Source organism: Mustela erminea, chromosome 14 (assembly GCF_009829155.1).
Source record: "Mustela erminea isolate mMusErm1 chromosome 14, mMusErm1.Pri, whole genome shotgun sequence".
NCBI lineage: Eukaryota > Metazoa > Chordata > Mammalia > Carnivora > Mustelidae > Mustela > Mustela erminea.
The window spans coordinates 34,800,781-34,944,576 of record NC_045627.1 but is presented as its reverse complement, the minus strand read 5'-3'; the positions used below and the strand labels follow the sequence as shown (position 1 = coordinate 34,944,576).

General features: G+C 39.5%; 2 protein-coding genes and 1 long non-coding RNA gene across 4 annotated transcripts; 2 read left to right on the top strand and 1 right to left on the bottom strand.

Annotated features, from left to right (window-relative positions):
• Positions 1–7,215: 7,215 nt before the first annotated feature.
• On the top strand, positions 7,216–32,426 carry LOC116573767. The gene is made up of 3 exons (XR_004278986.1): positions 7,216–7,508; positions 22,019–22,168; positions 31,872–32,426. It is a non-coding gene; the product is annotated as an uncharacterized LOC116573767 (long non-coding RNA).
• Positions 32,427–34,014: 1,588 nt separating this feature from the next.
• ATOH7 (atonal bHLH transcription factor 7) lies at positions 34,015–36,099 on the top strand. Its single transcript, XM_032314123.1, has one exon. It carries the CDS (start codon positions 35,131–35,133, stop codon positions 35,587–35,589), a length of 459 nt encoding a protein of 152 aa, XP_032170014.1. The 5' UTR covers positions 34,015–35,130; the 3' UTR covers positions 35,590–36,099.
• A 6,594-nt stretch (positions 36,100–42,693) lies between these two features.
• On the bottom strand, positions 42,694–143,585 carry MYPN (myopalladin). Of its 2 annotated transcripts, XM_032313418.1 has the most exons (20): positions 143,250–143,585; positions 130,798–131,700; positions 106,079–106,254; positions 103,941–103,992; positions 99,923–100,037; positions 98,750–98,821; positions 90,467–90,608; positions 88,047–88,070; positions 85,215–85,331; positions 84,471–84,843; positions 75,889–76,479; positions 75,403–75,541; positions 61,221–61,442; positions 59,691–59,840; positions 58,337–58,419; positions 57,003–57,129; positions 55,615–55,822; positions 53,525–53,690; positions 50,967–51,100; positions 42,694–47,752 (listed from the first exon to the last, which is right to left on the bottom strand). In XM_032313418.1, exons 2-20 carry the CDS (start codon positions 131,697–131,699, stop codon positions 47,583–47,585), a joined length of 3,963 nt encoding a protein of 1,320 aa, XP_032169309.1. In that variant the 5' UTR covers position 131,700; positions 143,250–143,585; the 3' UTR covers positions 42,694–47,582. The 2 variants fall into 2 exon arrangements, with proteins under 2 accessions (XP_032169309.1, XP_032169310.1); XM_032313419.1 differs by lacking the exon at positions 143,250–143,585 and having other exon boundaries at positions 130,798–131,705.
• Positions 143,586–143,796: the final 211 nt, after the last annotated feature.

Here is a 143,796-nt window from a genome sequence, read left to right as displayed (position 1 = left end):
CAAACCATTTAAGCTTAGGTGTGAATATCTGATAGACTATTTTGTAGCCATTAAAAAGACCCAATAACTATGTGGAAATATTGAAAAAATATCTCATGACATAATACTAAGAAAGGGAATTGGACTACAAATGTTAGCAAAGTTATGTCTATGGAAAATATGAATGTATATGGGCAAAAATGGGGCATGGGGATAGAAAGGTGACAGCTGTATATATGTGTGTCTGTGGGGGGGGTAAAGTTGGGAGTCATTTTAATGCACCTAAAAAATTATTTTCCTTATCAGAAAATACTCATGTTCATTAACTAAAAATCAGGACATACCACAGAATAACCAAAAACCCAGAAATTTCAAAAAAGTGTATGTGTATTAGTGTAATACACATTTTATCAGTGATAAAATTAAATACTAAAAGCAGTATAATATCTTTATCTCGATACATAGTTTTGGAGTGATGTCTTAAAAAACATTCTTTTCTTAATCTTAATAAATATTAAAGTTAATAAAATTGGTTCTAACATATTTTCAATTCAGTGAAATGTATAATGTTGAATATCTATAACTGACTTTGGGATGGGGACTTTTTCAAGACATTAAGAGGGTTTCAGGTGATCTCATCGATGGCAATTCTCAGCCATCTCAAAAAACTGCAAGCTAATCAGTTAGAAATTCCAGTAGTGTCCCAATTTTTTGTGACCTTACTGCTACCACATTTTCTATTTTTATTTATTTTTGTTAAGGCATGTGACAATGAATTTATTCTAGCAGTAATCTTGTGTTTCTGCTGATTTGCAATGAAGTAAACGATTCACTGGCTTCAGACTTTAGCTTAATGAGTACCCAATGACCTGGTGCATAGCTCACAGCTTCTCCCAACTCATCAGTGGGTCATGACACCATGGGTGACAATCACTGGAGGGTTTTCACAAAGTACAAGGTTTTCTCCATCTTGAACTGAATTGTTTGAGTGATTTTATATAAATGTATAGTTGTAAGTTTCTGAATTTTATCTCCACAATGTATGGTAAGTTCTTTTTAAAGTTACTTCTTTTAAAAATTCAAGTATAATTAATATACAGTGTTATATTAGTTTCAGGTATGCAATATAGTGATTCAACAATTCTATATGCCTACGGCTCATCATGATGGAGCATACTCTTAATTTCCTTTTAAGTTCTTAATAGATATTTTTGGGATACAAGTCCCTGAGGTTATTTGGAAATTTTTTTTTTTTTTTTTGCATGAAAGTTGCTAGTTGAAACATCTGAGTTGACTTTGCATCCTATATTTTTAAAGATTTTTATTTATTTATTTGGTATAGAGAGAAGGAGAGCATAAGGAGGGTGGGAGGTGGGGAGGGGCAGAGGGAGTGGGAAAAGCACACTCCCCACTGAGTCGGGAGCCTGACTCAGGCTCAATCCTAGGACCCTAAGACGTGAGCTGAAGGCAGATGCTTAACCAACTAAGACACCCAGGTGCCCCTTATATAAGTTAAAAAACTTATATTTTTTAACTTATATTTTTTATATTTTTTAATTCTGTATTCACTTTTGTAAGTGATTTTTAAAGAACTGCCCATTTAGAAATGAGCAGTTGAGTCAGAATAGTCAGGGCAACTGATCATACTTACTAGATTTACTGCATCAACCTGGTCAAAGGTTGAGTGGCTGGAGGGGCCGTAGTGCTCCAGAAGTAGCCACGAAGGGAGCAGGGGTAGGGGTGGGAGAGGCATACCTAAATAGATAAAAAGAAGAAATGAGATGACCTCTGTGGGTAGCAGGAGCAAAGAGCTTCTGGAATTAGCATACTGTGCAGAGTGAGTTATTTGCTGATATGAGTACGGCGGGTTTCTTTTGCTTCTGCCCATTTCTTACCCTACCTGATCTTACTAAGAGTGGGCATAGGGGAATGTGTAGAGAGATTGTTAGAGATGTGTCCCAGCACTCAAGTATAATGTTACCATTGCTTGAAAAAAGTGCCCTCCTCAAGGTCAGCATCCCCTGGCATATTGAGTTAGACTGGGTTGTCTTAATGTAGGAAATATCTACAAAATCACAGAGGCTTAATATAACAAACTTTTATTTTCACTCCTATCACTGTCTAGTACAAGTCAGGAGGGGTTCTGTTCCATGGTCCTGCAGGGGTCCCGGCTGATTTTGCCTTCTGCTATTTCAACACATGGCCTCCTTGGTTGCTGCAGCAGGAGGAAAGAGTGGATGGAAGTCTCAATCTGTTTGCCTCAGAAGTGAAAGGTGTCAAATCTGCTCATAGCTTCTGGGCCAGAACTGGTCATATACCCCCATCTAAGAGCAAGGGAACTGAGAAATGCGGGGGAGCTCATGGATATATACTGCATATGGTAAATAGAGCTGCCTCACCTGGGGGAAATTTTTAGGCTACTCAGACAATTCCCCTAGGGTGGTATTACTTGAGTAAATTCATCAGAGTCCAAGGGTTCAGCGGTGCAGGCTCAGAAGCCTATTATGTAAACGTACCAAGAGCAAATCGATCTTTCAGATGTAGAGTCACATTTAACTAGAGTGTAGAGACTGATGTATAGAACCAGAATACCAATTTTTTATTTTACAGTGAAAGGATAATCACATAATGGATTAGATCAGAGCATTTCTCTCCATTTGCATATCTGTTTGGGAAGCCAAATTATAATCAGAAAGCGGCTTCATGACTGTGAAGCTGATAAGAGGAGAGTCAGTCAAATGGACTTAAATGGCAGATGTCATCAAGACATAAGTTTCCCCACTTTAACAATGCATTAGAATCCCATCCTAATGCATTTGATTTACTTGAATTTAACTATATATGCTCATGGCATGGCCAAATGTGATTTCAGTTTTAAATACATTTATTTTTGGAACGACCATGGTCCCTAATGCAAGCCAACAACTTTATCTGGCACTTGACAAAACAGTGAAGTGTTCTAGCACTCGAGAAAAACCTGGCAGTATTGGGCTTGTGCACTGGGATATCAGTCTACTATGATTTATAGGTTATCTACAGGATTTTCAAGGATAATTTGGACAGCACTCAGTTTTTGCTTCATGCACCATGTATGGCAGCTTGCCTCCAAAATGGCTCTCAACAATCCCACCTTCTGCTGCTCAGACCCTTGTGCTGTCCACTCCCACGTTTCACGAGGGTTGGTCTATGTGACCAATAGAATATTCAGCAGTGACAGCATGTTACTTTTGAGATTAAGTTATAAAAAACTTCAGTTTTTGTTTTGGTAGATGTGTGTGTGTGTGTGTGTCTTTCTCATCACTTGCTCTGTGGGAAGTCAGCTGCCCCTTGTGAACTGCCTTAAGGAGAGTCTGGTCAATAGCACCATGAATGGGCTTGGAAGCAGACCTGCCAGCCCCATCAAGACTCCGACGCCTGAAGTCTGGCTGACACCTTGACTCAGCCTCCAGAGACCCTGAACCAGAGGCCCTAGCCTAAGTTGTGCCAAATTCCTGACCTACAGAAACCCAGATAATAAATGCTTGTTTTAAATGACTAGGTTGTGAGGTAATTCGCTTTGAAGCAATAGATAACTAATACACACTCTGTCTGTTTATTCATATTTAATTTTATTCTAAAAATTTCATTTATTTGATAGAGAGAGATCACAAGTAGGCAGAGAGACAGGCAGAGAGAGAGGAGGAAGCAGGCTCCCCTCCGAGCAGAGAGCCCGATTTATTCTGAAAATTTCAAACATATACAGAAGTATAGAGAATATGTGATGAGCTCCCACGAACATATCATCCAGGCTCAACAATTTCTCACTCATGGCCAATTATTTATGCCTCCATCTGCTTCTCTTCCGCCTCAGGATTACGATGAAGAAAACCCATTGTTTTGAAGCAAACCCATTGACAGACATCATACACTTTTGTTGGCAAATATTTCAGGATTTGGCACTAAAATATAAGGGTTCTTAAAGAAAGTATGTCAACTATACTTCAATTAAAACAAACAAAATTACTTTAATACCAATATCATACCTATGGTACACAGACTCTAAAGCTGATCCCATCATTCCTGCCTCCTTGCATTCATGCCTTTGAATAACCACTTTCCCTTTGAGTGTGACCTGCCTCTAACCAAAGAAGTATGACAAAGATACTTCGGGATACATGTGATTACATGATTGTGCTACTTCTATAAGGCTGTCACGCTGGTCTTGCTGGAATCTCTCACTCACTCGGAGGAAGCAAAGTACCATGTTGGGGAAGCCCCTGGAAGCTGAAGGCAGCCTCTAGCCAACAGCCAGGACCAGAGAGAGGCTCTCAGTCCTACAGCAGCAAGAAACTGAATTCTGCCCACAAGCTGAGTGGCCTGGAAGCAGACCTTTCCGCTCAGTTGTAGAGAACTCAGCCCTACCTAACACCTTGATTTAGCCTTGCAGAAGACCCAGCTAAACCATGCCTGGATTCATGACCCACAGAACCAGTGAAAGGACAAATGTGTGTATGTGTTTAAGATTTTATTTATTTATTTGATAGAGAGGCTGTGTGGGGGAGCACACATGCTGGGGGAGATGAAGAGGGAGAGAAAGAAGCAGGCTCCCTGATGAGCAGGGAAGCCCTATGCGAGGCTTGATCCCAGGACCCTGACTTTCAACTAGAGTCGAAGGCAGATGCTTTAGCCACCCGGGCTCCTCAAATGTCTGTTGTTTTATACCATTAAATTTGTGATAATGGTTACACAGCAATAGAAAACCATTGAAGCATTAAAAAATTAGAAACAGTAACTCAATATTTTTGAAAGTCCAGTTAATGTATCTATTTCCCTGTCTTACAAAATTTTTTTTATAGGAGATCTCCCCAAGATCCAACTTGACTGGGACTTGCTGTTGCTTATCTCCCTGAGCAACCTTTCCCAGGCCTTCATTGCTGACCAGCTCTGTCTTTCCATTTTGATGGAATCAAATTACAGTCAAGCTTTTCCATTCCTTTAATATTGTCAGAAACTGCCCAATACCCTTGAGATAATAGCAGAGGGCAATTTCAATCACCCTGGTTGAGAACCACAGCTTTAAGTTGACCTTGTTTTTTCCTTCTCTGATTTGCTTTTAAATTTTTTTATTTTATGTATACATATATATAATTTTTTTTTTTTTTACCGATTTTATTTATTTCGTTGAGAAAGAGAGAGAGAGCATGAGCTGGAGAGAGGCAGAAGCAAAGGGAGAAGCAGACTCCCCGCTGAGCAGTGAGCTGATGCAGGGCTCCAGGCAGGGTTCGATCTGGGGCTCCATCTCAGGATCCAGAGATCATGACCTGAGCCACCCAGACACCCCTTATTTTTTAAATATATATATATATATATATATATATATATATATATAAATAATGGCTTAACTCTCAGAGGGTATATTATTTGTCTCTTTCCAAGTTCAGGGTAGAAATCCCCCTTGCTGTAGCTCCTATGTATTCTGCAAGTTAGGGGCCCAACTGGGATCTGAATTTGGAGCCTGTGGGTCAGATCTGCTGTTCAGCAATCTGACATGGTTGGTAAAAAGCAATTTACTGTCTCCTGTGTATAAGACACTGTGCTAGAAGCTGGCGGGGTGGAGAGCTGGGGGGCAAGCTGCAAAGGAGATTAGAGAGGGAGTTTACGGACCTCTCTGGGGACTGTAACTGGGGAGATCAGGCTCATACTTTCAAGACAAGATAATGAGGCCTTGTGCTGGTCTGTGATTCAGACCTACATATGGCGCAGACACTAAGTGCTATGGCAGAGGCGGGAGTATTGAAGAACAGGCCGTACAAAGATGAGGGCATGAGCAAAGATTCAGAGATGAATATGCAAAGCATGTCCAGATTTTGTCGAGAAGTTTCCCCTCTAAAAAGTAGTTGTTAGGATTTATGGGGGGGGGCAGAGAGAGAAATAAAGAAATAGAACAAAATAGAGAGAAATAGAAGAAAGTAATTCTTACATTGTCAATCCACTTGAAGAGATAGGGCGTAAGAACAAGGACAGATAAATAATATGGAGAGCTGTTCTTACTGTTGTTGTTGTTGTTGTTTTGAACTATTAAAATCTATAGAAAGGACTTGGGAATTGTGGTCATTGTGATCATTGTGAGTCAGACCCTGTGTATGAGAAAGGGTAGAACTGTGGTTCTCCATGTGCGGTCCCTGGACAAGCAGGAGCTGGGAGCTTGTTAGAAAAGCAAATTCTCAGCCTCCTTCCCAGACCTACTGAATCAGGTCTGGAGGTGGGAACCAAAAATCTGGTTTTTAACAGGCCCTCCAGGTGCATCCTGAAGGTTGAGAATCACTGGCCTTCCAGACGTAGACACTGCTTTCTTCCTTCCAAAGCAGTAACTGTGTATGCAGCCCTGTCACATCCCTTGCAAATTGCTTTAACATCTCCCTGAACAGACTAATATACTTGCTACTCAGTGCAGTTTTGGAGGAGCTGTTATGGTGATGGTGGTGGTTGTTTTATTAGCTTCCAGTTCTGTACAACATAGAAAAATTAGCTGTGCTCAGGTGGGAGCTGTTCAGTAATGTGTTGGTAATAAACAGATTAGTTAATCAGCCATGATTTATTAATGATGAATTAATTATACCTGATTGTGCAGTTCTGCTAGCTAAGTGGAGCTTTAAAGGAGTTATTTTATTAATCATCACAGTGCTAATTGCAGACACTTACAGAAGGACCACTAATTAAACATGCAACCATATGCAAAACAAGTTGGGCTGCTGAGACCTGCAAGAATAAGAAACACCGAGTTTTAGGGGATTCAAAACAAACCTTGTTTTATGCAATACTGGTTTGGCAAAGTTAATCATTCCCTGCAAATAAATATTGTAATCTTTTCCAGCAGGAATTGATCCTCATATCAGAAAGCATAGTGAGATTCCGTTAAAGGGGGAGACTTTTCAATCCTCTTTCCTATTTTACACACATGCAAACTGCTATACTGAGTCTTTGCTAAACAGAGTGCACTGATTGACGGGAAGCGACTTAAAGCAGAGAGAATCAAACTAACACACCAGTCCTCTGTGCCAGAAAACATCAGGTGAGTGAGGGGAGGTTCTGAAATCTTAGACACCAGGAACACCTTGTGTATTAAATCACAGTAAGCAGATTCACAGCCTTGTGTTATTGGAGCAGAGAAAGAAATGAGACTGTCCACTTAAAGGGTCATCAGGGAAACTTAAGGATAGCTAAATAAGGGGAAATGGTTTTAAAATTTTAGCTCAAGATTGATTAAAACCATTTCATGACTTTCTGTTGTTATGCAACATCTGAATGCCATTCTCCTTGGATGGGGAACTGTCATCATGAATGGTCGAGGAGGTAGTGTCCACATTTCACCGAGGAAGCCAAAGTGGCCAGGCTGTGGGCATGCTACTCAGGCAAAGCCAAATCAGGAAAGATCTCCCAGGAATTTGGATCCTGAACAAAGGCAGCGGTGCTGTGGAGGTGTCTGGAAGCCCTGGTCCCTGCAGTGGCTGCTCTGTGAGCTGACATAGAACTCCGATAGTTGGGAGAAGGTGCTTGGAGTAATGGCTGCAGGAATACTTGTATAATTTTGGTCCAGTAGGTAATACAGCCAGGTCTGTATGGTAGGATGATAATGAGGATGATGAGGACACCATCAGCTTGTCCTGATTTATTGGGCGCCCCCCTCCTCTCCTCCCTCAGCTTCCTGCACATTCCCTAGTCTGTTCATTAGATTAGGATTGAGCATGTGATACAACTCTGGCTAAAGAGACATAAAGATAAGTTTTCAGTTCATAGGAACATAGGAAAAGAACCTGGATTGGGGTGAACCAGCATTTGGCATGCATAGGTTTACTTAATTCCCCAGTTTTTGGTATGGCATCCTCCCTCATCTGTACAGAGATCTTCTGTTTTATATTCTCCAAAGGAAAAAAATCACCAGGTCTTCAAGAATGGGGAGAAGGAACTGCCCAGTGTGTGAAATTGGGCACATACATATTACATGTATTTTATTTATTTCTTATTTTATTATTTTAAAAAATATTTTATTTACTTATTTGATATATAGAGAGGGAGAGCACAAGCAGAGGGAACAGGAGAGGGAGAAGCAGTCTCCCTGGTGAGCTGGGAGCCCAATGTAGGAATCCATTCTTGGGCCCTGGGATCATGACCTGAGCCGAAGACAGGGGCTTAGCCAACTGAGCTCCCCAGGTGCCCCTCTTATTTTATTATTATTATTGCATGCACTTTGATATATCTATACAACGTATATCTACCATCTAGATCATGATATAAAATATTTCCATCACACCAGAAGATTTCTTCATTCCCCTTCTCAGTAAAAAAAAAAAAAAAAGAGAGAGAGAGAGAGAGATTGGGAGTGTGTGCACCTGTGAGTGGGAAGGGGCAGAGAGAGAAAGAGAGAATCTTAAGGAGGCCGCATACCCCGCAAGGAACCCACCGCGGGTCGGGTCTCAGGATCTTGAGATCATGACCTGAGCCAAAATTGAGTCTGACGCTTAACCCACGGAGCCACCAAAGCGCCCCTCTATAATCACTTCTTAAATATCTTTCAACCAGTCCTGGTCTTTCAGCACCCTCCTCTTATCTTACTTATAGCACTCCCACCTTCAAACTTCTGGTGTACTTAGTGCTGCTGATTCCTGAGCCTTTCGAAGATCCAGTCATGGTTCTTTTCTTTCCCTACCGTCAGTGTAGAATCTGATCCTCAATTCATGTATGCTTAACCCACGGAGCCACCAAAGCGCCCCTCTATAATCACTTCTTAAATATCTTTCAACCAGTCCTGGTCTTTCAGCACCCTCCTCTTATCTTACTTATAGCACTCCCACCTTCAAACTTCTGGTGTACTTAGTGCTGCTGATTCCTGAGCCTTTCGAAGATCCAGTCATGGTTCTTTTCTTTCCCTACCGTCAGTGTAGAATCTGATCCTCAATTCATGTATGCTGATAAACCACTCGTTCATTTTTAGCTATGAAAATTGTACTGTTGTTACTCCTCACTATTCTCTTGATCCTTGTGGACTACGCCTTTAAAACAAGTATCTTTCCCATATGATCCAGTAATCTGATTCCTAGGCAAGTACCCCAAAGAACTGAAAACAGTGACTGAGCACATACCTGTACAGCAATGCTCATAGCAGTATTGTTGACCCTAACCAAAAAGTAGAAACAACCCAATTGTGCATCAGCAGGTGAACAGACAAACCAAACTGGCATATAGAGAAAATGCAATGTCATTCAGCCATAGGAAAGGACTGAAGTTCTGATACAGGCTACAACAGGGGTGGGCCTTGAAAATATTATGTTAAGTGAAATCAGCCAGACACAAAAGGACATATATTGTGTCACTCTACTTATATGAATTATCTAGAATAGGTTCATTCATAAGTGACAGAAAGTAAGTTAGGTTACCAGGAGCCAGGGGAAGGGGAGAATGGAGTTAACATTTAACGGTAACAGTTTCTGTTTCAGGGTAATGCAAGAGTTAGGGGGATACATAGTAGTAAAGGATTGCTGTCTTAGTCATCTGGGGCTGCTATAACAAAATATCATAGAATGGACACCTTCAAGAACAGAGGTTTATTTCTTCCAATTCTGGAGGCTGGGAATTCCAAGATCAAGATGTTGCAGATTTGGTTCCTGATGAGAATTCTCTTCCTGGCTTGTGGACAGCTGCCTTCTTGCTGGTGCTTGACATGCCATTCTTCCATCCTTGCACAGGGAGACAGAGATCTTTCCTCTTCTTGTAAGGGTATAAATCTCATCATGAGGGCCCCCGACTCAAGACCTAATCTGATGCTAATTACCTCCCACCCCAAATACCATCATGTCGCTGATTAGAACTTCAACTTATGAATTTGGAGGGACACAAACATTCAGTCCTTAACAGTTACACAACATTGTGAATGAATTCAATGCCACTGAGTTGCACAATTAAAAAGGGTTAAATGGGAAAGTGCCAAGGAAGTGTGCAAAATAAACATTCTTTAAAAAAAGAAAAAAAATGGGAGCGCCTGGGTGGCTCAGTGGGTGGCTCAGCTCAGGTCATGATCCCAGGATCCTGGGATCAAGCCCCGCATGGGGCTTGCGTCTGCCTACTTGTGATCTCTGTCTGTAAAATAAACAAATATAATCTTAAAAATAAAATAAAAAAAGAAAAATTGGGGTAAATGGCAAGTTTTATATCACATTTATGTTACTGCAACAGAATATTTTTTTGAAGAATTTTTATTTATTTATTTGACAGAGAGAAACATAGCGAGAGAGGGAACACAAGCAGGGGGAGTGGGAGAAGGAGAAGCAGGCTTCCCGCTGAGCATGGATCCTGATGTGGGGCTCTATCCCAGGACCCTGAGATCATGACCTGAGCTGAAGATAGACGCTTACAACAAAATATTTTTTAAAAAATACATTTATTCTAGGGGCACCTGGGTGACTCAGGGGGTTGAGCCTCTGCCTTCGGCTCAGGTCATGATCTCAGGGACCTGGGGTCAACTGGAGTCGGGCTCTCTGCTCAGCAGGGAGCCTGCTTTCCCCTCTCTCTCTGCCTGCCTCTGTCTACTTGTGATCTCTGTCAAGTACATAAATAAAATCTTTTAAAAAATACATTTATTCTAATTTGGAGTTTGGAATTGAACTAAATTAGAAGCCTGTGTTTATTTATTTTTCTCTCTTTGGCATTACCCTTTTTTTCCTGTCAAAATAAACTTACAGAAATATTTGTAGTACAGCAGAAATGTTCCCCTGAGCTATTCAAGAATTAATTTGCTAATCTGATACTCCATTATCCCAAATACTTTAGTATGTATTTCCTGAGAACAAGCACATTTTTTTCTCTTTTTTAAAAAAGATTTTATTTATTTGAGAGAGACAGAGAGACAGAGAAAGCATGAGGAGGGGGGAGGGGCAAAGGGTGAGGGATAAGCAGACTCCAAGCCCCATGTGGGGCTTGATCCTAGAACTCTGAGATCTTGACCTGAGTGGAAGTCAGACATTTAACCGACTGAGTCACCAAGGTGCCCCCAAAAGGACATTTTCTTAAATACATAGAATAAAATCGTCAAGATCTGGAAGCTAACTTGCATACCTTACTACTCATTTATCCTCAGACCTGATTCACATTTCAACAACAACCCTTTATAACAAAAAGGACTGCCCTTTTTAGGACATATGCCCTTTATAGCAAAAAGGATCCAGTCCTAAATCACACGTTCCATCAATTTTTCAAGTCTTTTCAGTTTTCAGTCTGAATATTGCTTAGTCTTTCCATGACGTTCATGACATTTACACTTTTAGGAGTATAGACTAGTTTTTGTGTGGAATGTCCCTCAGTTTGGGTTTGCATGAGGTCTTTTTGTGGTTAGATTCAGGATGGGCATCTACAGCAGCAATATTGCAGAGGGGACACTGTGTCCTTGCAGCAATCCTTTTGGGTGGCACATGATTTCGATCAGCCCTGGGAGTGATGACCTTAACTCTGATTATTTGATTAAGGTGATGTCTGCCAGATTACTTCACTGTATAGTTACTCTTTTCCCCTTTGTGATTAATAAAGAATTTTATGAGGTAATACTTTAAAACCATTTAAATACCCTGTTTCTCAACAAAACTTTCAACTTATTCATTCATTTTTAAAATATTTCTATGGATTCATGTTTTTCTACATTATATAATGGACTATAATTTATTACTGTTGGTATTTGTGTTGTTGCTCAAACATCCCAAGTCTGGAATTTGGGAGAGAGTCCACTCAAGCTGGCTTTTGTCCATATCACTCTTTGAGTATTTCCTTGCTTTTTGGCACAATAAGATATTTCAGTTCATTTTGTACTTTCTATGCCCCAGATTTGGAATCAACCTTTTCTCCAAGGAGCCCTGGTTCCTTCTAGTGCAAAATTACATTTAGAAGCCAGGATCTAGTTATTAGGCCTAATGGGTATTGCTGTTCTAGCCTCTCTCAGTAGACAGAGTTAGGGAATAAATGTTTTTCCCCCCAGTTTTATTGAGAAATAATTTACATAAATCACTGTATAAATTTTAAGTGTATAGCTTGATGATTTGATTTACACATATTGTGAAATGATTAAGGAATATATGCTTATACACACATATTTATTTCTGTATCTATATATTTTGAAAATCATGCAGTCAAATGAATACCTCCAATTCTAGTCCAACATCACCAGTCCTTTCTGTATTTGTAACTCCCTTCACCAGCTGAAAAGTTGCCTTCATTATCCTCATTATGTTTACTTATTCAATCAGTGCCCCTGCTTGTAACCATTCCTATCTCTCCACCCCGGACCCTGCAGGGAAGTTCTGTTCTCCCTGCTTGGACTCTGATTCCCATTTCAGGTTACCACTGTTATTACATGGATACTCTCCTTCCCTTGCTTGGATTCTGAACCCTGGTTCCCATCAGTATCTGTGTGCCCTACATTAGGTATATGTCACCCCCTTGTATAAATTTACCTCTTTCTTACCTCAGGGCTTTTACTGAGTGCTGAGTGCTTAGTTTTGTTCTCATGTACTGATAAATACTGAGTTGTTAGAAGGTGGAGGAAGGTCAATAATAGATCCTCCAGACTGAGAAGTCATTTTAATACTGAAAAATGAAGGAAGCCACTCCTTACCATTGACACAGAGTTTTGTTCAGGATAACTTAGTGACAAGGCATAGAGGGGGCAGATGGACGACTGAGGGCACTCTGAAGCTATTCTCTGTTGCTATCTGGACCTCAATCCCCAGCTTTTATGGAGTGAGAGGCTTGGTGGTAAGGTCACAGGGTAGTTATCTAAAGTGGCGCCATCTGTGACCCAGAGGGGATCTCTACTAGTTAGCTAAAGTGGTGCCATTTGTGCACCAGAGCGAGCCCAAAATGGAGGGCCAAAGATGGAGTCAGTGCGGCCAGCCTCTCAGCTGAGTCTTCTTCCTTTTCTCTCCAACTGTCACTCCTTCCTTTCCCAACTAGTACTTCTTCCCCATTCCCCACCACAGGAAATTGTTATTGATAACCTGGTATATTCTTCCATGCTTTTCTCCATGATGATATAATCCATCAGCTTATACACATGGAGACATATAATTTTGGTTTTGTATGTTTGTCTCAAAATAATAGTGTCTATATCTCTCTACATCTTTTTTCATGCAACAGTCAACCGCTTTAGATCTTTTAGCTCATTCTCCAGCCTATTCTTTCTAATGGTTGAACATTTTTCCACATACTAACTGTTCCACAATTTATTTGATCAGTCCTCTCAATCTCCTATTGAAGACTTTTACTTTATTTCCAGATTTTTACCATTACAAGCTGTACTACAGAGAGAAAATTTATTTTATTTTTTAATATTCTGGTACTTTTATTTCTTGAGGGTAGGATGAGAGAGGCAATTCCGGTTTGAAGATTGTATGTATTTTTCATTTTAGTAGATATTGTCAGGTAGATTTCCAAAAAAACGCAGCTGTTCACATTGCCACTAACACTGCATCCTTTTTACCACAAGCCCATTGGCAGAATTTTGCTAATCTGATAAGTGATAGCTCATTGTTACTTAATTTGCATTTACCTGATTAGGGAAGTTAAGCTTCTTTTGATATATACTTGCCATTTGTACCTTCTCTTCTCTGAACTCTCTATTAATATATTTTGCCTATTTTCAATTGCATTTTGTTATCAGTTTGTAAAAACACTTCATATATTACGATTTTACCTGTCACAGGTATGGAAATATTTTCCCCAGTATTTTATCTGAGTGATTTTCATCAGACAATTTTTTAAAAGATTTTGTTTATTTATTTGGGGGTGGGGGGAGAAGGAGCTGGAGTAGCAGCAGGCAGAGGGAGAAGGGGAGCCCGATGTGAGACTCAGTCCCAGAATCATGACCTGAGCTGAAGGCAGATGCTCAACTGACGAAGCCACCCAGGCGTCCCACCTGTATTTCTGTATTATTCCAAAATGGTTTATTTTCAGGCTTTAAACAAACAAAATCATTCTGTATGTGTTCTTTTGTATCTTCTTTGCTCCATAATATGTTTGTGAGAATCATCTACATTTTTGTGTGCAGCCAAAATTTGTTCATTTGTCTTGCTGTATAGCATGCCATTGAAAGAACATATCACAACCTACGTATTTAGTTGTTCCTTGCTTTAGTTTTTGTCAAAAATGCTGCTATGAATTCTTCTTTATGTGTTACAATGTACACATGCAAAATTTTCTCTATGGTATGTACCCAGTGGCAGGCTTGCTGGGTCACGGGCTCTGCATATCTTCAGCTTTTGTAGATACCTACTAACTGGCTTCCCAAGCAGTTGTACCAATTTACAGACAATCCTCTCTCCCATACAACAGTTCCCATTGTGCCACATCCTCACCAACCCCTATTATGGTCAGATTTTTAACATTTTTTGCTAGTCTGGTTGGTAGGTGGGCTACATATGTCTCATTGAAGTTTTAATTTCCATGTCTAGTTTATTAGTGAAGTTGAACATATTTTATTTTTTTTTCAAAGATTTTATTTATTTATTTGACAGAGAGAGATCACAAGTAGGCAGAGAGGCAGGCAGAGAGGCAGGCAGAGAGAGAGAGGAGGAAGCAGGCTCCCCGCTGAGCAGAGAGCCCGATGCGGGACTCGATCCCAGGACCCTGAGATCATGACCTGAGCCGAAGGCAGCGGCTTAACCCACTGAGCCACCCAGGCGCCCCGAACATATTTTAGTTTATTGGCAATTTCTAATTCCTTTATTGTGAAACATCTTTTCAAATTCATTGTTCATTTTTCTATTGGGCATTTTGTTTATTGATCTGTAGGAGTTCTGAATAATAAATTTTCCTTCCACCTCTGATCCTTACTAGTTTACCCTTCCCCTCCTCAGGGATAGCTGGACTTCCTCCATGCCAGCTTGGTCCCCAAGGCCTCAAGAGAGTCAAGTGGAACTTGAATTCCCTTTTATGACCTATTAGTCACATAGTTTTACTTTTGCTCCTGGGGCAGGAACACAAATCCCACACCTTGATGGAGGATTATTAATGTCACATTATAATAAAAGCCTATGAGACTACAGCCATCCTTGGAAAAATACAATCTACCACATGGGTGTTTTGGAAAATTTCCCATATTCTTGGAGAAATTGGGACATAAATGGTTAGCAGGAACAAGGAATACCTTCATTTAAAAGAATGAAATTTGGGGGGCGCCTGGGTGCTCAGTGGGTTAAGCCTCTGCCTTCGGCTCAGGTCATAGTCGCAGGGTCCTGGGTCCCGCATCAGGCTCTCTGCTCCATGGGGAGCCTGCTTCCTCCTCTCTCTCTGCCTTCCTCTGCCTACTTGTGACCTCTGTCAAGTAAATAAAAAAATCTTAAAAAAAAAAAAAGAATAAAGTTTGGTGTAAATCCTGAGTCTTAAAAAATTTTTTTATATATAGAGGAAGGGCAACTCCAGTCACTGGACTGTCATCAACTAACATAATGGATGTGCTTATAGATCGTTATCAAAAACTTTCGAAAATGTTCTTAGCCTACTGAACCAGAAGAGACTTTCCATGAACCAGAAAGAAACATTAAAGTGTCAGCTTTTAAAGACATTGGGGCTCAGAAGCATACTTTGCAAAGTGGATGGGCCACTGAATTTGTACCATACTTACAGAGCAAAGCAGTGTTCCTTGGCTTAGCTCTTTGTCTTCATTTGTTTGGACTGCTGCAACAAAATGCCATAGACTAGGAGGCTTACAAACAGCAAACAATTATTTCTCATAGTTCTGGAGTCCAAGATGAAGGTAGATTTGATGTCTGCTAAGAGCCTGCTTCCTGGTTCATGGATGGCGTTCTTCTCACTGTGTCCTCACATGGTGGGAGGAGCAAGGGAGATCTTTAACGTCTCTTTTATAAAGGCACTAATCTCATTCATGAGGGCTCTGTCCTCATGATTTAATTATCTCCCAAAGTCCTCATCTCCAAATACTATCATATTTGAGATTAAGTTTCAACATATAAATTTTGGGGAGACAAAAATATTCAGTCTATAGCAGCCCTTTAAAAAAATTAACATATAAAAATTAACATATAATTAACATACAATTAACATATAATTCCCAGCACTCACCATAGCCCTTTAAAAAATTAACATATAAAAATTAACATATAATTAACATATAATTTCCAGCACTCACCATAGCACTCCCCAAAGTCCATCACCCAGCCATCTCATCCCTCCCACCCCCTTCCACTCCAGCAACCCTCAGCTTGTTTCCTGAGATTAAGAGTCTCTTATGGTTCGTCTCCCTCTCTGGTTTCATCTTGTTTGAATTTTCCTTCCCTTCCTTTATGATCCTCTGTCTTGTTTCTCAAATTCCTTGTATCAGTGAGATCATATGATAATTGTCTTTCTCTGATTGACTTATTTCGCTTAGTATAATACCCTCTAGTTCTATCCATGTCATTGCAAATGGCAAGATTTTGGTTTTTTGATGGCTGCATAATATTTCATTGTATATATATATATGCCACATCTTCTTAATCCATTCATCTGCTGATAGACATCTGGGCTCTTTCCATCATTTGGCTATTGTGGACATTACTGCTATAAATATTGGGGTGCACGTGCCCCTTTGGATCACTATAGTTGTACCTGGAGTAAATATCCAGTAGTGCAATTGCTGGGTCATAGGGTAGCTCTATTTTCAACTTTCTGAGGAACCTCTATACTGTTTTCCAGAGTGGCTATAGCAGCCCTTTTAAGGTAATACCTTGAATCACTGTTTCTTGATACTCTCAAATGCTTTTAGAGAGGCCAGAGCAGCTACTGTCAGAGTTGAGTGGTTTATGACTTTGTGCAAGAGGCAGTTGAGGTTATCACAATACCTCTGGGCCAGGTTATTTTAAGTTACAATAGACAGTTTGTGAATTTCACTAACCAACTGGAGGCTCTTTCTAGCTAAAATCATGATTTCAGCATAAAAGAAAAGAAGAGGTAAGTTAAATGTGAACACCTGTTCTTCTAAAATTGCTCGACTGCAGGTACCAGCCCTAGAGAGTTGGCAGATGGTTTTGTGTTTCTAAGCCTGACCTTAGCAGCCCTTCATCAATCTTTCCCTGATTGATTTTCAGGCAAGAGGAGACTCTGGCTTCCCGGGGTACCCAAGACACCTTTGATTTAGTTACTACCTGAAGACCAATTAATTAGCCCACACTGGTTCTCTCCAGTTTTCCTAACAAAGCTAGGAAACACTGGCTGGGACAACTTTTTACTAGCTCATTAATTACTGTCACCCCAGACGTGGATATTTTTAAAAGATAAAGAAAAGAGCATCATTTTGTATGGGGGTAAATGGAGGATCTCCAAAGCCTGCAGCTATCCTGCACTACAATTCCTGTAGCCAAGGGGCTCTTGTCTTTCAGAAACCTCCACTGTTAGGACTGAAGCTACCAACTGCTTTTCCCGTTGCATCTTAAGTCATGGAAGCCAAGGCACGCTTGTTAATCATGAGAGAATTTGCCCTTGATTATGAGGCACTTTTTATTTTTAAAATTTCCTTATTTTCCTTTTCTTTCTTTTCTTTTTTTTTAAAGATATATTCATGTATTTGGGGGGAGGAGAGACAGAGGAAAAGGGACAGAGAGAATCCCAAGAAGACTCTTGGTAAGTGCAGAACCCTTTGTGGGGCTCAATCTCACAACACTGAGATCATGACCTGAGCCAAAACCAAGAGTCAGATGCTCAACTGACTGAGCCAGCCAGGCACTCCAAGTTTTTGTTTTTTGTTTTTTGTTTTTTTTTTTAAGTCAAATGGGATTGTGTGTGTTGTGTGTTTTTTTTTTTTTTTTTTTTAATGACACAGAATTAATTCATAATCAACTCTCAATTCTCCTTTGGGTAGATTATCTGGGGATCTCACTTCCCCCCACCCCTTTTTAAAAAGATTTGAGAGAGAGAGAGAGACAGCAAGAGAGGGAACACAAGCAGGAGGAGCGGGAGAAGAAGCAGTGGGCTTCCCGCCAAGCAGGGAGCCCGATATGGGGCTGGATCCCAGGACGCTGGGATCATGACCTTAGCTGAAGGCAGACGCTTAATGACTGAGCCACCCAGGCGCCCCTCCCTTTTTTTCTTTCTTTTTTTTGGGGAGGGGATTTATTATTTTTTTTAAAGATTTTATTCATTTATTTGACAGACAGAGATCACAAGTAGGCAGAGAGGCAGGCAGAGAGAGAGGGAGGAAGCAGGCTCCCTGCTGAGCAGAAAGCCTGATGGCGGGGCTCCATCCCAGGACGGTGGGACTATGACCTGAGCCGAAGGCAGAGGCTTAACCCACTGAGCCACCCAGGTGCCCCTTTTCTTTCTTTTTTAAAGGGAGAGGATCTTAAGCAGGGCATGGAGACTGAAGTGGAGCTCAATCTCATGACCCTGAGACTATGACCTGAGCCAAAATCAAGAGTCAGACACCTAACCTACTGTGCCACCCAGGCTCCCCTGGGGATCTCACTCTTGACACCCACTCAGCCAGCTTCCCCTTGTCCATCTCTCATCTGGCCCCATTTCTCTCCTAGTCTTTCCTCAGTCTTTGCTCTTCATTCCCAGCTAGGGCAAAGCTAGGAAGAGTCAGGGCTGGATGTGGGGATGTGTTGGATTTGATAAAAAATACCAGAACAGGGGCACCTGGGTGGCAGCTCATGTCATGACCTCAGGGTCATGAGATTGAGCCCTGAGTCTGCCTGAGATTCTCTTTCCCTCCTTCTCTGCTCCTCCCCACACTCTCCCTCTCTGTCTCTTAATAAATAAGTAAAATCTTGAAAAAAAAAAAAAAGTACTAGAACAGCATACCCATTTTTAGGATTCGTTACTTTGACTCTTCTCCTTTAAGAGTAAAACCATGGGGTGCCTGGGTGGCTCAGTGGATTAAAGCCTCTGCCTTCGGCTCAGGTCATGATCCTGGGGTCCTGGGATTGCGGGGAGCCTGCTTCCTCCTTTCTCTCTGCCTGCTTGTCTGCCTACTTGTGATCTCTGTCAAATAAATAAATAAAATCTTTAAAAAAAAAAAAAAAAAAGAAAAAACCAGAAGTTGATTTTGGCTACCAAGAACTTCCTCCTCATGATGGCATTTACACATGATATTTAAAAGATAAACTGAGGCATATTAAAAATTTCATGAGTTTGAGCAAAAATCAATTCCAGTCTGGCAGTGCTAAACCAGAAAGTGGTTAGAAATGCTCCACCATCAGGAGCTATGGGCCAAACGTTTATAGAAAAGACTTGGAAGCAGAGCAAGTAAATTATTTGATTGGCTATAGCTTAAGGAGCTGCATTATTTGTGAAAGCCTAGTTGGCTGTTTATGACTGGTTGTCCTTAGGTTTTGGTTTCTTAACCTCGAGGCATTTACAGGCTTAAGTCTTGATTTGCTTATACAGGGGCTAAGGCATTAGAACCATCTCAGTCTTGTAGCCTCCTTGTTTAAGTAATTTAAAAGTAGTGTATGCATTAAATTTTTTGTATTATGGAAAATTTAAAAAGTGCACAAAAGCAAAGAAATACCATAATTACTCCTCCCAGTCCCTTCCACTCTATATTCATTATGCAGCTTTGATGTTTATCAACTCATGACCAATTTTGTTTCATATACACCCCCAACCCCAAGTGTTTTGTGTTCTGTGCTTGGATTCACCTGAAACCCTGTTTCCCCAGTTGAACCTATCCAGGAGGTGACCCTGGGTGCTGCAGATTCCTGTTGGTCTGTCTTCCACTCCATCTTGTGGACCAAGGCTTGAGAACACCTCGAGTGTCACATTCTATTATACTTGATGGGGAAACTCGAGGCGTCCTGGTGGCGGGCAGGACAAAAGGACAGCTGTGCCGGGCTGATCACAAATTAGGGCATCTTTGGAGGTTGTCCTCCAATTCCCAATTAATTTTTAGGAGAGCTTTAATTATGCCATCAACAGTCCTCACTTAAACAATCACAGGCACTCTGGCTAGGGGGGACATGAGTGACAGACTAGATTTGCATAACCATTTACCCTAATTAGAATGTCAAAAGTTGGTGGCTAAGAGGCCAAGTTGTGCTGTGACTTAGTATCATTTTAATTTAGACCAATTTCCTATTATCACAACTGTCTTCCTCTTTGCCTCTCAGGTCCTCTTTCCTTTTAACTGATTTGTAGCAAAAATAGAATGGAAAACAGAGCAACTAACAACTCACTTGTAGGCTGAACTCCCGAGAAGCTCTAAAAGGTTTCTTTCCTTAATCCAAGCCATGATTTTAGCTTCTAAATAAGCATAATTGCATGGACATTTAGATGTAGCACTAGTAATTTAGGTAGACAGTTAGCTTTGAACCCAGAAGCCTGCTCTTTGCGTATGTGTGTGTGCACGCACGCGTGTGTGTGGGTATGAAGTGGAAGAATCATCTTCAGGTTGTCCCAGGAGAAAAAAATAATGTCTTTGTATAGTCACTTTTATTCCAGTGCTTTAACACAAGGATTAGTGTGTAATATCAATTGTAAGATACACTCATTAATAGATAATTTTGTTTTTAATAACGTGGAAAGCTTCTGTAATAAACGTTTTAGACTATGAGATTTGAAAACTACAAAGCAGGCTGAGAATAAACAGAACTCTGGGTCTCAGGCATAGGAACCACCCTAACCCATTAGAGACTGTTTAGGCACGCATGGGTGATTTCTGGGTCCAGAGGCTGAGCTACTTACTCAGGTCGTAGTTAAATCAGGCATCCTCTGTCTTTCCGCCCTCATTCCCTTTTAGCAGCAGGAGGCCACCTATTTAATTAGTTGGGGGTGGGAGCGTCTGTAATCTCCTGGGGGCAGCTTTAGTCCCAGGATTGGATAAGAGGGTGAATCCAAACCCGGGTGTGGCTGGCCTCTCCCCTGCAACATATGGGGAACCCACCATGCCTTCAGCCCAAGTTCCAGTGGCAAGCATTAGTGGAGAGGCCTTCCCTGCTGGGAACACACCCTGTAAAGCCAAGGGCAGGTGGCGTCACTAGTAGAGGTCAAGCAGTTCTTAGACCAAACAGCATCTGGCAAACTATGCCAATTGGAAATCAATGTCCCTCCCTGGGTGGGTTTAATTTTATGGTTGTTTGCACAAACTTACAGCCCCTAATGGGAAGGGCAGAGCTCAGAGCAGCCTCCCAGGATTGTTCCAATGGAGTCTGATGTCTTCACAGCCCATCGATAAATTGAATTAAAGAGTTTTGTTTAGTAGAGGCTAGGGTTGGAGCCTGGTTTCAGGCTAAGCCAGACTATAGTAATGGTGGGGTTAGCCACTATTTATCCAAGGCCTGGAGGTCTGACCACAAATGCAATACATGTAAGCTCCCAAAGCCTACCACATCATCTCCAGCCAGAGGGAAACATGTGGGCTCCTCTGCATGTGGCAATATTGGATCATTATGTCCAATGTTCTGATGCCATGTTAAGCAGGCCAGTATTCTCTGGCTGACATAGATTTTGTTTAATTTTTTTTTTTTAAGATTTTATTTTTATTTATTTATTTGACAGACAGAGATCACAAGTTGGCAGAGAGGCAGGCAGAGAGAGAGAGAGAGAGAGGAGGAAGCAGGCTCCCTGCAGAGAAGAGAGCCCGATGCAGGGCTCAATCCCAGGACCCTGGGATCATGACCCAAGCCAAAGGCAGAGGCTTTAACCCACTAAGCCACCCAGGCGCCCTGGGCTGACATAGATTTTAGAGTGGTTGAGACACTATGTTCTGCAGTCAGACAAATACAGTTTCTATCACTCACCAGCAGAAGGAAATTGGGACAAGTTTCTAACCCCTCTAAGCTTCATTTTCCTCATAAATCTCAGGTACTAAAAATGGCAAAAAAGACAATAATGGAAATTCTAGCCAAATATGAGTAAGATAGACATGTTAAATAAATACGCAGGAACCAAGTGAGTAGTGCTGGTTTTAAAATCTTGAATGTTAATATTTTTACAATGGAAGTCCATAGTCTTAAAGCTGTATGGGAAGTCTTCAAGTTGCTCATTTCTCCCCTGTTTGGACTCACTAGTGTTTCTTGTTTTTCAACAGAGATGAAGATCCAGGCACATATTTTGATTTACCCTGTAATGAATGGGTTCTTGTGTTAGGAGGACTTCATGCCATTCTCTGGTCCAATCAGAACCAGAACTCCAGGGAACCCAGCAGTAGTCATGTAACAGCTTCTGTCATATTCCTTAAGTAGGTCACTCCCCCGAGAGAGCTGGGTAATCAGGATCTAGTGATGACTTAAGGGAGAAAAACTTTTGTGTAGCTGGGGATGGGGTTGCTTTCTTCAGGGCCAAAACTCTGCTGGAGGTGGGCATGCCTGGCCATATGTACCACAAGGCTTCCTTTCCCCCATCAAAGACAGTTTCATTGCAACGGACACCAAGGGAACAGGGGCAAGGAGCCCTGCTTCTGGGTGCGGCTGGGGGAAGAGGACAGGGGAAGAAGGGCCAGTTCTCTCAGATGAACAGAGAGCAGCAGCGGTCATAGAAACTGTGCTACAGCCCAAACTGCAGCTTCCCTGAGATGTCTGGTTACTTTATCCCTTACCTGCAGCTTCAGCTGAATCCCCATCACTGGGGCAGGATGAAAGGGTACCCCTTTCTCTAACAGACACAAACTGCTGTGGCTTCTGGTCACAACCAAGCCCCTGATGACTCCACTGTTGTTCCCTAGCCACAGCTAGAGACACTTGACAGGCTGGTCAGTCCATTTCTCTCTCCCGGGTATTTGAAAACTTGACTGGAATAACAAGTGGGCTGGGCAGTTATCTCATGATAGTGCTCTAGGACCAAGAGCAAGGGCTCCTCAGGGCCCAGATCACCTTCATTCATTCACCTGCCAGAGAATACGTTAAGTTTCCTTTGATTTGGTCAGCTACCCTCATATCATTTCTTGTCTCCATTTTGCTTAAAGACTGGTTCTGCTTTCCTTTTTCCTTCTGCAATAACCTTAAGTGATACTGTTTCCTACTGAAAACTTTTTAAAAAGAGGTAGAGAGAGGTGAATTTTGTACAGTAGGTTTATGATGTTTGCAAGTGGTTTAATGTAAAACTTTTGGGTTTTCCAACCTTGAGAATATCATTCTTAACTTAAAATTTCCCTCATAGAAGGCATCTTCAACCATGAGACCTATAAGACCACCTGGAGATGCATGTACCAGGTAGCTAGCCAGCTGGACTTGTTCCTTGGCTAAGTGATTTACATCTGTGTCTGGAAGGCTAGGCCTCCACAAAATGACCAAGTTGGCTTCCTCAAGAATAGGTGGCATTAGAGTGCTATTCCTTCAAATGTCAAAGGTCTCTGAAAAAGGGTCTTGGGCTCATCTAAGTCACACAAATGCATGAAGCCAAGTACACTAAAATTTTTTTTTTAATTTTATTTACTTAACAGAAAGAGAGAGAGAGCAAGAGAGGGAACACAAGCCAGGGGAATGGGAGAAGGAGAAGCAGACTGCCGGCCGAGCAAGGGCCCAATGTGGGGCTCGATCCCAGGACCCTGGTATCATCACCTAAGCTGAAGGCAGACGCTTAACAACTAAGCCACCCAGGCATCCCTAAATTTTTTTTTTTTAAGTTTTATTTAAGTAATCTCTATACCCCCCATGGGACCCAAATTCACGACCCTGAGCTCAAGGTTGCATGCTCTTCTGACTGAGCCAGCTAGGTGCCCCCATTTTATTCTTTATGAACTACAATATTACCTTCAGTGATTAATTGGAACAGCCTCAGCTATGCCAATCATACAGTGAGCAGGCCAAGGGTTTCCTTCCATTACTACTAGAAATGGCTTCTTCCAAAGGATCCATCCTTCTAGTCCATGTTCGGATGCTGATTCAGACTGGGAAGGCTCTAGCCCCATCTTCTCCAAAGAGCTTCCTCTGAGGATCCAAATGTGAGGTTGGGTCCTTTTATCAATGACAACTCTGAAGATAGGTAATATTCCAGAGCAAGAGATCAAAGTCTCCCAGCTCCCTCAAATAGGGAGACTTTCTATATGATATCACCAAGGGTTGGTTAACTCCACAGCACAGCTAAAGACACAAGTCCCCTTCAATTTCTTCTCTTTTCTGGCAATGGAGTTCATCCTCTCCCCGTGGCCATGATCAGATTACTTCCAGATGGCTACCTTTGGCACAATCCAACTTCACTTCTGTAGGAGCCACTCAGAATATGAGTGGTACTGTTTTAGCTTCCCATAGACCACATGATTCACCAAAACTTTCTCCACGCTTCTGGAGTTTTCATGTTTCCATGTCATGAGTTAGCAGTTAGAGCCGTCTTAATGGAACTCCCCACCTGATGACTCTTGAGCCTTCCATTTGTTTCTCTGTTTCCCACCCTCCCTTTCCTACCCACGTGGTAGATAAAAGGACTAGGAACAGACCAGGGGGAAGCAACTAGGTGCATCACCAGGCAGATCTTGGGTAAAATCAGAAAAGAGTTGGATTAACTTCTGGGAATTCAGAAGCAGACTCTGTGGTTTGACTGAAGTACAAAGAGGGTCACCTCCTTGACCCCAAAGCACTGATGCTGACCACTAGCACCTAAAGGCACACACTGCTCCTGTCCTGTCTCCATTTCTGAAGCATTACCCAATATGACCCTGAAATGGAAATTTTCTACTGACTAATTTCTTTCTAATTTCAGAAGCTCATATTGTGTGATAAACTTGTGGCAGCCCCCCCTTTTTTACTTTGTATTTTACAGAATTTCAGACAGGAAGCATAGTATAATGAACCACAATATGCCCATCACCCAGCTTCAACAATTATTAAGTCATAGGCAATCTTGTTTTACCTATACTTCTACTTATTTCTCTCTGTCCCAGATTATTTTGAAACAAATTCCACATATTTTATAATTTCATTTGTGAATATTTCAGTATGTATCTCTAAAATATAAGTGCTTAATGTAACCATGATATCTATTTATCTAAAATAACTTGCCAACAATTAATAAATTATTATTATTAATTCCTTACTATTAAGTATGCAATCAGTATCCAAATTTCCCTGACTGCCTCATACATATTTGTAATATTGGTTTATTAGATTCAGGATACAGACAAGATCCATACATTGCATATGGCTGATATGGTTCTAGTCTCTTATTATAATTTCATAGGTTCCCAGTTCAATTTTTTCTTTTTTCTCAGGCAGTATATTTGTTGACAAATGACTTTTTGTCCTATTGAGATTTTCAGTTCTGGATTCTGCTGATTGCCTCCCTACAGTATCTCTTAACATGTTTGTCTTCTTTTTCTTTTTTCTTTTTTTTTTTTTTAAAGATTTTATTTATTTATTTGACAGAGAGAGAGATCACAAGTAGGCAGAGAGGCAGGCAGAGAGAGAGAGAGAGAGAGAGAGAAGCAGGCTCCCCGCTGAGCAAAGAGCCCAATGTGGGGCTTGATCCCAGGACACTGAGATCATGACCTGAGCCGAAGGCAGCGGCTTAATCCACTGAGCCACCCAGGCGCCCCCACATGTTTGTCTTCTAAATGTTAGGCAAATTGTTAGATATAGAGGACTAATAACATTCAGGTACAAATTTTTAGTAGGTATACTAGTAATGTTGTGTTTTTCCATCAGGAGGTACAGTATCTGCTTCTGTCTCTTAACTCTTTCTAGTGGGTTAACTGAACAGTAATTAGAAGCACTCAAATAACAGAGGTGGGTTATTTGCAGGCACTGGTCCACCAGGAGGACTTGGGCAATAAACTGTGGGTTGGGACAGTTTGAATCTGACCCTGCCACCAATGCCCTTCTCTCTACTGGCACTTCCTTCCTTTCTGGGTCCCTTTATATTCATTCAAAATCTGTCCTGACTGAGTAGCGAACCTCTGATCATCCTCCTTGACAGCTAGTTTTTTGCCCTGAAAATTTTCCCAGCCTCAGCATCTCCCAGCACAGCCATCTAACCATTGGAATTACCAGATAATTTGCATGCTTCAAGTAACTTTGTAAGAGATATCTTCAGGACTCAAAAGAATGACTAGAATGCAGTGGAGAAGGAATTAGTTCATTAATTTCAGAACTGCAAGTTAGACTTTTGAGTGTAAAGATACACATATTTTTTTTTTTAAATTTTTTTTAAGATTTTATTTATTTATTTGACAGAGAGAAACCACAAGTAGATACATATTTTTAAAAGACTTTTGTTTATTTGAGAGAGATGGAGAAAGCATATGACTGTACAAGCTGGGGGAGGACCAGAGGGAGAGGGAGAAGCAGACTTCCCACTGAGCAGGGACTCTGAGATCATGACCTGAGCTGAAGGCAGATCCTTAACGGACTGAGCCACCCAGGTACCCCAAAATATACAGATATTTTTTTAAAAAATCAAATGCTAAAATGTTTTAAGATAGTCTCTTCCTGAAATGTAAGATTATGGATTGTGCTTGGATACTGCTCTCTGGATATCCTCCAAGATGAAGAGTTTCTATGGCCACATAATTTGGGAAACTCCATATATCTCATCCTGAGAAGGACCATGATCATAGTAAAAGGTCTGAAAAGTTCTACAGTAAAAAGTCTGTATAGCTTTGTTAAAACCAGAATTTTCTTTTCTTTGTTGAAGGGTAACAGTTTCAGAATACTCTTTGGAAAACCAATAAAGATCACATTACCTGATCTTCTGGGTAAAGTGAGGCATGAGAGAAAGAGGGAACTGGGGGCTAGAATCAGCACTTTGGAATTTCTTTGACCCACTCGAGTCTGGGGCTACTGAGGAGATTGAATTGATAAGAGGTTCTCATAATGGGCTTCTGCTGAAAAGTTGTGTTCTAGGGGTATTTCTTGGCCTAAAGTCATCAAGTATTAAAGTAAACTTTTGGCTTCCATCTGAAATGACTTACCTGTATCCTGCATATCATCATGGGGCATGGAGGCACAAACCTATGTTTCATGGGCTCCAAGTCAACATTCATCAGTTAGTAGCAGAGCAAATCTGCTTAGTGATTCATGTGACTTAGAGTGACAGATTATATGGAAAGCTGGCTTTAGCTCCTGGGGAATAGGATGGATGTGCTGGAGGAAGGGGGCTATGGGCATCACTTGGCATCAGAGCAATGCAGCCGGCAGTGGTTGCATAACTGGTAAAGCACAAGGTGCTCAGCTGTCTGGGTCCCTGAAGCCTCAAGAAGAGGCAGTGGTGAGAGGTAAACAGCAAGCGATGGAAGACCAGGGTTGGAAGAGCTGACTCTGGTGAACTTGGCTTATGAGGGGGATGGTCAGAAGCCCAGGGTCAGAGAGGTATTGAAAACTTAGGCTCTCTCTCTTTTGGTATTGACATCCAAGAATCTGATATGTGAGGACATGCAGAAGCAAGAAGCTATAGGTATGGTGAGATGTGGAGATGACAAGTCCTGGGGCTAGGGAGGTGTATGTGGGTTGAAACAGGCCATGAGTCCTTTGCTGTGAGAACAGCAAGTATCCATGTCCTGGGAAGAGAGAGCTCGTGGTAAATGAGGGATCTCATTAACCACACTGAGGGTCAGGACAGGCCTTTAGGAATCTAAGGAGGAGGGCATACTGCGTGTGTGTTTGTGTGTGTGTGTGTGTGTGTGTGTGTGTGTGTGTGTGTGTGAAAAGATGTAATTGCAGGAGGGTCTGAAGAGGAAGGATAAACTCAGTAAGTCCTCAGGAACCTTTGATTCTCTCCCAGGTACATCAGATACCAAGCTCAGGGCTAGGTACTAATTCTAAATTTTAGTAGGAGATGGAGCTCCAAGGAAACCTAAGATTTGGTTCACGGAAATAGGCTAATCTGTGCCTGCAAGATATCAGTCTCACTGCCTACTCTTAAGGAGGGCTAAGACAGGTTGGAACTGACACAGTGGTGCACATAAGTCTCAGCACCTTTAATGAACTTCCGCTATGGGCCAGCCATAATACTAGGCACTGGGGGTACACTAAGGCCCTGTCCCTAACATCACAAGACCTAGTGCAGCACAGAGTGTGCGCTCTAGGGAGAAAGAGAACTGGTTTCAAATCTACTCACTGGCTATGCAGTTTGATTTAATCAGGACTTTGAATTGTCTTGGTCACAAAATGAAGATTCTAACAACCCCTACGCAAATGGTATTGTGAAGATAGGAATTAATGCCTGGTAACCATTTAGTGTTTCCTGAAGGCATTACTTTATTTATGGTGATGACATTGGTTTCTTTAGCTTAAGGTCAGCCTGAATAAAAACTTCAGTCAACCAAGCAGCTAACCCATATTTATCAAACACTCTAGCAAGACCCAGGTATTCTGAAATTTGCCCCTTCCCTCAAAGAACTTATAACTTATTTGGAGAAATAGGAATGAATTCATAAGAAGATACCAACAATACCAGTTTGAGGGTAGAGATTTTTGCACTGTGGTCAACTCTATTTCTAGCACCTGGCACATAGTAATTTCACTAAATATTTGAATAAATGAAGGTTTGAAACAATGAAACAAATTGGTATACGGTTGCCAAAGGAATAGGAAAGCACATATACTCCTACGGCTACCAATGCTGGATACCACTTGGAGACAGCCAGGAATCTGACTGGTATAGATATCTAGTGAGCTAGGCATGACCTCTTTTTGCTCCCTGCTCAGTGAAGGTCAGTAGGAGGCTGGGGCACAGACAGGAAAGTAAGACTCAAACATGATGGTGAGGTGGAACAGGAAAACAGGAATTAAAAGACCCAAGTCTTCGGACATTTAGAAAAATTTGTTCAGCCAAGCTGCTGAAATTGCACAAAGAAACTAAAAAGCAACATCAACTAAAATAGAGAGAAAACCACTTCCCCCTGGGGCAGGGAGTGGGTATCAGCGGCTGGCCTGGGCCAGCAAGGCCTCTGGGCTTTAACTGTGAGCTGACTCAGGTACTGCCTGAAACCTGGATTGTAATGAGAGCCACCCTTTGGGGAAGTCAGCCACCTGCTCACTGTGAAACAGCGAATACCACAATTTCAGAGCAGAAACAAAAGCAGCAGGTCTGTTGCCACTGCTTTGGAGGGCACAATTTCCCCCAAAAGAGTCCATTTGAGCAGGAAGAAAAAGAGCTGTGTTCCTAGTGGAACAGTGTCTACTCTCCCTTTGTGTGTGGGGTCCCTTCATCTACCTTTTCCTCCTCCTTTCTTTTTTTTTTTTCCAACCAAATTTCTTTTTTTTTAAGATTTTATTTATTTATTTGTCAGAGAGAGAGAGAGGGAGGGAGAACACAAGCGGGCAGTGTGGCAGGCAGAGGCAGAGAGAGAAGCAGGCTCCCCACTGAGCAAGGAGCCCGATGTGGGACTCGATCCCAGGATCCTGGGATCATGACCTGAGCCGAAGGCAGCCGCTTAACCAACTGAACCACCCAGGCGTCCCTCAACCAAATTTTTTGAGCATCTGTTATAAGCTAGACACAATTCTACGTACTAAAGATACAGCTAGGAATAGTACAGACGAAACCCCTGAATTCCTGGATTTGCCAAAGAGCGAAGGACATAAAGCATCAGATAGAACAGGAGTTGAATGACACAAGAAGCCACCTGGGAGTGGGAAGAGATCTGGGGGAGATCTGGGGAAACTGTATTTGAGGCCAAGGGAGCAACCAGAGAAGAAGCTCCAAGGTGGGGGAAAGCATGGGATGTGGAGGAGGAGCAGCCTTTTGAGAGGGCAGCAGTAAGAGATGATGTCAGTTCTTCCTCCAGAGCACAGTAAAATCTCTCTGCTCTGAGCCCCTAATGGTACTAATCACATACTGTTCATGCCTAGGACAGTGGTCCCAGCTTTTCTGATCATACGCTCCTATCAGAGAAAAAAACCAACAACACTGGTATATACTCATATATAAATACACGTTTTTATATTTTGTGTGCCATAAATATGCCCCAAGATAGAAATTTTAAAAATGAGATCAAATAATTATCAGCAGAATTTCTAATCTTCTCACATACTCTAATGGATTGTCTTGTGTGCTGTTTGGGGACTATAACACTGGTTTATGACTCAGGGTTAGTTTTTTGATGGGTGTCGGGTCTTATCTCCACAACTGGATTGTGAATTCCATTAGGCTAAAGGCTGTCATCCCTGATGTTGTCTGGCACAGGGCTGAACAGATGGAAACAATAATTACTGGTGGATACACAGACGAGAAGACACCTTTGTATAGGGTCTTCGCTGGGAGGCAGGGATGGGTCCTGTGATTTTGCTGTTGCCTGGAGAAAAGATTCCTTGTGCCAGTCCAGGGTTCAACCAGTGAAATGGGGCCACTGTGTGGACTATGGAAGAAGGAATTTATTATAAGGATGATGACTTACACAATAGGGCAAGGGGCTGAGAGTGCAAGGGTCTAGAAGGGGTTGTTGAAGCATCAAGGAATAGTCACTAAGCAACCCTGGCTTGAGTGAATGAGGAAGAGCTTGCAGTTGGGTCTGGGAGGCATGTATTTCCAGGGGCTGAAATAAGACTAGGTGGGGAGGTGTTGTGCGGTAGAGCTGGCAGTCGGGAGGGAGGAGTAGAAACACAGTGAAAAAGTTCAAGAACAAACGGGAATTTAAGTGCACCCTTATGTCTGTTTTTCATGGCCTCTAACCTGCAATAATGTTCAGAACATGTTGACTTCACTTCTCCTTCCCAAAGCTCATGTAACTTCCTTTGGCCCACCTCAAATCCAGAATGACACAGGGAAGGGCATTCTGAAAAACATAGCTTCTGGTCCAAATTTACCATAGAACAGTGCAGCCTATCCCTTGGATTGATTCCCTTTGTTCTGCTTCTAGACTCATGAAAAGAAATCATAACTGATTTGTCTCAGTACCAGGAAGGGAAGGCCCTGGATGGTGAATGCAAATATTCCAGTCACTGGAAAAATAGAGCATCCCCTGAAAATTAACACTTTAAAATATGTGTCTGTAACTACAAAATTGAACCTCAAACTATAATACAATCCCCAAATTTACTAGCCAGTAAGTCCCTGAGCAGCAAAAGGGAAAATGAACTCCTTTCAATCTACTCCTCTCTCCCTGTTCCTGCTCCTATGGAAGAGAAGGAAAATAAAGCAAAAATGAGCAGAAAGGAAGGGAGGCTAATCTACATCTTGAACAATCGCCACAGGTCATTTTCTGTACCCAAATAAGCACCTGTACCACATTTAACTGTATGCCAAACACAGACCTAAGTGTTTACAAAGATTAACTACCTAATCCTCATACCAAATCTGTAAATTGGTTCTATTATTATCCCTCTCTTTAACAGATTAAGTTAAGAGGCATAGAGAAGTTAAGTAAGTTGCCTAAGATTGCACAGCTGGGATTCACATCATGACTAACTGTAGCTTTATGTATAAAAGATTCAAACAATGATTCATTAAGTTCATTTTCATTATCATTTGTAAAATCTACTCACAACATGAAGTATTAGTTGTCATTTAAAGAGGGACTTCCTTAGGGACCAGGCAGGTTCTTTACAGCTACAGTCTCATCTAATGCTCTCTACTGCCCTTTGAGGTAGGTATTACGATTCCACTTTGCAGATGGAAAAATAGAAGTGATCTGTGTAAGGGCACACAGCTAGCTGACAGGAGATACAGGACTCAAAACTGACTCCAAAGATGGTGCTTAACCCAGAGGAGGAGGCTAAGATCCTCCTCCTCCTCTCAGAGGAGGCTAAGATCCACTATGGAGAAGAGTGAATGCAGAGTCTAAACCATGCAAGTCAGTCTCGCTCATGGTGAGGAGAAACTAAATCAGACTGTCAAGTCAGAATTTTCAAGCAGTGTGTGAAGCGATGGGGGTTGGAGAATCACCTGGGGCACTGTGGTATGCCCATACTTTCTGGAGATGAGTGATCACTTCTGGGGCCTGGGATGGGAACCCCTGCATCCTTGTCAACTATCTTTAAAATAATATTGCTCCTATTTTTCTACTCCTACAGGTGTAAACTCCTTCTATGTCTCCCTCTCCTCCCATCTCCATCTGCTAGTTTTGATTTCTGGCCAACCCTGAGATATAAAGTAACTGCCAGTTCCCTTGGTAAGATCATACCTTCAGTACAGAAACAAAGTGGGAATTTCTGAGATGCATGTTCTGGCTCAAATGGTGCTATTTTCTGGTAAGAATTAATTTTGCATTCAAAATATGGAGCTAATGTGTATGTTCTTTATGAGGTGAAGGAATGCAAATCATTCATATGGGTTATTCACTAGGAATGCACTCATTCTGTAGCATCTATCTCTCATTTACCTAATTTATTTTTCTAGCCATTCAGTTTGTGTATTAACCTTCAATGTCTAAGTGCTCTGCTAGACATTAGAGTTATAAAATAAATAACACTGTCCTTTAAGTACACAATTTTTAACTTTATTTCTGAAACCTTCACTAGTGACTTGTCTGACTTTGGGAAGTCACTGGTGGATCTCAGTTGCCTACCATAAACTGAGTGGCTCATATTAAGTGATCGTATAATTTGAAACCCTCTAAAATCAAAGGACACAGGATATTTTAATACAGTCATAAAGTTGCTCAATACCTCTGAGCATACTGTTTAGCTTCTATGACACACCTTCTCCTCTATAAAATAAATGGGAGGTACTAGAGCAGGTTTGAAAAGTGTATTCCAAGGATCTTTGTGAACAGGCTTTTCTAGGAAAAAAAGGTCTGTGTTCAAAAAGGTCTAAGAAATGCTGGAGTCAGGAGATTTCTTTATCTTAGGACTTCTCAGAAACTTTACTATACTAATTTTGCTTCATGTCTCTCCAAGCAGGAGATAGCAAATATGTTTTCCAAACTTGCTTGACAATGAAATCCTTTTCCCCTAAGGCCTCTCTGTAGTACTAATAAATTGTCCTTCAGAATACATTTAGGAAATGTCTTACTTTACATACTGTATACTCCTAAGGCCCTTTATTATAGCAATGTTTTCTATGTATCTCTATCTTAGATCAATTCATGTCATAGATATCTGGTAGTTTATGTTCTTATGTGCTGTATGCATACTGCTATTTTTCCTTTTTGGAAAAGTTGTGCTTTTGCTTCTCTTAGTACACAGGCTATAATCTCTCTAAACATGAATACATGGCCTGCAAAATCACACCTTATTAGCACTTTGATCAGTAGAGTCCAGAAGAAGCACACAGTATGTTTTGTGGGGCAACATTCCCAAGAGTGTCACAGAGGAGACTTCTTGGGGAAAGGGATGAGATATGTGAACATGACAAATAATAGGATTAGTAAAGCAGATTTCCATAAGAATTCAAAAAATATATTTGACATTTTGATGATGAAATACTGTGGTCTTTTCTGTCATAGAATTACCATTCCTGACCAAGACTATTAGGACTCAGAGTAACAGAGCTGAGTGGCTCTGTGCAAAAGTCTGTGTTCAACATCTGTCATGCTGGAGATCATTAAAGTTCAATTGCATCCTATTGTCTTCCTGCTACTCAACTTCATTTCACTTCAGCTGGGGATTAATCAACTATTTATGGGAAGACTGGACTTGGGGAGTCAGGACATTCACAATGGGGTTTCAGTCTGAGGCTACAGTGGGGGAAGAAAGTTATAGTAAAAAGACTCCTGCTTTGTTAAAGTTTGTTGAAAACTGAATTAAACAAAAATATCTGAGAATAATGCTGACATCATTCATATTTCAAAAGAAGAAAGAATGTACTTGGTATTCCTGAAGAATCCAGAAATGATCCTGGCTTGAATCTATTTGGAGCTGGTTTCTTTGCCACTTTACTTTTCCTTAAGAGCTAGGAAAAAGCTGTGATGAGAGAATCAAATTAACGGGTTCTCTGTATAAATCATATCATTATCAATAGTGGAAATGGTGCTTCGTTATTGTTCCTGAGGACAGCTGATACAACTGAAACATCCACGTAGTATGAAATATTTATGGCTTTATGAGATGGGGGAAAAAAACTTCCATTAGGAATTATTTTAAAAAATCTCACAAATTACTTAGCTGTTTCCATTTTGCACATATATGCACATTATGATTAGTTTTATTAGATTTAAAAGTCAAATTAAATAATTATCATCTCGATATATGTTCCCCAAACATTTATGAACCTTTTTCAGGGGAAACAGAGTATAAATTTTGAGTATCCAAAGTATCCAAACTCATGCAATCCAACTATGTAGCTAGAATATTTTTGATATACCATTAATATCTTTTAATATGTTACAATAAATTATTCTGCAGAAAACAGCCAAATTATTTGGACAGTAGAATTTCAGGTCTATAATATTAGGACCTACTAATTTGTCCCAACTTCCTTAATAGCTAAGATAAAAATGTCAGTATATCAGATCGGCATTAACCAAAAATGTCATACATCTTGACAAAGCTAACTCTCCTTAAACTTCTAACATATCTCTTAATTCCAAGACCAACATGTTCACACAAACAATTTCTAATAAATGTAAAACCTCGGTTACGTTTTTGATACATAAGCGGCTACTTGATATGGGAAAAGATGGACCAAGCTCTTTCCCCACCCCCACCCTGTTAATTCTTTTGGGGACAGCCAGGCCACTCCAGATGGTGTGTTACTGTTCGACATAGCTTTGGAGAAACTTCAACAGACGAAGGCTGTAATGTCAGGATTTTGCTGTGCGTCGTCCCCCTTCCCCCCCTGCAGTTCCCAGGGTAGGAAGGTGCTGAGATGGAAGCTGAGGGACGCCCGCCCACCTGCCACCACCTGTTCCCTCCCTCAGCCCTCTGCTATAAATTCTCCTCCTTCAAAGGTTCATCCAGCACTCTCCGACAGCTACTGCGGAAAAAGCGCTCCTTCTCTCCCTGAGCATCTGCAAAAGATTTCGTCTTCCTGAAAAAGAACTCTCGGGCTTTCCCAGAGGACTTGAAAGATCTTCCCCAAACCAGCCACACCACATTCTGCAGCAAGAAGGTTCCCTTCTCTTTTCCAATCTCACGTTGGGAAAATGACTTTCTCTTCAGCACCTCAGTTTCCCCTAAATTTGAGCAAGTGAAGAGACAGCAGTCTGGTTATCCAGTAGGACGGAAGGCGGGGTCCCGTACTCCCCACTGTAAACTCTGATTCCACGCGAGTCGCTTCGTGTATGACTTACTCGCTCAGAAGAGCCACGTTGCGGAGCGGCTCCACAGACCGGCTCGCGCGCAGGTCCTGAGCGGGCGAGGGAGCTCAGAGCCGCCCTCCTTCCGGCCTGGGATGAAGTCCTGCAAGCCCAGCAACCCCGCGGCGGGACCGCGCGCCGCGCCCGCGTGCGCAGGCGGCGCCGAGTGCGCGGGTGCGTGCGCCGGGGCTGGGCGGCTGGAGAGCGCGGCGCGCAGGCGCCTGGCGGCCAACGCGCGCGAGCGCCGGCGAATGCAGGGGCTCAACACCGCGTTCGACCGCCTGCGTAGGGTGGTGCCCCAGTGGGGCCAGGATAAAAAGCTGTCTAAGTATGAGACCCTGCAGATGGCACTGAGCTACATCATGGCGCTGACCCGTATCCTGGCCGAGGCCGAGCGATTCGGTTCGGAGCGGGACTGGGTCAGTCTCCACTGTGAGCACTTTGGCCGCGACCACTACCTTCCGTTTGCGAGTGCGAAGCTGCCGGGTGAGGGCGAGCCCTACGGCCAGAGGCTCTTCGGCTTCCAGCCGGAGCCCTTCCAGATGGCCAGTTAGGGCGCGCCCCCTGCCAGGGGGAGATGCCCAGAGATCGAGCTCCAGAACCGTAGCCCTTTCCCCAGGAGGTGGCCAAGGATGCGTTCTTAGATTAAAATAGCAAACTTTCAGGTCACTTTTATTCGCGTCTCTGGTTTTATGGACACGATTTTATTGCCTTTCTCTTCCTCCTTATCAGTATTTTGTAGACTACATTGATGGAACTTGTGAATGGTTTTGATTCCTGTGAAAATAATGCCCCCTCTCCCTTTTGGGGGACGACTTTAAGGGAAAACAATCTTAAGAAAAAATAGGATTAGGCTATACTGCAGTGTTAGTCCTCAGAGAAACAATCACTTTCTTAAACTTTGTAAGTTTGACGTGTTCGGGTGAAGTTACAGTATTCATTACGTGTGTATGCTTAAGACAGCTACCTACCCGTCGTGTAAATACATTTATGCTTACTGCATTGTGTGTGTATGCATGAAGTAGTCATACTTTTTTTTTTTTTTGCTAGAGTACCTGGCGTGAGTGCTCTGTATTTTTAAATGTATACATTATTAAAATATAGATTTTGTAATATAGAAATAAAATTGTGAGCTTGTTTTTTATGCTAAGTGCCCTGCTAGTTTCCTGATGGCAATAAAGGCCTATTGGGGGTGAAGATATTGAGTGCTTCCCTGAGTGAAGATGTGAAATGTTTAAATCTAATTGCACCAATTGGCAGATGTGCTCTTTTCTAATACTAAAAAAGGCAAGCTGATGAGAATACAATAATTAAACTGAAGGCTTTCTCTGTAACTTGGAACTATAGATGTATTATTTTTCATGGTTTTTTTAAAGGTTAAATTAATCTAAATAACATTTAGCTATTAAGTAGATATACAATTCCTCAATATTTTATTGAGGCCAATTACTACTAATTCCTTACAAGTACCCAAATATATATTTGTTCCTATATAGGAATACATATATGTTAATATTACATATATAAATATAACTAACACTGAGAAATTTTAAAATGTTGCTTTTGTAAGTTATTTCCTTTTAATCAGTACAAGCAAGCAAAAGGGGCATCACTACCATCAAGGCTAATCAAGATTAGAGCAAAATAATATGCATGGTATTTGTTTGAATTACTTTCATAAATTTGCTTAACCACTGGATGCGTAAACCAAACCCTTAATGTAAACAGTGACTTGGTGATCAATAGCACTGCATGCATTATTAGAAATAGCAATTAGAAATAATAATTAGAAAAAGCAGGACTCTAAGTTATGTGTGCATTTGGTATTTTTCACAAGTTAACAGAAACAGCAATGATATCCCCCAAACATACTATGGATTCCAACACCTAACATCAGATGCAGCCACCTACTTGCAATTTATATTATTTCTATAGAACGTCTCTGTAGAATTTTTACTTTCTTAGTTAACCCTAATTAGCAAAATCCATTTGGTATATAAGGAATGAAAGTATCTTCCCTGGGGCATAAACTTAAACTTACAAAATCGCAAGTGAATCCCTAGAAAGCTTGGAGAAACAATTGCTGAATTTCTCTTTCCTTCTGATATCCGTTAATAAGAAACTGAGGAGGGCTCAGGACTTTGCTTCCTCACTGCAAATTAGAGGGTAAAATGTTTAGGCTTAGAAGATACTATAGTTTACACTATACAACTCTAGAAGAGATGATACCATGTCCTCTTTCTGGCCACACTCCACACCGCAGTGTGTACTTGAACTAATGACAAGGCTCGGGCCTCTGTCTTTCTTACTATTTGGGCACGACAGTTTATTATTTAGACTCGGAAAGCTTCATTAATAACCCCAGTAAGTTTGTAGAGTTTAAGAATGAATAAAATCAGTACTAAAAGATATGTTAATAAAGATGTGTTAAGATGGAGTCCTTTTCCCAGTAGGCTTCATATCCCATTCTCTAGACTGTAAATTACCTTGTAAGAGAGAGCTGTGCTTTTCATTTTATCTCTAATGGCTTTTAGTATAGAGGGATAGACAGAATAAACTCTCAATAAATATTTCTTTTTTAAATTATAAACAATAGTTTCTTAATGAGATTGAATAAATTAATTAATAGATATTAATAGATAAATATCTATCTAATAGATAAATAGATAAATAATTCATTAGTAATAATAATTAATAGATAAATAGATAAGATCCTAATCCCATGTCTCTTCTTCCCCATCCCATTCTCTGAAAGAATGGTAATCTGTCGGTTAAATATTTTGCCTATAGTTTCCTTTTCTGTGTTTTTGAAATCTCTGGAAGCAATTTAGCTCTTACCAAATCCCTAAGCTATCCACCCCACTTGATGTACTATTTTTTCCTGGGAGACATTTGAAGGAAAAGTAAATGGGTCTTAGTGATCAAATCCAGTCTTGGATAAAACTCCAAAAACTGTACATTGGGAAATCCGTTTTGATTTATGGATTAGGAGCTTGGGTAGCACAAGTATAAAATCTTTTTGAAGTTAAGATTCATATATTATTATACATAATAGATTTTAGATTATCAAAACACTTAAGCGTTGCTACAGTATTCTATACTGTACACATTTGAAAAATCTGTGTTCTTTCTAGTTTGACAACAAGGCATATTGAAATTCAAAAATATTCTTTTACCTGGGCTCCCTTTAAAAAAAAATCAAATATTATCAAGCACCTACCCACACCCAGGCTTACTCAACACCACCCTTGTCCTTGGATATGCAGCCAAGATGAACACACGTACTAATGAATAAGCAGTCCTAAACAGAGTATTGCTGAATACTTCAGTGGTGTAGCTCCAGTAACATATACCAAAAGAACCCTTTGAGAGGGGGCATTAAAATAAAAGAAGACTCCCCTGGGCAGGTTGTCAGTTTGATTAGTTATTATATCTGGGCTCTTCCTAGGTGCTAACTGGAGGCCGTATCCGCAAACCCCAGGGTCAGAAGTCTTGAAGAACCATATACAAATGAGCAGGCCTATGATGAGGGGAAAGACCATCCAAGCCAGTGGTTTTCAACCCTCACTGCTCATTAGAATCACATCTAGGAGTCTTGAAAAAATACCAAGTCTGGGACCCCCAGCTCAAGAATTGATTTAACTTCTCCAAGGTGAGGCTTGGGCATAGTTTGAAATTCTCCCCAGGTGATTCTAATGGGCTGTCAGTATTAAGAACCACTTAACTGAACAATATGTACTATGACACCATTAAGCTCATTACCCAAAACTGATTATATTGACTTCCAACTTTGGGTATTTACAGATGTTAAGAGAATCTGACTATCTTTTTTAACATCCAATACAGCCAGTTTCTTAGTTAATGAGGTGGCCTTTATATTAATGAAGATCTATAATTTTTGTTAGATATGAGCCAGATAGAATGTATTTCGGTTGTGGTTGGTAGAACTGTAGGATTCAACAATTAAGGCTCAGTTAAACTTAAATTTTGCCATCTTCCAGGAAAAGCAAAGTGCTGTTTTGGACTGAATTTGACTTACCCTCTGCTCTGCTTAGAGATACCTCTTTTTGCTAACTACAGTGAAAACAACTTCAAAGTGCATATAAAACCATAAATATATGACTTGTCCTTTCACATGGGTATACGCCCATTCCCTTCTTAGGTCATGAATACAAGTGGGTACAAGCTTTGATAATTGTTGTATAGAAGTAACACTGGTTTTTAAGGTTGCTATTTTAAACTGGCAGTGTATCCAAAAAATACCTGAGCTGAAAGAAAGCCACTAAAAGCAAGAATTTACCTATCTCACATACATAGTCTGGAACCAAGCTACAAAGCAAAACAAACCCAACAATTAATTGAGAATAAATAAAATTTTATTTAATGCATAAACAGTCCATCACATCCTCTAAATTTCTTTTTTAAAATATCCAGGTTGAATTAAATACTGGTTCTTAATTTTTATTTTTTCTTCTAATTGCAAAGTTTCCAAACAAAGCACAACCCCTAATAAATCTTTAAGAAAGCACGACTAAGAAACAGTAACAATATCATGGAGATGACTGGTCTACTGGAATACAGTACCACATACCTTTTGAAGAAAGACACAGTTTATGCTCACAGACATTTGGGCTTAAGGGATCACTTGTTTTCAGTTCCAGAGGTTATCTAACGTGCATGATCCAGAAGAACAGGAATAAAAACCAAGATCCATTAATTGCTTTTTAGTAACGGAAGCAAAACATACAGTTTATGTAATGCGCACATTTCAAAATGGCTGCTATAATGGTTTTTCCATTAGGATTTCAATAAACAAAAAAGTACTTTAGAAAATAAGTTGACTCGAGCTTCCTAAGATGGAAGCGTACCATGATTGTTAGAGGCAACTCTTGATTCTGATTGAATTATGTTAGCTGTGGGTGCTCCACGCCTCAACTGAAGTCTGTGTGTGTGTGTTCATGTACATGTGTGTACATGCCTGTGGGTATATGTATATCCTTTGTCAGTCCTCATGGCTGAAATGAATCACTGGGGTTAAATTCAGACTTGATGTAGCTGAGAATGCAAAAACAGTGGCCGAAGGCTACGCTCATTTTTGTGGGTCTTTATCTATCTGTTACCCTAAGTTGATTCATTTCAACATAAGGTCATTGACATGCTAGCATGGAACGTTTTTTCACTGGGGTCTGGAATAGTACAATGAAGTTGTCCTGAACTGCTTAAGCCAGAAAGGAATACAGAAACTCTTTTGCTCTTTCTCTGTGGTCTGCAGAGTCATTTCCACTAACTTCATTTGGGGACACAGGAGTCAGAGTTCCTGTTGGCTATTCTACCTATGCCAAAATAAATTTTCCTGGAATCTGCCTGCAGAAAGCTGATAGAATATTTTTTTAATTCATTTGGTTTTTCTCTAGATTCTTCTATTAACTGCATACCATCTAGAAGAAGATTCCACCATTATGTACCACCCTTCTAAAGAGAAACAAAGTAATGGGGCAGGAAAGAAATGTGAACCTTTAAAGCAAATTTAACTACTTACTTTGGAGAAAATTACTTTAAATGTTTCCTTTGGAATAAAAAACCCGCTATTACTTTTTTTAGGGTCTCCAAGTAAATTCTTCATAAATGTTTGTTTATCCTAGCCTCCATCCTGGAAAAGGTGAAATCAAATATTTTGTTTACAGATAAAGAAACAAGAGACCTCAGAGTTACAGAAAAATCAGAGAATGTGTCTGATATTCATCTGAATTATTAAAATCCCTCTTGAATTCCTAAGAATTCACCTAAGAATGCCTAGAAATAAAGACCTTCCCTAATACTGCTAAGTATTTTACAGACTTTTCAGTCTCAACAGAAAGGTAACAAATGTAGGTTAAGAAACTTAATGCCGAAGATTGGAAAAGTAAGTGAGAATCAGAAAAGAAGATAAAGTGTCTCTGAAATAACGATACTGAAAAAGTAAAATTTAATTTACCCATGTGCATTAAAAAAATGCAGTTGCATGCAAATGATTTCATTTGTATTATTTGAGAGGTTTAACTCTCCCTTAACACAGTAAAACTGTTTATACTCTGTACACATACACATTTAGTAATCTTTTGGTAGTAACTGCTGTAGTCAATATTAGCATATGATTCACTAAATTCTTGCACTATTAATTGTGGGAAAATTACAAGAATCTGCTAGTTTGCAGATAACTCACTGAATCTGTGAAAAGCATCACATTCTTTGGAATTTCGGAACGTTGAATAGTTCACTCTTACTATATGAAAATAACTCATGTTTCTTATGGGTATAAAAACACTTTTTTTTAAAAAGGACTTTACTTTTAAATAATCTCCACAACCAATGTTGGGCTCACAGTCACAACTCCGAGATCAAGAGTTTCATGTGCTACCAACTGAGCCAGCCATGTACCCCCAAACCCCTTTTTACTGTATCTTCATTAATTTTCAGTCCATACTGGTCAAGCTTCTCCACCCCCATCTTTCCCATCTTTAGGTCTCATTTTTTAATGTGTCTGTTTTTAGTTAGGAGGCAGAATGAATTTTTATCTAAGAGATTTAACATTCTATAAGAAGTCTACTGGATTTGCTGGATATTTTAGGAAGATTAAAACCTAGTTATCTTTCTGTTGCTCTGTTAATATTTAATCAGCTTGTAATTCATGTTGTAACATACAATTTGAATAAGAATATTTTTGCAAAATCACTTCCAAGTGTCAAATATACTTATACATTAAAAAATTGGTTGAATCAGCATCAAAAAGTTTAAACCTGGAAACGAGAACTGTTTTCTTCATTTTAAAGAAAAATATACATTTACTTCGGCCTTAGAATATTTGTTGTCAAATAGTGTTGAACTCTTTTAGTTTTTATTGTTAGGGAAACATTTTCTATTTACTCATATGTTAAAATCTTCTAGTAAATTTGTATTTTTATGCCTCTACACTACCGCCATTCTCTTTATGCTTACTCTTAGCATTTTTGGCTCAATTCTCAGAGGACTGAAAGTGTGTTCTTTCTCTATTTCTTGCAATTTCAAGGCTACTGCTTTTTGGAGTTTGAGGTGGCCATTGTTTACCTATTAACAAAAGGCAGCCTGTTTATCATTCTATAATACCAAGTGTGCTAGCTAATATAATTAGAAATAGGAGGCAAACATAATTTCAACAAATACGCATTTTTTTTGCACAGTACAGATTTTTAAAAACATGGTATTAGCAACTTTTTTTAGCATACTGATGACCACTGCATTGTCAAAGTTTAGAAGATGTTTGGCATTCTTCAAGCAGTGTTTCAGTAATTAACTTTCTAAAATCTTGATCCACGTAAAACAAGAAAAGGCGATTAGTGGTGAAAAAGACTTCAAAAAGCTTCTTGTAATTGAAGTAACTGTTCGTCTGACTGGTAAGGCACATTGATTTTCTACTCAACCATAAGCAGAAATACTTTGAGGCCAGGTTACCCAAGGACCCTGGAAGGGACCTTGAGTAAAAGTCATTATTAGGAACTTTGCCTTTGAGTTTACAACCAATTCATAAATAGCCCAAATACAAACAGACTCAGGCCAGGATCTCAGCTTGGAAGGTACTTTGGGAATGTGTGGGGAGGAAGAAAACAGGCGGAGGTTTTGATCAACAAGAATTTGGATGTCTGACCCAGTTAGTATTCTAGACCTCCCCCTCCCAACCTGATTTTTTTTTTTTTTTAACTTTGTTAGCAATTCTGTCAATTAGAAGTTGATGGGAGTAAGAAGGCAACTGCTTAAAAAGAATGCAGCCCCTCTATGAAGTTAAAAGACTCTCAGGTAATCAGAATTCATTCAGTTGGACTGCTTTCTTCTGACCATCGGCCTGAGATGCCTGGAACTGGAGTTAGGTCATTTTGGAGCAAGCAGCATGCTGGCAGGCTGAGATGGGATGGGTTACCACAGAGGGGGGTTATAGGACATGGAGCCCGGGGCACCTGGGGAGAAAAACACAGAATGGGGGATAGATGCAAAGGACCTTAGACCACATGATAGACACAAAAAAGGAGGAAGTAGTTTCTCTTCTCCTCTTACGTTATGGGCTGGATCCTGTTCTTGGGACCATCACCCAATCAGATGTAATAGATACTGTAACTCAGTCACGAATTAAATTGGGTTTACTGAGTTCACTTGGAAATCTAGCATTGTGTTTTGGGTGAAAGGAAATATATTCTGAGTTTTAAACAACCAATTTACAAGTGAACATCTGGAAAGCAACCCATTTGTCGTTTGAAGATTATTCAAACTAACCTGTCCCTATAAAAGTCAGCTTTTGACTCCTCTAGGCATTACTCTCCGTGGTTCGTTTCATCCAGCGCTCTAGCTCTATCTACTTCTGGTCTCTCAACTATTCAATTTCTCATTGAATGCTTACAAAAATTAAGTGAGGAATAAAAAGAGAAGGGTACATTGATCTCCATTTCCACAACTAATCAAATTATGGAAAGCCCTTCAAATTGTTTGGAGAGGAGAGTGCTTATGGGACCTGTGTGACTTTTAGAAACAAAGGACCAGACAAATTGCATCAACTTTCTCTCCTTCCCTGGTCCATTTTTGCAGGTTTTTGAGCTTCCTCTGGGGGCTTCATGAATGCTACATGTCTAATGAGTGTTGCACAAAATAGGAGGGTCCAATAAGGCCAAAGTTGTGTTTATTTCTACTTTCTAGGCATGCACTGCATGTACCACAGAGGGGAGTATATTCTTCACCAGGTGCCCAAACTACAGCTTTATGCTCTCTGCATCCCCTTGGACCTTTCTGGGTAAGTTCTGAAATTACTCTCCGTAGATGCGGCTGCTCTTTGGAATCACCTGGGAAGCTTTCATAAATCCTGATGCTTATGCCACAATTCCGGAGCTTATGACTTAACTGATTTGGGGTTGTGGCCTGGGTATCAAGATTTTTAAAAGCTCTTCAGGAGATTCCAATATGCAGCCCAGGTTAAGAAGCACTGCTCTAGTCTCAGTTCACTTTGTATGGGAACATACTGACGTACCTAGAAATTTGAAGTTCAGTTTAGGTCAATGAATATTTATCGAGTGCCTACTCTGTATAAGGTACATGACAAACTTTGACACAGTCCATCCCAACAGTAGCTAAAACCTAGTGTGGGCAAGACTGGCTAGTGCAAGCAGAGGGAACAGGCAGGTATAGAGAGGCTATATTTTATATAAAATAGTATACAAGGCCATCTTTTCTTCTTCTAGATTCAAGAAACTTGCTATAAGTTTTCAAAGAAAGTAGAATGTATTTGGGTGGGGCCTGGGGGATCAGAAAATAGTTCCCAGAGGCAGTGGCATTTTTAGATGGGCTTTAAGGAACAGCTAAGATTGCCATGGGTAGAGGCTGGGGAGAGAGAGTCTTCCAAGGCAGACGTGACAGAGAGGCAAGGAGCTGGAAAGCAGGGGCCTATGTTAGGTTTGCTGCCATATTGGGTGTGTTTTCTGAGGAAGGGGTTGAAAAGTTTTGGCATCATATTGGAACAAGCCTTGAATACAACAGGGCAGAAGAGGGAGTACCTGATTGGCTCCAGGGAGCCACTGGGGGTTTGAAATTGGGGAAGAGTATGAATAGAGCAGTACTTCAGGAAGAAAGAGCTGACACTGAGATCTGGACTGGATTTGAATGGGAGAAATGGCAGGAACAGAGGCAGAAAGGCCACTTAGAAGTCCTTTGTTATGGTTGAAATCAGAAATATTGAGGGAAATTAATAAAGTAATGCAAGTCTGAACTGGAGAACTGCAGGGGGATGGAAAGGAAGGGCTGAATATAGAAGAAATAATAGAATTAATGGGATCTGTTGATCGATTGGCGAGAGGAAGCAAAAGTGACTTGGATGCTTTTTATCTGGATCGCTAGGAATGTGATGGAGCCATTAGTAGAAATCATTAAGTGAGGCTGAAGAATGATTTATGAAAGGGAAGATGATGAATCTGATTTGGGACATGTTGAGTCCAAACATATCCAGCCGACCCAAAATTTCTTATATACGTATCCCTCATTATAATTGACTTCTAATGGAATTCCCAAAGCAGGGAACTGATTTATTCAACACAGTGAAGGACTCTGCCTCGTAGGAAGCATATGGTATTGTCTGGAGACATTTTGGGTAGCCACAACGTGGGGATCAGCTGCTAATACTACTGACATCCAGTTAGAGGCCAGTGATGTTACCAAACATCCTGCACTTTGCAGGACAGCCCCTGCAATGAAGAACGATCCACCCCACAAGGTCAATAATTCTGAGGTTCAGAAATCCTGCATTGACATAATCCAGTGTCTCCAATTTCAGGAATTTTTAGGTTTCTTATATTTTAGGTTAGACAGCGCCATCCAGTGGTCAAGTATAATACTCATCCTAATTCTCTGGTGAACGCTAAAAGGCAACAGATAAAAAGTATTTAGAAAGCTAAGACATACAGAGGTGAAAAATATCCTTTTATAGGAGAACTACTTAGGGTCTACAGAAATAGATGTGATAGGAAGGTCAGGTGAATGACCGAGAAGGAACAATCCTGGAGTTAGAAAGTCCTCTTTGGATAGAAGAGATTCCATAATAGAAGCCAACCCGGAAACAGAATATTTTATAGGATGCATTCTGCATGAAACGTATGCTGTCATTACAGTTGCCTGTATTTTTAGTATTGCTCCTGAATACATGAAAAAAGAAAACAAAAATCTAATAACATCACTGAATAATTGACTGAAACCTTTATTTCTTAATGATGTAAGCTGTGGCATTTGTTTCATTAAGAAATAAAGACTGAAAATATTAAGATGATTTCAGAGTCATAAAAAAAATAGGGTGAAGAGAACTGGAAACTTGTATTTGATAAAGAATAGATTCCCCCCCACCCCCCAAAGCAGCACTCATTATGCCTTACATCTTACCTCCCCTACTAGATTGTAAGCTCCCTGAGGTCAGGAACTGTGTCTTATTCATAAGTCTCTAGCATAGCATCTTATACACAGTAGACACACAAATGCTTTTTTTGAGTGAACGAATTTATTTTTATACTGGAAGTCCTTGCCTTGAAGTGAAGAAAATTTCAAACCTTTCTAAACAACTACTATTTGTTCATTGGAGTTAGATACTAGCTGAGGGTGCCTGGCTCAGAGAACACCAGACACCTGCGCACCAGGAATTGGTAACAGACACCTCCAATTAATTTCACAGGGGAGTCTGGAGCAAACTGTGCTGTGAGGACCATTCCCAGGGCAGTTTTTGGACTGCTGTGTGAATTGCAGATTTCTCTATCTAATATAAGATTCATTTATCCAACAAATATCTATTGAATATCTACGCAGTGCTAAGCACTCTTCTAGGCACTGGGGATAATCGTAGTGAATTTAGTTCTAAAAATTGCTTAAGAGGCAGGTTTTGAATAGGTGGGTTAGAACAAAGATGCATACTCCCCTTTCCTCCCACTTTCCTGGTTAGCATGATTTTTTTTTTAGCATGATGTTTTCCATATAGAAAATGCAAATTATCTGAAACACAGTTCATATCTATTAGAGATGTCTCCTTCCACACCCACTGCTCTTCTAGGGCAAGTGAAAAACAACACTCTCCCATCACTTCCTTTCCTTGTTGGCATCTCTTCCTCCCTCACTGCCTCATACACTTCCAGCCTTTTGGGGAGAGAAGAGGGGCAGATGATGACAACTCTTGCATATTTTGCAAGGGGCAATGAAGCTAGTAGCTTTATAAGTGACCCCATAGAAGCTTTCTTTTCGGTTGGTTTACTAGCAACCTTTTAGTTCTAGAATTTGGGGATGTATAAAGTCAGAAAGCAAAACCACTCACCATTATATCCAAAAGAAAATGAAGCAGACAGGCTAATGGGGCCTTGTTTTGGCTATCGAACAAGTGTGTTGTGCAATATTGAGGGTTTCAGTGAATTTTTTGGTATCTCAAGCACATTTTGGCACCTTAATACGTGGCTCAGTACACTCAGGATAAGTAAATCAAAAGTGCGTCTCCACATCTGTGAGTCGTATGACACGATCTCTTAAGGCTAAGTAGAAGCTGATTAAATGAATCCATCAAAACTATTGCTACGGATTTAACTGATGAAAGGTAATGGAGACCTCCCCACCTTTTCCCTTTAATTGTTTGGTGAGTTAGTGATTCCTAAGGTCACTACTGTCTAACTCCTTTCAGTCCAAACATATGGCTCCTCATTACTCCTAATAGGGCATAAATATCCCTAACATAGCAGGGGACAGGGGAGCATGCTAGCTTTTTCCCAAAGCAGTGGATGACTTCATGACATCTTTGGTTCATCTGTTATCATCTTCTCACATTTTTGTTGGAATCTTTAAAAGGCACAGCCCTACATCTTTCCCCTAGCTGAGATAGCAAGAGTCCCCAGCTGACTTATTCGAAGCACTTCTTGCCACGGGTCCAGCAGCTGGGAACTCACTCAAATCCAGTTGCTTGGAAACCGCTGTGTCTGGCTTGTCCTCCTTCCCCCTCCACAGTCTGCCCCCTTACACAGCCGGCACCCAGACATTCCTAAAGTTCATCACTCTCCACTACACTCCGAGAAGAACATGAATACACCATTGTGCTTTCCATGGAGGAGAAGGCAGAGAAAATGTCAAGTCCTTTACTGGTGAGAGATCCGTAGCGACTGCCAGTGGGCCGGACCGACATGGGCGGTGGGATCTGCTGGTGCCACTGAGCTGGAAAATGGACCAAATAACATGTTACAATCAAGGGAATGCAGTCGAGTGGGTACAGGGCAGGGGTGTATTCTATCCTCATTCAAACACTTGCTGTGAAATACATCTGGGTCTGAAAAGCATCATTTGCAAAGCACACACACAAAAAATCTCTCCTTCCCTGCCAGGAATAGGCAAACTGGGCTGGTGAACCTCTTATGCTCCTAATTCCAAATGCCACGATCTGGGACTATAAGAGTAGCTGTATGGGGAATGCCTGGGTGGCTCAGTTGGTTAAGCATCTGCCTTCAGCTTGGGTCATGATGCCAGGGTCCTGGGATCTGGTCCTGGGATCAACTCCCGTGTCAGGCTCCCTGCTCAGCAGAAAGCCTGCTTCTTCCTCTGCCTGCCCCTCCCCCTGCTTGTGCCCTTTCTCTCTCTCTCTGACAAATAAATAAATAAAATCTTAAAAAAAAAAAAAGAGGGGCACATGGGTGGCTCAGTCAGTTAAACATCTGCCTTTGGCTCAGGTCATGATCTCAGGGTCCTAGGATTGAGCCCCGTATCAGGCTTCCAGCTCAGTGGGGAACCTGCTTCTCCCTCTGCTGCTCCCCCTGCCTGTGTTCTCTCTCTGCCTCACTCTTTCTCTCAAATAAATAAATAATCTTAAAAAATAAAAAGAGTCAATGTGTAGGGTGATTTATCAAAATATCTCCTCTACGTCCCCTCTCACTGATCTAGCATGGAGTCTCCCAGCGGCAGCGTAGAAAGAGCTGTAGGCTCTCAAGGGCAGGTACTTCAGAAGGCAGAGACAAGAAACCTGACGTAATGGAAGCCAAAAGATATGTCCAGACCTCCAAAAGTACCTGTCCCACACCCTAATCACTAATCAGCCACTACCCATCCACCCCCTTATTCAGGTTCAAATGAGTTTATGGCAAGAAGACTGAAAAGTAACTTATGTGCAATCAACCATGATTCAGGGACAAAAGAGAACATATCAGAATTTCCATGTTCAGCAAACATTGTCTAAAGGAGATGATCCTTAGGCTTGAACATGCCTGAATGAAATATCCATCCAAATTGCTTTGTCCCTCCTGTTGTGTCTGATTCGGAAATTTCTTTCTTTCTTTTTTTTTTTTTTAAAGATTTTATTTATTTATTTGACAGACAGAGATCACAAGTAGGCAGAGAGGCAGGCAGAGAGAGAGAGAGAGAGAGAGGGAAGCAGGCTTCCTGCGGAGCAGGGAGCCCGATGCGGGGCTCGATCCCAGGACCCTGAGATCATGACCCGAGCCGAAGGCAGCAGCCCAAACCACTGAGCCACCCAGGCACCCCTGATTCGGAAATTTCAAAGCAATCTTCTGATTAGGTTTCCAGGGACCTTGGTGTGGAGAAGGGGGAGCACCAGGTGGGGAAACTGAGTACTCTGGATCCTAGAAAGCTATGGACCTATTGAGCATACTTTTACAAATTGGACCTTTGTTGAGTTCATTATTTTGGAATCAGTTTTTTTAGATAATAATCAGTTTTTAGATAATAATCAGATTATCAGTTTTTAAGAAATACCTCTGAATGGGTGGATAAATCAAGTTTTGAAAGCTACCGAAGTGAGGACAAAACTTACAGCGATTCCACTGAAGAGCAGGCTTTCAATGAGGCCACGGTGAATAGTCAAGTCTCTGCTCCAAACCTCTTAACCAGACTATTACAGTTGCTTCTATCAGAAGCTCTACTTTAGGTGAGAGAGGGAAGCCCACCTGCTTTCCCCATTCCTTAGAGAGGCAGGAAGTGGTGGTGGTGGTGGTGGTGGTGGTGAGAGGGTAGGGGATTGATTTCAGCCCAAGTCCTCCATCCCCTCCTCCATTCCCAAGTTCTATTCAAGGGGACAGCACCCCCTGTTGTTGGTGCTGCTCAATCAAGACAGAGCCTGGGAGAGGTGAGCCTGGAAAACTGAACTGGGAAGTGGAAAGCAGGATTGGGACAAGATTTATCATTTTCAGGACTTATTGGTACTGAATCTCTTAGTTGGAGAGCTATCTCCCTCTGACGTGGGGAAATGGATGAAATGGATAGGGGACTTCGCCTAGGTTAAATATATTGATGGCCTCTCTCTCCCCAACCCCTCACCAGGGGAAAGTACGTTCGAGTCAGCGTCCCTCACAGTTGAATTTATTTTCAAGTCCAAAGATAAGGGAAAATAATTGAAGGACTATATATTGCCTCCAAATATTAGACCTAGGGAAAAAATAGCAGACCAAGGCTCTTCCTGTATGGTACTAAGAAAAGGGAATTCCTAGTATGTACCTATGAAGAGTTGGGACCTCAGGTTCTACACACCGTGACTTATTTGTTATTCTGGTTGCTCATGTTGAGCCAGTAGTGATTAAGAAATTTATTAATTATTAAATTACTTTTAAAAATTTTTTAAAGGAGAGGAAGAAAAAGAATCACCCTTTTGGATTAAGGAATGTGCCTTAAAAAAAAAAATACCAGTTAATATCAAAAGTATAGAGAAGAAGAGCAGAGTACATTACATTACATTAATAAAGATTAGCTTGTTAAATTCTTTTGAAAATTAGAAACATAGCTCAAAGGAATGATACAAAAGCCGGCATTTGCCTCCTGGCTATAGACACATAACCTCCCTGAGTCTCAGTTTCTTTAGCATTTAGAGGAGGGTGACAACAGTTGCAATAATTGGGAGGGTCTAAGGATACCATTTTGTAAATTATAAGTCATTATACAAACATCATTTGATGTTATTATTGGGACAGCTCTCTATTATTAGTCTGGTTGTGGGATTGGCACCATAAGTATTTGCGGAATGAATTAACAGATGAATGGGGACAGGAAAATTCTGCTGGGTGGAGGTATGCTTGGGAGGAATGACAGGCAGTGGGGATGGAGTTCCAGTGGGTGGCCCATGGTATTAAGGAGACAACAGGAGATGTTGGATGATCAAAAACATAAACACAGTTAAACTCTGAAATAATTGTGATTCCTAACATTATAGGACATTTTTTTTTTGAAGAAGCTTAAGCTCAAAGTAAAATGCAAAAGTGTACAAAAGCCCTGAGGTGACTAGGATGAAATGATTTTAAAAATCCATCGCTTAAGCACTAAAATATAGTCTAACGAGTTCAGTTATGGAAAAATACCATACCTATCCTTAAAAAAATTGCTTTAAGCTGTCTATCACACACAGATGTTTAACTGAGGACATTACACCTACCATATATATCCAGCCTCGCAGTGCACGACACAATTCCAGCTTCATTCTTGGCTGACAACGTGTACCATCCAGCGTCGGATTTCTTGGCTGGCTGAATGAGGAGGCAGACATACCCTGTTGTGTCCTGGTGCATACTGGAGAAAAAAGAGAACATATCTGCATTGTACCTGGGGGCAGAGAAGGCCTTGAGCAGTTCAGGGTTCAGGGAAACTCTTGGGGAAAATCCAGCAATACAGTGCATCTCCTTTCCTCCCTGACCCTAAGGGCAGGGATGGGCAAGTCAGTTTAAAGCAATTATCAAAAAATATATTATATGTTTATAAAAAATAAAAATAAATAAAAAAATAAAGCAGTTATCAAAGGCAAACTGAACAATGGAATGGAGTTACAAAAGAGCAGGTTAACCCAGTGAGGCCCAGAGGAGGGTTGACAGCCCAGGCAGAGACTCATTCTTGCCCTGCCCACTGCTCTCCCACTCTTGGGGTTGTTCTCCTCACCAGAAGGGCCCTCATTTGTCACAACCAAAGTCCAGAAAAATCTCTTTTCCAAACCAGATTGGACACTCAGGCATAGATGTATTGTTAGCCTGGAGGGGTTATTTCTTAATGTAACCAATTGGGCACGTGTAGGATTTAGTTTAATACAGTTCAGGAGCAAATTCCTTCCGTTTCATCCACATCAGTAGTTCTCACCCTTGGCTGCATATTGCAGTCTTGGATAATTACACTAGAACTTCAGGCTGGGTTTAACTTGCTATGTTAATTATTATTATTATTAATGCCCAACATAGGGTTTGAAATCATGACCCCAAGATCGAGTGGCATGTTGTACTGACTGAGCCAGCCAGTCACCCCAACACGTTACATTAATTTAGAAGGAAGCATTAACTCAAGAATATTTTCTGTGCTTGCATGAGTTTTACCAGAAAAAATTCTTGACCTATATATATGTAGACTTCTTAGATGCCAAAATCCTGTAAAGTTTGACAGCTACAACATCCTCTGGAACAAATTCAGTTTACTGTGAAGAAATAAATCTCAGTAGAAACTTTTGTACATAAGCTGCTTTTGTTTGCTTGCCCCCTCGTGGTATAAAACCAAAATGGCAAAGATAAGGTTGATTAGAGGAAATCTAGCAAGGGACCCATTGTTGGAAACTGGATCCTGAGTTATTTTGAAAGTAACCCTGTTGTGATGGATAAAAAAGGAGTTACTGCCTTAATGTTTTGTTTTGTTTTATTTTATTTTAGCTTTTTACTGTCAAAGGGATTTCCTGGGTACTAATATGAAGATATGTAATAAAAAATATGCAGGATCCTCACAAATTCCTTATACATTTTAAACTTAAAAATTAAAGTGTTAACAAAATCAGAAATGAAAGAGGAGAAATAACAACCAATACCATAGAAATACAAAAGATTATAAAGGAATATTATAAAATATTAAATGCCAATATTGGACAACTTAGAAGAAATGGATAAATTCCTAGAAACATATAACCTCCCAAAACTGAATCAGGAAGAAATGGAAAATTTGAACAGACTGATTACCAGCAATGAAATAGAATCAGTAATAAAAAATATGCCAACAAATAAAACTCCAGGATCAAATGGCTTCACAAATGAATTCTACCAAAATTTTAAAGAAGAGGTAATACCTATTCTTTTCAAAATATTCCAAAAAACAGAAGAGGAAGGAAGACTTCCAAATTCATTCTATGAGGCCAGCATTACCCTGATACCAAAACCAGATAAAGGCATGAAAGAAAGAAAGAAACTAACAAACAAGATATGGAAGCAACCCAAGTATACATCGATGAATGGATAAAGAATGTATGTATATGCGTGTGTGTGTGCATGTGTGTGTGTGTGTGTGTGTGTGTGTGTGTGTATATACACAGAGGAATATTACTCAGCCATAAAGAATGAAACCTTACCATTTGCAACAACACGGATGGATTTAGAGACTATAATGCTGAAAGAAGTCAGTAAGTCAGAGAAATACACATATTATATGATTTCACCAATATGTGGAATTTAAGAAAAAACAAAGGAACAAGAGAAAAAGACAATCCAAAAACCAGACTCTTAACTATAGAGAACAAACAGATGGTCACCAGAGTGAAGGTGCATGGGGGAATGGGTGAAACAGGTGAGGGGAATTAAGAGTATACTTATTGGGATGAACACTTAGTAACATACAGAATTGTTGAATCACTATATTATACACCTGAAACTAATGTAACATTGTATGTTAACAAAACTGAGTTTAAAAAAAAAAAACCCTGCTAATTAATCCTGAAAAAAATTAAAAAAAAGGTTTAAAAAAATTTAAGGTTTAAAAAAAATTAAGGTTTAAAACTGTAGGACCTCTATACCATGGCCTGCCTTTCAGGAACAAAAAAGAATAAATTCTTGATATGCACAATAACATGGACAAAACTCAAAGGCACCAGACTAAGTGAAAGAAGCAAGATTCAAAAGACGACAGACTTATTTGGGTGCCTAGGATGTCCCACCAAGCTTGGAAGTCCCTTTGAACTCGGGAACGGGCCTGTACCTGATCCTTTCTCGGGTGAAAGGGATGGTCTCATTGTCCTTCTTCCAGAAGAACACAGGTGGAGGCATGCCTATCACCCGGCACTCCAGCCTCACTGGGTGGCCTTCGGGAACTCCACTGTTCTGCAGTTTCTCCAGGATCACAGGTGCTTTCTTCACTTCTTTGGCTGAATGAGAGAAGGGCCATTCTTGTTTGAATAGTAAGTGCCTTGAGGTTCATGCTTCAAACTCATTACAGTTCTGGAACTTAGCAGAGTGCCCCCCACCCCCACCTCACCTCCTCTTCAGCAAACTTCTCACACCCTGAAGTGAATATCATTGCTTTTATAAAAGCTCTGGAAGGGATAAAAATAGGAATGAGGGACTCTCTTTTGCATATTGTGTGAGAGACAACACTCCAGGATCTGGGTGGCCCACTGGGCAGGTGGGGTGGGGGGTTGCAAATGTTGGTTGTGGAATTTAAGGAGTCTTTTTTATTCCCAACAGTAAATTTCGAGAAACAACAGATTTTATGTACTGAATCTATCCTTTTTCTTTTCTAGAGGAGATGATTTTGTAAAAGGTGTATTCATGTTCCCTCAACTTTTATTTTGAAGAAGTTTATAGCTACAGGAAAAAAATACACTTAAAAAAAATTTTTTTTATTTTTAAAAGATTTTTATTTATTTATTTATTTGTCAGAGAGAGATCACAAGTAGGCAGAGAGGCAGGCAGAGAGAGGAGGAAGCAGGCTCCCGGCTGAGCAGAGAGCCCAATGCAGGGCTCGATCCCAGGACCCTGGGATCATGACCTGAGCCGAAGGCAGCGGCTTAACCCACTGAGCCACTCAGGTGCCCCTACACTTTTTTTTTTTAAAGGTTTTATTTATTCAAGTAATCTCTACACCTGACATGGGGCTTGAACTCAAGAGATTGAGATCTGAGATCAAGAGTTGCACTCTCCTCCGAGCCAGCCAGGTGCCCCAGAAGTACACTACTTAAAAACAAAACAAAAAAACCCACTAAGTATGCTTCCTAAGGAAGCCTTTTTGGGGGGCGGAGGGCCAGAACCAGATAAGGCAAAGATACCTCATTTTTCAGGATTCCAGAGTCAATATTTGCAAAATATTAGGGGGAAAAGTAAAAGCTTGCAATCAATATATCCTTGCAGGAAGAGCTTTTCCTACTCTGTTGGGTAAGAGAAAATTAAGAGTGAGAAAAAGAAAAAGATATATGGGGTGAGCAGTTACAAGCCTATAGAGAAGATAGTATGCTAAAGTCCCCTGATTTCCAGTAAGGGCCACACATGGGAGGAAGCTCAGCACTAGAATTCGTATATTCTGAAATCTAGTTCTGGTTGGACTCCTGCCCCGAGAGCAGGTATCAAGCAAGTGATGATGACTTGTTATCCTTTTTTGTAGGCATTACAGTGTTTTGTTCATGTCGCCTTAAAGGTAAAGGTTCATTTGTTTAGTTATCAACTCAACATTTGCTGAGCACTGTGCATGTTCCAGGCACTGAGTCGGACATTAGAGAGACACAGAAAAAGTCAGAATGTCTGAGTTAGGAGATCATAGATCATACATGGAAGGCTGCAAGTGCTCTGAGGAGTCTCTCCTTTTCTAAGTGCTAAGGAAACGGAGGAGGATATGCCTTGGTGGTGACATTTGAATTAAGCCTTCTCTAAGGCTTAATTCAAAGGATGAGGAGGTTCCTAGGCAAAGAAGGGTATATTCTATGTTCCTAGGCAAAGAAGGATCAGTGAAGCAAAGGCATGGAAACTTGGAGTAGGGACAAGAATCTGGTGTGTTCCAATAGTGATGAACGGTAGGGCAAGTGACTTGAATTTAGTGTAGTCAATATACTAATTAATTGATTAACTATTACAATGGCTCCCATATACTGCATGCATATATGCACAAGATACTATATTATGTTTTTACTGATAGGTCTTCGTAAGCAATGTAGGAAGTATGGCCCTTACTACAGTGAAGGAGAAAAGGAGATGAAACTTGATAGGGCAAAGGACTAAGGAATTCTGCCAGAGGTTGTGCTTATTTGGGCAATAACTTTAAAGGGAGTTATGCTTGGGGGTCCCGGAAGCCAACCTTACCTACTACGGTGAGCTCCAGACTAAAGGAATTCTGTCCGGTTTTGTTGGTAGCAATGCATGTATAGGTCCCTGCATCACGTTGAGTGAGCGGGTCAATGAGCAGAGAGTGGACTCCAGTCTCTCTGACCAACATCTTGTGGGAGGCGTCTGGTAGCACCGGTTGGCCATTGAGCAGCCACGTCAGCTCTGGGGGCGGTAAGCCACTCACCTAATAAATAACAGGACAGCTGAGGCAAATGACAGACTGATGACAAGCAGATTTATTTGGTGGCTGAATTCTTCATCCTTGTCTGGCACCAAGTAGTGAGAAAAAACATGGGATGGAGAGAAACCTCTCTGTAGGGGCATCAGGACAAGAGGGGCTGGGTGAGTGGCCGTATTAATTTAAATCGTATAGTAGTTTGACCCCAAATTCAGGGGATGATTATATTTTAGATTAGAATAAGTAAAAAATAAAAACTAAATGGATAGATAAAATAGGTCTGCAGAGTCAGTTTCACAGACGATATGTTGCTCACATACCTGAGAATCAGCGAGAGGCAGCCAAGGAAAGGGCAGACATTAGAGTTCTCAGACCTTTCTCTGTGTTACAATCACTTGGGGAGCATTTGAAAATGCCAATGTCCACTTACTCTCTTAAGTCAGAATCTCTAGAAATGGGACCGGGCTGGGAATCTTTCAGGGGTTAGGGTGGAAGAAGTAACAATCAATCCCAAATATTATTTAGGCAGCCATTGGCAGAGTAAGAACCACCTCTACGAATGATTAACCTCAAGCCTTTACCACTTAGCATCTAAAAATTCCATAGCATTCTGAATCTTTGGAGGGCAAGAGGTGACCTAAGTTTCTCTTCATACTGAGGGATATCCACGCTGCTCCGCTGAACAGTTTCTGGCTGAAGAATTAGAATGCAGAATAGCTAAAGCTGCTGGATGTTGGTTCGTATGAGAAACCAACTTCTGTTTTTATAAACCACCTCAGAGCCATCTTTTCCGGACTATAATTTTTTCAAAGCCTATATGTCACAGACACTCACTTCAAGATGCAAAAATCACACTTTTGGCTTTATAGTAATGAAGACTTTCCCAGCACTACATGGAAAATGTCTGAATTACATCAGTTCCTTGGTTGTCTTTTACAAATGCAGGATCAACTTGATACAACACCAATGTAATTTTATTAAGGTATAAAGACTTAAAAATTTCATTAAAATTTTTTTTGTCTGGGATTAAATGTTCTGAAAAAGCTTTGTGAGAGAAGAAGTGATCTCTTTCGCTTCCCCAGTCCCTCTTTCTCTAAACAAAACATAAAACAAATAAAAAAAAAATAAGTCAAACAAATGCAAAATGTGAACAGATCTGGAACCAAGGAGGAGGACTAGAGTCTACCTTACAGTCCAGACGACAGAGGCGCCCCTCGTGAGCTACCATATCCCCAGGAGCCTGAAGGAAATGTGGTCGGAAAAAGCGTTCCTGTAGGGGCTCTTTGTCTCTCTCTTGTGCTCGGGACCTTCCTCTACAAAAACAAGCAAGGTCAGGCATTAAGCACAGAAACCAATCTATAAACCTACAACAGCAAGCATTTACGCATGGCAATAGACTCTGGAGAACAGGTATTTTGGGGGTGAGGTAGGGAAGGAGGCTGCTGGACTGTAAACAAATGATAAAATAATAAATAATGGTGTGAAGCTTATGTAAAAAGCAAGGTGGTAAGCATCTCATACCCTGTAGGATTATCTTATGAGATCTGTAATTAAATAAACAGGCTTTAGCTTCTTTCTCTCTGAAGTCATTCTGGGTTAAGTGGCTCAGCTCCCCTTGCCTGGGCTTTGACCAGTTGTTCAAAAGTTTCAAAATAAACAAATAAATCAGTATTCAAGCCGAATCTCAAATGAGAGCCAACAGACAAGTCCTGTTTATTACCCAGAACAAGGCAGCTGCAATCCCTGTGTCTCTGAGTAATAAAATTTAACCTGGCTATAAATTATGGCAGACTATTAAAGATGATCAGGAACTTAAACTGGTTAAGACTGACCAACAGTAACAGCTGTTCTTGAAGGGGGAAAAAAAAAATGAAGAAGAAGGTATAGTTGCAGCGGTGATGAAATACTGTATCTGAAACATGGGTCACTATTTTTGCTCCTTTGGTAAGTCAAATATAATTCACCCATGTCAGCAACTATGGAATGCTTTGCTAAGACTTTGTGGCACCATCAGACTCAAGGGGAAGCCAGGCTCTAAATTCTTAGTGGTTAGTAAAATCAGAGAGAGAGAAAGCCAATTGCTGTGTTAGAGTCAATTGTCATACTGGGGACAATAGCAACAAAAATATTCAATCTATAGACATAACCATTAGCAGTTTCTTTTTTTTTAAAGAAAATATGGTAATTTAATTCAAAGACTCTGGTTTATATATTATTTGCACAGGTGCTACAGATGGTCACAAATTTTAAGCCATCAAGGGTGTGTGACAGACCTGTGGGTCCCAAAGTTAATGTGCTTATAAGTCACATAGGGATCTTATTAAAATGTAGTTTCTGATTCAGTAGGTCTGGGGGGTGGTGCTTGGGATTCCACATTTGCAACAATCTCCTAAGGGATGCTGATGCTGCAGGTACAGGCTACATTTTAAGTAACAATTTGTAGACCCAACACTTTGATGCTCATTGTGGTAGGTGGGTGCTTGGGAGGGGCTTGAGAAGGGAGATTCTTACTGTCTTTACCTGTGAGACTGACCAGCAGATGTTAGTCGACTGCGAATGGGCAAACTTTGTACCATCAAGTGGCCAGAACAGCTGATTCGTCCCTGAAACAAAAATGAATTTAAAATAAGAGAATTCCCCATTTTTTTTTCAATTTATATAAATTTTTCTGGACTGGAACCCTTTTGAAACTTTTGGCCAACTATTATGAACAAGAAAACTTGGGGGTGAGGGATGAAAACAATAAAATATGACTCCTTAAATCACTGTTAATAGTCCAGGGGAGAGGGGCACCTGGGTGGCTCAGAGGGTTAAGTCTCTGCCTTCAGCTCTGGTCATGGTCCCAGGGTCCTGGAATCGAGTCCTGCATTGGTCTCTCTGCTCAGTAGGGAGCCTACTTCTCCCTCTCTCTCTGTTACTGCTCTGCCTACTTGTGATCTCTCTTTCTGTCAAATAAATAAATAAAATATTTTTTAAAAATAGTCCAGGGAAAAAATTCAAAGAACATTGTGATGACTTTTATTTTGAGCTGAGAAATGAATGGAACACAAATGTAAAAAAATTCAAATTCTTGTCCATGAACATTATCTGCAGCCACATGCAGAGACTATGGCCAAGTATTTTATACTTTTCTTAATAGAGGTTTATCCTCAAGACTAACATTTAATTTTATTTTTTTAAAAAGATTTTATATCTTTATTTGACACACAGAGAGAGAGATCACGAATAAGCAGAGAGACAGGCAGAGAGAGAGGGGGAAGCAGGCTCCCCACTGAGCAGAGAGCCTGATGCGGGGCTCAATTCCAGGACCCTGAGATCATGACCTGAGCCAAAGGCAGAGGCTTAAACCACTGAGCCACCCAGGTGTCCCAAAACTAACATTTTAATAAGGAGAGTGGGTGAATAGAAATTATAGCTCTACACTTTGTATTCTAGTAGTAGCTGAAGATATTTATTCTGTCATATCTTTTAGAGGAATTTTAGCTCTTGATCCGAAATCACATTAAGAAAAGAAAAGTGAGAGATTATGGCTTTCTAACTTTTACCAAAAAAAAAAAAAAAATCATTCTTTAATAGAATGATTTATAGACTCTTTAAGAGAGTCAATGAGTTGATAAATAAAAGATTTAGCCCAGTACATCTGGGACATAGTGAACAGATATTTCTAATGTCCTTTGACAAAGGCCCAAGACTTGAGTGACCCATCCATGGCTAACTGGTCTTTTAAGCTGTGCTCTAGTTACACACAATCACAATGCTCCTCATTCATTTTCCTCAGCAATCCTTAGTAACTGGCACTTCTCAAGGTCTCATTCACAATGACATCAAGTGCTCCTTCCTCAGTGCAGCACAGCGCAGAACCCTGCTTCTCCACCTGGGGGTTGGCAGCCATGATAGTGTAGTTGCCATCATCATCACCGGTGGTGGAGTCGATGTGCAGAGAGCACGTCCCATCTCCTTCTCGCCTCATTTTGCAGTGCTCATTTCTCTTTGAAATCTGCTTCCCATCTTTGAACCAGTAAACCTGCAATGAAAGATAATTGAGAACATACACTGTTCTGCACATCTTTTGAGGATAATGAAGTAGGGAGTAGGGTGAGGCAACGGCATCTCTGCAAGAGCCCCATCCCTTATAAAGCACTTTGAAAAAAATATTTTTAAAAATAGGCTCCTGCACTTATACATATACAATACTTAAGTTAAAAATTCTGTATGATTTAAGATTGAGATAAAGCTTTTGACTCTTTTTTTTTTTAAGATTTTTTATTTTATTTATTTATTTGACAGAGATCACAAGTAGGCAGAGAGGCAGGCAGATGGAGAGTGAGAGAAGGAAGCAGGCTCCCTGCTGAGCAGAGAGCCCGATGTGGGACTCGATCCCAGGACCCTGAGATCATGACCTGAGCCGAAGGCAGCGGCTTAACCCACTGAGCCACCCAGGTGCCCGCTTTTGACTCTTTTTATTGTACTTCATAATTACTTAAAAAGTCACCCCAAGGAATAGACATGTCTTCATAAACAAAATGATGAAAACCAGGAGCATGAACCTCTTGCCCCCCATCTAGATAGGATAGCTTTTATCCTATCTAAAAGCTCAAGTCTTCTGCAGTCACAGATCTCCAGGTCTACAATAGCTCACTCTACCTGAAAGGATAGTATGGTTTTTTATACCAAGTGGAAGGAGGCCAGGACTCACTGGCTAAATTTCTCGTCTGGCAAACATTTAAATAAATAATTTTTCATGTTGAGTTCTGCATGTATCAAGGAGATCTCTCAAAGACAGGGGGTTAGAGTACTGGCTGCAGCTGTTCTCCTCCACATTTCCTAGTTACCTAACCATACATGATAACACCATGCTAATGTTTGTGCAAGTAGAGCGGAGAGATCCCCTACCACAGCCATACCGGGTGTAAATCCTTCTTTCAGCTGACTGCCAAAAAAATCTGGTGACTCATAAGATTTTTCTGCAGTCAGTGATAATGATACGACATTTTCAGCATTTACCAACCTGACAGTAATGATACAAATATAGCTACTTTGTGCAACAACAGGTCCTTTGTGGGTATTCAGTAAGTGTTAAATAAAAAGAAAAATATCAATTTAGTGAGTTTGGTGGTTGAGAGAATCAATAGCCCAAAGTGGAGGATTATGACTAAGTAGCTTATTTTAAACTTTTACTTAAATTCTAACTTACCCATAAGTCTGATTTATTTTGGGTCTAATTATTTAACGATCTTATCCTTGACTGTCTCATTTTAGTGAAATTATCTGGGCTTTGTTAGTTTTTCTGGTAGTGGTTTTTATTCCCTCTGTAGATACTTCCCTAGAATCTGGCAAGACTTTCTGGAAGGCACTGTCTGCGGTTCTGTGCTGCTTGGCCCACCAGCTGGTCAACTTCTCCTACCTTTGGAACAGGTATTCCAACAATTTTGCAGGTAAATGTCACTGGAGAGCCTTCTGTAACCCGGAAATGCTTGAGTCTTTTGTCAAAGATGGGAGCAATACACTTGCCCGTGGGGATCTCATCATGTTGGATTTCATCATCTGATTCATCAACAGGGGTACGTTCCAAGCGAAACTCTATTTCATTCATCAGCCTCTGCTCAAAGCTTGAAATTTTGTACTCCTGTCAAGATGGAAAACATGTTTCAGTTTCAATTCTAGGGGTGAGAAAGAAGGTGTCTATCAGTATAATTTGAGGATGGAACTTTTTAGATTCAGATGGTAAATATATATCATGGAAACCCAATAAACCAGGCATGTTCCATTTCCAGTTCCTCACCACAGAGCACTAAAGGAGATGCCAGTGTCTGTACTACAATCCCAAACTGCCTTAGTGAGTCCTGATTCCTCACCTTGAGTATGGAGCCCCAGTAGCATCCTGTAGAGAAATGAAGATGGAATGTAATTTCCATTACTACTACTAATGTCCATTTCAATATGTAGAAATTCCTATCTGGTAATATGGCAGGATAGTTTATCCTGAATTGCATTCGGAGACATGCCTGCATCACCAGCTTCCTGTCTCTACTGGACACTCCCATCTGCATACTTGATGAAACCTGTCTTGAATAAATCTCCCTTGACTCCATATGCATCTCTCTACTCTCACCACAACAAAACCAGTTGAAATAATTTTGTGTTTTTACAGGATCATTTGCTTGTCACCCAGTCTTTCACTAATGCACTCCAATTAAGCTTGTGTTCTCACTGTTCCACTGAGATTACTATTGTCAGGGTCTCCAAATTCACCAAATCCAGTTGTCACTTATCTGTTCTTACCTTACCTGATCTCTCAAGGATGACTGCTTTCTCTTTCTTGAAATATTTTCTTCTGTTTGCTTTCATGACACCTTATTGGTTTTCCTTCTTTTTCTTTTGTTGCTCCCTATCAGTATCCTTTGCTAGCTCCTAGACCTAGGTAGGTGGTCTCATCATATCTCATTTCTGTATGCTGATGAGTCCAAATTCATATCTTCCAGCCTGATCTTTCCACAAAATTCATATACCTGATGATCTATTGTACATCATAAAAGTCATATACCCAGCGACTGATTCTATATCATGGCTTGGGCACCCAAGGGGCATCTCAAACTTAGCATACTTGATTTCTGTCTCCCAGAGATGCTTCTACCTTACTCTTGTCCATCTCAGGAAATGGTGCCATGACTCATCTACTTGGTTAAATAGTTAATCCAGTGCTTCTTCCACTATCTTTGGTGAAAACCAGATTTTAAAAAATTAACATATAATGTATTATTTGTTTCAGGGGTACAGGTCTGTGATTCATCAGTCTTACACAATTCCTAGCACTCACCATAGCACAAACCCTCCCCAATATCCATCACTCAGCCACCCCATCCTTCCCACCCTCTCCACTCCAGCAACCCTCAGCTTGTTTCCTGAGATTAAAAGTCTCTTATGGTTTGTTTCCCTCCCTGGTTTTGTCTTATTTCATTTTTTCCCTCCCTTTCCCTGTGATCTTCAGTCTTGTTTCTCAAATTCTTTGTATCAGTATAAGTCTCTGATTGACTTATTTCGCTTAGCATAATGCCCTCTAATTCCATCCACATCGTTGCAAGTAGCAAGATTTTGGGGTTTTGATGGCTGCATAATATTCCATTTGAAAACCAGGTTTTTAAAAATGCCCGATGCGTAATTTTTTTTTTAAAGATTTTATTTATTTATCAGAGGGAGAGAGGGGAGAGAGCAAGAGCAAGCACAGGCAGACAGAATGGCAGGCAGAGGCAGAGGGAGAAGCAGGCTCCCTGCGGAGCAAGGAGCCCGATGTGGGACTCGATCCCAGGACGCTGGGATCACAACCTGAGCCGAAGGCAGCTGCTTAACCAACTGAGCCACCCAGGCGTCCCCCCAATGCTTAATTTTATAAAGTGAAATAAAAATGAATGAGTAGCAAAATGAAATTTATAAGGCATGCAAAATTATTATATTCATAGGCATAAAGTTTTTCTGTCAAATTGCTATAAAAATTTCTTAATGGTTACTCTCAGTTTCTGTGCTTATGCCAAGGTAGAGACATGATAGCCTTCAGATTGCCACACATCCTCAGACCACACTTGGAGTTACCAAGTTAAACCCTAAATCTAGGACTTATCCTGAATTCCAGTCAATCCCTCTCCCTGCTGAATTCTATCAAGATTATATGTCACCTCCCAAAGCAGCCTTCCCAGTCCACTTCATATAAATGAACTCCACATTCTAATACTCTCCATAGTACTGGTTGCTATCCAGTATATTTCTTGTTTGTTTATTGATTGAGTGATTGAATATCTCTTTAAGGATTAGAATGTTAGCTCCACAAGAACAGAATTTTGTTTATCTTGCTTCTCACTGTTATCAACAGCACCTGGAATAGTGTCTGTTTCATGGCAGGTGCTGAATGAGTATCTGAATAATGAGCAAAGACAGGGATGACATGGGGGCAATCCCTTGTTCCAACTGCATCTCTGAGGACTCCAGAGCCCTGGCTTTGGGCTGAGGGTAAGACCTTCTGTAAGCTTGTGACTCTAGTTAACCACAATTTCATAATTTAGGTGAGCTCCATGGAGATGGCATTAGGATGTTCCTGAAATAAAATTTGGAAGCACATGACTGATATACATCTGCCCCCAGTCTTAGGCAGAGTGATTGCGTTTAAGACTCATAAACTGTATTCTCAAGTTATCAAGTCACATTACTCTTGTCCCTTAGTTATTGTCTTATACATATTATCACCTAAATTTGTGTAGAATTGGAGCTTATGAAACACAGAAATACAGAAATCAGAGGTTCCTTGGTTTCAATTTCTTGAAACCAATTGTAAATCCTCCTCTTTTGGCCACATCTCACACTGGGTAAACAAAATAAATCCACAGCTCTTTCATGGTAGAGAAAGTGATTAATCTCCAGTTAGCTAATTAATTTTTAATCAGATAATTCAAACCAGCTAAAGCAAAAAATTGTTCATGTCTATTAATTTGAAACCTAGTTTAAAAGTATTAAGAAACCTAGTTTAAAAGTATTAAGATTATTTTCTACATTATAAGAGTTTTTAAAAAGTTAATCATGAAAGCTTCCAACTTTCTACCCATTAGGTTGAATAATATGAAACTGACATTTTTGTAGGTCAAAAGTGTAGAATTTCATAGATTCAATCTAATACTTCACAATGACTATATTTTCCATAAAGACAATAAATGTTCTGCCAAATTTGAAATATTTCTTAGTTTTCCAGTTTAAAATCACATGAAGAATATGTATTTCTTCTTTCTTAAATTGCATTTATGATTCTGAATATATATTATTTTTCTTTTTAACACATTTGTTTATTTTCTGGGATATTTAGGAGTAAAATCAATGAACCATTTTATGCCCTTACCATATGAGGTAGGTATTAAATAGAAGTTTTATTATTTTAAAAACTACATCCAAACAGAATAATTCACATCATTTTCAAACCTCATACACAGATCCTAGGGTTCAGGAAACAGCAGTTTTTATGAGGGTGACAGGAGGTCTTAGCCTTTTACAGCTTCTCATCTTGTTTCATTTAAGGCCCCAAACTCCTAGTCATTCTATACCAACTCTAGCCATTGTTTTAATGGAGTCCTTGCTCTAAATTAAGGAGTCTTTCCTCACGCTTTTCCTATCGCCTGACCTGTAAGGGATGGTAGCTTCCTGGTTAAATACATTGTCAGAGTTATTATAGGGAGAGATAAATTCCTGAAATTTTGTTTTTAAAGTATCAAGTAATTTTCCCAAAGAAGGGTTTCGTACATAGTTCTGATTACTCCCAACCTTCAGGAACACAGTGGGTGATATATATGAGGCTGTAAGTGCCTGCCTGACAATATCAATATCACATTGTCTCCGTGTACTCCAAACTTGATTTTACCAACTTGGGGTCTGATTTTATAGAATTTATAAATGTTTGAATTGATTTGATCAGGAACTACAGAAGCAATATGATGAAAATATGCACACTTTGTTTCACTATGAATGTATGCATATTGGTTATATATTTACTATTTTATCAGTATGACTAATTGGGAGATGGTAGAAACAGAACATTCAATGAGTTATTTAAAAAATACTACTGATAAGTATGTACTGAGGATATGGTTGCAACCAGATCTTAATTGGAAGGTTTTTTTAAATTTAAAGATTTTATTTATTTATTATTTGACACACACAGAGAGAGAGAACAAAGTAGACAGAGTGGCAGGCAGAGGGAGAGGGAGAGGGAGAAGCAGGCTTCCCACTGAGCAAGGAGCCCTATGTGGGGCTTGATCCCAGGACCCTGGGATCATGACCTGAGACAAAGGCAGATGCCCAACAAACTGAGCCACCCAGGTGCCTCTTAATTAGAAGTTTTTATTGAAGCCCAAGATGGGCTAGGTATCAGAAAACAAGTGAGCTGACAGATAAACCATTCTTCAGAAATTTTAAAGCAGTTGCTTACAGACAGGGTAGACCATTTAAAGTCCCCACCTCTGCCAGAGAAACAAAGGAGTCAGAGGGGAAACAATCCAGTGAGAGAGAGAGAGAGTTACTGTATCTCTGCATCTCCTATCTCCCCCTCTAACCCAAGAGTACCTGCCTTCACTTCAAGCTCAGTGAGGAAGATTAAATGGGCCTATTAGGAGCTACAAGCAAGATGGTGGAAGAGTAGGAGACCTAACTACCCTCGGGTCCCAGGAGTTCAGCTAGGTAGTTATCAAACCACTCTGAACACCTACAAACTCAACAGAGGTCAAAGAGAAGAAGAGCAGCAATTCTAGGAACAGAAAAGTGAACACTTTCTGGAAGGTAGGATGTGTGGAGAAGTGAATCTGAAGTGATATACTTCCTGTATATAGACCGTGGGGAGGGGGGTTGGCTTGTGGCAAGTGATAGAGCTTTTTTGGAAAGCTCAAAATTGGAAATTTAGAAGTTTGTTCTACTGAGGGACATTGCTCCAGAGGCTAAGCAAGGGGTGGAGCCCTTGCAGGGACAGTGTGGTCTCAGGATCTGCGGTGTCACAAAAAGACCAGGGGTGTTTGAGTGTGGCAAAGCTGCCAGGCATCAGAGTGGGGAAGCCGGCTGCAGAGGTGGAGCTGAGGAGTGGGCGTTTAGCTTGGGGTTACCTTAAACCATGATCTCAGGCACAGCTGGGCCACTGCTCTTCAAACAGGGACCCCACAAGTGACAGATCCTGTGAGACCCCCTTCTTCTTCCTCTGGGAGGAGCAGCACAGGAGCACACTGCAGGAATCTGCTGGGTTTGGAGATTCCAAGTGGGGCCGTGCACCAGAGATAGAAATGCTCGGTCACAGGCTGGGTGAGCACGGAGTGAGGCTGGAGACCAGGGAGATGGGAGTGATTGACTGCTTTTCTCTGAGGGTGCACTGAGGAGTGGGGCCCTGAGTTCTCAACTCCTATGGGGCTGGAGATTGGGAGGCCACGATTTTCATTATTGTCCTCCAAAGCTCTACAGAAAGTGTTCAGGGAACAAAAGCTACCAAGAGCAAAACTTCCCCCAGAAGATTAGCAAGAACATCCAGCCAAGACCAAGTTCACTAATAAATGAGAACTGTGGAACTCCAGAGCTAGGGGAAAGCAACACATAGAATTCATGGCTCTTTTCCTATGATTTTTAGTTTTTCAAAGTTAAATTTTTTTTAAATTTTATTTTTTCTTATTCTATTTTTCTTTTAATTTTTACTCTTTTCTATTTTACCCTTTTTAATTATCTTATCTTGTCAATACCTTTTTAAAAAAATCTTTTAAAATTTTCATTGTTATAGTCATATTACATCCCTTTATTGTATTTAACCTTATTTTTTGTATACATATAGGTTTTTCTTTCTTTAAAATTTTGGGATACGCTTTCTTCTAACAGATCAAAATTTACCCTAAATCTAGCACATGGCTTTGTTCTAGTTTCCGGTCTGATCACATTCTTTCCTCTTTTTTTTTTTCTTTTCCAACCAACTTCTTATCTTATCAATTCCTTTTTTAGAATATTTTTAAATTTTCATTTTTACAGTCATATGCCATTCCTTCATCATGTTTACCCTTATTTTTATATATATATAAGTTTTTCTTTCTTTAAACATTTGAAAGGCAGTTTCTTCTAACAGATCAAAATACACCCAAAATCAAGTATGTGGCTCTGTTCTAGTCATCAATCTAATATATATGTGTGTATATATATAAATACGTACATATATATACACACACATATATATATACATGTATATATATATATATATATATATATTTCTCCCCCTCTTTCTTCTCTCTCCCAGTTTCAGGTCTCTTCCAATTTGGTTAGTGTATATTTTTCTGGGGTTATTGCTACCCTTTTAGTATGTTGTTCTTTCATTCATCTACTCTTATCTGGATAAAATGACAAGGTGGAAAAACTTACCACAAAAAAAAAGAACAAGAGGCAGTACCAATGGCAAGGACCTAATCAATATGGACATTAGTAAGATGTCAGAACTAGAGTTCAGAATGAGAATTATCAAGGTGCTAGGTGGGCTTGAAAAAAGTATGGAAGATACAAGAGAATCCCTTTCTGGAGAAATAAAAGAACTAAAATCTAACCAAATAGAAATCAAAAAAGCTATTAATGAGATGCCATAAAAAACAGAAGCTCTTACTGCCAGGATAAATGAGAAAGAAGAGAGAATTAGTTTTATAGAAGACCAAATGATGGAGAATAAAGAAGCTGAGAAAAAGAGAGATAACTACTGGACCACGAAGGGAGAATTTGAGAGATAAGTGATACCATAAGATGAAACAATATTAGAATAATTGGGATCCCAGAAGAAAAAGAAAGAGAGAGGGGGGCAGAAGGTATATTGGAGTGACTTATAGTAGAGAATTTCCCTAACTTGGTGAAGGAAATACGTATCAAAATCCAGGAGACACAGAGAACCCCCCTCAAAACCAATAAAAAAGGTCCACACCCCGTCCTCTAATAGTAAAACTGACAAGTCTTAGTGACAAAGAGAAAATCCTGAAAGCAGCTTGGGACAAGAGGTCTGTAACATAAAACAGTAGAAATATTAGATTGGCAGCAGACTTATCCACAGAGACCTGGCAGGCCAGAAAGAACTGGTGTGATATATTCAGAGACTAAACGAGGAAAATATGCAGCCAAGAATACTATATCCAGCTAGGCTATCAATGAAAATAGAAGGAGAGATTAAAAAGCTTCTGGGACAAACAAAAAATTAAAAGAATTTGCAAACACCAAACCAGCCCTATGGGAAATATTGAAAGGGGTCCTCTAAGCAAAAAGAGAGCCTAAAAGTAACAGACCAGAAAGGAACAGAGACAATATACAGTGACAACCACCTTACAGACAATACAATGGCACTAAATTCCTATCTTTCAATAGTTACCCTGAATGTAAATGGTATAAATGCCCCAATCAAAAGACACAGTGTATCAGAATGGATAAAAAAAGCAAGACCCAGGGATATGCTGTCTGCAAGAAACTCATTTTAGACCCAAAGACACTCCAGATTTAAAGTCAGGGAGAGGAAAACAATTTACCATGCTAATGGACATCAAAAGAAAGCTGAGGTGGCAATCCTTATATCAGACAAATTAGATTTTAAGCCAAAGACTATAATAAGAAACGCAAAAGGACACTATGTCATACTTAAAGGGTCAGTCCAACAAGAAGATCTAAGAATTTTAAATATCTATGCTTCTAACATGAGAGCAGCCAATTATATAAACCAACTAATAACAAAATCAAAGAAACACATCAATAATAATACAATAATTGTAGGGGACTTTAACACCCCCACTCACTGAAATGGACAGATCATCTAAGCAAAAGATCAATAAAGAAATAAAAACTTTAAATTACACACTGGACCAGTAACTGAATATATCACTCAGATATATTCAGAACATTCCATCCCAAAACAACATTCCACCCCAAAGAACACATTCTTCTCCAGTGCACATGGAACATTCTCCAGAAGAGATACATCCTGGGTCACAGATCAGGTCTCAACAAGTACCAAAAGATTGGGATCATTCCCCGCATATTTTCAGACCATAATGCTTTGAAACTAGAACTCAACCTACAAGAGGAAAGTTGGAAAGAACTGAAATACATGGAGGTTAAAGAACATCCTACTAAGGAATGAATGGGTCAACCAGGAAATTAAAGAAGAATTGAAAAAATCCATGGAAACAAATGAAAATGAAAACACAACTTTTCAAAATCTTTGGGATGCAGCATAGGTGGCCCTGAGAGGAAAGGGGACCCTCCTACACTGTTGGCAGGAATGCAAGATGGTTCAGCCACTCTGGAAAACAGTATGGAGGTTCCTTAAAAAGTTGAAAATAGAGTTACCCTAAGACCCAGCAATTGCACTACTGGGTATTTACCCCAAAGATACAAATGTAGGGATCCAAAGGGCCATGTGCACCTGAATGTTTATAGCAGCAATGTCCACAATAGCCAAACTATGGAAAGAACCTAGATGTCCATCAACAGACGAATGGATAAAGAAGATGTGGTATATATGTAAAATGGAATATTATGCAGCCATCAAAAAATGAACTCTTACCATTTGCAATGATGTGGATGAAACTAGAGACTATTATGCTGAGCTAAATAAGTCAATCAGAGAAAGACAATTATCATATGATCTCTCTGATATAAGGGATTTGAGAGGCAGGGCTGGGGGTTGTGGGGGGATAGGGAGGAAAAAAAGGAAATAAGGTGGAATCAGGAGGGAGACAGACCATAAGAGATTCTTAATCTCCAGAAACAAACTGAGGGTTACTGAGGGGTGGCAAGAGAGGAATAGGGTGGCTGGGTTATGGACACTGGGGAGAGTACATTCTAATGGTGAATGCTGTGAATTGTGTAAGACTGATGACTCACCTGTACCCCGGAAGCAAATAATACATTATATGTCAATAAAATAAAAATAAAAATAAAAAATGAATGGACCCAATAGGAGAGCTTGTTTCATTTTCCACAGTGGGTTAGGTTCTGACTCCTGCCTCAAAAAGCTAGAGTAAGGAGTGAGGCAGAAAGCTAAGACTACTTTGACTAGCATTCACTCCTGCAGAGGACCTGTGATGGGTCCCGTCATGCACCCTTAGGCCCCATACAAGACAAAGCCACCGTGGAGTCAGCTTTCATCTCTCCATGGCTGGGAAAGGGAGTGAGAAGTAGCAGTTAGTAAAGTGGGGGAAGAGGGAGCAAAAAAGAGAGCAGCTGGCCACACTTCCCTCCCTGGTTTTAGGTTCACCACTTGTAACAGTCCCTGCGGTGTAGGGTATGGATAGGGGTGTTTGTGTGTGGGATCTTATTTTTGAATAAGGATTGGAGTGTTGGTTACTACAAGGACTGGAAATTTTGTACTACTGGATCAAAACTGTATTTTGCAACAAAGTTACCATAAAACCTTAAATGAACTAAATGTGACCAAAACTATTTTGAGATTGCCTTATATTTGAGATTGCCAGGAGCAGGAAAAGAAATAATCCCACGGAATAAATTCAAAGGGATATCGGAAGAAAAAATTTTCTTTTAGACATATTTGTTTAAGGTACTAGGTATACAATGTTTAAACTGCAAATAAGCAACAAAATAAGAATACTGTAGATCAAGGAATTTCCATGAAAGATTTCATAAAATATCTGGGAAATTGGAAACAGGAATGAGGAAACTATGAAGTTGTGAGCCAGGGGTATGTGGCTTGTTGCTAAAGCACTGAATCTTTACTTCTGAGCTGTTACCAAAGATGTATACCATCCACAAAGCAGGAATCGATGTCTTTGCAACTAAGAGTTGGTTATCCCATGGATAACTACCCCGAATACACATAAATCAAGATTGTCATTCCAAGTTATGACTGATGGGACTCAGATTTTGTAAAGAAAATTGCAAAAAAAAAAAAAAAAGCAGTACGTTTAAGTTAAATTTAGGTGCTTTCTGTACTGTTCTGCACAAAGTTTGGACTACTGATCCACTGTTGGTAGACATAGGCTTTGAATTTCCAGGACTGGATTTATTTCGCATTCTCCATTTCCCCTTGCCTTAACCCGTTGTGAGTAAAAGCAGCAGTTTCTGCATTAGCTGCTTATAAGTAATGTTTGTGCTCAAAGGAGAGAATGTTTTTCTTTGTGAAACTGACATTCAGTTAGCACCAGAGTTTTGCTTAATTTCAGTGTTTTCATCTTTTAAATCTATTGATCTAAGTGGATTATCGTCATACGGTAGTATCCACAATTAGGCATAATCAGAATCTATATAGTCAAGTGAGGTATTTTCCATAGATAAGCCACAAATCCAAAATTTTCTATTTGGTCAAAAGTTTCACTATCTAATCTGAAACTAATATAAACCCCATAGCCGTGTGCTAATTCAGCAAATATTTACTGAGTACCTATGCTGTGCCAGACACAACAGGGGTGCAGCGATGATTAAGACATCCACCAATCCGAGGTCCCAGGGAGATTGTGATTGGTGCATCCTGGTTGGGTCCACGGCAGATGACATAGGGACACTTCACTATCCCAAGGTTCTACTATGCTCAAGGTAAGCAAAATAAGATCATTGGCTGTGTGGAGTTCTTATTAGAACAGGAATGGATGGCAAGACTCACAAAATAGGATTTTCATAAAAGTTCATAGTAAGAGATGAAAGAGGTATGCTTTAGATAGAAGAAAAAAACTAAACAGCTTAGAGAAGATTAGAGGAACAAAAAGCATAGCAATAATTAGGTGCATATTTTTTTCTTTTGTCATGCATGACAGTATCTGGGAACCACAGACAGTTTTAAAGAAGAATTAATTTTAAAAAGTATGTTGGGGGAAGGAGCAGGAATAAAGAGATGGGAAGGTTTCCAGAGAAATGAGGTCAAGGAGGAAAGCTGAAATAAGACTGTGTGTGTGTGTGTGCACGCACGCAAGTGTGTAGAAATTAACCGTAGCAAATATTTACTGGGTGCAGAAAATCAGGTTAACTCATGTGTGAATTAAAATCATTGGTCATGCAACTATCATATGATCTCCCTGATATGAGGAAGTGGGGATGCAACGTGGGGGGTTTGGGAGGTAGGAAATGAATAAGTGAAACAAGATGGATCGGGAGGGAGACAAACCATAAGTGACTCTTAATCTCACAAAACAAACTGAGGGTTGCTGGGGGGAGGGGGAAGGGAGAGGGGGGTGGGGTTATGGACATTGGGGAGGGTATGTGCTATGGTGAGTGCTGTGAAGTGTGTAAACCTGGCGATTCACAGACCTGTACCCCTAGGGCTAATAATACATTATATGTTAATAAAAAATTACTTAAAAACAATCATTCATCATGAAAAGTTCATTATTACATTTTGTGATCCTGGGTTCCTTTGACCTTTCAGATTCACATTACTATCCTTAAACATTTATGTTTTTCGAGCCACCGATATTCCACTGGTGGTGAATGATACCCTTCAAAATAAGAAATGATACAGCCTAAAATCTAGAGGCTGGACACCTCTCTTAGCTTGTCCCTAACTCAAAGAAACTTCACTGTCAGTTTAGAAAGCTAACCATTTTAATAAATATGAACATCTGAAAAGATGATACCTTTGTGTCATACAATGTTCTAAGAATCAATAAGCAAATGTTAATTGCTACTTAGAAATGTTTTATAAAATGAGTTAGAAGGTAAATGCTGAAATACTACAAAAGGGAAATGCAAAGTGGTAGATATGTCAAAGAAAACCCATTTTCTAAAACATTAACTGAGGAGTTTGCGTTCTGGGGGGGGAAACTATCTATAGTCAATATTAATTGTTCAAGGACCTCTGATTTATTTTCATATTCAGAATAATGGGATAAGGCTAGACCACACACATGTTCTAAGAGGTTGCTATTCTTCATTGGCTAGGAATAAAATAGGGCCAGAGAGTCCAGCTTTTGGACTTAGAAGTTTTCAAAACAAAATAAAACAAAACCAAATGCATATTGTCAGAAGAAATCATTTGCTTCCCCTTCCTATGGGTATCCTAATATAGGAATAAGAAAACTGATCATTTTGATTCCTGTGTCCCCAGTCTGCAGATATAGATGACTATCAACAGGCAAGTGTTTCTGTATGATTGCTTTTCCACTTTCCCAAGCAAATTTTCTTCTTTAGGCCACAATACATTTTAGAGAGTCCTTTACAACATCTTCACTATCATCTCCCAAGGCAACAATGATGAGGCAGTATTATAATGTGGTCATCATTTTATTCCTTAAAACTTAATCAGTATCAGCATCTACCAACCTACTGCAAATTTTCCATCTTAGATCCTTAGTTTCCTGAATTGCATTTATGCAATTTATTTATGCAGCTTGGTGTTCTTACCCATGGCATAGAACTTAGTCTAGAATCAATTCTGTAAGTAAACTGCCATAGCGATTCCCAGAATAATGATTCTCAGGGGAATGCTGATGCATGTCACAGATATTCAAATGAAGAGGATTGGGATGCTTTTTGAAACTACTCCTAGTCCCCACTATTGGCCCTGGAGTTAATAATGAGCTCTATCAGGTTTAGGACACTCAGTTCATAGAAGTTCATGTTCACATATACTCACATTTCAGTATTTCAGGAGACAAACCCTACTTTGCCATGAACTGGGCAGGGGATTAGCATGGATCTACCTACAGAGCAACTATGAAAGTAACATCACACGGCTTGTGTGCTAACCTGGTATTATTTTTACAGCGTTCCCAATTGCTCCCTCTCTGAGTTGCAAAAGACATCGGCTGACTACAGATCTGATTTCAGTGATATTTAGAAGGATTAACAACCACAAATGTGATGACAATATTATAGGAAAGGAAAGCTGCATCAGACAGAGCAACATTTATGGCAGCTTAAAGGTAATTGTCATAAAACTGAAAAAGGCTACACCGTTTTAGAGAACATGGGAAGTGTCTTGGGGACTAGGGCTCTAGTTCTAGTTCTACCACTGACAGTCTGACAACTGTGCCCCCTGTTTCTCGATCTAGAAGAAGGAAGGGAGAAAGAGTTGCCTTGGCATTTATGTCCCAGAAACATACCTAATTTGGTGAAATAATACATGAAAAGTATATTTAATTATAACAAGCCCAAGTGTTCTTCTTCAGTTCAAGCAGCACATTTTCAAAAGAACCTACTTAGTAAAAATTGCCCAACATATCGCACAATTGTAAAATACTGTGTATCCACGACTGCACTGGAGGTGGAACCATGAAGATAGAAACAAAGGAAAACAGCATATGGGCAGGGAAATCTGGAGCCTTGTTTCCAGGGATCACTTACTCCACAATTTCCACAATACTTGGCATACAGTTTTGCCTGAAATCTTGTTATGTTTCAAAATAGATTTTTATCAGTTCCCATCTTGGGAAATTAACCAAGAGTTCGGTTATTAAAATGTAAACCTACATTTAAAAAATAACCACATGATGAAATGCAAAAATAAATGGCCCAAATAACAAAATACTCAGTCTATTTTTCTTTTATTTGATGCTCACCTATGGCTTTCCTTTTTCTCCTTCAGTGTGAGCACTTACTAGAAAACAAGGAGTTGTATGGGTTGAACCACAGGATATTGCCTATTAATGGCTATTTCACATGATTCAAGCTAACGTAAAGAGTGAGAGGAACTAGTGAACAGACCTCTAGCACATTAGATTGTAGGAGACAAATAAAGGACAATGTGGCATCCCAGCATTCCTTAAAGTCTAGATCTTCTCATATATTGCAGTATTTCAAAGATGTGATGGTATTTGCCTATACTGGGTTGAGGATTGCTGGAATGGCCAGCAAACTAGCTAGTCCTTCTCTTTCTTAACATATTCTATTCTGTGTAAACACATATAAATAGTTAAACTGATTAACTACCACGGTAATCAAGAACTGTAGATCCATGTGGATGAGTTTCCCATATGACCCTTGGTTAATCTATGTTCTAACTTCTACGAGTGCAGGGTCAGGCTCACTGAGGTCTGGTGACTTGACCATCCAAGGACCAAGTTAAGTGAAATGATATTTCTTATCATGAAATTCCAATAAACCATTATGTGCAACAATCTTACCTGCTGGTTTGATCTGGCATCACTGAAATTCATTTTTTTCCCCAAGTCTTGAATGACCGCATTCTTAGTTTCACGAATGTAATCATCATTCACCGGTTGGGGAGACTTTGTGTTTTTCTTCATTAGTCCCTGGGATGGCCTGTAAAATAAATTCACATCTGATACACCCATGAGAAACCCTTGCCAGTGTCTGAAGGCCTAGAAATCAGAGTGGCTGAACTGGCGGTCAGACAGTAGGAGTCACCAGGCACTTAGGGAGGTCAGCTTGGGTACCAAAGTTGAGCACTGCACAGAGACTCTGTATCTGTAGAGGTGTTTTCAATATTTAAATTATTAAAGCTGTAAGGTGTTCAATATCCATTTACTGCCTCAGAGATTAGATTATCTAGAATCCACTAAATGAGAGTCCTGTCCCAGACCAAGCTATTCCCTGTATGTCCTTTCTTAAGTGACATCTTTTACTCAAGAAATCTAAATGACACTTACACAGATGGTGCACTTCTGGGCAGCCCCATGGCATTGGTGGGAGGGATGGCAGGGAGAGAAGGCAAAACAGAGCTGAGGAAAGCCACTGGGTTCTGAATCCGGCTGGTGGGAGAGACAGGAGCTGGGGAAACACAGCGGGGCTGAAACTGGTTTCCACTGGAGATGGCAAACGTGAGTGGCGCTGGTGCTGGCTCTACTGGAGCTAGAGGGGGTGGCTCATTTGGGACGGAAACTCCTCCTAGAGATTTGTTTGGCACGGAGGGCTGAGAAACCAAGAGGCTCTCTTTGCTCACTGTCCTCTGAATGGTTTGAGGAGTGCTGCTCAGGGTGAACACTGGCGAGCTGGAAGGGGACACAGTTGCTGCGGTGGTGTTTGGAGAGGGGAAGAAATGCTTTGGCCGGGCCAAGCTGAATGTCTGTGATGAAGGAGCCTTCACCTGCTTGCTGGGCATCGTCACCGCCGGGGAAGCAGTGGAGTTCAAAGCACTCATGTTGAAAGGAAACTCCTTAGGAGAGGAAGGAGATAGGTTTTGCAGCTGCTGTTGTTCCAGTAGGACTTGGTTGTGAAGCTGTTGTAGCTGACTGGAATCACTGCACAAAAGATGGGGAGAGAGAAGGGAAATCTGTCACTATCAGCCTCACCGATCAGAAAACGTCGAGACAGTCTATTTACAGTTCTATGCTGATTCAGAACACACAACCAGAGTTGTCAGAAATGAGCTAATCAATTCCTCATGAGCGGTTTCTCTTTCCTAAATCTGTTTTATTGTCGGCAAGAAGGGGAAAAGCCACCACAATGCACAACTCCAAAAGGCATCGCTCACATTGTATTCTTTGTGTGGTGACCTTGAAACACGGCAGCACAATTTTAGAAAGTTTATAAATTAGAAAGAAGAAATAGAAACAACGGTCCTCTGTTGGGAATGCCCAAAGTTCTGACTGGAGCAGACTGTATCTCAGCTTTGGGACAGAAAGCGGTGAGCTACGTATTGCTGTAAGGAACTGAATGTGTTGTATGCTTCATTTTGCCTCAGTTTAAAACCTTAAGAAAGCCACTGGATGTGTCTTGGTGTTTCTCATCCCCTCTTGACAACAAATGTTATAGATAAGGTGACCACATGTCTCAATACATTCTGGGCAGTCTTGGTTTATGACTGTTTTCCTGGTGCTTTTTTTACTCTCAAAAATGTCATGATTTGAATCATAGATTATATGGCCATCCTAATTAGAAACATAGCCTTAGACTTTTCTTGTTCCTAAAAGGAGAAGATCAAACAGAAAATATTTTCTTCTTTTGTAGGAAACTGAATCACAGAAGCATTATATGATTTGCCCACAGTTTATTTATCTTAACAAAATGGCTAGTAATTTTTTTTTAAAGATTTATTTATTTGAGAGAGAGAGAGAGAGCAAGCGAGCATGGGGGGGAGAGGCAGAGGGAGAAGGTAAGAGGGAGAGAAACAGACTCTACTAAGCGCAGAGCGAGCCCAATGTGGGGGTCAATCCTGTGACCCCAAGATCTCGACCTCAGCCAAAATCAACAGTTGGATGCTCAATTGACTGAGCCACCCCGGTGCCCCCAGTTATTATTTTTTAAAAGGTTTTATTTATTTATTTGACACACACACACACACACACACACACACACAGAGATAGCAAGAGAGGGACACAAGCTGAGGGAGTGGGAGAGGGAGAAGCAGGTTTTCTGCTGAGCAGGGAGCCCAAGGTGGGGCCTGATCCCAGGACCCTGGGATCCTGGCCCTAGCCGAAGGCAGATACTTAAGGACTGAGCCACCCAAGTGCCCCTATTTCTTAAGAAAGAAAATGGAAAATGAAAATCTGTAAAAATCTTATGTGCATAAAGTTGTGTTTCAAATCTGCCATGGTTTTATGTTCTTTGGAAACATAGGTTGCTTCTGGAACATAGAAGGTGATCTGCTGAACATGAGAGCTATTAAAAATGGAATGTTCAGTATTTTCATAGCATTAGGAAAGTCAACACGAATGGTAATAAAGTTGAACCAGGAGGTTCTCCAAACCTTGATTTTTCTTAATTCTGGGTGTTTAAGACCTTTCTCCTTCCTTTCATTGACATTTCTTTTTTTTTTTTTTAAGAATTTTTTTTTAAATTTATTCATTTGACAGACAGAGATCACAAGTAGGTAGAGAGGCACTCAGAGAGAAAGAGAGAGAGAGAGAGAGAGGAAAGCAGGCTCCTTGCTGAGCAGAGAGCCCCATGTGGGGCTGGATCCCAGGACCCCGAAATCATGACCTGAGCCAAAGGCAGAGGCTTAACCCAGTGAGCCACCCAGGTGCTCCTCATTAACATTTCTGATTACAATATATGGAAAAGTAACTTTACAAAATAGAGCCCCGTATGTTGTCATATAGTTATATAATATGCAATCCTTCCTTGTTTGTTGGTAAAAATTCTTGTTTTGACTTAAACTAAGAATTCAGAAGCATTAACCACTTGTTACAGTAACTTTCTTCTCTCTCTACTTTTTAGAAGTATATAAGCTTAGAGAATAAAGTAATATAGTTACAGATTAATTAAACCTTTTAGTTTCATCATGGATGAAAGATTCAGCAATCAAGAGAAGCAGAAATATCTTTGTTAGGTTATCCTTAAGAAAATATAAAATATATACAATTAATATTGTTTCTGTTAGTGTTAACTTTCCTAATGGTATGAAAATACAAAAATCTTTAGATTTTTTAATGGATTTCGTATTTGTCAGGTCACATTCTGTGGTTGCCATAGCCTGAAGACAATGCTGTATGGTTTTCAGGACATCTCTGTACAGAGTAGTCTACAAATTTTCATCTTATGATTTTCCAGAATCCTTTCCTTGTGGCCACAGAAATAGAAAAAGTAGTCTATGACATGTAAGTAATCTCAGAAAGATAAGGATGATCGAAAGTGGCAGGAAGTCATTTGGTACTGATTGAGTCTTATTTTCCTTTAGTTCCCATTGAATAAAAACGAAGAAGTATCTTTTTATTTTAAGTAAGATTTCCAATGGCATGTCAGCCCTTATCATTTAATGCAGTGTATCAGATTAGAGAGGGTCACAAACCTTAAACATAATGATATGTGAGATAGAGTGTTAAATTGTTTTGCTTATCTAAGATTCTGGAAGAATTCATTTGAGAATAATGTCTCTTTTTGTTGAACAAGATTGGTTTTTGTTTGTTTGTTTGTTTCTCATTTCATTAGTCTTGTTTCACAAGGGATTTAAAAGAGCAATTTGGATTCCCTTATTCATTACATCAGCTGTCAATGCCATTATTTGACGAACTTTTATTAAATCTTCTGTGTTAACTTTGCCAGGCACTATAGGAGAGATATACATGTCTGAGATAGCACAAGCTATTCAGGGCTCCAAAATCTTACTATACATACATACAACATAAATAACCACTGGTTATTTAAGAGAACACATGGAACTTACTTGTTGCTTTAATAATGAAGGTACAAAGAACAATGAAAGAATAAAGGAAGGGAAAATAAATTACAAAGGCATTCTAGCTCTAAAATCCTGAGTAACATCTCTAAAACAAAGTAACAGCCTGTCATAAATTGCTACAAGCTCAGCTGCTCTTTTCTTGTTGCCATGAAGATTTCTGAAGTCGGGTCTGTATCCAAGCTTTCTTTTATCAGCTTTCAAGCTGACACCAAGCTTTCTTTTACCCAGGCAGATTTATCAGCTCTCTTGAGTTACCTGAATATATCTTCTCCTTTGCCACAACACATAATTTAACCATGATGCTCAAGAATATGGTTTCTGCAGACAGACCGACTTAGGTCCTCATCCTGGCTCTGCCACTCATGCATTGTCTGTGTGGCTTGGGGTAGTTTCTAGACCTTTTCTGACCCTGATAGCCTCATAAGTAAAAGAGGAATAAGTACACTCTCAACATTGTTGTGAGAATTGATCAAATCACCGAAAACATATAAGTACTCAATAACTGGTGGCTTTTTATTTTTTAGTTTGTGAACCACAAATGTCAGTTTCAAGATTTGTAAGAATGAAAATTGAGAGTTTCAGAATAATAAAGATGCTTCTTTTTGTTTCTGGGGAACAAAGGAATCTCTTAGGGATTTTAGATGAAAAAGCTTAGTGACAAAAACAACAAAACAAACTTGGGATAGTGTATCAAGTCCTTTTGAAAGCTGTTTTGGCCACACAAATTTTGGGCAGTGTGTGCTGGAGCCAGTTCTCGATTGCTCTGGAGAGCAGATTGTGCACATTTCATTCCAATTCCCAGTTCAATGACCTTTCTTTAGTAGCTTGAAATAGAACATGGTGGGAGAAAATTGGCAAATGTTACAAATCAGGGCTTCCCTGTCTTTATCCGTTTTTAAAACATCTGCTAGCACATCACTAATTAGAATAACAAATTCTGAGTAAATATGTCTCTGCAATTGGCTTCTAGCCGTGGTTTTAGCAGAGGCTACCATGCGGGCTACACATTAGAATCACTCACAGAGCATAAAAGACAAGACAAAGACAAACCTCAGTGATTTAGGCACCATTGCCCAGAAAGTCCAGCAGCCCGGGAAAAGATCCAGGCCTAGTTATTATTCTTTTTAGAAGTAGGTCAGTGGTTCTTAAACTTTAGTGAGCCTCAGAAGCCTCTGGAGGGCTTATTGAAACCCAGATTTTGCCCTCCCCGCCCCCTACCCCCAGCTTCTGATTCAAGTCTGGAGTGGAGCCTGAGAATCTGCATTTTCTATCAAGCTCCCAGGGGATGCCAGCACCATGAATAACAAGGCTCAAGGTGGCTTTTGCATGCACCTGGGACTGAGAAACACTCGTCCCCAAAACCTAGGCTTTCCCAGTACATGCCGATTTTTGTCTGACATTTTCCCCACTTTAAATGTTAATTATTGTGTTCCCCTGGGTATGGAGGGGTGTGTGTAGGGGGTGGGGCAGAATGATAAATTGTGGTAACCCAGAATTTCCAACTTTAGACCAGTAGTTTCCAAACTGGATGAATATTAAAATATCTGTGGAGGGATTCTGATTCAGTTGGGATAGAAGACATAAATATTTTTTAAAGGCTCTACCTTTCATTAGAGAGTGTAGCCAGATGAAGAATCACTGTTCTAGACAGCTTGAATTCAAATTAAAAATCTCAAAGTCTGAATTATCCAGGCTTTGATGATACAATGTTTAAAAATGACAGTTCTTGTTTCTGTTGCAGTTTTAAGATCTATAAGAATTATGTCTATTTTTCATGTGAGTGGCAAGTTGGGAGAATAAGCAGAAAATTGTGCCCTCAAGAAGATTATTCAGAGAGTCAATATATTGTAATGCAAAACCTAGAAGATTAAAAACAATGAGGTCAAAACCAGTAAGAAAAGGCTGTTAGAGGGGCGCCTGGATGGCTCAGTGGGTTAAAGCCTCTGCCTTTGGCTCAGGTCATGATCCCAGGGTCCTGGAATTGAGCACCGCATTGAGCTCTCTGCTCGGCAGGGAGCCTGCTTCCCTTCCTCTCTCTCTGCCTGCCTCTGCCTACTTGTGATCTCTGTCAAATACATAAATAAAATCTTAAAAAAAAAAAAAGAAAAGGCTGTTAGACATATGGGTTCACAAAGGACTGCTGTGTGTGTTGTGTGTGGGCATGTGCACATGTACATATATGTTCATCCCTCTACTAATACAACCTATAGACACAATTAAGAGAAAACTTAAGGAAGGCAAAAGAGATTAAAGAATTATATAGCACTGAGGGCTGGATTTGTAGAGCGTGTCACTGCATAGTTTAATAACAAAAAATTATATTCATTGAAAGTCTGATGTGGTGGATGCTGCTGGCTGACTGCTTAATTCTTCCCTTTGTGAAAGAACTTGATTTTATTCATGGAGGCAACGTCTACAGCCAAAGACTACACTTCCTAGTCTCCTTTGCACCTATTATATACCGTGTGACTAAGTTCTGGCTGATGAGATACAAACACAAGATTTTTGGGTAAGACCCAAGAAGGCTCCTTAAAATGAGTCGGACATCAGGCCTTCCACCCATTTGCCTGTCCAGCAGCTTGAAATCAGACATGATGACTAGACCACCATCAGCCATCCCGGACCAAGAGGGGACCTGGAGAGGAAGCCAGTGCTCAAGAGGCATAGTGGAAAGACAAGAGACTGGGTTGTCTCTTGTCAACTGACTGTGGAGCCACTCTAATGGCCTCAGACTGCCCATCTAATTCCTTTATTTAAGAGGAAAAACCCTCATATGTTTAACCCACTGTTTGGGTTTTCTGCAACACAAAGCTAAACTGAATCCTAACTGATATACCTAATCATCCCTGAACAGTCCTTGGGTAAGAGGAGGCTCTATAAAGGAGGCAGTTCCCAAGGAAATTGTTTTGGATTACCTGTTCCCAAAACTCCCTTTTCTGTGAAATCCCCCACCTCACCGTCCTTCATAGTTCTGATTTGATCCATTTGACTCTTCTTTCCTCCAAATATAAATCCTCTGCATCTGACCAGCTGGTATTTGGAATTGAGCTGCTATGAATGATTTAATTAGCAGTGGAACTTAACACAAATTGTAGAATGGGACATGCCATGATGGGCCAGGTGTGAGGTGATGAGTCTTCAAAGAGGGAAGAGTGGAGAGGATATGCAAAGAAGAAACAAGGCGGTGCTCCAGACAGAGAGTGAGTGGGGGACAGAGGCTTGGGGTATCTTTCTCCAGGCAGGACCTGGCTGCCTTCACGTTCCCATTCCTGTGTATTTCCCTACAGTAACCACTTTTTTACTTCAGTGGATTCCTATTTCCTGTGACCAGCAGAACTTTCAGGGAACAGAGACATTTTTGGATGTGGTTTTCCAAGAGGCATGCCTCATAATATTTAATTTTATGCTCAGGATTTTGCCTGATGTGATAGTGAGACAAACATAAAACTAAATGACCTGAGGATCGCTGGGGGGTGGAGGAGTGGGGATAGGGTGGTTGGGTTATAGATATTGGGAAGGGTATGTGCTATGGTAAGTGCTGTGAAATGTGTAAGACTGATGATTCACAGACCTGTACCCCTGGGGCAAATAATACATTATATGTTAATAAAAATAACTAAAAAAAAGAAACTAAATGACATCCCCTGCTTCCATTGAACATCTTGTGTTCTGCCCTGAGAAACGCATGATGGGATCACTGTTACTATAGATTTTAATTTTGACCTTTAAAGGTTTATGTAATTATAAATATAATTTTTATAACTTTGATCCAACAGAACACAGTAGTAGTAATTTCATGTTCTGTGTTTGCTTTATTATGGATGAACTTTAAACATTGCAACATGGCTCCAATGGAGGCTCCCTAAGAGGTTAGGGTGACATCACATCAGGCCCCAAGGTGAGTCTGAAAATTATGACTCCTCATTCTTTCATCCCCATTATATTATACGAAACCTACTGTGTTATTATAGCATATCTAGTCACAACAAAGAATGGTCAAAAAAGTACTAGATATCTTTTCCGTAATGACTACAAGAGCTTTAGCTGGAACAGAAATGGGAAACATAAGGATGAAATTATAGATTATAAGGATTATTAGATTCGAGAAAGGGCTCTATAAGAAGACTACAGAAGGGCTTCATTTGGAGCCTCTAATGTTAGACAAACATCTTTATCCGCTAGTTTAGGGGTAACATCAGGAATAACATTTTAACAGTAAGGATAGTAGTGAGAGTACACTAATGTTGGTGTAAGGATTTATGGTTTGCAAAGCATTTAAATTGTTTCTTCTCTTTCTGTTTTTAGACCCCCCCCTTTTTTTTTAAGTAGGCTCCACACCCAGCATGGAGCTCATTGCAGGACTTGAACTCACAACTCTGAGATCAAGACCTGGACTCTTAACCAACTGAGCCACTCAGGTATCCCATTCAGCCCCATTCGTTTTGTTTTATAATTCTTTTATTTTTTTTATAAACATAAAATGTATTATTAGCCCCAGGGGTACAGGTCTGTGAATCACCGGTTTACACACTTCACAGCACTCACCATAGCACATACCTTCCCCAATGTCCATAACCCCACCACCTTCTCACTAACCCCTCCCCCCAACCACAACCCTCAGTTTGTTTTGCGAGATTAAGAGTCTTTTATGGTTTGTCTCCCTCCGGATCCCATCTTGTTTCATTTATTCTTTTCCTACTCCCCAAACCTCCCATATTGCTTCTCAGCTTCCTCATATCAGGGAGATCATATGATAGTTGTCTTTCTCTGATTGACTTATTTCGCTAAGCATAATATCCTCTAGTTCCATCCACGTCGTCGCAAATCAGCCCCATCATTCTTTTTTTTTTTTTTTTTAAGATTTAATTTATTTATTTGACAGAGAGAGATCACAAGCAGGCAGAGAGGCAGGCAGAGAGAGAGGAGGAAGCAGGCTCCCCGCTGAGCAGAGAGCCCGATGCAGGCCTCGATCCCAGGACCCTGAGATCATGACCTGAGCCGAAGGCAGCGGCCCAACCCACTGAGCCACCCAGGCGCCCAGCCCCATTATTCTTAAGGGCAGATTCAGAGAGGTTCAGAGGCACCCTTGGTCCTGTTTTAATTTTTACTTACAGTTTGGGTTTGGCCAGAACTGGAGGGGGTTCTTTGATGGGTGAAGAAGGCTCAGGGATTTTTGCTGCCTGTCCATTGAATCTTTCCGGGAAAGAATCGGGCCTGGTCTGCTTGGTGGTCACCACACCCTCCTCAGAAGATGCTTCACTTCCTTTGTCATCTTCAGGCAGGTTGAAGTGCACACGGAGCCCAATCCTGGAGCTGGACCGGGGCTCATTGTGGTTCACCAGAACTCCTTCAAGTTTGGGTTTAGGGGCTTGTTCCACAGAAGGGGGCTCTGGGTTGGGTGGGGATGGCTGTTGCTCAGTAACAGCCAGGTTGGTGGTGGAATTGGCCGAGTGAAGAGAACCATTATTTCTGAGGTCTTCGTTTCCTGAAAGGACAATAACAGGACCTGAGCTGTTAGCCTCACCCAGTAAGACTGAGACAGGATTATAACTGAGAGCTGGGCCATGGAGCCAACCAGATGAGTATGTAATGGGAGAATGTTTGTCAGAAACAGTGACATAATCTGGGGCATTAAAGAATGGTGAGGATACAGGGGGGAAAAAAAAATCTAAACTAAAAACCCAAGTACTGGTTTGGAAAGAATATTAGAAGTGTATAAAACACCAAGGGGATGTTTTCTTAAGGACTACAAGAGATAGCAGCAGGGTCATGGGTGATGGTCATAAATGCAACAAGAAAATGAAAATTGGATATTGTTCCATAGTCTAGACTGTTCTGGTCTTCCAGAACCCTTACCTCTTACATCGAGCTGTGCAATGCTTGACACCGTGCCGTATTTGTTGCTTGCTGTACATGTGAAGCACCCAGAGTCTTCTGCAAACACCTCAGCAATGACCAAAGTACAAATCTCCTCTAAATGCCAGTAAAACAGAACAGTTACTGACTTCATTGTGGAAATGGAATTATAAAGGTTACTGATATCAGATAAGGATTCTATAAAGGTCAATATAAGAAGTTGATTCTATGAGTTGTTTGAAAGTAATCAGTCTAAACAATTATCTGATTGGACTGGCTGATGAGCAGGCTCAATGAATCAAAGATGTACAACAGAAAACTCCACATTGACTATTGGCAAGAGGATCTTACGATAACAAAATATCTTAATAAATTGTGAATTCCTGGATCATTTTCTGTTTTTATGTCATCAGTCCAGATGATAAAAATAGAACTGAGAAACAGTAAACTTAAAAAAATCACAAAAACAAATTAGGAGTTAAAGCAAAAGGAGATTTGTGTGAAGTAAAAGGATTAATAAAACATTTTAAAATCTAGGGATTTCACTATGTCTGTGGGGAACTTTTCCACTGAGGTCATTTAAAATGAAGGCCACAATTTAAAACTGGGCAAGAAATATTTTGCTGTGCTGATAGTAATTAGCTGATAGAGTAATTTGAAATTTCAGGTGAAAAAAGAGTGAAAAACATCTTCTCTTTTGCAATACTATGGTAATTCTTACGGATTATTTCAATAGACAGCATGAAACCCCTTTGAATAATGACAAGGGTTATTTTCCATTATTCAAATAATGATTCCATCATCATGGAATTGATTCCCAGATTAAACCATGTGATTATAGCCTAAAATTATTATAGTTAGATATTCCTTGACATGAAGAGAGGTATAGGACAGTAGCATTATCACTCAGTGGACCTGACATGAAAAACAAAATTAACAAAAGCGTTGTTGTATTAGGAGGGACTTGGGAATCTCACTGTTTCACGATAACTGAATTGAATTAGCTGGCCACCTTCTAGGCAACCTGGACCAGAGGCCACAGCAGACAGTGCTGAGTACCTGCTCCAGAGATCTTCACCCTCCTTCCTCCTTCCTAATAGAATCTGGCTTGGTCCACCCTCCTTGGAGAGGTCACATGCTTCAAGGCAACTTGGCCTCTCCCTCTCCCGGTCTCAGGTGGCAAACCCTGACCGGACACGCTAAGTTCTGTTCTTTCTAATTCATGGCATGCACCCTACAACTCCAGTCAATGAAATAGGAGGGAAAGCCTTTTCTCCTTTTTTGGAAGGAAGGAAGGAAAGTCTTTTGGGGAGTCCATGAGAAAGATTTCTTTGCTCTTAGAAGAGAACAAAAGAGTTTTGTTCCTGAATTTTGCCTCTCCAGTGTTGTCTGCGTACAACACTCAGAGCTGTGGCAGCTGTCGTAGGTAGATGAATAAAACAAGACTAAGCCTGAAGACAGTGGAATGGGAAATGGGGAAAAAGCTTGGCCCCCGATGATCTTGGAGATGTAAAATCACGCCATCTTAAGACATTTCTCAGGGCATCTTGCTACGTGAGAAAATACATTTTTCTTAAGACTTAAGCCACTTTTAGTGAGGTCTTCTTCATTGCTGCCAAGAACCCTAAATGATAGAGAGGCAAAGTTTGGTCTGGTGCTTCTCTGTACTTTTTCTTAGCCCTTGGACTGTGCTTCCTTCTCTCTGTTCCCCTTCCCAAACATTTCTACTCTCAGTCTTCAACAACCACTTTCAGAAGATGATCCGATTAATTGATTCACACGACACCGTACCTGTCTGATGAAATAAAGTATTCTGTCTCCAAAGGGTATTTGCATATACAAGATGGAGGAAGACCTCTCTGGCTATGAAGTTTTAGATCACGGAGCTGGGAAAGGCAGTACTTGTTTTGGGAAGGGACCCCTTTTGAGTGCCTCTGAAATGATTCTGTATATGAAATTGCCTAGTGGAAGAGCCTGCTCTGGACAAAAGTGTCAAAACCTGAAATATTTTCAAGGAGAAAAATACCACTCCATTAGCAATGCAAGAATAAGGCTGCTCTGTTCTTTACTTATGTATCCCCAAGGCCCTACGGTAGGGCTGTGCCGTATGGATGGTCCGTGTCTACTTCTGGAATGCCTTTCCATTCAGTTTTCAGAAGAGAGAATTATAATAATGAAATCCCAAATTATCATTCTTACCCAGGGGCACGAATACAATCTAATTTTCCAGGGTGCTCACAGAGAAGTCTTTTCAGATGTTTACACTGTGGTTTGTGAGTAATTTGCATTTTCTAGAGGTTAGAGCTTCACCTACCATCACTCCCATGTCACCTTGGTATCTTCCCAACCAAATCTAATAACACCATGGAGGTTTTATTGATTCTGCAAATTTCAAAATTTGATGGATAAGTTTTAAGACACATAAACCGTGGAATTGGAACTGATCTAGCATCATGTATATTGCTCTGCTCAGTTTTGGGAGGTCACGTGTTGGGGGAAAAAAAAAAAAAAGGAGGGAGAATATTCCTAAGAAACATCCCTTAAAAACCAGGAACTAACTGCATTCATGTTCAGTATTGGACATAAATTCCAAATTTGCATGTGCTCCCCTCTTTTCCTTTTCCTACAGTAATAGCTAGAGTGAGTTGGAATCCTGCTTCTAAAACCCAAATTTTCATTTTTTCCTTGACACCAGTGTAACATCAATATGTTTTACTATTTATGTAAGATATATAAAATCACTGACTTATGTATATATGTTTTTAATATATGTGAAATCACTGGTGCTAACATGTTACCATGCTAACAAATTAAAGTTAAAATGATCCTTACCTGGTTCTGCCATGGATCGAGGTTCTAAAAGAAAAAAAAAAATTAAAAGATTCTAAGCATTTCTTTTACCGAGAGGCCATATTTTCATCAGAAGCTTCCTACGGAATTTCAGTCTCTTTTATACTCATGAGTGATTTGATAAGGTTAATCTGTAAGTGTGGAGGTAAAGCACCAATGACCTTGATGGGGACAGGACAGTTGTCACAGAAGGGCAGCAAGAGAGCTGCTAACCAGATGTTGCCATGTCTCGGGATACACCTGGATTCCACTTGGACACACAAAGCCTTAGGTGAGGAAAAGTGACTGAGTTAGGGATTCAGGAACAGCTTGCTTTTACTGGTACCCTTTCAGCTGTACCTGAAACAAAGTTTGTACAGACTGAGACTCATTCTTGGCAAGGGTTCTCTCACATCCTAATAAAACGTAGACTCTACCTCCTGCTCTAAAGTTTCTAGATCTGATTAATTGATTCACACTACACTGTACCTGCCTGATAAAGTATTCTGTCTCCAAAGGGTATTTGCATATACAAGATGGAGGAAGACCTCTCTGGCTATGAAGTGTTTTCATAGAGAGCCTCAGGGTAGATAACAAAGGAGCAGATTTTTTTTTAAAGATTTTATTTATTTGTTTGACAGACAGAGATCACAAGTAGGCAGAGAGGTAGGCACAGAGAGAGAGGGAAGCAGGCTCCCTGTTGAGCAGAGATCCCAATGCAGGGCTCGATCCCAGGACCCCGGGACCATGACCTGAGCCAAAGGCAAAGGCTTCAACCCACTGAGCCACCCAGGTTCCCAGGAGCAGATTCTTTATCTTAAAATTCTCTGACATTCCTGGAAGTGCCTTCATGGTACTGATTACAGTATACAGGTGTTCAATGGCAGGCATTCAGTAAGAATTGTGGAACTTAAGGGTGCATGGGTGGCTCAGTTGGTTAAGCCGCTGCCTTTGGCTCAGGTCATGATCTCGGGGTCCTGGGATCGAGTCTTGCATCGGGTTCTCTGCTCAGCAGGGAGCCTGCTTCCCTCTCTCTCTCTGCCTGCCTCTCTACCTCCTTGTGATCTCTGCCTGTCAAATAAATAAATAAATAAAATCTTAAAAAAAAAAAAAGAGTTGTGGAACTTAGAACCTGCCACTCTGCTAGAACTGCCCAAGTTTTTTTCTTCTCAAGTTTAAATGGTATTCAGATTATGTTATTGTTGCTGCTACTGTTAAAACCTGATAGCAGTTTGACTCATATATCAGTGATAAGCAGAGACAAATTAACAACAACAAAACAATTACAATGTATTTTATGACCGAAATGGGTCAAGGTGAAAGCAGTACATGATAAGAAAAAGAAGAATTGACCACTTGAATATATAAATAATTCTTACAGTAAAAAAGAAAAAATCTTCAGTATGAAAATGAGCAAAGGATGTGAACAGGTAATTTAGAAATAAGGAAATACAAAGACCCAATAAACATGAAAAAAATTCCATCCCCCCCATTTGCTTAGTGAAGTACAGATTAAAACAAGCGTTCCAATTTTGGACCTATAAAATTAGTGAAAATTTTAAAAATCTTTCATATCCTTTATTAGTGAAGGTATGAGTAAAGGGCATTCCCATGCATTGGTGATTGTAATAAAATATAATTAGAACAACATGTATCCCCCCCTCATTTGGGATAGTCCTGTTTTATTCCTGGGATCTCTGTGTAATTATTAATGGCAATCTCTTTCACTCCCAAAGTCCCAAAATGTCCCAAATTAGATGATCAATTATGTGATTATCCTCAATTTAGTTCAAACTTTTGGGCTGGCATTTTGGCAATATATATTGAAAGCCTAAAAATGGGTGAATTTATAGTAGCAATCCTAGTACTATTTTTTTTTTTTTGAGAATTTATTTTTAAGTAATCCCTACACTCAATGTGGGGCTCCAATCCACAACCTTGAGATCAAGTCATATACTCTACTGACTGAGCCACCCAGGCACCTCTGATACTCTTTATCCTGTAGATATTCACAAATTATTTTTCTTTTACATGCATTGAAGCAATTTACAGAAGTAAGAATCTGTGAACAATTGAAATATTCAATAATAGGAGATTAAATAAACATAAAGTTGATTGTATCGATTTGTTTTTAAAGTATATTTATTAACACGAAAAGATGTTCATGACCTGCTGTGTAAAAAAATCAATTTACAAAAAAGTGTTAGATTTATTTTTATATTTGAAAAACATGCATGGAGAAATTTTTGGAGACTAGACAACACAGTATTATTATTAGGCTTTAGTTTGGAGCATTATGAATACAAGTAATTTTGAAATTCTTTTAATTATATTTTTACTTGGTTGTTAAAAGTTATAGAAATAAATGAATACAATATATTTATAAAAATGATCAGAAAAATAACTTTAAAACATCAACTTACTTTTCTGTAAAATTCTGAAATCTGGAGAATCTTCTATCAAGGTCCCTTCTCTATACCACTCAACTTTAGGAGATGGAGCTCCTTTTACTCTGCATTCAAAGACCACCAGCTGACCTTCAGAGGCTGATAAATTCTGTAACATCTGTAATGAGAAGAATATTGTTAGAACCTAGAAGTATACATTTTTGGAATTTAGTTCCAGTGCCAAATTTTAGAAAAAGATAGTATCGTCTTCATATTTGGATTCTCTCCAAATCTTCTACATCTCCAGCAGTTTCGATTCTGTGGATTATTTTTGAAGATAGAATCATCTGAGCCCATATGAAGCTTTTCCCTCATGATCGTCTTCTTTTTCTTCTCTGTTGCAGTGCCAGACAACTATATTAAATACTAGGTGACACATTGGAAGTTTTGGAAAAATGCTGGCTTTTGGTAAAGTACTTCTGTTCTTAAATGCCCAAGTAGAGTTTAGTTTCCAGAAACAATAACAATTTAAGAAATCTGTGAAAGGATCTATGAGGCATCGTCAACAGAGTAATGTATTTCTCCACACAAGACCGTCACTGTTCGTGAGGTGGAATATCCCTGTGTCTCAAGTAACTGACTCCATTTTCCTGGCTTTGTCTTAATATTGTCTTAATATTGGAATATTGGAATATTTCCAATATTCCTGGAAATGGACTTTTGTTTTGTTTTCTTGTTTTCTTTATGTGTTTTTTAAAGTATAGCTTCAACGATCTCTTGAGGGATATAAAGAATGACAATCTCTATAAAATCATAGTCACAAATAGAGTCTGATGTCATGGTACAGTATGTTGTAATTTTGTTAAAGTATCATTAAATGTTTTTGTGCACATCCATGAAAAAAGTTTACAAAACCACTTCACTTTTGTTTGTTTGTTTCTTGAAAGTGCAGAGCCCAGCGTGGGGCTTGAACTCTCGATCCTGAGATCAAGATCTGTGATGAGATCAAGAGTCGGACCCTCAACTCACTGAGCGACCCAGATGCCCCTACAAAACCACTTTGAACTGTATCATATCAATATATTCTATAATAGAATCTACCAGAGAATGGCACTCACAGTTTCCATTCACAACCAGTCTTTCACTCATGATTTGTGAGCTTAAAGGCACACATTCTGGGGCACCTGGGTGGCTCAGTCGGTTAAGTGTCTGCCTTAGGCTCAGTTCATGATTCCAGCAGGGAGCCTGCTTCCTCCCCACTGCTTGTGCCCTCCACCTCTCTCTCTTTCTCTCTAATAAATAAAAATCTTTTTAAAAAAGTCACACATTCGTTTGTGTAGTTGGTACTTTATTTGACTTGAGAAAGAGAGAGAGACAGAGGGAAATAAAGATAAAGGGTAGGGGAGGGGGGAGAGGGGGAATAGAGGGAGAGAGAATTTCTCAAGCTGACTCCAAGCTAAGCATGGAGCCTGAGGCTGGGTTTGAACCCAGGACCGTGAGATCACAACCTGAGCCTAAGCCAAGAGTCCAATGCTTAACCTGCTGAGCAGCCCAGGTGCCTCTTGTACTTCATTTGATTATGAAATTCTTCTTTGGCATGTGTGTGGGCATATTACTGTTTTTTTCATATTATTGTTTTTAATGTTGGAGCAAACATTATAAACATGGAAAGATTATGATTAAATTCCTCTACAAGCTCTATTAGTAACAAATGCTGCAAGGCTTTCTATTATTACTATTTGGAGATCTGCTTTAAGGAAATATTGGCTTCTGCATCAGAGAAAGGGAAAGCTGTATTTAGCTACTTTTTTGCTTTTGTCATTCACGTTTTATAAATATTCTGTGATTATTTATAGATATATAAATGATAGTATGATAGTATGTTCATGGCATGGCCCCATCATATTTATGACATTTGTCTAAGGGTGAGAATAACCACACAGCCTTAGTTAGCTATGTATAGTAGATGACTTTTACCTCGGAGGTATGTAAGTTGATATTGGGAAAGCCAGGGGGCGCTGTAGTTCAACATTAGTGTTCAGTTCTTTTGCACTCTCCAATTTGTTTGCTGAAGTAATTCAAGATGAGATTTGTACCGAGGGGTCTCTGAATTAATAAGGAACTATTTAATAAACAAAAACAATAACAACCCCCTCCCCCAAAATACCTTCTTATTCTTTATCTACCCCAAAGAACAACTTCTAGTGACAAGAAAGGAATGTTCTTAGTAAGCAGGGAACATCAAGGAGTCTTGGGTACTCCTGGCAAGCTGGTGGATATGCCCTCCACCTTGACATCTGATCAGATTCTGTGTAACATGGCAGCTTTGAGGCTGAGTGAAAATTTTAACGCAGTCAGACATCTCCCTGGGATTCATATGAGATAGAGTTTCATTCCTTGAGGCAAACAAATTAGAAAAACAGACCAAGGGGGAAAAAGTGGTGGTGGAAGAAGGGATTGAATAAATTAAATATGGCATCCTTTTTAAGTGGGTGTAAGAAGAATGAGGGCTCTCTATATGTTCTGACATGGCTTGCAGTTCAGATACATCAGCCAATTCTCAATCTGCAGAGGCTACACCAAATGAATATACTTGAGAATATGTTGCTCACAGTTGAGACCAACTTTAATTGGTTGTAATTGCTCACTTGACATTGAAGGTCAAGACCTGTGTTCTATTTGAGAGTCCAGCCAAGATACCTCAGATACTACATTAATATGCCTGCTAAGTGTCTGTGATATGAGATGCAAACTCATTCTATTTGATACATCATCAATACTCAGTAGGAGAGGTGCCAAGGGTCATCTTACAAGCCACGCAAAAAAAGTTTTTGAAAGTCACAGTTTGAAGGACGATGATAGTTGTTATTGCTGAAGACCGTTTTTCTACAAAAGTCTCATGAGAAGGAACCAACTCACACCAGGGTCCAAACCAATCACACCATTTGAACATAGTGCAGATGGTGCGATATTCAACAGGCGAGTAGGTTTTAGGGTGTTACTAATGGCGCAATGTCACCAGACCTGATCAGAATCATTTTGACTCCACTGAAAATGAATAAGATAAATGAAATGTTCCCCAACTAACAAAGATTTAATTAGTCTAAACTAGGAATTATGGATTTGGACTAAAGTTCTTAAACTGAGGGTTTACAACCTCCTGAGGTAAACAGTATCCAAAGGGCAAATCTGTCTTGTGTGTCATCACCACTGATCACCTGGAAAGAATTCTTTGTAGGGTGATTTGACAGCACAAAGCCTTTAGAAGCATTTCTTCCATAACCATTTGATATGGGACTTTTTTTTTTTCCCTCTATTCCTCCTAAAGATACTCTGAGGCCAAAAAACAATGAAAGCAATAATTCTTTATTTAGTTGAAATGGAAGTTATTCACCACTGGATCAATATTACTATGTGCCAGGCTCTGTGCCAGGTGCTTTAAATGTGAGCTGAAAGGAGTTAGTTTGTGCTTAGATTTATGCTCAAAAATATAATATAGGGATAACCTTGAGAAAGGACGTCTCCCTTATTGGTTAAAAGATAACAGCTATAAGGTTCATACTGTTATTCTATTCTTTTTTTTTTTTAAAGATTTTATTTATTATTTGACAGAGAGAGACAATAAGAGAGGGAACACAGGCAGGGGGAGTGGGAGAGGGAGAAGCAGGCTTCTTGTCGAACAGGGAGCCCAATTCAGAACTTGATCCCAGGACTCTGGGATCATGACCTGAGCCAAAGGCAGATGCTTAACTGACTGAGCTACCCAGATGCTACCCCGACTTTTTTTTTTTTTTAAAGAGTTGGTTGGGGGGAAACAGGTGGGAGGGAGAGGAAATCTAAAGCAGGCGCCACACCCAGTGCGAGCCCCACACAGGGTCCAATCTCACAATCCTGAGATCATGACCTCAGCCAAAATCAAGAGTTGGATGCCTAGCTGACTGAGCCACCCAGGTACCCCAGTTTATTCCTTTTTTAATCCAGTTGATATTTGTGTACCTTGGGAGAGAGAGGCTGCAAGTGAATGTGTATAGTGCTTTAGGCTGGAGTTGGTTCAAAGGAGTTTGGATAAAGAAGTGTTTGATGGAAGACCTTTTTATCCCCTTGGTGGGTGCAGACGCCCAGAGCAACAGTTGAGCCAGAAAGTTTATGGCATTGTTGGGCTGGGGAGGGCTGGGGGAGAGGCATGTAATCTTTAGAAATCTGGATCCGGCCACTGGCCCAGTTATTTCAGGGTTTTCCTGCTTCTGCTATTATATAATGAGGTGCTCTTCAAATTTTCACTTCCCCTGCCCCCCTGCACTCTTCAAATTACTGCTGAAGCAGCTGGAGCCAGGGCGGCTGGAGCCTTGAAAGCTGGCCAGGGCAGCTGCTGCCGGATTGGGAGCCACGGGAGCAGTTAGATTCTAATCTAATTTGATCATCTACCTCCCTTCGCACTCAAGAAGTGTGAGCTCTGTTTTCTCCCCCATAAATAGAGGTGAGAGTGCTTTTGATACTGTATAGAAGATGGAAGATAGTCTATTTCCATAAAATATTTTTTAAAAATATAGGCATCACCTAGAAGTAGAGCAGTGAACCAGATATGGTAGTCTCTCAAGCTACCACTGTTTTGCTGGGCAGCCCTCCTTTTCATTTCAACCTTCTTTAAAAAGAAGATAATGCTAGTACTTCCCTATCACCAAAGGAGGCACAAGGAGTTAAATAAAACTCTGCTTTCTAATTTTTGCTTTAGAAAAATAGCTTCTGGCCATTACTGGCAAAGAAATGCTTTGTTGGGCAGTATAGAAAATCAATCACAGGCGTTGGAATGCCAGAAGTCCCTAAAGAAGTAAATACAGCAGGAATAACCCAAACAAACGTATGATCAGCTCTCATGGCCCATGCCATGTGATTACCATCATCGGTGGCCCTGACTCAGAAATTTCCTGACACTGGCAGTGACTATGACCTCAATTCTGCCCTCACTGGTGGAAACAAACGCAAGCACACCATTGCTGATAAGTCTGCCTGGAATCTGAGCCACAGCCTATCCTATCCCTGTGCCCTACGTCTGAGCAATCCTGAGCCCATTTATGGAGGCAAAAGCACATCTCCTGAGGGCTGAGAAAGCCTACTCAGAGTTTGGGTCTTTGTATCAAGGACTGTTTTCCTAATGTTTTTGGAGATTTACCTAACAAACGCCATACACGGATGGTCCCCGACTTTATATGGTTCAACTTACAATTTTTTCAAATTTACGATGATGCCCAAGGGATACACGTTCAGCAGAAACTGCGAAAGATTTTGAATTTTTTATCTTTTCCTGGCCTAGCGATATGCCCTGTGCTCCTCTCTTGTGATGACAGATAGGAAGGCTGAGTGGCAGCCTTCCGTCAGCCATGCCGTCACGAAGGCAAACAACCAATACCCTGACAACCATTCTGTAAGCATCCAACCTTTCTGTTTTTCACTTTCAGTACAGTATTCAACAAATTCTACAAGATATTCAACATTTTACGATAGAATAGGCTTTCTATTAGATGGTTTTGCCCAGTTGCAGGCTGATGTAAGTGTTCTGAGCATGTTTAAAGTGGGCTAGGCAAAGCTAGGTGTACTCAATGCATTTGGACCTATGATATTCTCAAGTTTTACCAGGTTTACTGGGATGTAACTAATGACTAATTTATTTTCCCATTTTTATTTGTCAAAGCAAATATGAATCTGCCCATGAGAGTATCTAATTGCAAGGAGGTATCAGAGTCACCACACAAAAGCCACTACGCCTGTTCATTTAACCAGCCCATGAAAATTAAATGTAAAGAAGTGCTAAAGTCCTATTGGATTTATTGGAATAATATGGCTTTGGACCCATTTTTCCTTCATGGACTTCCATCTAGATATTGGAGATAGCCTTCAAGGTGCTTGTGTGTGTGCAAACAACTTCATTAGTGTGCTAATTGTCGTTCCAAAGGTATGTACCCGGTGATTCAGATGCAGGGAAGACAGAACACCTGGGAAGATTTGAAAGTGAGCAGGAGACAAGGACGCCTGTCTGGTGTTTGGCTGGGCAGGTGGTGGTGAGGAAGAGGAGAGAGGACACTTTAGCTGGTACTGGGTATAAATTATTTATTCTGTGGTTTAGTTGCTTTTGAAGAGTTAGCACTATCTCTAGGGTGTGACAAAAGGGCATGAAAAATTAAAACGTCCCAATTTGGGGTGCCTGGATGGCTCAGTCAGTTAACTGTCTGCCTTTGGCTCAGATCTTGATCTCAGGGTCCTGGGATTGGGCCTGTGTTGGGCTCCCTGCTCAGTGGAGAGTCTGCATCTCCCTCTTCTCCTGCCGCTCTCCCTTCTTCGTGTTCTCTTGCTCTCTCTCAAATAAAAAAATAAAATCTTTTTTAAAAGTCCAGATTCTGTGGCACATAAGCTCTGTTTTAAGGCTAGGTGACTTAGTATTGAAATAAGAGATAATTAGAGGTAGCTCTGTTGGCTGTATTACACACATGTGCATGCCCATATGTTTGCATGTGTGCATGCGCACACACACACACACACACACACACACACACACATCTATACAAAGGTCTACTTATAACTCTTCTTCAAAATCTTGTATTCTCTAAGTCATAGAAATGTTGCTTTCCTACCTCAAATCTCTGAAAATAGTAAGGCTGAAATTCCAAAAGCAGATTACAAGAAATGAACCTGATACATGGAGAGGCATCTTGCTTCACATAAGAATGTCTGCCCAACTGATATGAATATGGATAAACGTCACTCTAGACTCTGCTTGACTTTGGAAAACCATCTGAGATGAGGTGATACAATAGAACTTTCCTAAAACTGGTGTTTCCGTGGAAGTTGTGCATTTAGCTCTTTCTTCGGGGTTCATACTCTTTGGACAATATGCCATTTTTGCCATTTTGCTCTAAACCATGATTTCTCAGCCTCAGGACAATTGATAATTTGGACTGGATGATTCTTTATTGTGGGAGGTGTAGAAGCTGCTTTTAGGCCACAGGCTTGAGCAATGGTTGAAGGGCCTACCTAGCTGAATGCAAAGAGGCTCATTAAACCATAGTTCCTAACTGACCAATGGGCTCCTTACTACCTGGCATACTTCCTAAGATTACCAAAAAGGGAAAATTCCATACATCTCCATACACCCTCACTCTACCCTATAACCATAGCTCCTGACCACTGTCTCGTAGACAGTCTCTTCTTTGCTGTCCTGCCCGCAGCTCCCTTGCAGGTTAGTCAACTTCCATCCATGGTTAACTTCCATCTCCTTTGTTCAGCCTTGGCTGAATTTTTTTTTACCACACACAGCCACTGGCCCCCACCCAATCAGGACACCCCCAAAGAGGCTGTCATTGTGTACATCACAGGATGGTTAGCAGCATCTCTGGATGCCTACAGCACAATCTCCTGGTGCTGACCACCAACAATATCTACAAACATTGCAAACGTCTCCTGTGGGGCAAAGTTAACTCTGATTGAGAACCGCTGCTCTAAACTAAAGCATACTTCTGACAGGACAAAATCTCTTTGGGCCTCCCTTTGGCATTCATAAACACAATAAGCTGTAAATCCAGGTATGGATTTCACCATGTGGGCTTCATAACACCAAAAAAAAAAAACCCGTGGCTCAATTTTCGCCTTTAAATTTATTGTCTCGGGCAACACATAAACAAAGCATGTTATATAAAGGTAGGAATAATAGACTGGGAATTGGGAGAACTTGTTTCTAGTCCCGATTCTGCCACTAACTCGCTTTCTGACCTTGGGTAAACTGCCTCAAGTCCCTGGCCCTCCCTTGTGTTTTCATTTGTAAATGAAGTGCTTGAGTAAATTTTCCAGTTCTGAATACAAAGATTGTGAGACTCAGAATTTGATGCCACCACAATAGTTGATACGTAGACTAGAAGAAGAAAGTTCTTTGTCCTAGAGTGTTCCTTTTTGTTAAGCCTCCTAAGATCATTTAACCCCATCGCCTTAAACACTAGAGACATGTGCCTGCAACTGGATTCTTCTGAGGAGTGGCTAGAAACTTACCACCTGACTCTTAGGTGTGGCTACTTCATTTAGCAGCAATTAGTCGGCCATATAGAGATCAATGTGGTGAGTGGTGGAAGACATTCCTCTCATTATGCAAACCAGTATTAAAAATCTGGGACTTGAAATGACCTGGTAACAACTACCAAAACTCCCCAAACCCTATATAGTAATTATTAAAGACCAAAATCCTGAGTTAAGTCAGTAAATCTTGGATCCTACAATTTTGTGGGGGTACTGTGCTTTGTTTAAAGCCATGACAGAAAGAAGGAATATTTTGATTACCTTTGTAAACACAGGAGCTGCAATGATAGGTTTTCCATCCAATCCTTGCAGATAGTTGGTAGGGCTCTGACACTATTAGAAGGGAACCAACAATAGATTCATTGTCACCATGATTACTACCTAGATGATAGATAAAACAAGTCTATAGCATTTTGTATATGCAATTATTCTAAAACCAAAAGACTGACCTTTCTAAGTCTATGAACCACAGACTTCAAATTTGATACTGAATTGATTGTATTTCTTTCTAGGTCATGGTGGTTATAAATAAGTGCTGTCTATCCCCCACAGCCTCAACATACAGAGAGAGCTCTACTGGTTATAATAAACCCTAAACCCCTGAGGAAGTTCCATAAAACCTGAGTCTCTACATACCACAGCTTGAAAACTACTGGGTTAGAACTAAAATGTGACCCCTCTACATTATTAAATGGATTAAATAAGAAACTCTGTTTGAACTTTTTTTTAAGTTGCAGATTAATATGTTTACTCATACACAAATAAATATATCAATAACATATTACAAATACACTTAGATTAGTATGACTTCATATTTTAAAAATATTATATATATTCATATACATGCACAGAAAATGCCTAGAACTATCTGCTAGCAACTATTAACAAAAGGTACCTCTGAGGAGTTGGAGCATGGGAGTCATATCTTGACTAAGGTTTTTACTGAATATACTTCTATATCTTTTGAATGTTTTTACAATATGCATGCATTATAATCATCATCATTATCATAATCATCATTAACTTGAAGGATGAGAGCATTAAATGCTTTCTAAAAAAATCATTTCCTGGTTGTTGTATCTTAGAAAGTAGAATTATTTGCAGCTCCATGAAACTGAGTTTCATGATATAGTGTCCTGCTTGGGCCAGTGTGAGAGCTGACAGCTCTTTGTATACCTAACCAATGCCCTTCATTAAACTGGAATATCAAGACTACTTAGTAAAGAGTTTCTTTTCCCGTGAAATCTGCCTATGAAGCTAGAGAATATGTTCCCACAACAATAACAAACACCATTATTATGATGGTGGAAGTGTGTTGCCCAAAGTCATGAGGTTGCCACAGAGGAGAATACAATCATGCCGTACAGGATGGCCATGGTCACAGTGCCTGCTCATCACAGTCCATGGCACCTGTGTTTCACTTAGACTCTATACCTGTTGGACGGCTGACACCCTGGGCTGGGCCACCACATGCTGGGCTTGGGGTGCTGCTGAAGGAATGGCTGCAGAAGTACTGGGAGTAGATGATACCTCTTTTGGCTTCTGGATTCTGAGAAATGATTAAAATATAGATTTTAAAACAGACCTGTCATTGTTTTTGAAAATTCTTTCAGAAAAGCTAGTAATGTCATCACTTGTTATAAGTTAGATGTACTGAAATTTTTTGTTCAACAATATTCCACAAATGCTTACACTTCTTTAATATACACTTTTAAAAAATATTTTTATTTATTTATCTGAGAAAGAAGGAGAGAAAGTGCACAAGGAGGGTAAGAGAGAGAGTGAGAGGGAGAGGGAGAAGCAGACTTCCTGCTGAGCAGAGAGCTGGATGCAAGACTCCATCCTAGGAGCTCAAGATCACCACCTGAGCCAAAGGCAGAAGCTTAACCAACTGAGCCACCCAGGTGCCCCTTTTTACTATACATGTTGATAGGTAATGTCAACAGGAAGATGGTAAGATGCCACTACTGTCCTTGAGTTAGTTGCCCTCAGCTGGGGACTTAAGAATATTCATAACTAACGGAGATTCAAGCAAGACAATTACAGAAGATAATTACTTGAGATTTTTGTTGTCGTTGTATTTTCCCTCCCCCTTTCATTCCAAGTAAAAGTCCAGGCTTCATAAACATTTGCTTCTGGCATTTTGGCGTGGCATAAAGCAGAAATAGCCTGAGTCAACAAGCTCAAGTTTACGCGAATTAAATTAAATTAAAAAGATTATTTGAAGGGCAAGAGAGCCAGGAAGTAGTCACAAGAAGACTGTGGAGGGGAGATTATTTTAGTTTTGCTGTGAAGAAGAGAGAGGTCTGAGGATCTTGTCAGAGAGTCTGATAAGAGGGAGAACCAGAGTTCAGAGGGGATGGCAACCCCTCTAATTAAAAGACTCCCAGTCTTACTTAAGGTATCAGTCCCCCAGCATGTCAGGAGGCAACAAAGCGCTGGACTTGAAGGGACCTTGAGGTCTGGGAGATAAGACTCCCTCCCATATCCCATAGGGATTGATGACTGATGACAGGATGGGCTTCCCTTTTGTCCAGTTGTTACCTCCCTCTTCCTCAGATCCTTTATCTCTAAAATGTGGAAATAATTCTTACTTCAAAGGTTTTTTGTGAGGGTTAAAAAAGGTAATTCATGTAAGATGATTAGAGCAGTGTTTAATATCAAACACAATGTCCATGTCTCTCTCTCTCTCTCTATATATATATATATTATTTTTGTACAGCTGTGGAGGAGGAAAGGGATGGCCAATAATGAGTGATCGAATTTTTTTCCCAGCCCAGAAGGGTGGGGTCTCAGAAACAAAATTATGTAGTGATGCAGAGGCTATCTGTGTCCCCAAAGCATCCATCTTCTTCTTCTACAATAATAGAATTCCTGATTTCCTTATATGGCTATTCTAAATAAAGACTGCATTTCTTGACCTTCATTAATCTAGGTATGGCCCCATGACTACTCTCTAGTCATGGGATGTGAAGGATAGTGATGTATGTTGATCTAAGGGAAATGACCTTAAGAAGGGGGTGGGGAATGCCCTTCATTATTTGTAATCTGAGACTAAGATGAAGCTATCCCTTAGAATGAAATGAAGCTGGAAGCCACTGGAACCCAGTGAAATGTAGAGCCATTCTACCAGCCAAATCCATATGTTTATGTGAGTGAGAAATAAATATCTCTCTTATTTACATTACTGTCATTTGGGGTGTGTATTACACAGAACTGAAGCTAAATCCTAACTACCAAAAGTAGATTTAAAGAAAATAATCAACCGAGATATTTCTTACTTATTCAAGTTTGTATATTAAAATTCCTACCCATGAGGCTTATAAACCATGTTATGAGAGACTTGAGGAAGAAGTTAGGAATGTGCGGTGGAGGAAGAGTTTATTAGAGAACTTGACTGTGTCTTAAAGGATACATAGTTTTCCAGGCAGAGGGGATAGGGCTTTCCTAGCAAAGTGAACGTCTTGAACAAAGGGATGAACATAAACTATACATTGTTTGAATGAGAGAGGAGCCATGTAGGGAACGTGAGGTCGCAGAAAGGAGGAGGAAGAAGCAGGAAAGCCTGGTTGATATTCTACTCAATCGGGTTTTGTATGTCATGTTAATTTTTTTTTAATGTTGTTCATGTTGTGTTTGTTTGTTTGAGATTTTATTTACTTATTTGACACAGAGAGAGTGAATACAAGCAGGGGGAGCAGCAGGCAAAGGGAGAAGGAGAAGCAGGCTCCCTGCTGGGCAAGGAGCCCAGTGCAATATGGGTTCATCCGAGGACCCTCAGACCATGATCTGAGCTGAAGGTAGACATTTAACTGACTGAGCCATCCAGGCGCCCCTTGTGCTTGGTTTTTATTTTCCCATTGATAATACATTTTTTTTTTTTTTAAGTTAGGGAAATGAGAGGATCAGAATTATCATTTAGAAAATGTTTGGTTAGACCTGTACCCCTGGGGATAAAAATATATGTTTATAAAAAATAAAAAATTAAAAAAAAAAAAAAGAAAAAAAAAGAAAATGTCTGGTTGTAGTTTGGAGGCCATGAGAGGGAGAAAAGGGCTGGAGCAACCATAAGGAGGTGGCTGGCATAAAGAGGCAGGAAGGAAGTAGGAATTGACCAAAAGCCACGAGAACAATAAGGAAGAGTTAAAAGAGAGAAGCCATTTACTCTGGTTATGAACTTTCATATCTGTGAAAAAACTAAAAGCAAATTATTGTTTCTATTCCAAGGCAAGCATACACAAAGGTATTTTAAAGACTAAGATATGGGGCCTGGGTAGCTCAGTGGGTTAAAGCCTGTGTCTTCAGCTCAGGTCATAATCCCAGGGTCCTGGGATCGAGCTCCACATTGGTCTCTTTGCTTGGTGGGGAGCCTGCTTCCCTTCCTCTCTCTCTGCCTGCCTCTCTGCCTACTTGTGATCTCTGTCTGCCAAATAAATAAATAAAATCTTTAAAAAAATAAAATTAAAAAAAAATAAAGACTAAGACATGATCTCTGCCCTGAAGGAGCTTTCCCTCTGCAGGGGAGGACAGAATTTGCAAACACAAGTCAACAACTCTAACCAGTCTTCCAAATGTTGTTTGTTTCAGGTAATCTCAGAGAATGGAATTTGCATCCGTTTCAGGTCCCATGTCTTCTGTCTACAGTTTCCTCTGCCTGAAAATGCTCTTTCCTTCCTTGTTTGGGGGTGTCCACCTACTGCTCTTTTAAGACTCAGCTCAAGGTCACCAGCTCTGTGAAGCCTTTCCAGACCCTTCCCAACCAATAAAGAGACCTTTGTGCCAAGTCCAATACACCCTGCCCATGGTTATATCATTACACGTTATTACTTGCTTTCTATATGCTTGGTATACATCTCTTGCTATATTTGCTATGTATTTCCCTCTAGTAGACTCTCAAAACCTCTCAAAAGTAGGAAGCATTTGATTTTTCTTATTATACATTGTGTCTAATGAAGTGCCTGGTGTAGAGTAGGTGCTTAACTGATGGTTGGGAAAGTAAAGAATGGATACTAAGTATAATAATAAATAAATAAATAACAAAACAGTACTAAGTATAATTGTCTAACAAAAAGGTTATGACTTACATCACTCACATATATAATTTAAGGTAACCAGGTTTTGTGTCTTTATGAATGCTAATATCTAGTCACAAAACATGAATTTTTTTGAAGCACTAGGCTATTTGCTTTTTATTCTGTAGATATAAGTATGATATAGCATGATGATATAAGTATGATGACAGGTGATACCTCATTTTTAAAATATTGGTAATATTAAAATTCTTCTTCTAGGAAAGACTTAAAGCAAAAGAAGTAGAGTTCTCTAAAACCACTCAATATTTACTTTTTGAGGTCAGACCATGGAGCCACCCTTTTCAAGTTCTACTAAACCAAATAGCAACTTTCTTAGGATCTGAGGATGCTAAAGCCATAAGATAGAAAATTAGAATTACCGATTCATCTCTTCCTTGTTAGGGTCCCCTTCTGAGTCAGAAGAAGAAACCCCTGGAAAAGTAAAAACAAGACATGAAATCTTAAAGACGATAATTTCTTAAACCAGTTCCTAGGCATTTGAAGACCTACAGAATTTCAGACCTAGATATGAACTCAGTGATTTCCTACACTAACACCCAATTTGACAGATGAGATACAGATCCTATGTAGTTGAAGGACTTGTTCAAGGTCACATGGCCAGTTAGTGACAAAGTTCAAATTAACCGGCCTAAATATCAAATGTACTTATATTTAAAACACCTGCTTATGCCTCTAACAGAGCCATTTTTGTAGACCTTTTATGCTGTCCATAAATCCTCTTGCTTTTGGCCTACACAGATTAAATAAAAGGAGGATTACATTGGATTCTGAACATTGTAGGTGTAGGTGGATGCTCTTCCGCCCAACCCTAATATTAACAAGTCATACTTCATCTTGGGAGTGGGGGTGTTTGAAGCCCTATTGCCACAAATTTAAAAAATCAGCAATCCAATCTCAGCACAGCTAGCAAAGCTTTGATCTCGGCTTTACTTCTCAAGATAGTGAATTCCAGGAAGATATAACTGAGCTAAATCTGTCAGATTATGTCACACTTCTGCTCAGAATCCTCTACAGCTTCCCATCTCCCTTAGAGTAAAAGCCAGAGTCCTTACAATGACCTACAAAGACCAACATGATCTGTTTACCTGTCTCCTCCCCACTTTACCCCACCTTGAACTTCTGACTTCATCTGTTACTTTTCTCTTTGTTTCTTCCATCCAGGACACATTGGTTCATCTCTATACCTAAACACAGGGTCACTCCCATCTCAGGGTCAGTGTACTACTGATTTCTCCATTTAGAGTAGTTTTCCCTTGAATATCATTGTGGCTCACTCCCTGCCTTCCTCCAGGTCTTCACTCATGTCACCTGGATAGTGAGGTCCTCCCTGACTACGCTATGTGTAGAACGATAGCGTCCCCCACCCACACACTCATGCATGTGCACACTCAAGCAAATATGCACACATATGTGTATTTCCTATCCCTTTTTCTTGCTTTCTATTTCTTCGGTAGTGTTACCTATACTGTGAGATACAGAAAATATATCTATTGGTCTCTGCCCCCAGTTCCCAGCACAGAGCTGCTAAAACTCTTATAATTTCCCAAGTCATGAGCATATCTTGTTCTAATATTTGTCTTTGAACCCCATAGAACTAAAACTCTTATAAACTTTTAAGTGATAAGAGCACAAGAGCATCTTTTGTTCTAATGAAGTGACTCTGGTTGGCTCTAATGAAGTGACTCTGGTTGGCTCCAGAAAGACCAAGCCATGATTAGAAGCTTGGAATTTCCAGTCCCCCCCAACCCCCAGCCTCCTAAGAGGGGAGAAGGGCAGGAAATGGAGACAATAACTGATCATGCCTACATGAGGAAGCCTCCGTAAAATCCTAGTAGCATGGAAAGCTTCCAGGTTGGCAAATGCACCACTGCATTCACATTGGGAGAGTGACACAACCCAATTCTACAGGTACAGAAGCTCGTGCACCCCTAAGACGTCACTCTATGTATCTCTTCATTTGGCTGTTCATCTGTATTCTTTATCATATCCTTTTCCTTGAGTTCTGTGAGCCACTCTAGCAAATTAATTGAACCCAAGGAGGGGGTTGTGGAAATCTCCAATTTGTAACTAAGTGAGACAGAAGTTGTGGGTTATTTGGGGGCCTAATACTTGTGATTGGCATCTGAAGTGAGGTAGGAGCCATCTTATAGAACTAAACCTTTAGCTTGTTGGATCTAACACTATATCCAGGTAAGTGATGTTAGAACTGAGTTAAATTGTAGGACACCCAACCTCACATACCACACACAGGTTGGAATTGGTGATCAGAACCATTTTGTATATCTATCATATTATATATTTAATTTATTTATTTCACTTATTTTTTTCTTTCTCATCACAGTGCAAATTCCATCTGTTCATGATCTTTTGTCTGTTTGGCTCACTGCTATTATCCCCACTGCCTAGAAGAATGCATGGTATAGTAGCCCTTTGCTAAATATTTATTATAAATATGTCTTACCAATAAGGGCCATGCTGTAAGAGTATTTTGTTTTACCTTCTATATAAATCTCAGCAGAGGTTGAATCTGTCCCATAGATGTTAGAAGCAAAGCAGGAATAGCGTCCTGTGTCTTCTTCAAAGGCTTCAGCAATGGTCAATGAGTGCAGATTTCCTGCCTGGACAATATGAATGTCTGGGGAATTTTCAAGCTCCTTTCCTTCACAGTACCACCTGCAAAAAAGGGAATATTGTACATGACCAAAGAGTGAAAATTAATAACATAAATGCTCCAGATATTCCCTAAGAGGAAAACTGTGACAACTTAGAATCAGAACATTAAATGGTATAATTTGATTGTAACAATAAAGAGAGTTGGCTATATTCAAGCTACCTTGACACTTTATGCAAGAAATTTGAGAAATGACTCCTATCAAGAATGATACAACTGAGTGGGGTGCCTGGGAGGCTCAGTTGGTTAAGTGCCCGACTCTTGGTTTGGCTCAGGTCATGATCTCAAGTTCGTGAGATCAAGCCCTGAGTCAGGTTCCATGCTCAACATGGAGTTTGTCCCTCTTGCTCTGTTCCTCCCTCTCCTCTTATACTCTCGTTCTCTAAAATAAATAAATAAATAAAATCTTAAAAAAAAAAAAAAGAATGATACAACTAAAAGCATATGGATGAGAAAGTAAATCCAGACAACCACAAGGAACTAGATCTTTGTGGTGGAACTTGGCTTCTCCTAAAAAGATGTACAGCTTTCCATACTATGCATTAAGTAAGTGCTCCTTTGGTTATCTGGAGACAATCTAAGGGATATTAAAAGTTCATGAGGTTGAGTGCAATCATTCCCTACTATGAAATTGCATCTGACCTACTAAATGAAAATTATTTTGATGGGTTACTTGAGTCGTCAGACTAAGGAAGATGGGTCATATTCTTCAGTAGTGGCCCAACTTTGACAAATAACCCAAGTATGTTTCCATAGGTTATGGTATTTTATTTTGATTCCACACACTTGAAGTTAGAAATTTTTATTATAGTTTTTTGGCCAAAAATTTACATAAAATAATACATATAATAATGTTTAGGGGTGCCTGGGTGGCTCAGTCAGTCAAGCATCCACCTCTTTATTTTGGCTTAGGTCATGATCTCAGAGTTGTGAGATAGAACCTTGCAATGGGCTCCGTGATCAGCCAGGAGCCTGCTGGAGATTCTTTCCCCTTCCATCTCCTTCTGCACCTCCCTGTTGCTCATGCACATGTGTTGTCTCTCTCCATCTCTCTCTAATAAACAAATAAATCTTTAAAAAATAATGTTTAAAATGTGGAGGTGCATAATAAGAGAAAAAGACATCAAAACTGTACAGAAATGCAATTTCTCATATTACATGCTAACAAAACTCTAAAAGTTTGATAAGTGTCATCTACAGTTAGTAGGAATGCAAAACGGTGCAACCGCTATGAAAGGAATGTGGCAATATCTGCTGAAATTACAGGCAAGTTTATCTTTGGACCCAACAATCTCACTTGTGGGAATCTCTCACACAGATCCGCTTGCATGCATACAAATGACAAATGTACATGCTACTCATTTAAATAGTGAAATATTAGAAAGAACTTGAGTGTCCAACATCAGGGGTCCTATGAAATAAACTATGGTACAGCCACATAGTGGAACACTCTGCAACTGTGGAAAGAGATTGAGAAAGATCACTATGCATCAATATGGAAAGAATCCCAAGATATATAGTTAAAATTTTAAGAGAAAGGTACAGGATAGTGAACTTGGAGTGTTTTTCTAAAATATGTGGGTTGTTAGGGATTGAAAGAGCTTTCCCCAAAGGATATGTTGAAGTCCTAAATGCAAGTATTTGGAAGTATGACCTTACTTGGAAGGAGGGTCTTTGCAGACACAATCAAGTTACAGTGAAATTACTAGGATGGGTCCAAATCCAGTATGAATGGGGTTCTTTAAGAAGAGGAAAACCCTATATGAATACAGAGACACACAGAGGGAATGGCATGTGTTGGCAGAGGCAGGGATCTTCACAGAACCTATTATCTGAAATCAGTTCACTTTGCTCTTGTGAGGGCCCCCACCACTGAATTGTAAAGTGTCCATAACAGGACATTATTTGTTTTTTTCATCAATGAAATCCCAACAACTACAACAGTGCCCTGACATGTGGTAGATACTCAGGAAATATGTGTTGCACGTGTTGAAAGACCAAATGAGGAAAGAATTGATAGTTAATATTTTGTAAGAATTTTGGTATTAAATTCACCAAATTCTATGCCAATTTTTGATCTGTTGTGACAGTGCTATATGTAGCTCCTGAACTGGGTTTGTAAATCTCCAAGGCATAAATCTCAATAAGACCCCAAGGAGTTTACAGGGCACCTGGGTGGCTCAGTTGGCTAAGTGTCTGCGTTCAGCTCAGGCTATGATCTCAAGGACTTGGGATCAAGCCGTGCATTGGGCTCCCCGCTCAGTGGGACATCTGCTTGTCTCTCTCCCTTTGCCCCTCCCCTGCTCACACTCTCTCTCCCTCTCTAAGATAAATAGATAAAACATTAAAAAGAAAAAGTCCCTGAGGAGCTTATATGAACAAACCCTCAGAGCATATGTAGTTCTAAATACAGTGAACATCCAGTCAAACATGATGTATTAAGCACATGTGTTTACCTTTACTTCCCTCCTGAAATGTCCCTAAAATGAGAATAAAGATATTTTTAAAAGATATAAAAGTACAAGAACCAAAAGATTGAGAAGGGAGATGAGAGCAGTACTGAGATCTTGAAAACTTTTACAAGGTGGGAAGTAGATTGAGGAGCCAGGAGAGTCAAGAAATCTGAAAATCAAGTGTCTGTTTGTGGATGTCAATGAAAGAAGCCAATTTGTGCTGTACAACACTATAAGTTTCAGAATTTGGAGACACAAGTTTGGATGTAGAAACATGCTAATAACAGGGAAGAGAACTTAAAATAGGGTAACTGATTTCAAGTTTGGGAAATGCACATAGAAAGCCCCACGGTGAGGGGCATCCTCTCTTCTGAAAGTTAGGGGATAACCTGGAATGAAGACTGAGTTGCTGGCTGCGTAAGCAGCTGCTCCATATTAGAACAAGAGGAAGAGGGTTCTGGAAAGTTCTCTAGAGAGAAACAAATGGGCCTGATGGTTCACCTGCATGAAACCAAATATTTAGGAAACACTTTACAAATGTATTGGATAATTGAGACAAATTTGTGATAGGACCACAGAACTAAGCACATAAAGAGAGAGAGAGAGAGAGAGAGAGAGAGTGCAGGCACAAGATGGTGGAGAAATAGGAGACCTAAATATCATCAGGTCCCAGGAGTTCAGCTAGATAGTTATCAAACCATTCTGAACACCTACAAACGCAACAGGAGATCGGAGAGAAGAAGAGCAGCAATTCTTGGAACAGAAAATTGACCACTTTCTGGAAGGTAGGATATGTGGAGAAGTGAATCTGAGGCGATACATGGGAAGAAAGACTGCTGGGGGAAGGACTGGCTCCCGGCAAGCAGTAGGGCAGTGGAGCACAAAATCAGAACTTTTAGAAGTCTACTCCACTGAGCAGTAGGGCAGTGGAGCACAAAATCAGAACTTTTAGAAGTCTGCTCCACTCCGCTGTCCTGAGTGAGGGACATCACTCCAGAGGCTAAGTAGGGGTTCTGGGTGTGGAGGGGTGGGCATGGTGGAGCCCTTGTGGTGTGGTATCAGGACCCACGAGGTTACAGAAAGACCAGGGGTGTCTGAGGATGGTAGAGCTGCCAGGTATCAGATAGGGGAAGCTGGCCTCAGAGAGGAAGCTGAGAAATGGGCTCTCAGCTCGGGGTTACCTTAAGCCATGATCCAAGACCACACTCGGACCCCTGCTCTTTGCAGGGACCCCACAAGTGGCAGATCTGGGGAGATCCTCTCCTTCCTCCTCTGGGAAGACTGGTGCAGAACTGCACTGCAGGAATCTCCTGGGTTTGGGGACTCCAAAAGGGGCTGTGCACCAGAGATAGAAATGCTCAGTAACAGGCCTGGTGAGCACAGAGAGCAGCTGGAGACAAGGGAGACAGGAATGATTGATGGCTTTTCCCTGAGGGCGCACTGAGGAGTGGGGCCCTGAGCTCTCAGCTCCTACAGGGCTGGAGATTAAGAGGCTGCCATTTTCATTCCCATCCTCCAAAGCTGTATGGAAAGCATTCAGGGAACAAAAGCTACCAAGAGCAAAACTGAGCGGATTACTTAGCTTGGCCCCCTGCAAGGGCAGTGCAAATCCTCCTCAGGGAAAAACATTTGAGAATCACAGCAACAGGCCCATTCCCCAGAAGATTAGCAAGAACATCCAGCAAATATCAAGTTCACTGATCAATGAAAACTGCAAAACTCCAGAGCTGGGGGAAAGCAACACATAGAATTAATGGCTTTCCCCCCCATGATTATTTAGTCTTTCAAAGTTAAGTTTTTTAAATTTTATTTTTTCTTATTCTATTTAAAAAATTTTCCCACTTTCTTACCTTAATGTTTTTTAACTATTCTATCTTTTCAATATCTTTTAAAACACCTTTTAAAATCATTATTATAGTCATATTCTATTCCTTATTTAACCTTATTTTTTGTATACGTAAAGGTTTTTCTCTCTTTAAAATTTTGGGATACAGTTTCTTCTAATAGATCAAAATATACCCTAAATCTAGTGCAGGGCTTTGTTCTAGTCTCCAGGCTGATCACATTCTTTCCTATTTTTTTTTTTTCTTTCTTCAACCAACTTCCTATCTTATCAATTCCTTTTTTAGAATTTTTTAAAATTTTCATCTTTACAGTCATATTCCATTCCCTCATCATGTTTACCTTTATTTCCATATTTATATATGTGTGTGTGTGTGTTTCTTTTTTAAACATTTTGGGAGGTAGTTTCTTCTAACAGACCAAAATACATCCAAAATCAAGTGTGTGTTTCTGTTCTATTCACCAGATATCTATATCTATATATATATTTTTTTTCTTTTTTCCTCCTTTCTTCTCCCCCGGTTTCAGGTCTCTTCCGATTTGGTTAGTGTATATTTTTCTTGGGTTGTTGCTATCCTTTTAGTATTTTGTTCTCTCATTCATCTATTCTTATCTGGATAAAATTACAAGGTGGAAAAACTCACCACACACACACACACAAAAAGAGCAAGAGGCAGTATGATGGCTAGGGACCTAATCAATACAGACATTAGTAAGATGTCAGAACTAGAGTTCAGAATGACAATTATCAAGGTGCTAGCTGGGCTTGAAAAAAGCATGGAAGATACTAGAGAATCCTTTCTGGAGTAATAAAAGAACCAAAATCTAACCAAGTTGAAATTTAAAAATCTATTAATGAGATGCTATAAAAAACGGAAGTTCTAACTGCCAGGATAAATGAGGAAGAAGAGAGAATTTGTGATATAGAAGACCAAATGATGGAGAATAAAGAAGCTGAGAAAAAGAGAGAAAAAAAAACTACTGGGCCATGAGGGGAGAATTTGAGAGATAAGTGATACCATAAGATGAAACAATATTAGAATAATTGGGATCCCAGAAGAAAAAGAAAGAGAGAGAGGGACAGAAAGTGCACTGGAATGAATTATAGCAGAGAATTTCCCTAATTTGGTGAAGGGAATAAGCATCAAAATCCAGGAGACACAGAGAGTTCCCCCTCAAAACCAATAAAAATAGGCCCATACCCTTCCCTCTAAGAATAAAACTGACAAGTCTTAGTGACAAAGAGAAAATCCTGAAAGCAGCTTGAGACAAGAGGTCTGTAACATAAAACGGTAGAAATATTAGATTGGCAGCAGACTTATCCACAGAGACCTGGCAGGCCAGAAAGGACTGACACAATATATTCAGAGACTAAATGAGGAAAATACACAGCCAAGAATACTATATCCAGCTAGGCTGTCACTGAAAATAGAAGGGGAGATAAAAACAAAAACTAAAAGAATTTGCAAACACCAAATGAGCCCTACGGGAAATATTGAAAGGGGTCCTCTAAGCAAAGAGAGAGCCTAAAAGTAACAGACCAGAAAGGAATAGAGACAATATACAGTGACAACCACCTTACAGACAATACAATGGCACTAAATTCCTATCTTTCAATAGTTACTCTGAATGTAAATGGGCTAAGTGCCCCAATCAAAAGACACAGTGTATCAGAATGGTTAAAAATCAAGAACCATTGACATGCTGTCTGCAAGAAACTCATTTTAACCAACTGAGCCACCCAGGCACCCAATAAACTCATTTTAGACCCAAAGACACCTCCAGGGCACCTGGGTGGCTCAGTGGGTTAAAGCCTCTGCCTTCGGCTCAGGTCGCAGTCTCAGGGTCCTGGGATTGAGTCCCACATCAGGCTCTCTCCTCAGCAGGGAGTCTGCTTCCCCCCTCTCTCTCTGACTGCCTCTCTGCCAGCTTGTGATCTCTCTCTCTGTCAAATAAATAAATAAAATCTTAAAAAAAAATAGACCCATAGACACCTCCAGATTTAAAGTCAGGGGGTGGAAAACCATTTACCATGCTAATGGACATCAAAAGAAAGCTGGGGTGGCAATTCTTATACCAGACAAATTACATTTTAAGCCAAAGACTATAATAAGAGATGAGGAAGGACACTATATTATACTTAAAGGGTCAGTTCAACAAGAAGATCTAACATTTTAAATATCTATACCCCTAACATGGGAGCAGCCAATTATAGAAACCAATTAATAACAAAATCAAAGAAACACAAGAACAATAATGCAATAATAGTAGGGGACTTTAACACCCCCCTCACTGAAATGGACAGATCATCTAAACAAAAGATCAGTAAGGAAATAAAGGCTTTAAATGACACACTGGACCAGATGGACATCACAGATATATTTAGAACATTCCATCCCACAGCAACAGAATACACATTCTTCTCTAGTGCACATGGAACATTCTCCAGAATAGATCACATCCTGGGTCACAAATCAGGTTTCAACTAGAACCAGAAGATTGGGATCATTCCCTGCATATTTTCAGACAACAATGCCTTGAAACTAGAACTCAATCACAAGAGAAAAGTTGGAAAGAACTGAAATACATAGAGGCTAAAGAGCATCCTACTAAAGAATGAATGGGTCAACCAGGAAATTAAAGAAGAATTGAAAAAATTCATGGAAACAAATGAAAGTGAAAACACAACTGTTCAAAATCTTTGGGACACAACAAAGGTGATTCTGAGAGGAAAGTATATAGCAATACAAGCCTTTCTCAAGAAACAAGAAAGGTCTCAAACACAACCTAACCCTACACCTAAAGGAGCTGGAGAAAGAAGAGCAAAGAAAGCCTAAACCCAGCAGGAGAAGAGAAATAATAAAGATCAGAGCAGAAATCAATGAAATAGAAACCAAAAGAACAGTAGAATAGATCAGCGAAACTAGGAGCTGGTTCTTTGAAAAATTAATAAGATTGATAAAGCCCTGGCCAGACTTATCAAAAGAGAGAGATAGAGAGAGAGAGAGATAGGACCCAAATAAATAAAATCATGAATGAAAGGGGAGAGATCAAAATCAATACCAAAGAAATACAAACAATTATAAGAACATAAGAGAAACTACACACAAGCAAATTGGACAATCTAGAAGAAATGGATGCATTCCTGGGGACATATAAACTACCAAAACTGAACCAGGAAGAAATAGGGAATCTAAAGAGACCCATAACCAGTAAGAAAATTGAAGTAGTCATCAAAAATCTCCCAACAAACAAGAAAGCAGGACCAGACGGCTTCCCAAGGTAATTCTACAAAACATTTAAAGAAGAATTAATACCTATTCTCCTGAAACTGTTTCAAAAAATATAAATGGAAGGAAAACTTCCAAACACATCTTATGAGGCCAGCATTACCTTGATCCCAAAACCAGAGAAAGACACCATCAAAAAGGAGAATTATAGACCAATATCCTTGATGGACACAGATGCAAAAATTCTCATCAAAATGCTAGCCAATAGGATCCAACAGTACATTAAAAGGATTATTCACCATGACCAAATGGGATTTATTCCTGGGCTGCAAGGTTGGTTCAACATCAGCAAATCAATCAATGTGATACAATACATTAATAAATGAAAGAACAAGAACCATATGAGACTCTCAATAGCTTTTGACAGAGTACAGCATCCTTTCTTGATCAAAACTCTTCATAGTGTAGGAATGGAGGGTACATACCTCAATATCATCAAATCATCTAAGAAAAACCCATGCAAATATCATTCTCAATGGGGAAAAACTGAGAGCTTTTCCTGTAAGGTCAGAAACACATCAGGACTGTCCACTATCACCACCGCCATTCCACATAGTAGTAGATGCCCTAGCCTCAGCAATCAGACAACAGAAGGAAATAAAAGGCATCTGACTCAGCACAGAGGAAGTCAAACTCTCACTCTTTGCAGATGATATGATAATTTATGTGGGAAACCCAAAAGACTCCATTCCAAAACTGCTAGAACTCATACCAGAATTCGGTAAAGTGTCAGGATATAAAATCAATGCACAGGAATCAGTTGCATTTCTATACACCAAGAGGAGGACAAAAGAAAGAGAAATTAAGGAGTTGATCCCATTTACTATAAGATATCCCAAAACTATAAGATACCTAGGAATAAACCTAATCAAGAGGCAAAGAATCTGTACTCAGAAAACTATAAAGTCCTCATGGAAGAAATTGAGGAAGTCACCAAGAAACCATGGAACAAGCAAGACGTTCCATGCTCATGGATTGGAGGAACAAATATTGTGAAAATTTCTATGCTACCTAAAACAATCTACACATTTACTACAATCCCTATAAAAAAACATCAATTTTTTCCAAAGAAATGGAACAAATAATCTTAAAATTTATATGGGACCAGAAAAGACCCTGAATAGCCAGAGGAATGTTGAAAAAGAAAACCAAAGCTGGCGACATCACAATTTCAGACTTCAAGCTCTATTACAAAGCTGTAATCATCAAGACAATATGCTTCTGGCACAAAAACAGACACATAGATCGATGGAACAGAATAGAGAGTCCAGAAAAGGGCCCCCAACACCATGGTCAACTAATCTTCGACAAAGCAGGAAAGACTGTCCAATGGAAAAAAGACAGTCTCTTCAACAAATGGTCTTGGGAAAATTGGACAGTCACATGTAGAAACTGGACCATTTCCTTACATCTCACACAAAAATAGACTCAAAATGGATGAAGGACCTCAATGTGAGACAGGAATCCATCAAAATCCTTGAGGAGAACACAGGCAGCAAACTCTTCGACCTCAGATGCAGCAACTTCTTCCTAGACACATTGCCAAAGGCAAGGGAAGCAAGGGCAAAAATGAACTGCTGGGACTTCATCAAGATCGAAAGCTTTTGCACAGCAAAGGAAACAGTCAACAAAACCAAAAGACAACTGACAGAATGGGAGAAGATATTTACAAATGATATTTACAAATGATATATCAGATAAAGGGCTAGTATCCAAAATCTATAAAGAACTTATCAAACTCAACACCCAAAGAACAAAAAATCCAATCAAGAAATGGGCAGAAGACATGAACAGACATTTCTGCAGAGAAGACATTTAAATGGCCAACAGACACATGAAAAAGTGCTCATCATCACTGAAGGCATCAGAGAATACAAAGAAAAACCACAGAGAGACCTAACACCAGTCAGAATGGTTAAAAATAACAAGTCAGGAAAGGACAGATGTTAGTGTCGATGGGGAGAAAGGGGAACCCTCCTACCCTGTTGGTGGGAATGCAATCTGGTGCAGCCATTCTGGAAAATGGTATGGAGGTTCCTCAAAAAGTTTAAAATAAAGCTACCCTAAGACCCAGCAATCGCACTACTGAGTATCTGACCTAAAGATACAAATACAGTGATCCAAAGAGGCACGTGTACCCCAATGTTTATAGCAGCAATGCACACAATAGTCAAACCAGGTAAAGAACCTAGATGTCCATCAATAGATGAATGGATAAAGAAGAGGTGGTATATGCATACAATGGAATACTATGCAGCCATCAAGAAATGAAATCTTGCCATTTGCAATGGCGTGGATGGAACTAGAGGGTATTATGCTGAGCGAAATAAGTCAGAGAAAGACAGTTATGATATGATCGCTCTGATACGAGGAATTTGAGAGGCAGGGCAGGGGGTTGTGAGGGGTACGGAGGGAAAAAATGAAACAAGATGGGATCAGGAGGAGACAAACCATAATCTCACGAAACAAACTGAGGGTTGCTGGAGTGGTATGAGGGGAGGTATAGGTTGGCTGGGTTATGGACTTTGGGGAGGCTATGTGCTATGGTGAGTGCTAGGAATTGTGTAAGACTGGTGATTCACAGACCTGTACCCCTGAAACAAATAATACATTATATGTTAATTTTAAAAAAGTTTAAAAAAAAGATAATAATCAACTCCAGGTCAAAACAAACAAACAAATAGTTGTACATGCAAGGAAACATTCATTTTACCCTACCTGGATTGTCAGTGAATAATACATACATACTAAGAAGAAAGTAAACATTAATAATTTTTTTTGATAGAGAGATAGATAGAGCGAGAATGTGAGTGGGCTTGATGAGATCATGACCTGATCTCAAGAGTCAGTCACTTAACCAACTGAGCCTCCGAGATGCCCCACATAAAATATTTTTTAAACAACCTCGTGATATTATTATAGTGAGGCAGTGAAGGAACAGAAGTGCTGGTTTATTAAAGAGGTGCTGAACTCCCATCTTCCGGAACAGAAAGTCAATAGAAAATAGTTAACATCAATATGCCAAGCAATAGTGGTACAAGTATATTACAGTAGTTCTCAAAGTATAGTTCACTTTCTGTGAAGATAAAGCTATTTTTATATAATATTAAAATATTTGCCTTTTCACCATGTTGACATTTACCCTGCTGGTGCAAAAGCCACAGGAGGTAAAACTGTTACAGCTGCTTTAGCCGGACAAATTAAGGCATTGTCAAAAATTGGCTTGTGGTCGTTGTGTTCCTCACCTCCACACTCACAGTTAAAAAAATTTTCAGTTTAATTTAAAAATGTCCCCAGTGAAGCAGTACAAATCATTACTTTTATTAAACCTCAACCTTGAACCTATATCTTTTTCACATTCTGGGTGGTCAAATGGGAAGTAGCACAAAGCATTTCTATAGGATATGAAAGAGCATTTGTGTGGGTTTTTTTGAGTTGAACTAAGCATTAAATGCATAGAACAATATTTGAACTTGAAAGAACTGACAAATTATGGTTATTCAGACTTGGGAGTCTGGCAGATGTTTTTTCACAAATGAAAGAAATAAGCCTTTTGTTTCAAGTAAAAATAACTGATACCTTTGTTGTCAATGAAAAAATTCGAGCTTTCAAGGAAAAGTTAAAATTCTGGAGAATTTGTATTCCCCACTGTGAATTTAGGGCTTCCCAATACTTAAAGATTTTTTGATAAAATCAAATGATGATATTAACACGTGTTTTTTTTACTATTAAGTAATAAAATGTGTCAACTTTCGGAAAATCCATATTACTCATTTTTCAAATTACCAATGCATGATATTATCCACTTAAAGTCCAAGACAGGGGCACCTGGGTGGCTCAGAGGGTTAAGCCTCTGCCTCTGTTCAGGTCATGATCTCAGGGTCCTGGGATTGAACCCCATGTCAGGCTCTCTGCTCAGTGGGGAGCCTGCTCCCTGCCCTCTCTCTTCCTGCCTCTCTGCCTACTTGTGATCTCTCTTTCTCTCTCTCTGTCAAATAAATAACTAAATCTTAAAAAAATCTTAAATAACTAAAATCTTTAAAAAATAAATAAATAAAAATTAAAGTCCAAGATGGACAAAGGGTTTTAGTATAGCAGAGTATGGAAATTTATTGATAGGGTTTCAGATTTCATATTGCAACTAACCTTTAAGAAAGCACTGCTAGCTGAATTTTGATGTAGTACCAAACAGGAATAGCCGTATTACCTGAAAAGGCTACTGAAATATTCCTCTTTCAACTACATATCTAGAAGGCCAGAATTTAACAATTTGCTTCAACACAAACAACATATTATAATAAACTGAATGCAGAGACACGAGAATTTAGCAATCTTCTATTTAGCCAGACATTAAAGAGATTTACAAGAAATGTAAAAGAGGGGGCACCTGGGTGGTTCAGTGGGTAAAACCTCTGCCTTCAGCTCAGGCCATGATCTCAGGGTCCTGTGATGGAGCCCCACATCCGGCTCTCTGCTCAGCAAGGAGCCTGCTTCCCCCTCTCTGCCTGCCTCTCTGCCTACTTGTGATCTCTCTCTCTCTCTCTGTTAAATAAATAAATAAAATAATAAAAAAAAAAGAAATGTAAAAGAGTACCACTCTTCTCACTAAATTTTTTTGAAAATATAGTTATTTTTCATGAAATTGTTTATATTAGCATGTTCATTATTGTTATTTAAAAATGAATAAGAAATGCCTATTTAAAACATTTCTCAGTTTTCATTTCTAATATGATAATTACAGATGTAATTCACATAGACAAGACCTCTTTTGGGCCTCAATAACTTTTAAGACTGTAAAAGTGTCCTGAGAACAAAAATTATGAGAACTGCTGGAGTATGATTTGGAAATACAGAGGTAAATAGATAGGAAACTGCAAAAAAGAGTTGAAATTGGTCTGTTCTTTAATGTTACTTGACTTTTTAAGCCCTGTACCTGTATTAATTTAATAAAGCAAATAGAATATTTGCTTTATTGAAAGCAAATTTGCTTTATTGAAATAACTATTTCAAGACAAATAAACAAGCACGTTCCCTTACATAAACATTATGAGGTTACCTCATTTCTTTAATGTTTTTCTTCCTTACCAAAATGGGAGTGGAAACATCGAGAGCAATTGGACAGCCAGAAGGCGATAAGTGGAATGATTCAAATGCCCAAACTCTCTGGCAGAAGCGTTTTTGTGCTGCCACTCAGATGGCAAGGATAGCTTCAGCCAGTCCCAAAGAAAAAAATCAGTAACCGTCACTCTGACTTTTAACACCGTGACCCACTCAGAAATAACACACCGGTCAGGCTGCCTTCTCAAAAAATATTAAACGTTATCCAGCTTCCCTGAAGACTTTTGAAGAGAAGGAGGAAAACATACTCTCTTCAAACATTATCCATGTTAGGGAATGCTTTCACAGAGACGCCCTGCCCAAGGTGTGTGTCTTAGGACGCCAAAGCCTCATGACACAGAACGACAGTGGTGCCAGACATGATTCATGGCTCAGCAGAAATGAGTCAGTGATCTGGGAAAATAAGGCAGGTCCAAATGAAAAAGAAGGACCCGGCTTTTGTGCACTCAGGACAGCTTGCCCGATCTGCTAATCTGGCTGGCTACCAAGCCTGGGAATGAAAACACTTGAAGAGACACATTTTTCAGATTTAACTGGATTTTTGGTTACTGCTGTTAGGTTACTATTTTATCAAAACTATGGCTCGGATAAATGTTATGACTCATTGCTTTAGCACATTAACGACTTCTAAATGTAATTTGAATGTGTTATTCTGACTCACCCGCAATAATGCTCATTAAAAGAACGATTACTCAGAGCGTTTCTTTAGCCCTGTCCCAGCCCTTCCAATGTCCCTATCCTACCTCCTATTACTGCCTCTCCATGTTTGTTTTCTTTACTGACCTATCTATCACTTATAATTATACAGTGGTTTGGAGGTTTATTTGTTTAGTATTTCTCTCTCTGACAGAACAGCAAACACTACTGGTTGGAGATAATCATGTTTGTTTTGTTTATCACCTGTTTATCTGGTTCCTGGCACAGTGTATGGCACATCAGAGCTGCTCCAAAAAATGTTTGCTGTATGGATGGTAAATGAATGAATTCATACTAGGATTATTAGCGCCTCAAGCCTGTTTTGTTTTCATTCTTCAAGAAGGTTTGGTGGCTAAAGAAGAACTTTGCTTGAATTGCCTTTAACCAGCTTTGTCTAACAATGCCTGATCTCTTATGTGGAGGGTGGAGGGCCTAAAATAGACGAAAGTAGTTTACTTCATGAGTCCTCGGCTCTCTCCCTTCCGCAGAGGGACTCTTCCCTAGGCAGAGTGCACTGGACTCTGGACTCTATGGGACAATAAGATAATAATAGACATTTTCTAACAAAACTCAAAGTTATGTTGGATTTTTGCAACAGAATTTGGTGTTTTGTATGTCCTGTTTGCTACTGAGTTAACAAACTCAAGTGTTCATGACCAGTGGCTGTATTTCAATCATGGGGCTGTGGGAGCACAGGAAGGGCATAGGTCTATGCTTGAAATTTTATTAAAATTTACTGAGTTCTCTGCCTGTCAAAAGAATGAATAAAATATTAAAAAAAAATTTACTGAGTTCTTCGAGGTGGAAATTTCTTGGTAACTTAAGAGAAACATAAATAAGCACTTGGTTAACATCAAGATAACAAGATCTAGCTAGTTTTAATACTAAGAGTGAAGATTAATAAAGTGAAAATGAAAACAATTCCTAAATAATTTTTATTTATTTATTTATTTTTAAAAAAGATTTTACTTATTTATTTGACAGACCGAGATCACAAGTAGGCAGAGAGGCAGGCAGAGAGAGAGAAGGAAGCAGGTTCCTGCCGAGCAGAGAGCTTGGTGCGGGGCTCAATCGCAGGACCCTGGGATCATGACCTGAACTGAAGACAGAGGCTTTAACTCACTGAGCCACAATCGCAGGACCCTGGGATCATGACCTGAACTGAAGACAGAGGCTTTAACTCACTGAGCCTCCCAGTCGCCCCCTAAATAATTTTTTAAAGGAGTACATTACTTTGGATAGGGCTGACTAGAAACTTTTTGTTGTCTCCTTCTAGAACTCTTACATTTTCTTTTTTGCATAATACTTATTACTAAATTACTACCTAATTTACTTATTTATTAAATTTATGGTTTGTCATCTATTTCCTTCACCTCAACTGCAACAGAATATGGCAGGAAACTTAGCCTTATTTACTAATGAATTTCAAGTGCCTCGAATAGTTCCTGATGCATAGTGAGTGCTGAATAAATTTTTATTGAGTGAATGAACAAATCAACATATTAAATTTTTTAGTTTTGTTGATGCAATGTACTTGAATCTTTGCAATATTGATATTTTAAAGTATAATTTTTTACTTCTGTTATACTATGTTAATTTTCTTTCAGAAAAAATTCTTCAATCCATTCAATTTGGAACCACTGTGATGGTATTGATTTTGTTTATCCCAAGAATTTAAGTTTGACTAAACATTATAAAATCAATATTCTTTACCATATCAAAAAAAATTAAGGGCAAATTCATACAACGATCTCAACAGATACAGAAAAATGTTTTATAAAATTCAACATCCACTCATGATTTAAAAAATCTTAATCTTCCTAAACAAAAGAAACCGACAACAAAATCTTATGTAAGGGTGAAAAATGGAAAGCATTCCCTTTAAGATTATAAATAAGACTAGAATACCCACTGTCACCATTTCTTTTTAACATGGTACTGGAGGGTTTAACTAGTTTAATAAGTCAAGAAAATGAAATATAAGATACGGGACTGGAAAGGAAGATCACCCCTCCAAAAATCTATAGAAAATCTCTAGAATGTAGCAACATTGTTGGTTAGAAAAACCAATATACAGGTGGGTAGGGGGATGGGATAACTGGATGAGGGGCATTAAGGAGGGTATGTGATGTGATGAGCACAGGGTGTTGTATGCAACTGATAAATTATTGAACACTGTATCTGAAACTAATGTACTGATGTACATCTGATGTACCTTATGTTGGCTAATTGAATTTAAATTTAAAAAAGCTAAAGAAAAAATATACAAAAGTTGATTGCATTTCTCTATGTAACAATCATAGGATGAAATTTTTTTAAAAAAGCTATCATTTATACAGAGTGAAAAGGAGATACTGTTGGATAAATCTAGCCAAATATTTGTATGACTCAGAGAAAAAAAATTATTTAAGCATACCGTTTAGGTAATCTAAATAAATGGAGAAACATATTATGATCCTGAATATGAAACCTCAATATTTTATTTTTAAAAAGATATATTTTTTGAGAATGAGTGAGAGAATGAGTAGGGGATGGGGCGGGGGGTGGGAAGGAAAGAGAGAATCTCAGGGTGACTCCCTGCTGAGTGCAGACCCCCCCAGCTCGGAGTTTGATCTCACAACCCTGAGGTCATGACCTGAGCCAAAATCAAGAGTCAGACGCACAACTGTCAGAGCCACCCAGGTGCCCTGAAGCCTCAATATTTTAAAGATGTCAAATTCCCCCTAGATTGGTCTACAGATTCAATGCAATCTCCAAAATCTTAATAAATTAAAAAATTCTTGTGAAATTTGATAAGATGATTCTAAAATTTATATTGTAGAGCAAAAGGCCAAGAAGAACTAAAATTCCTTAAAATGAAAAAGCTGGAAATAAGGATTATGAAAACTCTATTGCAATGAGATAAATAAACCACAGGAAAGGAATAGAAAGCTCAGAGCTAGATCCACATATTTATGGAATTCAGACTTATGATGGAGCTGGCATTATAGATCAATTGAGGGGGGATACATTTTCAATAAACTGGAGCTGAAATAGTTGATTACCCAATCTAAAAATAATATAAATGGATCCTCTGCTTTACACCATACACAAAAATCAGCTTTAAATGGATTAAGAAATTAAATGTGAAAGAAAAAATTACAAAACTTTTAGAAGACAATATATAAGAATATTTTATACTGAGGTAAGGAAAAATTTCTTAAGCTAGACAGACACTATAGAAACCAAAACTACAAAAAAACTTTTTTATACCGAAGTTAAAAATATCTAATTATTAGAGATACCATAGAAAAAATAAGAAGGCAAGTCAAAGTAGGAAAGGATATTTTCATAATCTATATGTCAATATGTCATATGATCAGTACCTTAATCATATTTTTTAGAAGTCTTACAATTCAATAAGAAAAGAACAAAATGACAGAAAAATGAATGAAAGATGTAAAGAGGTCCTTCATATAAGTGAATCCTGAATGGCCAATAAACACAATTTTTAAAATTCTCAGCTTCATCAGTAATTACAGAAATGAAAAATTAAAATTACAACAAGCTAACACTTCATACCTATCTGACTGGCAAAAATTTAGAAGTCTGGTAATATCAATATTGGCAATGATGTAGGACAACCAGAGCTTTCATAAATGTTCATGGGAATGCAAGTTGAAATAATTTCTTTGGAAAAATTTGATATTATCATAAAGTTGAAGTTGTACTAACTCCATCAGCAATTCCATGCCTAGACATACTTATGTACCAGGAGAATATATTAGAATGTTTATAACAACATTGTTCATCTTAAGAAAAAAACCTAGAAACAACCCAAATGTACATCAACAAATACAATCCTCTAGCCTTACAGTGAAATCCTATATAGAAATGAAAATGAGTGAATTAGAGTTACATGCAACATCATGGATACAGTTTTTGGAGAAAAAAATTCAAGCAGCAGAAGAATATAAACATGATCCTACTTATATAAAAAAATTTTAAATATGTAAATTTTACTAATATTATTTTTTTAAACTTTTTATTATGGAAACTGTCAAGCATATACAAAGTAGAGACTCTGTATAATGGGAACCATGCATATATCCCTTAGCTTCAATAAGTTATCAACAAGTGGCATATGTATTTCTTTTATATTCTCCACTTTTTCCCACTTTGAATTATTTTAATGTAAGTCCAGGATTTTGTATTATTTCATCTGTAAATGCTTCCATACCAATATTGTTTAGGGACATAAAAATATGTTGTAAAACTATGAAGAAAAATCGTTAAGAAAAATTTAAAGAGAAAACACAAGATTTGAACTAGTGATTACTTCTGAAAGGGGAGGAAGGGACAGGATTAGGAAGACAGCAGTCTTAAAAATAATGGTAATGTGGGCACACAGATGTTTGTGCTATCATTTTTATCCCATGAACATAAGTATGCGTGTGCACACACGCGCGTGCGCACACACACACAAACACACACACACATATTCTTTAGTATCTAGTCAAAATATACTTTAGAAAACAATTCAGGCAATTCAGTCTGATGATCCATGTCCATTTTGGCAGTGTATGTGAAGTCAAGAGTCTGATTAAAGAAAGTTGGTAGGCAATCGCAGAAACTTATGTAGAGGCCCTTGGAGAGCTTGACTTATAGCCTCGGGAGTCTGTGGGGGTACAGAGGTTTATACCCAATTCTTACCTCAGAAACTTTTATTTTATTTATTTATTTTTTAAAGATTTTACTTATTTATTTGACAGAGATCACAAGTAGGCAGGCAGAAAGATGGGGAAAGAGAGGGGGAAAGCTGAGCAGAAAGCCTGATGTGGGGCTCGATCCCAGGACCTAGAGATCATAACCTGAGCTGAAGGCAGAGGCTTAACCCACTGAGCCACCTAGGTGCCCCCAGCCTCAGAAACTTTTAAGGTGACAGGATATTTAGTATTGCCCAAGAGAGAAGGACAATAGGAAGAGCTTCAATGGAAGCAGCCTGGATTTCCAAACTTTATGGGAGGAAGATGTGAGTTTTCCCAGGGACCCAGTGGACACCACAGAAACTAGCCTGGCGTTCCACCTCAAAACAGAACTCGCTTCAAAGAACCGCCTACGAGGCTGAGGTGACTCCATCAGAGAGAGTGTGAGAAGTGTACTGTTGGAGTAAGAACTGAGCAGCAGGTCCTAAAGTGTTACCTGGAGATTGCAGCCTCTGGATCAAGGAACAGAGTGTGGGGAAGGTCCCTCCCTCTGAGGTAGTTTCCGAAGAAATTGCAAAAGTTCTCAGCACAGCAGCAGACAGCAGTTTGTTAAAAGACAGGTGTTTGGGCCTCATTTTTAGAGACCCTGACTCAGTAGGTATAAGGTGGAACTACAAATCTGCATATTCACCAAGGTCTCCGATGATGCTGACCAGCTGGTTCAGGAACCCACTTTGAGTATCGAGTTCTAAGAGCCTCTCAAAACGTAGCCTCCTCTGCCTCTCTGGACTTAATCTCAAACCATTACCTTCTCACTGTATGTTCTGGTGACATCAGTTCTTTCAATTCCTTAAAGTCAATGATGATCTTGTAGCCTTAAGAGCTTCGAATCTTCTGTTCCCTCACTCTGAGACACTTTTTCCTAAGCCCCACTTTGCCAGGCTAACTCCTAGAGATTTTTTATTTCTCAGCTTAAATACCGCTTTTTAATACAACCTTCTTCAGTCTACCTATAAGGTTTGGTGCCTTTACTACATGCACCCTCCTTTATCACATTTATCACAATTACAATTATGTAATAATTTTGGGAATTTTTGTTTATTATCTGTGTTCCTTACTAGACCCTAAGCTCCATGAAGGCAGGGAATTTTTCTTGTTTTTGCTGTTTTACTCTTAGTGCCTATAACAATACATGGCACATAGTAGGCACTTACTATTGGTTGGATAAATGAATGATGGCATCTAGATTTTCCCAAAAGGTAGAAGAAAAAGCCCATAACTAATGTAATATTTCAAATATTTGTACAACATATTATAAATGATATGTGTAATATGTATACATCAAATACAATTGTTTATAATATTTTATAATTCCCCTGTGTCATTTAAAATATCCTCTGTTTTTGTAACTAATTTATTTCCTGATCATGTCACTTGTAGGCTATTGTCCAGAAGCAGCAAAAACAAAACCTAGCAGCCAAAGCAGGCATTGATGCCTATAAAGGGTAAATTTGTGCTGCTTCAGAAGGTTGTGCACAAGCAAACATACTTAGTGTGACCCAGCTGCACATTCCTGGGAAAAGAATTTGAAGTCAGGATACAAAACGGGATCACAGCCATTTGCTGTGAATTCCAACAGACGCTTTCATCTGTGGGTGATGCATGAATGTGTTTCATTTTCTAAGGCCCCTCCTCCCATGAAGCTATGTCCAAGATTAACAAGCTTTTTCAAAAGGCTACTTTCAGTGACGTGGGATCTCACCTCTACAAAACAAAGCAATTTCTGCCCAATTAACTTGGAAATCAACAAATACACCAAAAACAATTTTTCAATTTGCTAAACCAGAGTTACAAGAGCATGGATAACATACTGATTACACAGAGGGGCGCCCAGATCCAAGGTTAGACCTCAGTTGCCAGGTAGGCTTATTGCATTTTTCTGCAAAAATAGTGAAAAGGATACGTTTCTTATTGACTGCCACGTTCCTACATGGCAAGCCAAAATACCTCATTATTTTAATGTATTTTTAAGGTATTCTCTGGATCAAAATCTGTACTCCTGGGTTCTATGGGGATGCCTTAGGAGTTTCAGGCTCCTTCCACTCCAACGCTCTTCAATCTCAAAAGCTCTAATTTTATCCTTAAAAAATGTGTGTGTGTGTGTGTGTGTGTGTGTGTGAGAGAGAGAGAGAGAAAGAGAGAGAGAGTGTGTTAGGATAACGTATAATAGATTCATTGCCGGGAGAAAACTGGGAGGGAGTTACTGCTAAAAGAAGGTTGGAAAACCTTCTTTTGGCACTAGTAGAAGTTAGTTCCAAGTGTTATCTGTTTATATATAGTCCCTTTGTAATTACAGAGATATTGTGTCCAGATTTCCTAGTGTCCAGGTCATTCCTTGGAATGTCTCCAGTTCCACTACCCTCTCATTTGACCTTCAGTCGTGCATTTCCAACTGCCTATTGGAAATCATCCCTTGGTCTCCTCAGACTCAAATCATCAACTCCGCCATTCATCCGTCACCTCTTCCATTTTCTTAGTCCTTGGCAGTGGCCGCAATATTCTCTCAGGCACCCAGCTTCAAATGTGCGGAGTAACGTTTTTTTACTCATCCTTCCTATCCAGTCAACCACCAAGTCTGGCTTGATTTCTTTTCTTCTAAATCTTGCTCCCACGGCCCCATTCAAATCTGATCAGAGCATCTGACGCCTGGGATATCTCCCTCAGCTTCCTAAGTGGCCTACACTCTTCATTCTTTTCAAGTCGAACTCCTCCTTCCAGACTAATTCTCCTTAAATGCTCCCTTTCATCTTGGTACTTCTCGATACACAACCTTGTAAGTGGCTTCTAGGCAGTTTTGAAACCAAGTCTGAACTATTCTGTTTTGCTTTCAAGGCTCTGCAAAATCATTTGGCTCTACTATCTTTTCAGGTTAGGCCAGTCTCCTCCCTGTCATATAAAAATATTCCTCTCCCAGCGTCTGTGCCTTTATATGAACATGTTAAATTGACCTGACCCCAAAGCTTTTCTCTTGTCTTGGCTCACCTGTTACCCCATGTTCTTCACACAGCCAAGGAACTTGCAGTTCCTTGAAAAAAAAAAAAAACACTTGTCTTTAGATTTTTGCACTTGCTTCCTCCTCCACCCCTGGTCTCTTCAAACTAGAGGCACCTCCTTTGTGAATGCTTCCTTCCTCCTGCACTCGAAGCAAAATAATCACATCTTCCTTTGAGCTGCTGTTGTGTTCTATATATACTTCTGTTATAGCCCTTATACAATACTGCACCGTTTTGACTACATTCCTGTCTGATTGCCCTTTAGATTATGAGAGCTACCCTCTCAGAACAGTGTTAGACTTGGTTCAAAACAAGGTCCCTGACTTCCAATAGCTCACAGTTGTTTCGTACTCCCAGTAAGTCACTTTAGTAATTCAACAGGTATTTGTTGAATGATTGAATGAATAAATCCTAAATCCTAAATCCTCTCAGTCTTTCTCATCCTACATGTCCAAAGTCTTCTTTGATCTTTCTAGTCCTCCATCCCTTCTCTGAAGCCTGATAGTTCTTATGGTTTTGTACTATATAAACTTGGATGATTTCTTTAATTGAATCACAAGCTCCTTGAGGACAGGAACACGTCTTATATTCTCTCTGTCACTGCAATAATCAAAGTGCAGAGCACATAGTAAAAATATATTTGCTGTCCTATTAATTAGAGTTATGTAAACTCTGGGCTTAAGACAATAATGACAACTAATAGAAAATTCTAAACTTTTTGAAATATAATTGCTGCCATAAATTAAATACTAGTTCATCCAGAAAATAATTAATAAATACCTAGAAATTTTCTGGCACCAAACCAATGGTTGGAATACAGGCATGAATTCTATCAGGAAAGAAATTCTTCCAGGTAAAATTAGTATTGCTACATAGAAGCTGTGTATATTTTTTCCACTTTAAAATTTATAAATTTGTATTTGGTTGATTAAGTAGTTTTTGAGGGACCACTAGATTACTTTGTTTTGGGGAGGATGGGTATCTTATAATTCTTCCTGGCTCATTTTTCTCACAGGAATACTGAATTTTTTTTCATATCTGAGATTGTCACAGTCAAGAAATGGGGAGAATCAGTCCTGAACAATCTGGTCTAGTTTTTCTGGTTTTTTTGGGTCCATGCTATGTTTAGAAATTAGTGGGTTGGACAAGACTAATCTAAGTAAGTTGTGTGTGTATTATAACTTGAGTACTCACCAGCTTACTTAGACTGCCCAAATGTCACTGGGTGATTTCCATCATGGTTCTGTGATGACATCTCACCAGCATTACCAACGATACTCCCCGGGAGTGTCATCAGGCATGCTTAGAATAGAAGGTTAGATACTGACTTGTGTCATACAGTTTCAACCCTTTGTCATATCTTAGGCCATATGACCAAATCCTGATTTAAACTGATTGAGTTTCTTGTTTTCCTGTTTCTTTATGCATTAGTTTACTTAACATTTCTTAGTGATTACTATGAGCCAGAAATAAAGGAGATATGAAGGTGTTCAGGATACAAAGAAGAACCCCTGCCCTCAAGGAGCTCATTTGCATTACTGGATAGTAGTGTATATGACATTGTAGAAATAATATTTAACATTGCATTCTGTTGCCTTTGAAAACCAAAATTCAATATATGAGTACATCTTTGGGTTAAAATCTCTTGAATCAATAGGTAAATATAAATAAAACTATTATTATTAATACTATTACTGTCCTATAATATGAATATCCTATAGTATGAATACTGTGTGAGAAAAAGACGAGACCCTATTTACACACCTAGAATAAATGTTAAATAGTAATGAAGTCATTCTACTAGTAAATAAATTGTTAGGAAAGCAAAGTGATTGTTATAGGACTCTAAATCCAGTAATTCTCTACATAAGCAACACACTTAAAGCTCTTTATTCACATATTATTACATTGTAATATTAGAGTGTGCAAACGTCACCCTGGGGCTGTGGTCAGATCCAGGCTGTGGGACCTGAAGCTCAGATATGTGGAAGGGCCCCTTTAAAAAATGAAATAAAATAAGACCACAAAATTAGGCATAGTTTATGCAAATGAGGAACCCCGAGGCTTAAGCTTCATTTGCTTCAAAGAAAAGAAAACTGGTAGGCACATAAAAAATTGATATCAGGGGCGCCTGGGTGGCTCAATAGTGAAGCGGCTGTCTTTGGCTCAGGTTGTGAACCCAGGGGTCCTGGGATGGAGCCCCGTGTTGCGCTCCCTGCTCAGTGGGAAGCCTCCTTCTCCCTTTCCCAGTCCCCCTGCTTGTGTTCTCTCTCTCGCTGTGTCTCTCTCTGTCAAATAAACAAAAATAAGATCTTAAAAAAAAAATTGATATCCTCTCTACTCATTAGTCATATTAGGGAAAGACTTGGGCATTAGGGAGAATAGTTTTCATTAAGCTGTTATAAAAAGTTTATAATAATTATAATACATGTAAAATGAATCTTTAATTTGATTTTACTTAGCTATGAACTTATTCTATCTTTATTCTATTAGTCTTTATTCTATCATTTGGCTTTCTTTAAAACTGAAAAAATACCTCAGGTATTCATTGAGTATAAGTCTTAAATACTTTCTCGTTTTAATCTTCAGGCTGTAGACTTATGCTGTCCAATACCTTAGTCACTGACCACATGTGGTATTGGGCACTTGAAATGTGGTTGGTGCAACCTAGGACCTGAATTTCAAATTACATTTAATTTTAATTAATTTAAATTTAAAAACTGATAATTTTGCTGTTATGAAATTTTGAGGTATGTTTGGAACAACTTGAGTATGTTAAGCTACTTTTTCAGCTGAAAACGTTATGAAATCTAAATGCAGATTAAGTATTTCCTAGGAAAATTAAGCAGTCAAATTGAGAAGTGCTGTTCTAAATGTAGAATTCACACTGGATATCTTATTGATAGTTTATATTGATTACCTGTTGAAATAATAATATTTTAATATATTGATAAAATAATACATATTTTAAAAGCTTATCTCACCCAGTTCTTTTTACTTTTCAAAAATGTGACTACTTGAAGGGGCGCCTGGGTGGCTCCGTGGGTTAAGCCTCTGCCTTCGGCTCAGGTCATGATCTCGGGGTCCTGGAATCGAGCCCCACTTCGGGCTCTCTACTCAGTGGGGAGGCTGCTTCTCCCTCTCTCTCTGCCTGCCTCACTGCCTGCTTGTGATCTCTCTCTCTGTCAAATAAATAAAATAAAATCTTAAAAAAAAAAAAGAAAATGTGACCACTTGAAAAATTTCAATTACATAATTTGGCTAATATTATATTTCTATTGGAGAGTGCTACATTAGACTCTGACTTTTTCTCAGAAAGAGTACATAGTTTTTGAAACCACATACTTAAGAGAGGATCAGGGTAGATGGAAAGCAGTTACCAAGCATTACTAATGGGATATTTTTTACCTTACTTGGGGTGGTGGAATTCCTACCACTATGCAATCCAACTGTACTCTGGTTCCTTCTGGAACTTCTCTGCTCCGTAACTTTTGAGTGAACCGAGGAGGTTGCCCTAGAGGTTCTTCATAGTACAAAGATGAAGGTGAAGAGCCTGGGGTGGTGTCTCCACCAGCGGCCTCACTGGCAGCCTGCTCAGCTTCGCGCCTCTTAGCTTCCTGCCTTTCAAGGGCGTGATTCACTTCATTATCCCTAGTATCTGCAGGGATAGGGATGGGAACAGAAGATCTTTCTCTTCTTTCTGAGATATCTGACAAACTGGAGCTATTTTCCTGCGTAAGTTTGTTTTGAGATTCCAGTTTACTCTTGTGGTTTTTGCAGGCACGAGGTCTAATCCTTTTGGAGCTATGGGCTTTGAAAAGGGAGGACAGCTCTTCAATGAAATCGGCAGCTTTATTTAAGAATACTTTTTTGGACTGGGTTTCAGAGCTATACTGTGGCCTTTTTGCCTCATGAGGTCTCTCTTTAGAGCTGGTAGGACCTCGAGAGTTATCCTGACAGAAGTTGGGGTCAAAACTTGATTTAGGTGAATGTTTCATTTGATCAGATGAAAGACGTTTTCTGGCTTGAGCTTCATCTGCTTTCTCCAAAGGGTCGTGATTGATGGCCAGTCTTGCCAGATTGACACTTTCATCTAATTCTTCTTGGCTTAGGAAGGCTGAAAGATCTGGAAGGTCATCTTGGCCTCCTCCTCCTTCAGCAGCTCCAGAAGGATTGCCAAAATGGAAAGGGTTGGAGGACGGTTCTGCTCGACTTCTCTCATTGTTTCCCCGGTGTCTAGTTTCTGCTAAATAGCTCTCTCTTAGAAGCTGAGATATGGAAGTAGAAGCTTCTATGCTGTCGTCTTGCATGCTGTCACAAAATAATAATAATAATAATAATAACAAAAAGTTTGATCATTTCTAAAGAATAATAGGTCTACAAGCATGATGGAGTCTTAAGATCTTAAAGCTTAAAATAAAAAGTTGCCTAATTTTGATACTTCTACAAAATTTACATTAAAGACTTAAAGATGAACCTCAAATTGTAAAATGAAGATGAACTGAATGAGACTGCCCTGAAATATAAAATAAAAACATGGGTAATAACCACTCTATTAAATTCTTTAATACAAGTTCAATTGTGAAAGCTATGATGTAACCATAGTGATAGTAAATACAATTTCTAATTGATGATATCTATAAAGGACTTTTAGTTATAAAGACCTTTCCTACACAGAGATTTGCTGTCCATACTCTCCCCATTACCTTGAATGCAATAAAATAATGGGCATTAAAAAATACGGACAACAGTTTTTTGTTTCATTCATTAAAAGCTCTAAATAAACTGACATTATCTCCTATGGTTTCAAGACTTTTTCACTCAGCTTCACCCACACTGGTTTCTTATTATTTCTGAAATATATTCTAAAGTTACATCTGAAATGCCTCAGAACATTTGACTTGCTTGCTGTTGCCTGTACCTGGAGCATTCTTTCTGACAATGCTATGTGACTCACTTCTCACTTCCCTCAATTATCTACCTATTCTCTCCTCAGTGGTTCCTTCTTTATGGCCCAACATAAGCCAGAAATACCTTTCCAGCTTATTCTTTTTACACAGTTTGGTTTTCCCAGTACCACTTATCTTCATAAGAAATACCTGGCATGCACATTTTTAGCAGCTTGTCATTTTCCTCCCACTAAAATACAACTTCCACCAATGCAAGGACTTTGATCCCAAAAAATAATTGTTAAACTAATGAATAAATTCTTCTTCGAAATGGGAAAAAAAAAGATAGAGGTAACATAATCCATTTAATTACTGAAAACATCAATTTGATCCAGTTCATGAGGCTTTTGACTAGGGACAAGTTGTTTAAATTCAATGTTCTTTAGAGGTTCAATCTGCTCTTGAAAAGTGTAATGATTTAGGCTTTTCAAATAAGGTATAATTAATTTAATTTGTACGAAGATATGAGTTAGAGCCTAGATTTTTAAAAATCTCTTTTATTAACATTGGTGAAGAGGGGATATGGGAGACAGGGAAATGAGGTTCAATACAGGACACCCCTATATTGTATTTCACGGTATACCCTTTCTTGACTTTTGAGTGTCAATTATATGAGGCTATTACTGATTCAAAAAGTAAATAATTTTTAAAATATTAAGAAAATATTACAGTAACTTTAGTTCAAAGCCCCCCCCCGAACTAGAGTTTGGTAATACAAAGCAACTTTATATTACTAACATTTTATCATTTATTGAGTCACACATTTACTAGAGGGATAGCAAACTGGTGACCTGTAGGCTGTTATTTCTCTCTTTCCTTAAAAGATCAGCTAACAGAGTACAGTGCTCTTCCCATGGATCTTGACTTTCTTAACACTCTACTCCTTCAGTCACCACCAATCAATCAAAGATGGTCATAGAAATGAAGACCATTTGCTTGCTATTCTTGGCTACCATGTGCTAGGCTTTGTGCTGGGAAGATGGAGAGGAAAGTTATCTAAATCTTTTTAGGGTTTATGATTCTATGACAAACTTGTTTTAGTTCACTCCTTTCCTATCCCCTATAAGACAGCCTTACTTACATCACAAAGAAGACTTCCTGGGAACCGCTCTAATTCTTGAGCTTTTAGAGTGCTATCCAAAACCAACCTCTAAATTGGCAAAGTAAGCGGTCACCTTGAGAGGGCAATTAGAGATGGCTGAAGTAATTGCCTACAGCCAAATATTTTTCCACATGCTTGTTACAGCCTGAAATTATCACTACTGGAGTCATTTGTTTGGGTGAAGTTTACTGTGCCTTAAAAATGAATTGAAAATGCAAAGGTGCTGGATGAGTGCAAAGATTTATCTACAAAGATATTCATCACAGTATAGATGATAATATTAAAAATTGGAACCATGTTCAATAAGAAATTAGTTAATTAAATTATAATATACTCATTAAATAGAGCTATCTGGCTATTTTAAATCTGGTAGGACCATAAATGATATACCAAATAGTAAATGAAAGTATAATTGATATATCAATTGAAAATTTGTCTCATGTCTGCATTAACATACAGAAGAAGAGTTAAAAATATGTGCAATAAGGTGCAAATGCTATTTTAAAATGTAATTATGGGGCACCTGGGTGGCTCAGTGGGTTAAGCCTCTGCTTTCGGCTTAGGTCATGATCTCAGGATCCTGGGATCAAGCCCCGCATCGGGCTCTCTGCTCAGCAGGGAGCCTGCTTCCCCCTCTCTCTCTGCCTGCCTCTCTGCCTACCTGTGATCTTTCTCTCTGTCAAATAAATAAAATCTTAAAAAAAAATGTAATTATTATACTGATGAAAAAATCCTTCTCATTTATAAATCAACTATTTCATTAGTCTCATTTGAATTTCTGCATATACATTTGACCCTTGAACAATGCAGGAGTTAGGAGCGCCAGCCCTTGCACAGTCAAAAACCCACGTATAACTTTTGATTCTTAGGAAACTTAACTACTAATAACACACAATTGTCTAGAAGCCTTTTCAATAGCATAAGCAGCCAATTAAAACATATTTTTATATGTATCATATACTGTATTCTCACAATAAACTATGCTAGAAAAAAGAAAATGGTTTAAGAAAATCATAAGGATGAAAAAATGCATTTACAGCACTGTACTGTATTTTTTTAAATGTAAAATAATCCATGTATAAGTGGACTCACACACAGTTCAAACCCATGTTGTTCAAGGGCCAACTGTATTTAAAAATGTAAGGAGAAAACTAAGTAATATATAAATCAGAATGATCTTCTATTAGTTGGACATTACTGTATATCGTGTTTTATTGTAACTTTGTCTCTAACTCTGTATTCTAAGATGGCTTTTATCTTGAGGCAACATGAAATGAGAATTATTGGTCTTAGAGTCAGATCGGTTTTCTTCTGGTTTCATGAACTCTTAGCAGTTGCGTGACTTTGAGGAAATTGCTTACTTCTCTGAGCTTTGGATTCCTCATCTTGTAAAACATGAATAATACCTAATTTCTGGGATGTTGATAACATCATGAATGCAAAGCCCTTAAAACATGCATCAGAATGCAAAGCCTGTAATAGACACTCAAATGGTGTTAGCAAAAAACAATATTTAGGGGCTTCTGGGTGGTTCAGTTGGTTAAGCATCTGCCTTCAGTTCAGGTCATGGTCTGGGAGTCCTGGGATTGAGCCCTGCATTGGGGGGGTGCCTGCTCAGTGGGGAGTCTGCTTCTCTTTCTTTTTCTCTCTCTGCCCCAACCCCTGCTCATTCTCTCTCTCTCAAATAAAGAAAGAAAATCTTTAAAAAAAAAAAAAAACAACCCCACAATATTTAGGTAAAGGTGATGTTAATGTTGAAAAACTTTTTAAAAATATATATTTTATTTATTTGACAGAGAGCGATCACAAGTAGGCAGAGAGGCAGGTAGAGAGAGAGGGGAAAGCAGGCTCCCCACTGAGCAGAGATCCAGGACTCGATTCCAAGACCCTGAGATCATGACCTGAGCCGAAGGCAGAGGCTTAACCCACTGAGCCACCCAGGTGCCCCATTGTTGAAAAACTTTTAAGAACTTTATATTTATGGTGGAAATAGGAAAGAAAATACTTGTAAAAATTAATCACTGCTCTGGATAAACATTTTTTTTTCTTTTTTAAAGTCAAGAAGCCAATTGAGGTGCAAATGCATGCCTATTCTGTTACTTATAGTTATAAGAAATTATTATGATAAAAAACTTACAGTTTTTAAAATAAAGAATTGTTTTAATTTTAATTTAATTAATGCTTAATTAATTTATTTAATGTTCTTTAATGTAGTGTTTATTACCTAAAACTTTGGAGTTAGATAGATGTGGTTCAGATCCCAGTTCTGACACTTTCTGGCTGTATAAACTCAACAAGGTCACTTAACCTTTATAAGGCTCAGCTTAGACGTCTGCAAAACAGCCATCTCATAGATTGAAGTCATGATTAAATGTGCTTGGCATTTAGTAAATGTTCAGTAAATGGTAGTTGCTGCTATTATTATTATTATTAAATAGGAACTATAGTGACATAGCATGATAAGAAATGGAAGTAGAGCTAGTGACGTGGTTGACCCTAGGACAAAGTTTGAAGAGCAGCTGAGCTCTGATTTGTAGTTAATTCAGCACCATCTATACTCTGTTGAAATACGTGTAGTCTCAAAAAAAAAAAAGTAGTTTCATGAAAGAACTATGTTGCCTGTGGATCTTGTATACATTTTCTTTGTTTAGGCACCTGCCTGTCCCCACCTCCCTCACTGCCTTACTGGGCCAAGATCTACATGGTCTGCAGTTCTTAGCTGAGACATCGCTGTGGGATTTCTTCTTTGTTCTGGGTTGGGTACCTCTGCAATGTGATCCCAAACCTCTCTGTCCTTCTCTCCAAATACAGGAGTTACCACAACACATTAAATTTGCCTATTTACTTTTCTGTCTACCTCACTTTGCTTTTGTACACCACCATCTCTGTGCACACACAGCACATGGAATTGGATCAATCAATATCTGTTGAATTCTTTGGTTCATTAGAATTTCCTGCTAAATCAACTATTATTATCTTTTATTCTAATTACAGAATAAAGTAAGATAGATAAATAGAAATCATATTTGCAAAAAAAAACTTAGAGAAAAAGGAAAAATATAAACTGGTAAAAGCTTTAATCACTTCAAGGTGACTTTCAAATGAAAATTTATGATGGATAAAATAACTGGAATTATGCTTTTCTTTCATAGCAGAAGTATCAAAGTACATCTAATTATAATCAGAAACCTGGGTTTGAGGGACGCCTGGGTGGCTCAGTTGGTTGGACGACTGCCTTCGGCTCAGGTCATGATCCTGGAGTCCTGGGATCGAGTCCCGCATCAGGCTCCCAGCTCCATGGGGAGTCTGCTTCTCTCTCTGACCTTCTCCTCATTAATGCTCTCTCTCACTGTCTCTCTCTCAAGTAAATAAAAAAAAAAAAAAAAAAGAAACCTGGGTTTGAATCCCAGCTCTAACACTAAATATCTGTATTATCTTGAGCAAGTCAGTTAATGACTCAATTATTACCATCTTTCCAATGGGATAATAGCAATTCTCCTTTAAGAGGTTGTCAAATGAAAATGCACATATAAATTTTTAAGCTGATAAATATTACCTATAATAGGAAATTTTAAAATATATCATTTTCTCTTTCAAGCATTAATGTAAAAACTATCTTGTAAAATTTGTACTTTTAAAAAGCCCAAATGCTATTATGGCTAATGTAGCTTTCATTTATTCATCCAATAAATATCGATTGAGCCTCTACTCTGTGCCACGTACCATTCTAGGCACTATGGATTCAGCAGTGAACAAATGACAAAGTCCCTATCCTATGGAGTTGACATTCTGGTGGAGAAGACATAAGTGTTAAGAAGAAAAATAAATAAGACAAAGGAATAGAGAATGAAGGGGGAAAGGGGAAGGTATGCTATTTCAGCTAAGAAGATCAGACATAGCTTCTAATGCAGTGGAGAAGTTAGTCGTGTGACCATCTTGAGGTGGGGGTGGGTGGAGAATGTTCCTAACTGAGAAAGAAGTAAGTGTTCAGGTGAAGGGAGGTAAATGTTTGCTGTGTGTGAGTCAAGCCCATTGTGCCAGGAGGTGAATGAAAAAGAAGAGTAGAAGAAAACAAGTCAGAAAAGTACAAAGTTAGATCATGTGAAGTCTTGCAGGCCATGGGAAGGACTTTGAATCTTATTATACATGTAAATGGGGACAAATTTTAAGGTTTTGAGAAGCGGATGACACAGTATTTGAAAAAAATTAAGCATGGCTGTTATGCAAAAAATCAAGTTGAAGGGAGCAAGTGTGGAAACAAGCAGATCAGTTAAGGAGCCTTAACATATGCTACGCAAGAGATGATGGTGGCTTGGATCAATGAATGGTACCAGTAGGAAAATGGTGAGAAATGATCAGATTTGAGTTATTTTTTTTTTAAAGGAAGAGGCAGTATAATTTGCTAGTAGACTGAAAGATAGGAAAGAAAGAGCAGAGTCAAAGGTGACTCCAATATTTAGGGCCTAAGCAACTAGGTGCGTGGTGGAATCATTTTCTTGGATGAGCAGGTTTTAGGAAAGGAAATTAAGAATTCTCTAAGACAGGGGCGCCTGGGTGGCTCAGTGGGTTAAGCCTCTGCTTTCGGCTCAGGTCATGATCCCAGGGTTCTGGGATCGAGCCCCGCATCGGGCTCTCTGCTCAGCAGGGAGCCTGCTTCCCTTCCTCTCTCTCTGCCTGCCTCTCTGCCTACTTGTGATCTTTCTCTGTCAAATAAATAAATAAAATCTTAAGGAAAAAAAAATTCTCTAAGACATTTCATCTGAGATGTTCAGAGTGACACTGGATTCTGTTTCCTTCTTTCTGCTTCTTACAAAATTGAAACAGATTTAATGCCACTTTCAGAATAAGAATGAGTGAGGGGTGCCTGGGTGGCTCAGTTGGTTAAACGACTGTCTTTGGCTTTGGTCATGATCCTGAGGTCCTGGGATCAAGTCCTGTATCGGGCTCCCAGCTCTGTGGGGAGCCTCCTTCTTCCTCTGATCTTCTCCCCTCTCATGCTCTCTCTCACTTTCTCTGTCTCAAATAAACAAATAAAATCTTTTTTTTTTTAAAGATTTATTTATTTGACAGACAGAGATCACAAGTAGGCAGAGAGGCAGGCAGAGACAGAGAGAGGGAAGCAGGCTCCCTGCTGAGCAGAGAGCCCGATGCGGGGCTCGATCCCAGAACCCTGGGATCATGACCTGAGCCGAAGGCAGAGGCTTCAACCCACTGAGCCACCCAGGCACCCCAATAAAATCTTTTTTAAAAAAAGTTTTAAAACAAAACAAAAAAAAGAATGAGTAATCGTCCTTAAAAACAGATCATGGTTAAGGTGAGATTCCTAGATTGGAAATGAAACAAGGCGACATCAATAATCAACACAGACTTTAGTAAATCATATAAACTAATTTGGTGACATAGATGGCTTATTGACTGCTCTTTATTTTACTTTGCTAAATAGCTCCATTTTTCCCCCTGGGATTTCTCCTGATGAGAGGATCTGCCCTGAGAGCTTGCTGAAAACTGAGGGTCTGGTTCATAATAACAAAATTTGATGTTGATACCTTTGGGTATATTTCTCAACTCATGTTAACTAGGCACTACCTTTTTTGCAAGCTCTAAGAAGGCCTTGTTGGAAATATCATTTGGTATACACCCATCTTTGGGTTATAATATGAATATTTAAACTGGGGCATTGACCAGCAAATTAGCAAAACCTAATATGAAATAACTTGGACTCAAACATAAACACTGAAGATATCTAAATGAGATAGATACCTAAACAAATTTTGATATCTAAATGAGAAAACAAATCTCATTTCTAGGTAACACAAAAAATAGCTTAATGTTTAATAATTATTCATGTAGAGAGCTGGAATAGGACAAGATAAGACATCTTTAAGTAACTCACCTCTAAACTGAGGATAAGCAGAACTACTCTGCTTACTTCATAGATTCATTTGTGAAAGCACTTTAAGACTGTGCTTTAAAAACACAAATTGAAGGTGATAATTTTCTGCTGATGTGTAATTATTATACCCAGAATGTTCTTTAGGAGAAGAACCAACAACAAAATTAGGATTTGCCTCCCTCTCGCTGGTGTTGATCTATTTGTCTTGCCTTCTCTATCCTATGATGTTCCACACAATAGAAGTATCTAATTCAGTACTTTCGGAGAAACTTGCTGGGCCATGAACCAAATCCCATGACATAGGAACTAGTCCTGGAGAGTTGGGTACAGATCATCTTTTAAAAATTTGGCTGCAAAGACCCCTGGGTGGCTCAGTTCATTAAGCTTCTGCCTCTGGCTCGGGTCATGATCCCAGTACCCTGGGATCAAGTTCACATCAGGCACCTTGTTCAGCAGGGATCCTGCTTCTCCCTCTGCCTACAACTCCCCCTGCTTGTAATCTCTCTCAGACAAATAAATAAATAAATAAATAAATAAATAAATAAATAAATATCTTAAAAGGAAAAATAAAGAGGCGTTAATTTAAAAAAGAGTTGGCTGTATATGGGACGCATTTTGAGGTAAATCTTTCTTCACTGTTAGTTTCCCATTCCATTACTATCACAGGGATCACCCCCATCTTAGTTTTATCTCTAGTCTATTTCTGGTGTGAATGACATTAGTCATTTAGTAAGTTAGTATATGTTGCATTAACAGAATAAGGACATGAAATATGTAGAACTATGTCAGTAGCCTATGTCATAACCAACACTATGGAAATAGTGTAAGGTCTAGTCTCTCAATTCCTCTTTCAGTTTGAAACAGGAAAAACAGCAGATAAAAACAAATAGAGACAAATGTATACATTAAAAGGGAATGTTGAACTAAAGAGATGGACCAGAGGTAATATATAGGAGAAACAGTGGGAATCTGTTAAATTAGGGACATTCCTTAAAGGGCAGAGGTTAAAGGAAGGAAAAGGTTTTTAGATAATGGGCCAAGGGCGTGTAAGCTGTTCCCTTCTCTTACTATTGTTTTAACTGAATTGCTAAAGTGGGGAAGGTAGGAAAGAAAGTAAGGATTTCGTTTGAGTGCGAGAAAAGAGATTGGCATACTTTCCTATGTTTTTGAATATAGAACAGGATAAACATGTAGGAAAGTAAAGGATACTAAAGCCAGAGCCCAAGGTTAGTATTTAACCTTGACAGCAAAGAAATTGTGTAAAAGTAAACTCCACAATGCATGGAAAGGCTAATGAAAAACAAACAAAGACCTCAGGCCTCTAGGATATAAGAAGAGCTTGGTGGTAGTCACAAAAAAAATGAGGTTTTATATCACTCTCAAGATCTCACCATTTGTGGGGAACTTAGCTCTCAAACAGGAAATCAAAAACGAGAAAACGTCAATCTCATTAACTCAAAGATTATTTTAAATAAGAAAATAAGAAAACAATAGAACAGTTTCATCTCTCTTCAGCCTGTCAGATTTATTTAGGTGATGAAGGATTTGAAAAAGGTAACTTCCCAAATTACACTGACATAACATGCTGCCTAGATTGGGAGAGGAAGATGTGCTCCCAAGAGGCTCCAGATCTGAAGATCTAGTTTTAGTTTAAGGGCTTGGTGGGAAGGCTGGGCCCCCCCCAGAGGGTGTAAGGCATTGTGACTCCAAGCGGAGGCAACAGGCAGCCTGTGCAGAACTGGTCAAGGTGACTCTGGTTATACATGAACTCTACAAACTCTTGTGAGTGCAAGTAAACAGTCATACAAACCTTTGTGCCCACCAAAAATATATTTGCTGAATACAGACTCTTAATTTTTTTTTAAAAGATTTTATTTATTATTTGACAGAGATCACAAGTAGGCAGAGACAGTGGCAGAAGCAGGCTCCCTGCCTGATGTGGGGCTCAATCTCAGGACCCTGAGACCATGACCCAAGCCAAAAGCAGTGGCTTAACCCACAGAGCCATCTCAATGCTCCTAAATTTTTAAACAGACTATTCTGTCTGTACTTGAATTATTCCCTTTAAGCAAAAGTGCAATTCCCTAGCAGTTAGAAAAAACTCTGTCAAGTATGCAGTACCATAGAAATTTAAGAAAAGATCTCCTTGGTGCTTGATTCTTCTGTATCTCCTAAGAGAGGAAAAAATTCAATTTTTGGTCTTGTTATAGGTAATGACACTGGGTGACAAGCAATGCCTTTGTCAAATCTCAATGTCAATGAAGGAAACTATCGTAATTATTCTGGGATTACCAGTATTGTTTGTCTTTGTATTTTCAGGTTAGCAAGCTCAGTTCATTACTCCTATTACATATATGGCATTAACTGTTGAAAATTTAGCTGGCATCTTAGTTCATTAAAGCCCTTTCATGATGAAAAGTGATTTATCAGCTGTCTTATGTCAAAAGTAAATTTGAATAAACCATCTCTATGAATCACAAAACCCAGCCTGGATTAAAAACTCATTCAACTTTTGATATCCATGAATTGTGGTTCTGAGTTCATTCCACTTATTGGACTAAGCACACTGTAATAGAAACATGTAATAGAGAGCTTGTATTCTAAATCACAGATCTATAGAACTGGGGATTTAACACATTAGTATGAGTTCCAATAACATTAGCTATACTCTGTAAGTGGGAATAGAGACAAACTTCCAGAATTTGGATAGTGTCCAACCGTTTGTTTCATAGTCCATTATTACAAGATTCTGTAATGGCTATAATTTTGTCTACCAACAAAATAAATATAATGTGCATATATTTCAGATTTCATGGAATGGCCTTGATTTTAAATATTTTGTTTGTTGTCAAATCATGTGTCAGACAGCATATCTTAACCTTTGTTTAAAAAATATGTTTATTATACCTTTAAGTATAAACAGTCTCAATTTCCTAGAAAAGGATTGTGGATTTTACATGTACTTAAGAGTTATGATTAAGGAGAGACTGAAAAGTTGTCACAGATTCTTTATTGGAGTTTGTAGAATTCATTTTCTCATTATCAATGTGAAAATAACTGAACCACAATTTTTTGAGAACAAAAATGGATAGGTGTTTTGTTTTTTTCAAACTGATTGATTCTAGTATCTTTAACAAGTATGAATAAAAATCGGTTGACGAAATAGAAAATTTCTTAGCACCATTGCTGTAATGTTTACTTTTGGGAAATGGAAATACAGATGAATCCAAGTTCTCTTTTTCTTTGCTTACATGGTTTTTAAAATATAATTCAAGATGTGCCTCTAATTACTGCTAATAGTGCAAAATACCAGGCCAAACACTTGCCACTGACTGTCAAGTGTCTTTTTGATGCAGTGGAAGAGAGGGGGAGAGAGAGAGAGAGAAAGGAGAAAGAAAGAGCAATGTCCTTTGAGCAAGACTTTTTGCAGCTGTTGTGTACATTAATCCAGGGAGCAGATCTCCCAACACTAAATATAGCAAGCATATCCTTTTACATGATAAAAAAATTTAAAATGAAAGTCTTTTAACTACGGAGTCATATTATTTTAGATTTGACTTCCTTTAAAAAGGAAATAGGCATCGCACACAAATTCTCTATACACACTGTTATTTTAATAAGTGAACATGTGGAAATACCTATGATGTATGTATCATGTCACAACTTCCTCTGTTGAGGTATTTTTTCCTTAGGACTCAAGGAGCTGTGATCTCTTGTGACTCACACCAATCCCTTCCAAAATCTTTACATGTAGAAAACTTTATTTTTTGTAAAATTTTGTGTCCCATCAAACACAATTAGGAGTTATCCTAGGTTTCCCTCTTAATCACAGTAACTAGGTCTCTGAAATATCCCTTTTCCCATTGTCAACGCCCTGTTATCAGAACACACTTGAGAACTTAAATCTGGATATTACCTTTCTTTTTTTAGTTGACCCAGTTGAGGATGTCCAACCCAGGCAATCCACTGTGATGATAATTATCCAAGGAGAACTTTTAGATGAAAGCACAGGAGAAAAAGAAAATTCTTCACGCCCTTGGAAATCGAGAGTAGCTGTCCATAGAGAGTGAGGAGTTAACCTTAGTTTCAGTGAAGATGGCTGTAAGAAGCTGGACAACCTGTCACCACCGGAGCCAGAGCATTTGTCAGCTCACAGGTCCCAAGTTATTTTGAGCTGTATAAACCATGTGCCTGTGAAACATTCCACCTGATTGGACAGGAGAAAACTGAGCAAAGGGATTCCATAGCGGAACAGCACCTATGGGCGGTGGGGGTCAATCAGTTTTTCTACCTACAGAATTTCACTCCTAGCTGGAGGCCCAAGTTGTTTATTGATTTATGTTTGGAATTACTACTAAATTCATGACACCATGTTCCACCTGTCAAAGAGAATGGTATTATTTTTGAAATACATCAAAATTCTTAATTTTTAGGAACTTTAATTTTAATGGAAAAATTTATTG

Coding starts and splice junctions, on each gene's coding strand:
- ATOH7 (XM_032314123.1), top strand. CDS start 35,131: ATGAAGTCCTGCAAGCCCAGCAACCCCGCGGCGGGACCGCGCGCCGCG.
- MYPN (XM_032313418.1), bottom strand. CDS start 131,699: ATGCAAGACGACAGCATAGAAGCTTCTACTTCCATATCTCAGCTTCTA. Junction 84,844..85,214: donor TGCACAGCTCGATGTAAGAG/GTAAGGGTTCTG, acceptor TTGTCCTTTCAG/GAAACGAAGACCTCAGAAAT. Junction 61,443..75,402: donor ATGCCAGATCAAACCAGCAG/GTAAGATTGTTG, acceptor CCATCTTGACAG/GAGTACAAAATTTCAAGCTT.